This window comes from Ascidia mentula, chromosome 1, assembly GCF_947561715.1.
Source record: "Ascidia mentula chromosome 1, kaAscMent1.1, whole genome shotgun sequence".
Taxonomy (NCBI): Eukaryota; Metazoa; Chordata; class Ascidiacea; order Phlebobranchia; family Ascidiidae; genus Ascidia; species Ascidia mentula.
Genome location: NC_138566.1, coordinates 2,416,533 through 2,517,751, shown reverse-complemented (window position 1 = coordinate 2,517,751; position 101,219 = coordinate 2,416,533). Strand labels below are relative to the sequence as shown.

The following is a 101,219-nucleotide window of genomic DNA, read 5'->3' as shown; positions in this document are numbered from 1 at the left end:
AAGGATTTGGGAGGAATGCGCACAAAATGAAATTTTATTTTTACTTGTCCATTTAACCGAGGACAAAACATTCGGATTGACGTTGTGGTACTCGAGTTGTACATTCTAAGATCGTTGGTTATCGAAGATTTAGTCGCAATTTGTACGATAAATTTTGTGAAGTCATTTTGAGGTTTAATAGTTTTGTAGATATGATTTCAATTGAGGGTGTAGTTATTCATGCATGAACGGATTCTGTTACCTTGGGTACCGATGCAGCGGACTGTGACGACGTTAAACAAACTGCACGAGTTCTGTGCAAATAGGTTATAATTTAATTTGTTTTTGTCGACTTCAAAAAGTTTGAAGTTAGGTTGGATGATTTTAATAAATAAATATAACCTAATTTGTTTCCAGGACTAACAATTACAATGTAGGAAAAATTATTTGCTTGAAGAACAATTATTAAATGCCGTTGTGTAAAACTAAACAATGGCTTTTGCCTCATTTGGTAATGAACAAGAAGCACTTGATATTGTAAGTATATCACAGTTTTGTGCGTTGAATGCATTTTGACAAAATCATGTGGTAATTTAAAGTAATATTTATTTTCAGCTGAGGGAATTCAAAGCAGAAAACATCAAGTGTGACGTCAAACTGTGTAAAGTCGGTCAAGGTAGTTTTGGTGAAGTCTTGCTTGGAAAACATGAAAAAGTTGGATTTGTTGCTGTGAAGTGTTTAAAATTCACTGGTGGAGAACATGAACAATATCAGTTTGAAAAAATGTAAGATTGTTGTTTCTTGCAAATATTTTTAATGGCAACATGTCATTATTCAACTTTATTTGTAAAAATTTAAAGATGTTTCAAACACAAGTAAGTTCATCATTAGTGCAATTGTTAAATGACTGAGGTAATTGCACCAGCTGCGCCAACATGAAGACAGAAGCATAGTTAACTGGTAAACACCACATATTCTACATAGATCTAAAGTAAAAACCAAACTATTAACTTGAAAAAGGCCTTACATCCAACATTACAGACCATTACTTAATAGTGGTGATCACTCCATGCTGTTGTACCTGTACATTTACCACATGACTGTGCACTGCAGTTTGACAAAATATCACTGCCTTGCAAATTCTCATGCTGTCATCATTATTATGATTTTGTTTTCTTCCTCATCTTTTCATCCATCTTCCTATTGGTGAGCACAGATAGTGCCGTCAGTCTCAGTCATTTAATAGTTGCACCAATGATGAACGCAGTTGTGTTTGTTAAAACGTTTGCTTATTGTGACATTTAACACCATCTTATACGAAGGTGAAAGCTATATGCACATAATCATGTATAATTTCTTTTAGATTCAGACGTGAATATGAGAATTTACTGCGATCTCGTCACGACAACATATCAACTGTTCATGGATACACCAAGTGGCCAGGAGCAGTCGGGATTGTAATGCAATTCTATGGAGGTGGAAGTTTAAGAATTCTACTCCTGGATGAAGATATTGAACTGGGACTTGGTTTGATTCTTCGCATGGCAACTGAAATAGCATCAGGAGTTGCCTACATTCACAATTGTGGAATCAACAAGCGATTGCTTCACTTAGATTTGAAGCCAGAAAATATTTTTATCACGCTTGACTTGCATTGTGTAATTGGTGACTTTGGATGTGCCCGGTTGGTCCAACTGACGTCAGGATCAACAACTCAACTCCCCGGTCAATCAAAACCACAGGGGTTGACACTTTACTATGCAGCACCAGAAAGGCTTCTTCAAGATGCAAGACCTAGAAAAGAACAGGATGCTTACAGCTGTGGCATTATGTATTTTGAGATGTTAAGTCGTGAACAACCATACCAGTCAGAACAAGGATTCTGGAACAAAATTAGGCAGGGTCTACGACCTGACTGCGAAGCAATACAAAGCCTAAGAGAGCCAAGCAATGCAAATAACAGAGAAATAGTTGATGTGATGGAAAGTGAGTTGATCAGATGTTGGGATCAAGATCCAAATCAACGACCAGACATGGTCGAAGTTCGTGATAAATTTCAAAAACTTCTCTCTAAGCAAACTTCCACAGTAATTTTGCAGCAGGTGGCAAATGCTGCAAGGAACATGCATATTGTGGACCCAACAGCAACCCACAAACCAACTGTTCCACTCAACCAGTTTTCTACACAGACATGGAAGTTTCATGGTAAGTTTGCATGATTTAATTTTTGTTAGGGTTGTTTTGTGGACTGGTGCAATTGTTTGTTTCATAATTGTGCTATTTTTTTGTGAAAATAATTTTTTGTAGATGTTGGTGCAGTAATTGATCCACTATTTGTGGAAAACATTCAACCAAGAAACCGAACACAACAACCTTCACAAAGACAAGGCAAGTATTTTTGCTTGTTATGTCAGGGGTATCTGACCCATGAGTTTCCGTAATAGTTAACTTCATAACCTTCTTTATATGCTTGTTGGAATTAGCAACTGATTTTCATTGTGTTAAAAACAATGAACAAATTGGTCAATATATGGCAAAGTATTAAGTTTGACACACAAGCCCCTTAACTAAAAATGTTTCACATCCCTGTGTTTCTGTTGTTGTTCCAAAGTGTTGAATTAAATCTAATGCAACCATGCCAGCAAACGAAAACCTTGGATTGCGAGTTTTGTTAAATATCTGACATAAATACTCCCTCGAAAAACCTTGATGTAGATTAAACATAATTAATTTTTCCATACATTTTATTCATTGGTTCATTGTGTCATAAGAGACAAGTGAACAATCTGCAAGTCACGCTACTCCCCAAAACCCACCCAGTGAAAGAAACCTTCCAATGGATGATGACTTGCCCAACCCATCACCAGGAAGAAGTGGAAGAGGTAGTAACAGTGAATGTAACAACTTTTTTGTCAAATATAATTGCCATGTCAAAAAAATTATTGCAAAATAGTAGCTAAATAATTTCTGTGAGCTGCAGACAGATGGCTAATGTTTCGACCTATAAGGTCTCATCAGTGCAGCTTGGTGTGACTCTTCCAGATGACTTTGCAGACCAAATGGTTTTCTCCATAAAGATGCACCTATTTTGGTGCCCAACAGATGACGGTGATTCTATATTCACCACCAAGCGGCCATCTATCTGCAGCTCACTGAAATCATGTTATTGGCTCCACTTTGCTTGTATATTGTAGCCAAATAATTCAATTTGCATGTGTTGGATTTGAAGTTGATCTACCACTTGAGGGCAATATTCAGGAAATTGAAAGAGAACACCAATTACCACAAGCACAAGGCAAGTGTTAAATAAAACAAAATGCATTACAGTGTTAATATGAAAGTAAATATAAATAAAATTTCATGCAATAAAAATAGTGGTTGGTTTTCTGATGACAGAAATATAAGGTTAGCATGATGTTTGTTATACAGGAGAAAGTGTGTGGACTGCAGCAGATTCAAGTGATGTCACAAACCCAAAACTTCCAGTTGGTAAGAATCTTCAAAATGTTTTTTTGTTAATTAGTAATAATTGAGTGGTAAATATTAAACTTGTTGGGTTTATAAACAATCAAATGCTGTTGTTTGTGTGTTTTTGGCTAATTTTTATATGAGTTGTTTTCACTGTACTGTAATTGTTGAGTGTTTTTGTTTGCACATGTAGAAACTGCACCAAGAGGTTTTCGTAAAACTTACTCAAAACCCCTACAGACTTCATTGTTTTTGGCAACTCGTTCTTGAGAAACATTTCTTGTCCATTTGTAGTTCATATCCTTTACATGCTTTTATCATTGACTAGAAGGTTGGGCTTGTTTCACTGCATACAGTGAAACTAATGTGATAAATCTCCTAAAAATTTCGGACTCTGTTTAACAATTGTATCAAAATTATCTTTTGAAAGTCGATAAGAAATCTCGCCAGTCGGTATTTGCTCCAATCTGTCTAAGGTCATTGTTTTGGAAAGCTCAATTAAATCACCCACACAAGCAAACAAAACACTTGAAATTGGAAATGTTGCTAAATTGCTTCTTCCCAAAACAATCATAATGTAAATTATACTGTTTCTGTTTTTAAATGAAATAGCAATTGCTGAAGTTGCCCAGATGCAAATACACCAGATACAGCCCAGAGCATCGCATAATAGAGGTTTTGTAACCAAACATCACATGTTTTTCCAACTAATGCTAAAACTAAAGTCCTAACTGCTTCTTATAGTGTTATGAATTATAATATAACAAATTACTATTAACCACCATATAATAATATGTATACAATTAATAATGCTTTCATACAATACATATATTTGTCTCAAGGTGCAAACAGACGACCTGCAAGTCATGCTACACCCCAAAACCCACCCAGTGAACAAAACCTTCCAGTGGATCATGACTTGCCCAACCCATCACCAGGAAGAAATGAAATGGGTAATTTGTCCCTAAAAGATTTTTTTGACAAAATAATTTTGTGATTGAAAATGATTAAAAAACACCTTTAAAAAACAGTAGCAAATATGTTTAGGTGCTGGACTTGATGGTAATCAACCACTTGATGGCATCATACAGCCAAGTGAAAGAGAACAGCAATCATCACAAGCACAAGGCAAGTGTTTGGGTACAGATATGTGTTTACATCCTTTTATGCTACGGTCTTTTTCAGTCTTAGCATAACTACATACCTGCTCATAGAAAATGCAAAATCAAACTGAGAATATTTAAACAGATTTAATTTATTTATTACCTCACAATAAGATTGTAATTGGAAGGTCAATGCCATGATTGTCAATGCCTGTCAGATACTATTTCCTGGTTGGAGTTGACGGCATAGTAGTTTTAATTATGATTAACATAACATAATTATACATGGTAAAGGAGTCTCTTCACACAATATTCTGGACCACATCTACATCAACACTGCTTATTAAGCCCTCTCATCGGTTTTAATCATAATGTCTTATAAATGAAGACAAATCAGGATTAAACTTCTATTCTATTCACAAAATTTAAATACAGCAAATACAAAATTCACAAGTCATTCTACACATGAAGTCCCACCCATTGAAAGAAATCATGAAGTACATCATGACTTGCCCGTCCCATCAAAAAGGAGAAGAAAAAAGGGTAATTTGTCTTTTTCAATTGTCTGGCATTGTAAACAATGAGCATAGCAGCGTGATAGAATCAATACCAACATGTGAAGTAATTTGCTGCAAAATGTTAGTGTGATGTTTGTGTAAGAGAGCCATAAGACACTATTTTGTAACTACTTCCCAAGTCTTATGAAATGATTGTCTCAAGTAGATTTAATATATCAGGTAATGGATCTTGTATCTAGTCTATTTATGTTGCAAGAAAACAGATACTCATGTTTAGATAACAATTTCCCCAAAACACTACAGAAAGCACTTTATGTCACCTGATTAAAGTGATTTAGTCTTGAATTTGCTACAAGCTACTGTGTACAGAAATAAGCTCATTATCACATGTAATGAGCTGTCGTAGGTCAATACAGCAAGCATATAATGATTACAGGCCGAATGCTTGATATGAATTGATTTATACATCTGACTGCAAGCTATATCGAGCCAATTTCTTTACATGTTATCTTGCTTGCATAGACCAAAAAGTTTTAAACATCGTTTATCAACTGAAATTTCTGTAAATTATGTACTTATAAATTTCTTTTTCACACCAGAAACACTGAGACCTGTTACCAACCCTCTATCACCACCTAGTGGCAGAAACCTGAGAATAGATCATTCCACACCCCACTCATCACATCAACAACCAGGTAAAATACAACAGTTAATAACAAGGTATTTATTTGAAAAAAAAAGCAATAGAAACATACCCAGGTTGTCAAATTCAAAAATCTTCTTTTGTTTATTTCAAAACAAATACAAAGTTAGTGTGATGTTTGGTATACAGGTGAAAGTTTGAGAACTGCAGGAGGTTCAAGAGATGTCACAAATCCAAAACTACCAGTTGGTAAGAAGTTGGTGTTTTGTATTTCTGTATTGTATCGAGGTTATTGGATGAATTTAATAATTAACTGTGTTTTTTATCTATTATATTTCAACACTTGTTGATATACAGTGATTGGTTAATTTACTTATAACCACATTAACATAATGGAAAGTAACATTTTCTATATGTACTTTTGTATATGTAGCCTACTATTTTTATATGTAGAACAGTGTTTCCTCACATATGGATATGTATGTGATAATGTATTGACAGGTGAAAGAAGTAACTTTGAATCTCCAAGTGAAGCAAGATCTCACAGCTCAACAAGTGAAAGAAATCCTCCAAGAAACCATTCCCTGCCCCACTCATCACACCAAGAACCAAGCAGAAGAAACAGGGGTAACATATTCAAAAATATCTTGCTTTCTGTGCCGGTGAAAAGTTAAATGTGTCAAAATCTGTAACTTCCAGGCTAGCCTCTTAGCATATGATCTGCCTGTTCTTTTTTTGTTTTTGAAGGTTATTAGTATTTGTATTTAAAGCTTCTGTGGTCAGCAGTGCATTCAGTATTTCTATTAAAACAAGTTTGCCTGTCGGAAAATGTACGTTTTGCAGACACGAAAAACCTCTATTTTGCATTCCAACGATGGCCCCAACCAGTCTGCAATGGTGAAAAAGTTTGTCACGGGAAGGTTGCTTTGTAGCCCCCCTGGTTCTGTTCCTGCCATCATTTAGGACAAAAGATCCTCCTGAAGGCTCCTCAGATCCTAGTTGTGTTTTGTCCAATACAAAAATCCTTTTTTTAAACTTTTAAATTTGTACTAGTGGACCTTCTTGAGTCAGACAGGAATTATTTTTGGCAAAAAAGCAAATCACTCAGTTTGGGTATTAATGCTAATTACCTTCAAAATTGGACTTAATTGATTTATTACACTTAATAGGCCCTAACTATGGTGGTCTTTCTTTACTAACTTTGAAATTCATATTATTTAATATTGTTGTAGATTCATCAGGATTTCTTGTTATTGGTGGTCAGAATTTAAAACAAGATTGTGTGAAATGGAATGTTGCCACAAAACAACATCAACAATTACCGGTTGGTTCTATTCGAGATTTTTTTTGCCATGCAAATTGATTTTTAATATGAGTTACCTAGGGCATAGTTAACAAAGGGACAAGTCAAACTCTGCATTTTATGTAATGTATAAAACATTGAATACAAGAATGGCAAATCACAAACAGAAAAACAACAAACATAACAAAGAGAAGCATGAAGACATCATCGTACTCTGCATTATAACCATAACATTGAGCTGTGAAGTCCTTGTCTGTTTTCATGGTGTAGCTCAGGTGTTCAAACTTCCACTGTGACCCAGTTAGTGATCCTGTTCCAAACTCACACTAATGTCACACTCAGTATTGTTTGATGAAAACTGCAAAGTATATTATTATCGATGCTTTCAATAAATATATGACAGCTCAAACTTTCATCCTTTTATCACTTACTGAATATTAACAAAAGTTCTACCCTGTTATTATGTTATTGCACAGTTTTTTTTGTTGGCATTTTTGAAATAAAAAACAATTTCACCTAACCAGAATGAATTCTTGAATAGTATGCCATACAATAAGTATAGTATAACAGGTCATTAAATCTGTAAAAATGGTACCATGGCACCGTCGCTAAACAAAAAGATTGTTGCATCACAAACAGGAACAAGCTCAATTATGCAAACATATACAAGTTGCTTGCAGTCATAAAAAGCTCCCAGATGGAAAACCACTGTTAAATTATGTTTTAGTTCCAAAAAAAATACTGATGTGGATTAACACATGAGGTGTGAAATGCATACAAGGTTTCACAATTTGCTTTGCAGAAACTAAACGCAAGAACCTACTCAACTTCAGCCAAAGTTGGAAACACAGTTTATGTAATGGGTGGAGAAGGTCCAATAAAAAGTTGTGAGATGATGAATTTGGAGAGAAGTGATCGCTGGATGAAATTTGCTGATTTATGTGAAGGTCAACAGGATGCTGCATCTACTGTTGTTGGAGGTAAGTTGCTATGATTGTACAAAACAGTTTTAAATCAAAATTTAAATACCCTTGGAACACAACAGTAATATAACACATTATTATGATGCCTGAAACTTAAAAAAAACACAAAATAAAACACCAAGTTTTATTGCTACCCAATCTATTTATTGACAATTCCATGTTGTAGAGAAACTCTACCTTTCCGGGGGTCATGGTGGAGATCGCAAACCATTTTCATCCTACTTGATTTATAACATAGACGATGACACATGGAGAATTGGTTTCAACATGTTACAACCAAGATTTGGACATGGAATGTGTTCAATTGACAGTAAGAATATGTTTTAAATCTCTCAAAACTTATAGAGAAGGCTTTTGTTTCCATGACAATGCAAGGCAACAATGTAAAATTCGGTTTAACTTTAGACTCCCCACAATACTCACTCTTATTACTCACAAATATTCCATGGAGTCACAAAACTGTTTACTTAGTGATGACGTCATATGCACGAGTTTTAGTTTTGTTTCGTGTAAAACGACCAAAAAAAACTTTTTTATGAAATTAAATTTCTTGTTTAAAATAATTATTTGCGTGCACACTGAGTTCGTATCAACCATCATATTTTTATTTTTATTCACATCTTGATATAAAACTGTCTCTTGTTTCTACGTTTAACGTAGTGCTTACTTCAATGATTGTTACGTAACATTACCACATAATCGTAATATGACGTCACAATAAATATTAACATAAGCGATTTGGAAATTTCTTCAGGTATTTTGTTTTCTGTGGGCGGATATGATGGCGGGCAATTCTTACAATCATGTGAATTCCACGATGTTCGTGTTGGAACCTCCACAGGAATCGCTTCTCTCAATGAAGCAAGATGGAATTTAGCATGTGAAGAAATTGAAGGGAAGATCTATGCAATTGGTTAGTTATCAGAAGCTACATATTAACCAAAACTAATAGTTTTTGAAACTGTTTCTTATTTCCTGGATTCCATCCATTAATGTGAGGTAACTTCAGTCGATTCCATAATATTTTTAATGAAGGTTTGTCATTTTCTTGCTATTCTTGTAGTTGATTTATTCTCGACGAATAGTTTTTAAAAACTCAAATTACTGGCTTAGTTTTAAACAAAAACCATCCAAATATCTTCATTGTAAGATTTACAACAGTAATTAATATTACTTAAATCACACATGTTGTAATTAAAGTTACATGAACAAATATTTCACTTAAATATAAAACAGAAGCCAAGAAAACCCTTGACAAAGTTTTTTGAATCTGACAGGAGGTTTGGGTAGTGGTATTGACTCCCTGGGAACAGTTGAAGAATACGAACCTAGAGTCAACAAATGGAAATATGTTTCTCCTCTCCAAAATCCTCGTTGGCTTCACTCTGCTTGTGTTATTGATGGGAGGATTTATGTTCTGGGTGGATTGGGGTGAGATTTACGTTTGAATATTTTGTACTAGTGGTTGTGACGTCACTGTCGGGTTTGTTACTCATAATTGAAGGTGTTTAATGACTGGGATAGTATATGTAAGTGTGTGATTTGCGCACAACCGACTGACCTTGCTATTATTTTTAAGTAAATGTAGTTTTTCCATCGCAACACCAGTTATAAAAATTTGCGCAACATGTGTGTTGTTGTCAGATAAGTGAGTAAAATTTTGCTGATGTTTAACTAAATTCACAATAATTTTGGTTGTATTTTGGAGTTACGGCAATCCTCTGACATCAGTTGAAGTTTACGATCCAACCTCATATGTCTGGACACATGCTTTTGATCTTGACGAACCAGCTGTTGGTGCGACTGTTGTTGCTGTTTAAGTTGTGTTTGTTTGTTCTGCAGTCGACAAACCGACGTCAATGTTCGGTTTTAAACTCAGTGATTTTTAACATGCGAGTTGTAATGTAGGTCATGTGGTCGTGAGTGGTTTTCACAATATGTTGTTGCAACCTTTTTCACTTTTTTATATAAACATGCAACACGGAAATATATGTTAAGTGAGTGGGGTAATTTTTTGAAAAATTAATTGTTTTATCGTGGAACAAAATTAATGTAATTGTTCCGTTGTGACAACTTGCTACAAAATTAACCCGCGATCTAATTTTCGTTGGCCGCTGACAAACTCTTATCTCAGAAGCGAACAACTCTTTCAAAAACATCGGTGATATACTGCAAGATAAATGTAAAAGCACTCCTTGCAACAAGCGGGAATTTCTGCAATGGTTCGTAACGCGCAAACCATTTCGGTCAGAAGGAACAGATCAACTTTATGCGGTTTCTACTCTTTCCTAGACGCAAAATCGGGATATTTCCAAATCAATCACAGAAGACAGCAGCATAAAACAACTGGCACTTAAAGTTGCCCTAAAATTGTCGTTGTTTAAAAAGAATATAAAGTTTACTTTCACACAGCAGTAAAACAACAGGTCAACAGCACTGGCTGACACCAGGGTTCTATAGGGACAACGGTTTGTGTGACGTAACAACGATTCATTGTTTTGACATAATCGCACAACATAGAAAACATATTTTACGGCCCGGAAATATGGCGGTGTTACAGAAATGTTACGCAAAATATAGTTAAAAGTTAAAATTTATTGCGTGTCGAACATCGAGGGAAAATTATCTTGCGCGTCGAATAACAGAATTGTCGTAATCTGGTAACTAACGCATGGGAAAGACCTGGCGTATTTTTTATTAAAACTTTACATTCGATAAAACTCGACTATGAGTTATACCAGTATTTAAAGGTTACTTGTACTTAAACATAAAATTTGCATGCGGTGGCCTGCTATGCCCACATTTAAGGAAAATAGCACTTGTTTCGTAACAATGCCACGTGTTCGGCAACAATGCCCCACGTTTGGAAACAATGGTCAGTTTTGGATTCAAAAATTAATAATGATTGCGTTTTTTTTTTTGTTATTTTGTGTTTTTTTGCGTCGTGGTGTTAATTAGCAGTTTTACGATGATCCCGGGAGTCAGGCTGTTTTTTGTTAGAATATGACGATGATGCGGATTCCTTAGTTAACCAGAAACAGAACTATCAATTTGTTTATGTTGATTCCGCAGAATTATTAATTTTTTTAAAAAAGCTTTCTGTTTTGCTAAAAAAAGTAACCAATCAAACAACAAAATAATGCAGGAACCATAGACCTCGTGAAATATTACGCAAACCTGCGTGAATACAATTGGGTAATTCCCTATTTGCGAACTTTGTTAAACTTTAGTTAATTTATATTTTTATAACTCGATTATTTACTACAATATCGAAGTTATTTATATAAATTACAACATATATACCATCCTTTTTTATTTTATATCATTTTCGCTCAGTCCACTTCAGTATGCTTTGTTTAAATCAATAAATCAGATATTTGTCACGCTTACACACAAATGACAACAATTGCAGCGATTCACTCAGCTAAGTGCTGGGAGTCAAACCCGAACCCTTGAATTGGTTTGATCGGTTTATTTTTATTAACCGAATAAGAATCAGTAATTTATTATCTGTACAACATCTGAATCGGATAATTTGAACCGAAACTATTTACGCTCATCCGTTCTAGTCGATCTTATTTGCATTCAAGTTTTTTTGGCGCGAATTTCAAAACTTTTGTATACTTTTAACAATAAACTGGTCATCGTATTGGAAACGTGGGAATAACATTACATGAGGGAGTATTCTCTGAACACTGGGTAAATCTACGTTACGTGCACTTCAATGTAAATTATTAAATCCTGTTAACTTCAAACTGGGATATAATGGTGTTGATAAGGATCAGCACAAAGTATGTTATGATAGCTTTTGTGTTGTGAAATTGTTGTTTAGTTGTTATATTATCCAGCAGTTGTTGTGAAAACTTTTGTTGTCGTGAGTGTTGCTAACAACAACATGCAGTGTTAGATTTTGATCAGACCAAAATCTGCAAATAACACCAAACATTTTTCCACATTTGTTTACTGCATTTGGAATTGTTCTTTAATGTTAACAAAATATGTGAAAGTTGTGGAAGGCTAATGACAACTGCTTTTGTTATTCTAAGTGGTTGGATTTAAAACAGACCATTCACAGCTGAGTAATCAATTATAAAGTACATGTCTTGGAGCACAGATAACTTCATATTTTCATTAATATTTTAAGATACTGAAAATCAAAATTTAGCTTTTTGCCTACTTAATGTGGAATTTTTGTCAGATTCATGCAACAACCAAGGCAAACTGTAAAAAATCTTGAAAACAAACAAACAAACAAAAAAGCTGACTGTAAAGATCCGAAGGTAATTTGTTTTATTTTTAAGTTAATCTCTTAGACAAAATCCTCATCTGATTTTTTGAAACCACACCATAATGCCAACCAAGTACTGTTGTGCTTAAATCGGACTAACATTAAATAGACATTCTAAACTGTCAATTAATTTTTATTCTTTGATGAACTTGATGTGATTAATTGCTAGATTTTTGTCAAATAAACTTTTGCATTGTAAATATCAGTGAAGAAATCCTTCGAGAGATGGTTTCACAGCGAAGAGACTGATAGATGTATTCACACCAATCACCATCACATTGTTTACATGTTGTTGACAGAAACTTGAGAGTGTTTTGCAACTCTCTGCTGTATTAATGGCAACAAAGTTGTGCTAAAAATCAATAGAGATTACTCATCCTGATTAACAGTAACTCCTGTTTGCTTTCATATCAAAAACATGTTTTGTCATCCAAAATGTTAGTGTTTTTGATTGCTCTTAAAATTTTACTTTCCTTTTTACCAACTATTTTCCTTCAAAAATAGAATTTCTTGGTTTGTGATTTCAGAACTTCAAAAATACAGAATTGCATCTTTTTTACGTGGATATTATCATAGGCGTCGATTTTTTTTTGTGAAACGTTTTGTAAAATAGGGTGACCTTTCCAGGTTTTAGAAACACGCAAAAAACATTTCGTCAGTCGTATCGCCTTAAACATAGGCAAACGACGCAAATTCCGTTTCGTGTCAATTTGCTTTTACACCAAATCATGTTCACGCAGCACTAAGTTTTAAACACTTTTATTACGGACACCCCTTACTGAAAGCGGCACATTTTTGTTTCACTCGGTCTATTGCAGATTTTGTAATTATGAACTGACGTTCAAATCTATTACGCAACAATGCTGATTCTTACCATTATGCTACAACAATTGCTGCGTAACAATCACGAGACACTTGTGTTTGTCGTGATTGTGATGGTGATAATACAGGTCGTTTGAAACTAGATTAACGCATGCATGTGTTTTTTTCTGACAATAAATTTTAATTTAAACGAAATCCAGGGGTGACAATACATGCGTTGTCACCCCTGTTTGTTTGTGAGGGGTGACATGTCGCCCCTAAATTAACGCCTATGGATACTATGTATCTTTAACAATTACCTAGAATGTGGCAGATTTTTGGACATGTTTTATTAATGGAGTTCACATATTTGTTAACATTGCCTCCTATCACAACACGACAGGTAGATTTTACAGGTTTTTTTAATCACACTAAAAAGTATCTTTCGCGCATAGACAGGACCAGTTTAACAAAGGTAAAATTTCTAATATTATTGTTCAGCGTAAATTGTAAATCTCGGGAGCATTGCAAAACAATTCGACAGTTCAAGTTCGGAGCGCAAGAGAACATAAACATTGTTAATTTTCTCAGCTCGAATGTTATGCTTTCAAAATGTCGTTGTAGCGATATCCGCAGTGGGCGATCTTGCCCTTGAAGGATAAACTATTACTGAGTAATCGAGTTAAGATGTTGGAGATTGCGTACATAGAAGAGACTCGTTACTCAAAAGTCGAAACTCTCAATATTTGAATGTGCAGCGGACAGAAGTGTTGTTAGCGCCATTTACGTTTTCCTTGTATTATTTCGTTGTATATATCCCCTCTGAAACGCCAGTTAAGACATTTCGTAAACACTTACTGGTGTCGATGATCCAGTTTCAACCAATCGTACGTTCGTAGGCCTTTCTTAAGAGCGACTGCATTTTTATTCTAATTCATACTGTTCTATTCTGACACGCTATTAAATGCTACTGTTTACTGAAACGAAGTATTATTGGTCACAAGATTGCTGCCAATCTTCAGGTTCGTTTGAATACAATACTCAGAGTTAAAACTGTAGTCAAATGTTGATCTCAAGCAAGGTTTGAAGAACTCGCCGAGAACAGACAGCCGCCTTATCTACGGCCAATCAGTTCCTACCGGAGAGTTTTACGCTAGTGCATTGAGACAGCAACTGCCGAGCAGAAGTACTAACCCTCCAAGCTGTTACAGCTGCTGTCAGAGTAACTCCAATACAAGTAAAGCGACTAAAACGGTACCTTCAAATAATAACAATTCGACTCAAATAAGGCACAGCAAAAATATGTACGAAATTATTCTCTGTTTCTTACCAGTTTAAATATATGTAGATCTTTTGACAGTGTATTCCAACAAACCTATCTCACAGCATACAAAATGTCTCACCGATTAACGTAACTAAAAATCCGCACTTATTTATTCGTTCACTATACAGAGTGTTTTAAAGCCTCAATATTTATGTGGTGATCAGATTGTTAACATAACATGGTCGAGAATGTGACGGATTATAAAGGACGAAAGTGTAAAAGAAGAGAGAAAGAAGTATTCGAGTTAAGATTGGAGGTACGACTTCGGTGATTGTAAAACTAAGGAGAAGCAAAATATCGAGAAAACGAAACACAATACATGCAACTGGGATTAGAGACAATGTGGCGGCAGTCTGACGGTTTGAATAAATTGGCGGTGACTTTAAACAAAATGCGGTACTACAAGCAATTGTTAACGACCAATACGAGACGCTACAAGTCCATGAACAGCACAAAGTTTCCTAACGTTTTTGACCGCGGACCTCAGTCAATGTAATTATCATTGGAAGCATATAATACTTTTAGTAATCATTGGCAATACTTTTACTTTTCTATGGTTAAAGCGAAGACGCCTATTAGGTAAAGATTTATTTAACGACCGTAATTATTCATGCGTAAAGAGATATCGTTACCTTGGTTACACGAAACGCGTCCCCAGTCAGCGTAGGAAACCGTTTATTTATTGAGTCCTTTTTTTTGGAAATTTTTTTTATTTGAGTTGTTTTGAGTGGATTTATAATTATCCACGTACAACGCGCTTGTCCAACGTTTTTGGGAAAGGTTCAACCTTGTGAAAATTACTATTTTAAAGAGTAAACTTAGAGAGGTTTGCTTTGAATTACATATCATTGTTGCAACAACAAACCTTTATCATGAGTTGTGTAATTAAAGATATATATTTTGTGTCTAGGGTAACATTAAGATGTTTGGAATATCAAATCAGAAAAACGAGTAAAGACATGTAGTCAAGCCAAGTTAAATTATGGCTTTGGACTCATCTAACGAAGATCCTGAAGTGATTAATATTGTAAGTATGACACATTTGTTGTTTCAGTGAAGCGTTATGACAATCTCAAAATTATATTGTGATTACATTGATACAAAACCTTTTTTAGTTAAGAGAATTCAAAGCTGACAACATCTTTTGTGACGTCAAGCTGTGTGTAGTCGGTCAAGGTAGCTATGGCAAAGTTTTCCTTGGTAAACATAAAAAAGTTGGATTTCTTGCTGTCAAGTGTTTGAAAGTCACTGGTGGAGAACATGAACAACATCTGTTTGAAAAAATGTAAGAATATGGTACTGAACATTTGTTCGCCCTTCTAAACTTTATTGTGCAATTGATTAAATTCATGTAAATGCTGATACAAAGTATCATTACACGTAATTTCTTGCAGATTCAGACGCGAATATGAGAATTTACTGCGATCTCGTCATGACAACATATCAACTGTTCATGGATACACCAAGTGGCCAGGAGCAATCGGGATTGTAATGCAATTCTATGGAGGTGGCAGTTTAAGAATTCTAATCCTGGATGAAGATATTGAACTGGGTCCTGGTTTGATTCTTCGCATGGCAACTGAAATAGCATCAGGAGTTGCCTACATTCACAATTGTGGAATCAATAAGCGATTGGTTCACTTAGATTTAAAACCAGAAAACATTTTCATGACGCTTGACTTGCATTGCATAATTGGTGACTTTGGATGTGCTCGGTTGGTCCAACTGACGTCAGGATCAACAACTCAACTTCCTGGTCAACCAAAATCACAGGGGTTGACACTTTACTATGCAGCACCAGAAAGGCTTCTTCAATATGCAAGACCTAGAAAAGAACAGGACGCCTACAGCTGTGGTATCATCTATTTTGAGATGTTGAGTAGGGAACAACCGTACCAGTCAGAAGAAGAATGCCGTGACAAAATCAGGAATGGACTTCGACCTGACTGTGAAGCAATTCAAAGCCTAAGAGAGCAAAGCAATGCAAACAACAGAGAAATAGTTGATGTGATGGAAAGAGCGATGATCAGATGTTGGGATCAAGATCCAAATCAACGACCAGACATGGTCCACATTCGGGATGAATTCCAACAACTTCTTTCCAAACAAGATTCCTCAGTAGTTTTGCAGCAAGTATTAAATGCTGCAAGGAACATGCACATTGTGGATCCAACAGCAACCCACCATCCAACTGTTCCACTTAGCCAGTTTTCAACACACACATGGAAGTTTCATGGTAAGATTTGAATTAAAATAGTTAAACTTCATTATCTCCATTATATGCTTGTTGGAATTAGCAACTGATTTCCATTGTGTTAAAGATCACAACAAAATTGATCAGTATATGACAAAATATTTTAGTTTAAATGCCAAACTTTATGGCACAACACACAAACCCCTCAACCAAAATATTCCACACCCCATTGTTTGGCCCTTTCTGTCTTTGTTCCAAAGTGTTGAATTAAATCTAATGCAACCATACCAGCAAATTAAAACCTTGGATTGTGAGTTTTGTTAAATTTGTAACCGAAATACAGCCCCGAAAAACCTTAATGTAATTTAAACATAATTCATTTTTCCATACACTTTATTTATTGGCTAAAAAAAGCAGTAGCTTTTTATACAGGATCAGCTTGGCTTATAAATCAGGAATATATCTTCAGTTCCTTTAGTAAACACATTAAATGATATAAAAACTTCGACGAAGTTGTTGTTGTTTTTTATCACTAGCCCTTTCTCTAATGTTGCTGTTTTTCAGACGTTTTTATATCATTTAATGTGTTTACTGAAGGAACTGAAGATGCCCATGGGGCGAAATATATATTCCTGATTTATAAGCCAGGCTGATCCTGTATAAAAAGCTACTGCGTTTTTTTTTTAGTATTATAAAATAAGTTGCAGTGATCGCTAGGCCTGCATCTGCAGTTTTGGGTAGATCCCAATATTTCAATTTTTGAAGTCACTTTATTTATTGGTTTATTGTGTCATAAGATACAAGTGGACAATCTGCAAGTCATGTCACACCCCAAAACCCACCCAGTGACAGAATCCTACCAGTGGATGCTGACTTTCCCAATCCATCACCAGGAAGAAGAGGTAGTAACATTGATTGTAACAACTATTTTGTCAAATATAACCGTTATTACAAAAAAATCTTCTGTTGGATTTGAAGTTAATCTACCAAATGAGCCCAATATTCAGCAAATTGAAAGAGAACACCAATTACCACAAGCACAAGGCAAGTGTTAAATAAAACAAAATGCATGGTAATATTATGATGTAAGCCAATATAAATAAAATTCCACGCAAAAAAATGGCTAATAACAGAAATATAGGGTGAACGCGATTGTTATACAGGAGAAAGTATGTTGACTGCAGCAGATTCAAGTGATGTCACAAACCCAAAACTTCCAGTGGGTAAGAATTTTCAACATGTTTTGTTACTTGATAATGATTAAGTGGTAATTAAACTTGTTGGGTTTATAAACAATCAAATGCTGTTGTGCTCATCTAATTTTTATATGAGTCGTTTTCATTGTACTGTAATTGATGAGTGTTTTTGTTTTTAGACATAGAAACTGAAATTAATTCCCGACTTAAGGGCAACATTCAGCCAGGTGATCGAGCACAACTATCACCTCAAATACAAGGTAAGAATTTTGTGTCATAACATTGTGATGGTTAGGTTTGCAGGCTTGGCAGCCCAGGCCTTGCAGCCTAGCTGGATCAGCCATTTTTTCCTGACAAGTCGTAGCTCAGTTGGTAGAGAGTTGGGCCTGGTTAGCCCAGGGTCGTTAGTTTAAACCTCACCGGGAGCTTGATTTTTCAAATCTTGCTCCGACCGGCTGATCCAGCTATAGGCTGCAATGCCTGCACTGCCAAGCCTGCAAACCTAATGATCACGATACGGTAGCTGTGATCGCCAAGCAAGGACCTGCACAGTGGGGCGATCCTGCCAATCATGCCATTGCATGAAATATTACTGCGCTAACATTGTGATGGATTACTATTGTTTTTTAAGCCTCGGTACAACACTGAATTTAGATGTAATGTTAAAAACGTTTATTCACAAAATCTCAATAAAGCAAATAGAAAATCTACAAGTCATTCTACACCTCGAGTCCCATCCAGTGTAAGAAATCATCCAGCACATCATGACTTGCCCAATATTATGAAAATTGTTGTGCAAGTTTGTGGGAGTCAGAGACTGTACCCTTTTTTTAATGCTGGCTGCCAGGCTGATAGCATAAAAATTGAGATTACAGAATTAACTGCAGGAATTGAGAAGAATACTTTTTTCTGCCAACTAATGTTAAAACCAAAGTCCTAACTGCTTCTTATAGTGTTATGCATATATTTGTCTCAAGGTGCAAACAGGCAACCTGCAAGTCATGCTACACCCCGAAACCCACCCAGTGAACTAAACCTTCCAGTGGATCATGACTTGCCCAACCCATCACCAGGAAGAAATGAAATGGGTAATTTTGTCCTTTCAAGATTTTTTTTGACAAAATTTTGTGCCAGATTAAATATATTATAAAAGACTAGGTTATTTTTCAGGTGTTAGAGTTTAAGATTGAAAACGATTAAAAAACACCTTTAAAAAAACAGTAGCAAATATGCTTAGGTGTTGGCCTTGAAGGTAATCCACCACTCGAGGGCATCATTCAGCGAAGTGGCAGAGAACAGCAATCACCACAAGCACAAGGCAAGTGTTTGGGTACAGAATTGTGTTTACATCCTTTTATGCCACAGTATATTTCTGTCTTAGTACAACTACATACCTACTCATAGAAAATGCAAAATCAAACTGAGAATGTTTAAACAGATTTAATTTAGTTAATGCTTCACAATAAGATAGTAATTGGAAGGTCAAAACATTTCCAACTAATGCTAAAACTGAAATCCTAACTGCTTCTTATAGTGTTATGAATTAGAATATAACCAATTACTATTAACTACCATATAACAATATTTGTATGACTGAATTAATAATGCTTAATACAATGCATTTAACTGGATATATTTGTCTCCAGGTGCAAACAGAAGACCTGCAAGACATGCTACACCCCAAAACCCACCAAGCGAAAGAAAATCTCCAGTGGATGATGACTTGCCCAACCCATCACCAGGAAGAAGTGGAAGAGGTAATTTTGTCTGGGAAGTAATCCTACTGTTTCCATTGTACATGATTTTGTTGCTAAAAACGTTTTACGATCATATAACCTCACTATCAAAAAGTACTGAATTCTCTTGATTTGGCGTTTATTTACACCTGATAAAGCGAGAGGTACTCGCAAAAGCTAGTGTGCATTTTTTAATATAAAAGTCAGTCTTTTCAAAAGAGTGCCAAATCAAGAGAGTTCAGTTCGTAGACGTATAAAGACTGATACGGCACGTTGAATAATTATCAAAAAATAGGTGGTTTTTAGGTGAATCATTGGAAATACCACCATAAAACAGTAGTACACACATTTAGGTGTGAGGCCTGAAATTATTCCACCACTTGAGGGCAACATTCAGTCAAGTGAAAAAGAACAGCAATCACTGCAAGTACAAGGCAAGTGTTTGGGTACAGACTTGGGTTTCTGTATTTCTTTTTATTCTCAAAATCTAAACACAGCAAGTAGAAGATCAACAAGTCCTTCTTCCAGTTGGTAGGAACCTTTAAAATGTTTTGTTACTTATTAAACTACTTGCATTTGAGAATATAAAGACTAGCCCGTACTGTTGTTAACATTGTCATGTTTGAAAAAACATTTCAGCAAGAACTTATGCCATCATTATTTGCTTGCATTTGTAAACATGAAATTAATTAGATTAATCTAATAATTAATTGTGTTTGTTATCTATTATATTTTAACACATGATATACAGTGATGGTTCATTTACTTATAACCACATTGACAAAGTGGAAAGTAACACAAATTTAGTGCTTACTATGTATATTTTGAACTGAATTATCCTGGTTTTTAACAAGACTGACTTTTTACATGACATTTGCACCTGATCAAACTATTTTCGGCAAAAAGCCACAGGAATTTTTTTTGGCATAAAAGCATATTACTCAGTTTGGGTATTAATGCTGATTACCTTTAAAATTGGATTTAAAAAATTTACTATTCTTATTAGGCCCTAACTATGGCAGTCTTTTTTACTAACATTGAAATTCATATTATTTAAACTTGTTATAGATTCATCAGGATTTCTTGTTATTGGTGGTGAGAATTCAGAAAGAGATTGTGTAAAATGGAATGTTACCACAAAACAACATCAACATTTACCGGTTAGTTGTATTAGAGTTTTTAGCCATGCAAATTGATTTTTACCATCAGTTACCTAGAACATAGTTAACAAATGGACAAGTCAAACTCATTTTATGTGATGTATGAAACCATGGAATGCAAGTATGGCAAATCACAAATAGAAAAAATAACAAACGAAACAAATAGAAGCATTCAAAACATACATTACAGCTCAAACTTTTTGTAAACAAAAGTTCTACACTGTTTTCATGTTATTGCTCAGTTGTTTTATTGGTATTTTTAAATTAAAAACAATTTCATTTATGTGCAAAAAAAGCCATAATATTGCAAAGCTGCAGACAGGGTGTGTACACGCATAGGGTACCCTGCAGATCGACGTTGACCGAAAGGTACCACAAAGTGGAAACTAGTGTGCCTGCTAGTGTGAAAGCTAGCACAGTGCCACTCAACAGCTGCACTGATGAGACCTTACAGGTCGAAACAGTGCGTGTACACACCCTGTCTGCAGCTTTGCAATTTCATTTAATCTGCAAAATTCTTGAAAAGTATGCCATACAATATGTATAGTATAACAGGTCATTAAATCTGTAAAAATGGTGTCATGGCACCGTCAACTTCTGCACTCACTAACCAAAGATTGTTGCATCACAAACAGCAACAAGCTCAATTATGCAAACATATACAAGTTGCTTGCAGTCATAAACAGCTCCCAGGTTAAAAAACCACTGTCAAATTAAGTTTTAGTCCCAATAAAAACATTGATGTGGATTAACACATGAGGTGTGACATGCATACAAGAATCACAATTTTATTTGCAGAAATTGAACACAGCAAGAAAATGCTCAACTTCATTCAAAGTTGGAAACATAGTTTATGTAATGGGTGGAGAAGATTCAACAAAAAGTTGTGAGATGATGAATTTGGAGAGAAGTGAGTGCTGGATGAAATTTGCAGATTTGTGTGAAGGTCGAGAGGATGCTGCATCTGCTGTTGTCGGAGGTCAGTTGCTATGATTGTACAAAATATTTTTAAACCAAAATTTAAATCCCTTCGGAACACAGCAGTAAATATAACACATTATTAAGGTTGTACAATATTAATTGGTTACTACATACCCCTCGGAACCAGAAGAATTAGGTTTGATAGGTAGAGGTTGTAATCAAGACTTGTTAAAGTTTTTTCGGTCAGTCACCCCATCTTTTACAAACATGCCAGTAAATAACTGAAATAGTGATATTTATTCAACAGAATAAATTCTTATCATGTGGATGGTACTTTGTTATGCTACAGAAATATTTGTTAATGACAATCACAAAAGTTGTATAGGAACCAAGTTTTAATGTTACCCAGTCTATTTTATTGACAATTCCATGTTACAGAGAAACTTTACCTTTCCGGAGGTCATGGTGGAGATCTCAAACCATTTTCATCCTACTTCATTTATAACATAGACGAAGACAGATGGGTAATTGGTGCCAACATGTTGCAACCAAGACATGGACATGGAATGTGTTCAATTGACAGTAAGAATATTCTTGACAATGCAAGGCAACAATGTATAATTCGCTTTAAACTTTAGACTCCCCACAATACTCACTCACTTATTACTCACAAATATTCCATGGAGTCGCAAACCTGTTTACTTATTGATGACGTCATATGCACGAGTTTTCATTTCGTTTCGTGTAAAATGAGCAAAAAATCTTATTTTTTTTTAATTAAACCCACGTTTAAAATAATTATTTGCGTGCTTACTGAGTTCGTGAATATCAACCATGATATTATTTAGTTTTTATTTACATCTTGATATAAAACTGTCCCTTGTTTCTACGTTAAACGCAGTGCTTACCTCAATGATTGTTACGTAACATTACTACATAATCGTAATATGACGTCACAATATATATTAACACAAGCGATTTGGAAATTTCTTTAGATGTTTTGTATTCTGTGGGCGGAGATGATGACAGACAACCCTTACAATCATGTGAATTCCGCGATATTCGTGTTGGAACCTCCACAAGAATCGCTTCTCTCAATGAAACAAGAGGTCATTTAGCATGTGAAGAAATTAAAGGGAAGATCTATGCAATTGGTTAGTTATCAGAAGTTACATATTAACTAAAACTAGTAGTTTTTGAAACTGTTTCTGATTTCCTGGCTTCTATCTATTAATGTGAAGTAACTTTACTTAAATCACACATGATGTAATTAAAGTTACATGAACAAATATTTCACTTAAATACAAAACAGAAGCCAAGAAAAATCTGGACAAAGTTTTACTTTAAATCTGACAGGAGGTTGGAATGGCGATCTTGACTTCCTGCAAACAGTTGAAGAATACGAACCTAGAGTCAACAAATGGAAATATGTTTCTCCTCTCCTAAATCCTCGTTGGCGTCACTCTGCTTGTGTTATTGATGGGAGGATTTATGTTGTGGGTGGATGGTGAGGTTTACGTTTGAATGTTTTGTGCTAGTAATTGTGACGTCACTATGGGGTTTGTTACTCATAATTGAAGGTGTTTAATGACTACGATAATATATGTAAGTGTGGGATTTGCGCACAACCGACGGCCCTTGCTAATATTATTAAATAAATGTAGTTTTTCCATCGCAATATCAGTAATAAAAATATACAGAAAATGTGTGTTGTTGTCAGTTAAGTGAGTAAGAATTTGCTGCTGTTTAAAAATACTCACATTTATTTTGATTTTATTTAGGAGTTCCGGCGATCCTCTGACATCAGTTGAAGTTTACGATCCAACCTCAGATGTCTGGACACATGCTTTTGATCTTGACAAACCAGTTTATGATGCGACTGTTGTTGCTGTTTAAGATGTGTTTGTTTGTTCTGAAATCTAACATGCGGGTTGTAATGTGTGGCCGTGGGTATTTTTCACGATATGTTGTTGCAACTTTTTTCACATTTTTGTATAAACATGCAACACTTCCACTGAAATATGTGTAGAGTAAGTGGGATTATTTGTTGTTGAAAATTTGATTAATTATCTTGCCTTTGAACAAAATTAATGTAATTGTTCCGTTGTGACAATAACTTGCTACAAAATTAACCCGCGATCTAATTTTCGTTGGCCGCCAATTGTAATCTGGACAGCGACACAGAAGTTTGTGAATATATTTTTGTTCTGTATGTAAAGGCATTGTTTTTTACTACAAAGGACTATTTTAAAGCGGTTGATGATTTATTCAGCAAGTTGTGCGGTATAGGAAGAGCGAGCAACACGAAACACTCGTTTAATAAAGCGGATACCACGGCATAAGAAAAAAGCAATGCACGCTTCGATGCACAAACGAACAGTGCGGTCCCCACAATTCACCATTAAACCCTTTTTTTCGTTGTCCATCTTGACAAATCCGTAGTGTCGCCGCACAACACATGTATATACTAAAAAAGGTCCAAAGCGTATAACTATATTATGACCGAGAGTTAAAACCAAAGTCATTGTAATCACGCGTTCAACGCATGTCCAAGTTGTGATGTCCAATAAAACGACATGGGAAAAAAGAAGAACTCATTTCCGGTTTAGGTCAATTCCTGACTGGACAATTTAATAGGGAAAACCTGCCGAGCTGGTGGCAGGTGAAAAAATTGTAACCGGTAGAAGCAGCCACATAATAGTTGTGTTATAAACCATGTAATTTGGGCAATGAAGTCATATAGGTAGCTTAGGCAACCAAACTAACTACGTAAATCAAGTTAAAATAATTACAGGCATTTCTTTGGCAAATAATAGATAAGGTTAATTTAAACACAAGTACATCTTTCGCAAATGATAAATAAAGCTAAAATAAACATAACTACTTTCAGTTAATCGAAAAACAAAGTCTACCTAAACATAAATAACCTATTTAGGGCACTTAGTTAATTAAGCTATATAAATAACTGACGTAATCGAACAAATCGGCCACCTTCAAGTTGCGCAACAACTCCAAATAAAGCATCAATACGTGTGGCCAACCGCAGACTATATAAGCAGAGCAACTAGTGCCTGCCAAATCAGCGTGTTTTAACTGTTGCTGTGTAAGGGTCTAGGCTGTTGGTTCTTCTTTAGTACACTGTATAGAAGCCCCAATTGTACTGTACTGTACTGTACTTGGATTTATTCGTTGGATTTTTTCAACAAATGGATTTATGAACAACTTTGGACTGGTTTGAAGCTTGGTGGATATGTGTGTTTAGTCGGGAGTTAGACTATTTAGAAGACGCACAGACTTGTGTAAAGGAGTTCTTTAACTCCAACAGTAAACCTTGAGATAGAGAAATTTTTTTCCGTTATTGGAATAACTAACTGATGGTGCCAGACAAAATATTGTTGTCCAAGCAGATGAAGAGGAAAAATTCAATCTGTTATGTAACCAACAAAGATTCCGCACCAAATTATTAGGTGGGTAGTGGACACAAACACAACGAAAAGGGGGTGCAACGCTTGCGGTGCAACAGGACCAATGTCCATCTGGTAACAAATGAGGCCAATTCAGCCATTCATCGATGAATCTAAAGCAGTGTTTCTCAAACTTTTTTTCTGTACCGCCCCCCCAAAACACCTTAGTCATTTAACAACCCCCAACAGAACAGACAAAAAACATAACGAATTTATTTGTTGCTTGTCAATTAATGCGATGGGTGAGGTTGTGCAATGACACCAATTTCTCAATATCAGGTTTCATGTTGGACAAAAACAATCGTAAGTCTCCTCTATTAACGATATTGTTACGGAATTATTTCGGCAGCTTTGCAATTAAGCGGTTATGATGTTTTTGGGTGGCGATGTTATCCCCCAATTAGCCCTTCCACCTAATTCGGTACTTTGCACAAAACTGCCTCCCTAATTCTGATACTGCCCAGAACCCTGCAATAACGGCTCACCACGAAGCCAAAGTAACCCAGGCTGATTTAACTTATTGGACGTCGTGTTCAACTATAAAACGAATAAAAACAGTACAAAACGCCACTGGCCAAGATCTCGATTGCTCATACACAACACTGTACGCCGTGTTAACAACGCGATGCCCAGAAGAAGACAGGCTCGTTTTAGGGAAATCGTTCGTTAACTTACAATCGCCAACCAATCAGGATGCGCCTTCCGGACACGCGGCACATCCGGGGCATACAAAAATAAGCGGAGCGTAAAATAATAGGAAAGGGAGGGGAGACGAAGGTAATAAAATAGTGTGGTGAAAATAGGTGAAGTGGGAGACTTAAAAGCAATGTATGTGAGTAAAACAATGTAATAAATAAAGTGGTAACAACGAAAGAAAACAGTGAAATTACAAGGTGCCAGGAAGAAAGGTGAAAACAATGAAATACAAACAATAACTAACAAAAGTGTAAAGTGACGTGGAGGAAATAAAATTCGTTACAATATCAAGACGATTTCTCTTTCCATCTAAAAGATTGGTGAATGCGCTGAACGCACGTTCCACCAAGTAACAGCTGAGAAAATTACAGAAAGGTGCTCGCGTACCACCTAGAATGCGGTCGTGTACCACAGGTTGGGAAACACTGACTTAGGCTATAAAAGAAAAATTGCCCTGTCACCAAGCGCCCACTTTGGGAACTACTGCACTAAAGCATCGCCGATGCCTTGTACGAATATGTGGACGGAAGGAATGAGAACACAGACAACAACTGGTGCTACGAAATTTCGCAAGAAGTTCTTGTCAAGCATTCCCGCAAGTTGTTTGAAATTTCCATGAGGTTCATGATTTAGATTGTAATGTGGCCATTCCAATGCTTGTATATAGATGATTTTTTAATCTTAACGTAACGTGTTCAAACCCAAACCATACCGCATTTGCTATCAAAAAAGTCAGAACTGGCAAATAGGTGCAGTTTTATTATGTTGCAAAGAAAGTACCTTACGTGTCTACAAATATATAGCGGTGACATCAAAGAACGGCAGTAAGGAGGCGAATTGAAAAGAACAATTAGAAGAGAAAGAACAATACGATACATTTATTTTTTGCGCCGAAGACGTCCCGCCCAATTTTGCGGTGTAGCAAGCATTAATACCCCTCTTCCTGCAGCACCAATCGCGTCGTTTCGTTGGAGGTGCCCACTGGCGAGTTCCTGAGCATATCTCCCATCTTATTAATATTCGTCAACTTGTTCAGTGATGTCGTATCTCCTCCATCACTATTCTCTGGAGCATTTTTTCCCTTTCTTTTGCAAGATTTACGGCCGACTCCATTCTCGTCCGCAATACTCTCCGTGTCCTTGTGAAAGTTAAACTGGTGTAAGTTGATATTTTTACAAAAGAAAATACTATAATAATAATACTCATTTTTGTGTAAATTGACCACTCTCGTTAAAACTAGCGCAATATTTTGTTCTAAAATATTCAATAGCGGTGATTGACAAGATAAGCAAGTTGCACTAGCTATGCAAGCTAAACACAAACTAGCCCCGTGCGTTGATAATTCCGCTACCACATGCACTACGTCATCGTACATTGTTGTCAAACAATCGACCTATTGTCCTGAAGCGTTTACTCAAGTGTGACCGGCTTGGCAGGCCTCCGTGCCAAAATGTCCTTGTGAAGAAAATCAATTCTAAAAACAAACAAAACAAGCAAACATAAACAAAACATGCACACATAAACAAAACATGCAAAACGTAAATATAAACACAGAAATAAAAAAGAGCTGTTAACGCAAAAATCCATCAACAAAATATAAAAAAAAACTAATAAAAAAAAAAAAAACTACAGTTATTTGATAAAAAAAATAAACTTATTTATCAGTTTGTTTGGCTCTTCCTTGCTCGCCTTCGTTCTTTTGCGCCCCCTTTCGGACTTCTTCAACACCGACGTGACTTTTTTGAGAGGAGTTCCTTCCATATTTGTACTCACAGCCTCTAGAGCGGCAGTGACTTTTTCCAGTCTTTCCAGGAATCCAGTTATTGGAGACACCGCGATTTTTTCCTGAAAATGCTTAGGAGGCCAAATTATTCAAACTGTCAAAAGATTTGGTATACAGACATTAACAATTTGTTCAGCCTAAAGATTCGATGAATGGAAACACCACAACACCGCAGAAACATATGGAACCCCAGCAAAGTGTGTTTTTCAAGAAGTACAAATTTGTGGTGTCGCAGGGGAATTAAATTTTCTCAATCACTTAATGAAACCGCGAGGGAAACACTGCTTCGTGTCGCAAAATCATAAACAAACTTTCGACTACATTCGTGGGACACAAATAAAATATTTGAAATACCAAACTTAGAAGAAACGGGTTCCTGTTGGAGGGAAAAGGGTATTTTACATGGAGAGGCCGAAAGATTGCGCCGCTTGAATGAATCCGACGTGGACTACCATAGCAGCCTGGAAAAGCTCAAAGCTAAAACCATACGATCGCGTTTTCCAAAAAACATGGTTGACGACATCCTAAACCTGGCGAAAGACTGGAAGGAAAGGTTTGGCCCCAGTGTCACCCGCTGTACATCCGCACTGGACATATGGGCTACAAGTTTCGTAAACTTACTCCGACCAAGTCCTAAAGAAAAGATCCTCAATCCACATACCATGGTAGTTTACAAGCGCCCACACACTCTCGCTTGTATGCTCACCAAGTATAGAGGCATCGCTCATTGTGACGATCAAAACCAGCACAAAAGAGGACTGTCACAGCCTTGCGGCCATTGCGCCCTCTGTGGGAATTTCGGCATCCACACATCAATGGTTGTAAGTACCAACCAGTTATTAACACCCAGTGGGCCAATTCCACTACGTCAGACATTGACATGTCGTAACTATGGCATTTATATAGCTACCTGCCTTTTATGTGGTGACCAATACGTTGGCCAAACAAAAAACAAGTTTTCCACTCGATGGAACGGACATCGAGCTGTTTGGAAAACGGGAAAAGACAACGGAAATACCGACCGAGCTGCGTTGCTCCACCACTACCACGCACAACACACGCAGCACCGACATGTTGACATGGCAAAATGCTTCAAAGTCGTCTTCGTAGAACAGCCCCCAGTGCATTTATTGGATATTTGTGAAGACAAATGGTTTCACAAAATCAAGGCAAAAAATAACATCAACCCCATTATATTGCCTAATACAATGTAAGTGTCGGTTTTGTTTTTGTTTTTACTTCCGCTTACCGTTGAAGTGTCCACCAACTGTGTTGTCATTGTGACAAGCTTATCAATGACGTAGAGCCAGATCACCGCCGGCATTTTTTACCGCTATCGTTTGCAGCTTGTTGTGTTCTCCCCTTTTTTCTTTTATTTTGTGTTTTATCGAGCGTCCCCACAAACAAGCCAAAGCCGACAGTTCAGTCGCACCTTCCCTAATCGTGAAATCTGATTGTCAGTTTGTAAGGTATTTTTACATTTGCATTACTGTTGGTTAACTCCGTTGTTGTGTTGTTTTTTAGCGATACCGATGATGCCTGCACAGACAGGCGAAATATATATGTCGTAAAAACTTGAAACAGACAGACGACTTAGGATTATGTATCATTTTCTGCATCACCATCACATTGTTTACAAGTTGTTGAAGCCAACTGTAAATGTTAAATTTTTGCAATCCTGTGCACATAGTGATAAGAAAATCTATGATAACTTACATGCATGCTGCCTTTATGGCGACTTGGCAACAAATCTGTGCTAAACATCAGTGGAAATTACATATCCTGTTAAACAATAACAGTTAAAAATACTTTTTAAAAACATGCTTTGAAATTACAAATGTTAGTGTTTTCGATTGCTGTTAAAATTTTGCTTTCACATTTGCAAACTATTTTCCTCAAGAAATAAATTGCAAGTCAACCATAGTAGGCTAAAATGTTTAAGGACGGTTTTCACAACATTTTGAATCCCCGACATTAGTCAGCATAATTATTATTAATTCAAGCGAATACAACCTATCAGATAAAAATTCAATTGACGACCGACCGTAATTATTCATGGGTAAAGGCTGATTCCCACTGGCTAACGATACGACAACGATTGGGAAATACCCGCGCCTCGCCCGATTTCGCAAACCGTCTCTGATACGACGCTGCGATGGCGCATGCACACTGGTACGATCGTACGCTACGCAAGTGCTTCGGTGTGTTTTGTGTATAGTTCCAGTAAAGTTAAAAGTTCGCGTGCAAACCTTCTTCAAAGCATCTTGTTTATAGAGAAATAATTGATAGAGCTCCAAAACCACAATGTTGATGCATTCAAAATTTATTCACGCTTTCAAAACACATGATCAACAATATGAAAGAATTGTAAATGATTTGCTGCTATTATTTTCACAAAACTTAATTTGTTGTTTTTTGAATATGTGGGTCCTTACAGAACATGCATTTTGTGAAAAACAACCCAATTACAAGCCTAGTAAGTAGGTCACTTCATTACCAACTGCTTGAAATACAATCTGTTGTTTTTTTCTCTTCTGTAAACAATAAATTTGTCAATTTTGTTAAGAACTGAAGGTGTTACCAGGAATACATATAAATATCTGACAATATTAAATGCTTAAGCATCAAGTACAATTCAAATTATAGGTATTCTGCTAGCAATCACTGTTCCATAAGATAATTTATCTTTTTAAATTGTCAAAATATTTAAAAATATATATTTTTTTGAGTTTAATTATTACTGACAAACCACAAAAAGCTACTGACACTACAATATTAAACATTATGTAACTTGAGCAAACCTATACTCACATTCTGTGTGAAAAATTCCATTACAGGTATATGCAATGGACAGTCAAATTCCTGGTCCTAGTAATAGTAAATGACTGTAACAAAAGCACTTTTTGATAAACTGCTGCTGCTACATGCTAACATCTTGTACATATTCACTCTTACATATATTGAGTCCTAAAATTGCATTTATTTGTAAGCTATACAATTGTTATAAAGATAGTTGTTTTAATATAACAGATGTTCACAAATAATAATTAAAAACTTTCATTTGTAGTTTGATCACACATGAACCATCACAAATTTGTTGTAAATATCATGAAAAATGGAGAATTTTTTTTTTTTATATAAACTTGAATCATTATTCACCAGTAGTGAGCATTAAAACAATCCTAAATCACTTGTGAACAGCACAGCGAATCATATTTTCAACTCTGCAACAAGCCATTTCGTTACGACGTGCTTACGACGTACGACGGAGTAGAATTCAATTCTACTCGATCGTAGCGTCGTTAGATCGACTTCTTTCGTCGTAAGCGGCGCCGCCGAATGCTTCTCCGACGGCGCTCCGACGCAGTGGGCATATAACTGCTCCGACGGTCGTTACCGTCATCAGCCTTAACGATATTTCGTTACCTTGGTTACACGAAACGCGCCTAATCAGCGCTAAGAGTTTATATTGAGTCTTTTTATGCAAATAATTTTTATTTAAGTTGTTTAGTGTCGATTTAATATTATATACAGCAAGTTCAGCAATGATTATATTCGTTAAACAATTTTTGAGTAAACTAAAATGTCCACGGTTAGACAAACGTTCAAGTCTATATAACACCAACAATTGTAAAGTGATTTTAAATTTATCGGTAGGCGCGACGAGAGGTTTGCTTTGAATTACTTGTACCATTACTACACCAACAAAGTTTTATCTAGAGTTATGTAATTAAAGATATGTATTTTGTGTCCAGGGTAACATTAAGATTTTTGGAATATCAAATCAGAAAGACGAGTGAAGAAATGTAGTCAAGCCAAGTTGAATTATGGCTTTCGCCTCATCTAACGAAAACCCTGAAGTGATTAATATTGTAAGTATGACATATAGAATGCATTTTGCTAATCACAAACTTATGTTGTGATTACATTTAGCTGAGAGAGTTCAAAGCTGAAAACATCAAGTGTGACATCAACCTGTGCATTGTTGGTCAAGGTGCATTTGGTGGAGTTTTGCTTGGAAAACATAAAAAAGTTGGATTTCTTGCTGTCAAGTGTTTGAAAGTCACTGGTGGAGAACATGAACAACATTTGCTAGAAAAAACGTTAGATTATGATTTTTGACAAATGTTTGTAATATTTGTCTTTTTGTCAAATATTGCTTATGACAACTTTTTATAACATAGCCTTTTGTGTTTTTTTGCAGATTCAAGCGGGAATACGAGAATTTACTGCGATCTCGCCATGACAACATATCAACTGTTCATGGATACACCAAGTGGCCAGGAGCAATCGGGATTGTAATGCAATTCTATGGAGGTGGAAGTTTAAACATCCTAATCCTAGATGAAGATATTGAACTGGGACTTGGTTTGATTCTTCGCATGGCAACTGAAATAGCATCAGGAGTTGCCTACATTCACAACTGTGGAATCAATAAGCGATTGGTTCACTTAGATTTGAAGCCAGAAAATATTTTCATGACGCTTGACTTGCATTGTGTAATTGGTGATTTTGGATGTGCTCGGTTGGTCCAACTGACGTCAGGATCAACAACTCAACTCCTGGGTCGAAACACCCAACAGGGGTTGACACTATACTATGCAGCACCGGAAAGACTTCTTCAATATGCAAGACCTAAAAGAGAACAGGATGCCTACAGCTGTGGTATTATGTATTTTGAGATGCTGAGTCGGGAACAACCATACCAGTCAGAACAAGAGTTTTGGCACAAACTTGAGCGTGGCCTGCGGCCTGACTGTGAAGCAATACAAAGCCTAAGAGAGCAAAGCAATGCAAACAACAGACAAATAGTTGATGTGATGGAAAGAGCAATGATCAGATGTTGGGATCAAGATCCAAATCAACGACCAGACATGGTTGATATTCGGGATGAATTCCAACAACTTCTTTCCATACAAGATCCCACAGTAATTTTGCAGCAAGTAGCAAATGCTGCAAGGAACATGCATATTGTGGATCCAACAGCAACCCACAATCCAACTGTTCCACTCAGCCAGTTTTCAACACACACATGGAAATTTCATGGTAAATTTTGAATGATTTTTTTAGTCGTTTTTTTGAAATGGTGCAACTTTTTTGCTTTCGAAGTTTGTAATTTTCTGTGAAAATGAATTTTTGTAGATGTTGGTCCATTGCTTGGGGAAAACTTTCGACCAAGAGATCGAACACAACAAACTCTCCAAAGACAAGGTTGCTTGTTCTGTCAGGGGTATCTGACCCAAGAGTGATAGTCAACTTCATTACCTTCTTCATATGATTGTTTGAATTAGCAACTGATTTTCATTGTGTTAAAGAACATAAATAAATTGATCAGTATAATGCAAAGTAATAAGTTTGAATGACAAACTATATGGTTCAACACACAAGCCCCTTAACTAAAATGTTCCGCACCCCATTGGCCTTACTGATGTAAATTAAACATAATTCATTTTTCCATACATTCTATTTATTGGTTTATTGTGTCATAAGATACAGCTGAACAATCTGCAAGTCACGCTACTCCCCAACACTCACCCAGTGAAAGAAATCTTCCAGTGGATGATGACTTTCCCAATCCATCACCAGGAAGAAGTGGAAGAGGCAGTAAAATTTATTGCCCAAATTTTTTTTGTCAGATATAATCGTCATGGCAAAACAATGATTGCAAAACGGTAGTTAAATAATTTCTGCCAGCTGCAGATAGATGGATACCGTGTTGACCTATAAGGTTTTTTCATTGCAGCTTGGTGTGACTTTTCTAGGCCAGGGGTTCCCAAACTTGGGTCCACGGAACTTTGGGGGTCCGCAATGACTGCACATTCACTGCAGTATTTTATAACTTGAGTGGTTTCGTAAGCTTCCCAATATGTATAGTGGACAATTATTTTACACTGATTACTTCTAGACGACTTAGCTGACCAAACGGTTTTCTTTGTAAGGATGCACCTATTTTGATGCCCAACGTAATTGTATATTCACCACAAAGTTGAAGTCTTTGTCTGGCCATGTGATCGGCAAAGCCATCTTTCCGATTTACACCAAGCTGCACTGATGAGACCTTATAAGTCGAAAAAGTGGCCATCTATCTGCAGCTCACAGAAATCATATTATTGGTTTCACTTTGCTTGCATATTAGCCAGATAATTCCATTTGCAGGTGTTGGATTTGAAGCTAATCTGCCAAATGAGGGCAATAATCAGCAAATTGAAAGAGAACACCAAATACCACAAGCACAAGGCAAGTGTTAAAAAAAACAAAATATATGGTAATATTAATATGTATAAATAAAATATAAATAAAATTTCACGCAATAAAAAATGTGATAACAGAAACATAAGGTTAGCATGATGTTTGTTTTACAGGAGAAAGTATCTTGACTGCAGCAGATTCAAGTGATGTCACAAACCCCAAACTTCCAGTTGGTAAGAATATACAAAATGTTTTGTTAATAATGAAAGGGTAAATATTAAACATGGGTTTATGAACAATTTAATGTTGTTGTTTGTGTGCTCAGCTGATTTTTATATGAGTCGTTTTCACTGTACTGTAATTGTGTTTTTGTTTGTACACGTAGAAACTGAAATTAATCCACCACTTGAGGGCAACATTCAGACAGGTGAACAAGAACAACAAATACCACAAGAAGAAGGCAAGAATTTTCTATCATAACATTGTGATGGATTGCTAGTGTTTTTTATGCCTCGGTACAACATTAAAAAAAACTTTTTTTCACAAAATCTCAATAAAGCAAATAGAAAATCTACAAGTCATGCTACACCTCAAGTCCCATCTAGTGGATGAAATATTCCAGCACATCATGACTTGCCCAATATTATGAAATTGTTGTGCAAGTTTGTGGGTGTCAGAGGCTGTAATCCTGTTTTAATGCAAGCTGCCGACCGAAAGCATAAAAATTGCGCTTACAGAATTAACTGCAGGAATTGAGAAGAATACTTTTTTCTGCCAATGCTAAAACTCCTAACTGCTCCTTATGGTGTTATGAATTGGAATATAACAAATTACTATTGACTAAAATATAATATTAATTGTATGGCTGAATTAATAATGCTTAATACAATGCAATGTATTTAACTATATTTTTGCTTATCTTAAGATGCAAACAGAAGATCTGCAAGACATGTTACACCCCAAAATCCACCCAGTGAAAGAAACCATCCGGTTAGTCATGACTTGTTCGATCCATCACCAGGAAGAAGTGAAATGGGTAATTTTGTCTTTGAAGTAATCCTACTGTTTCCATTGTACAAGATTTTGTTGCTAAAAAAGTTTTACGATCATATAACCTCACTATCAAGAACTTATGCCATCATTGTTTGCTTGCATTTGTAAACATGAAATTAATTGGATGAATCTAATAATTAATTGTGTTTGTTATCTATTATATTTCAACACATGATATACAGTGATGGTTCATTTACTTATAACCACATTGACAAAATGGAAAGTAACACAGATTTAGTACTTTTTTTTTGGCATAAAAGCAAATTACTCAGTTTGGGTATTAATGCTGATTACCTTCAAAATTGGATTTAAAAAATTTACTATTCTTATTAGGCCCTAACTATGGCAGTCTTTTTTACTAACATTGAAATTCATATTATTTAAACTTGTTATAGATTCATCAGGATTTCTTGTTATTGGTGGTGAGAATTCAGATAGAGATTGTGTAAAATGGAATGTTACCACAAAACAACATCAACATTTACCGGTTAGTTGCATTAGAGTTTTTTGCCATGCAAATTGATTTTTACCAACAGTTACCTAGGGAATAGTTAACAAAGGGACAAGTCAAACTCTGCATTTTATGTGATGTATGAAACCATGGAATGCAAGAATGGCAAATCACAAATAGAAAAAATAACAAATAGAAGCATTCAAAACATACATTACAGCTCAAACTTTTTGTAAACAAAAGCTCTACACTGTTTTCATGTTATTGCTCAGTTGTTTTATTGGTATTTCTAAATTAAAAACAATTTAATTTAATCTGCAAAAAATCTTGAATAGTATGCCATACAATAAGTATAGTATAACAGGTCATTAAATTGTTGCATCATTGTTGCATCACAAACAGCAACAAGCTCAATTATGCAAACATATACAAGTTGCTTGCAGTCATAAAAAGCTCTTGGCTTAAAAACCACTGTTAAATAACGTCTTAGTCCCAATAAAAGTATTGATGTGAATTAACACATGAGGTGTGAAATGCATACAAGGTTTCACAATTTTATTTGCAGAAACTGAACACAGAAAGAAAATACTCAACTTCATCCAAAGTTGGAAAAACAGTTTATGTAATAGGTGGAGATAATACAAGAAAAAGTTGTGAGATGATGAATTTGGAGAGAAGTGATCGCTGGATGAAATTTGCTGATTTGTGTGAAGGTCGAGTGTTTGCTGCATCTGCTGTTGTCGGAGGTCAGTTGCTATGATTGTACAAAATATTTTTAAACCAAAATTTAAATGCCTACGGAACACAGCAGTAAATGTAACACATTATTATTGTGTTTACAATATTTTTACAGTTTGTGTCTTCTGCAATGTTTGGTGCCTCTGCCTCTAGCACGTGAGTTGACAAGCGGTGTCAACGTTCCCCTTTTTTCTGTCGTGCCCCTGCGTGTTTCAGTGTGATTCACTTGTTGCATTATACCTGATGAAGTCTCGCCGCATGGCAGACGAAACGTTGTAAGAATACAGTACTTTTATGCCAGAAGATCAGTACATTTTTAATTGCAATATGCCTGGCAGCAACAGAAATTTCATTATTATTGTGTCTGAAACTTATCAACACGAAGTTATTTTGGCTGTACAATATTAATTGGTTATTACATGCGCCGTACAACCAGAAGTATAACTGACAGAGTGATATTTATTCAACAGAATCTGTGCACTTTATCATGTGGGTGGTGCTTTGTTATGCTACAGAAATATTTGTTAACAACAATCACAAAAGTTGCATAGGATCCAAGTTTTATTGCTACCCAATCTATTTTATTGACAATTCCATGTTGTAGAGAAACTTTACCTTTCTGGTGGTCGTTGTGAAGATTTCGAACCATTATCATCCTACTTGATTTATTCCATAGAAGAAGACAAATGGCGGATCGATTTCAACATGTCACAACCAAGATATGCACATGGAATGTGCTCAATTGACAGTAAGAATGTGTTTTAAATCTCTCAAAACTTATGAAGAAGGCATTTTGTTTCCATGACAAATTCTTTTTCAAAATTCGGTTTAAACTTCAGACTCCCCACAATACTCACTCACTTATTACTGACAAACATTCCATGGAGTCGCAAAACTGTTTACTTAGTGATGACGTCATATACACGAGTTTTAATTTCGTTTTGTGTAAAATGAGCAAAAAAAAACTTTCAAAAAATTAAACCCTTGCTTTCAATAATTATTTGCGTGCTTGCTGAGTTCGTGAATATCAACCATGATATTATTTGGTTTTTACATCTTGATATAAAATTGTCCCTTGTTTCTACGTTAGACGCAATGCTTACCTCAATAATTGTTACGTAACATTGCCACATAATCGTAATATGACGTCACAATAAATATTAACACAATCGATTTGGAAATTTCTTCAGATGTTATGTTTTCTGTGGGCGGACATGATGGCAAACAAATCTTACAATCATGTGAATTCCACGATGTTCGTGTTGGAATGCCCACAAGAATCGCTTCTCTCAATAAAACAAGATGGTATTTAGCATGTGAAGAAATTGAAGGGAAGATCTATGCAATTGGTTAGTTATCAGAAGCTACATATTAACTAAAACTAGTAGTTTTTGAAACCTGGATTCCATCCATTAATGTAAGGTAACTTCAGTCGATTCCATAATATTTTGAATAAAGGTTTGTCATTTTCTTGCTATTCATGTAGGTTAGTTTGTTTATTCTTGACAAATAGTTTTTGAATTAACTCAAATTACTAGCTTCGTTTTAAACCAAAAACCATCAAATATCTTCACTGTAAGATTTACAACAGTAATTAATATTACTTAATTCACACATGATGTAATTAAAGTTACATGAACAAATATTTCACTTAAATACAAAACAGAAGCCAAGAAAATCCCTAGTTAAAGTTTTACTTTAAATCTGACAGGAGGTTATGGTGGTCGTGGCTTCCCCCTGCAAACAGTTGAAGAATATGAACCTAGAGTCGACAAATGGAAATATGTTTCTCCTCTCCTAAAACCTCGTTGCCGTCACTCTGCTTGTGTTATTGATGGGAGGATTTATGTTCTGGGTGGATTGAGGTGAGATTTACGTTTGAATGTTTTGTACTGGTAATTGTGACGTCACTACGGGGTTTGTTACTCATAATTGAAGGTGTTTAATGACTGGGAAATATATGTAAGTGTGGGATTTGCGCACAACCTCCGGCCCTTGCTAATATTATTAATTAAATGTAGTTTTTCCATCGCAATATCAGCAATAAAAATATGCAGAAAATGTGTGTTGTTGTCAGTTAAGTGAGTAAACTTTTGCTGATGTTTAGTTAAATTTGCATTAATTTTGGTTTTATTTAGTCGTAACGACGATCCCCTGACATCAGTTGAAGTTTACGATCCAACCTCAGATGTCTGGACACATGCTTTTGATCTTGACAAACCAGTTAATGGCGCGACTGTTGTTGCTGTTTGAGATGTGTTTGTTTGTTCTGAAATTTAACATGTGGGTTGTAATGTAGGTCATGTGGTCGTGGGTGGTTTTCACAATATGTTGTTGCAACTTTTTTCACTTTTTTGTACAAACATGCAACCACGGAAATATATGTTGAGTGAGTGGGTAATTTTTTGAAAAATTAATTGTTTTATCGTGGAACAAAATTAATGTAATTGTTCCGTTGTGACAACTTGCTACAAAATTAACCCGCTATCTAATTTTCGTTGGCCACCAATTGTAGTGCGGACAGCGATACAGAAGCAAGTTGTGCGGTATAGAAAGGGCGAGCAACACAAAGCACACGTTTAGTGAGACGGATACCACAGCATAAGTCACAGGCAATGCACGCTTCGATGCACAGGTGAACAGTGCGGTCGCCACAATTCACCATTAAATCTATTTTTTTGGTTGTCCATCTTGGTGATCTCGCTGTGGCCTTAAACCCAGAAGTAACGCCCGCATAAAGAAGTCCTTTGACACGAGCATGGGCATCCGTTGCCATGACTGGTTAGTGATGGCGGAACTACCGATGGTCGTTAATTAATGAATTATCTTTCTTGCAAGTGAATCGACGGCGACCCGATCGTCGGAAAGCAGAATGTCTTATTCATATTTACCGGGTCCAAGAAATAGGTGGTATTAAATAATTGTAATGACGGATATTGTGATAACTGCAACTACCTCTGTTGTGCAACATGGGAATGAGTCTTTAATGGGTGTTTCCAACAGTCTTCTATTTTGATTATGCGATCGCCTTTTTCAAGAAATTTTTTCTTGAAATGTGGATAAAAATTTGTGCGTAGTCCTTGTTTGTGGGGTTGATTTGTTGAATGAAAACAAACTCTTATCTCAGAAGCGAACAACTCTTTCAAAAACATCGGTGATATACTGCAAGATAAATGTAAAAGCACTCCTTGCAACAAGCGGGAATTTCTGCAATGGTTCGTAACGCGCAAACCATTCCGGTCCGAAGGAACAGATCAACTTTATGCGGTTTCTTCTCTTTCCTAGACGCAAAATCGGGATATTTCCAAATCAATCACAGAAGACAGCAGCATAAAACAACTGGCACTTAAAGTTGCCCTAAAATTGTCGTTGTTTGAAAAGAATATAAAGTTTACTTTCACACAGCAGTAAAACAACAGGTCAACAGCACTGGCTGACACCAGGGTTCTATAGGGACAACGGTTTGTGTGACGTAACAACGATTCATTGTTTTGACATAATCGCACAACATAGAAAACATATTTTACGGCCCGGAAATATGGCGGTGTTACAGAAATGTTACGCAAAATATAGTTAAAAGTTAAAATTTATTGCGTGTCGAACATCGAGGGAAAATTATCTTGCGCGTCGAATAACAGAATTTTCGTAATCTGGTAACTAACGCATGGGAACGGCCTGTTATTCAAACTTTACATTCGATAAAACTCGACTATGAGTTATACCAGTATTTAAAGGTTACTTGTACTTAAACATAAAATTTGCATGCGGAGGCCTGCTATGCCCACATTTAAGGAAAATAGCACTTGATTCGTAACAATGCCACGTGTTCGGCAACAATGTCCCAAGTTTGGAAACAATGGTCAGTTTTGGATTCAAAAATTAACAATGATTTCGTTTTTGTTTGTTATTTTGTGTTTTTTGCGTCGTGGTGTTAATTAGTAATTTTACGATGATCCCGGGAGTCTGGCTGTTTTTTGTGAGAATATGACGATGACGCGGATTCCTTAGTTAACCAGAAACAGAACTATCAATTTGTTTATATTAATTCCGCAGAATTATTAATTTTTTTGAAAAAGCTTTCTGTTTTGCTAAAAAAAGTAACCAATCAAACAACAAAATAATGCAGGAACCATGGACCTCGTGAAAAATTATTTCGCAATCCTGCGTGAATACAATTGGGTAATTCCCTATTTGCAAACTTTATTAAACTTTAGTTAATTTAGATTTTTATAACTCGATTATTTACTACAATATCGAAGTTGTTTATATAAATTACAACACGTATTCCATCCTTTTTTATTTTATATCATTTTCGCTCAGTCCACTTCAGTATGCTTTGTTTAAATCATTATATCATATATTTGTCACGCTTACACACAAATGACAACAATTGCAGCGATTCACTCAGCTAAGTGCTGGGAGTCAAACCCGAACCTTTGAATTGGTTTGATCGGTTTATTTTTATTAACCGAATATGAATCAGTAATTTATTATCTCTACAAAACCTGAATCGGACAATTTCAACCGAAACTATGTACGCTCATCCGTTCTAGTCGATCTCATTTGCATTTAAGTTTTTTTTGCGGGGGTTTCAAAACTTTTGTACACTTTTAACAATAAACTGGTCATCGTATTGGAAACGTGGGAATAACATTACATGAGGGAGTATTCTCTGAACACTGGGTAAGTCTACGTTACAAGCACTTCAATGTAAAATATTAAATCCTGTTAACTTCAAACTGGGATATAATGGTGTTGATAAGGAACAGCACAAAGTACGTTATGATAGCTTTTGTGTTGTGAAATTGTTGTTTAGTTGTTATATTATCCAGCAGTTGTTGTGAAAACTTTTGTTGTCGTGAGTGTTGCTAACAACAACATGCAGTGTTAGATTTTGATCAGACCAAAATCTGCAAATAACACCAAACATTTTTCCACATTTGTTTACTGCATTTGGAATTGTTCTTTAATGTTAACAAAATATGTGAAAGTTGTGGAAGGCTAATGACAACTGCTTTTGTTCTTCTAATTGGATGGATTTAAAACAGACCATTCACAGCTGAGTAATCAATTATAAAGTACATGTCTTGGATTTTAGCTCAGATAACTTCATATTTTCATTAATATTTTAAGATACTGAAAATCAAAATTTAGCTGTTTGCCTACTTAATGTGGAATTTTTGTCAGATTCATGCAACAACCAAGGCAAACTGTAAAAAATCTTGAAAACATACAAACAAAAAAGCTGACTGTAAAGATCCGAAGGTAATTTGTGTTTAAGTTAATCTCTTAGACAAAATCCTCATCTGATTTTTTGAAACCACACCATAATGCCAACCAAGTACTGTTGTGCTTAAATCGGACTAACATTAAATAGACATTCGAAACCAAGGTTGCTCATGAAAAGTTTCAACTCACCAAACATTTTTAATGTTTGTTGATTCACACAAAAACTTTTCATTTTGAACTTGTAATTCTGGTAAAACCTGTCAATTAATTTTTATTCTTTGATGAACTTGATGTGATTAATTGCTAGATTTTTGTTAAATAAACTTTTGCAGAAATCCTTCGAGAGATGGTTTCACAGCGAAGAGACTGATAGATGTATTCACACCAATCACCATCACATTGTTTACATGTTGTTGACAGAAACTTGAGAGTGTTTTGCAACTCTCTGCAAGTGGTGTCAAGAAAATTGTATTAATGGCAACAAATTTGTGCTAAAAATGAATAGAGATTACTCATCCTGATTAACAGTAACTCCTGTTTGCTTTCATATCAAAAACATGTTTTGTCATCCAAAATGTTAGTGTTTTCGATTGCTCTTAAAATTTTACTTTCCTTTTTACCAACTATTTTCCTTCAAAAATAGAATTTCTTGGTTTGTGATTTCAGAACTTAAAAAATACAGAATTGCATCTTTTTTACGTGGATACTATCATAGGCGTCGATTTTTTTTTGTGAAACGTTTTGTAAAATAGGGGGACCTTTCCAGGTTTTAGAAACACGCAATAAACATTTCGTCAGTCGTATCGCCCTAAACATAGGCAAACGATGCAAATTTCGTTTCGTGTCAATTTGCTTTTACACCAAATCATGTTCACGCAGCACTAAGTTTTAAACACTTTTATTACGGACACCCCTTACTGAAAGCGGCACATTTTTGTTTCACTCGGTCTATTGCAGATTTTGTAATTATGAACTGACAAACAAATCTATTACGCAACAATGCTGATTCTTACCATTATGCTACAACAATTTCTGTGCTGCGTAACAATCACGAGACACTTGTGTTTGTCGTGATTGTGACGGTGATAATACAGGTCGTTTGAAACTAGCTTAACGCATGCATGTGGTTTTTTCTGACAATAATTTTTAACTTAAACGAAATCCAGGGGTGACAATACATGCGTTGTCACCCCTGTTTGTTTGTGAGGGGTGACATGTCACCCCTAAATCAACGCCTATGGATACTATGTATCTTTAACAATTACCTAGAATGTGGCAGATTTTTGGACATGTTTTATTAATGGAGTTCACATATTTGTTAACATTGCCTCCTATCACAACACGACAGGTAGATTTTACAGGTTTTTTAATCACACTAAAAAGTATCTTTCGCGCATAGACAGGACCAGCAGTTTAACAAAGGTAAAATTTCTGATATTATTGTTCAGCGTAAATTGTAAATCTCGGGAGCATTGCAAAACAATTCGACAGTTCAAGTTCGAAGCGCAAGAGAACATAAACATTGTTAATTTTCTCAGCTCGAATGTTATGCTTTCAAAATGTCGTTATCCGCAGTGGGCGATCTTGCCCTTGAAGGACAAACTATTACTGAGTAACCGAGTTAAGATGTTGGAGATTGCGTACATAGAAGAGACTCGTTACTCAAAAGTCAAAATTCTCAATATTTGAATGTGCAGCGTACATAAGTGTTGTTAGCGCCATTTACGTTTTCCTTGTATTATTTCGTTGTATATATCCCTTCTGAAACGCCAGTTAAGACATTTTGTAAACACTTACTGGTGTCGATGATCCAGTTTCAACCAATCGAACGTTCGTAGGCCTTTCTTACGAGCGACTGCATTTTTATTCTAATTCATACCGTTCCATTCTGACACGCTATTAAATGCTACTGTTTACTGAAACGAAGTATTATTGGTCACAAGATTGCTGCCAATCTTCAGCTTCGTTTGAATACAATACTCAGAGCTAAAACTGTAGTTAAATGTTGATCACAAGAAAGGTTTGAAGAACTCGCCAAGAACAGACAGCCGCCTTATCTACGGCCAATCAGTTCCTACCGGAGAGTTTTATGCAAGTGCATTGAGACAGCAACTGCCGAGCAGAAGTACTAACCCTCCAAGCTGTTCCAGCTGCTCTCAGAGTAACTCCAATACAAGTAAAGCGACTAAAACGGTACCTTTAAATAATAACAATTCGACTCAAATCAGGCACAGCAAAAATATGCACGAAATTATTCTGTGTTTCTTACCAGTTTAAATATATGTAGATCTTTTGACTATCTATTCGCCGGCTAACCTCTCACACAGCATACGCAATACGTCTCACCGATTAACGTAACTAAAAATCCGCAATTATTTATTCGTGCACTATACAGAGTGTTTTAAAGCCTCAATATTTATGTGGTGATCAGATTGTTAACATAACATGGTCGAAAATGTGACGACATATAAAGGACGAAAGTGTAAAAGAAGAGAGAAAGAAGTATTCGAGTTAAGATTGGAGGTACGACTTCGGTGATTGTAAAACTAAGGAGAAGCAAAATATCGAGAAAACGAAACACAATACATGCAACTGGGATTAGAGAAAATGTGGCGGCAGTCTGACGGTTTAAATAAATTGGCGGCGACTTTAAACAAAATGCGGTGCTACAAGCAATTGTTAACGACCAATACGAGACGCTACAAGTCCATGAACAGCACAAAGTTTCCTAACGTTTTTGACCGCGGACCTTAATCAATGTAATTATCATTGGTTAAAGCATACAAAACTTTTAGTGATCATTGGCAATACTTTCAGTATTCTAAGGTTAAAGCGAAGACACCTATCAGGTAAAGATTTATTTAACGACTGTAATTATTCATGCGTAAAGAGATATCGTTACCTTGGTTACACGAAACGCGTCCCCAGTCAGCGTAGGAAGCCGTTTATTTATTGAGACCTAACATTACATTAGGATTTTTGGAATATCAAATCAGAAAAATGAGTAAAGAAATGTAGTCAAGCCAAGTTAAATTATGGCTTTGGACTCATCTAAGGAAGATCCTGAAATAATTAATATTGTAAGTGTTTGTTGTTTCAGTGAAGCGTTATGACAATCTCAAAATTATATTGTTATTACATTGATACAAAACCTTTTTCAGTTAAGAGAATTCAAAGCTGACAACATCTTTTGTGACGTCAAGCTGTGTGCAGTCGGTCAAGGTAGCTATGGCAAAGTTTTCCTTGGAAAACATAAAAAAGTTGGATTTCTTGCTGTCAAATGTTTGAAAGTCACTGGTGGAGAACATGAACAACATCTGTTTGAAAAAATGTAAGAATATGGTACTGAACATTTGTTCGCCCTTCTAAACTTTATTGTGCAATTGATTAAATTCATGTAAATGCTGATACAAAGTATCATTACACGTAATTTCTTGCAGATTCAGACGCGAATACGAGAATTTACTGCGATCTCGTCATGACAACTTATCAACTGTTCATGGATACACCAAGTGGCCAGGAGCAATTGGGATTGTAATGCAATTCTATGGAGGTGGAAGTTTAAGAATTCTACTCCTAGATAAAGATATTGAACTGGGCCCTTGTTTGATTCTACGCATGGCAACTGAAATAACATCAGGAGTTGCCTACATTCACAATTGTGGAATTGACAAGCGATTGGTTCACTTGGATTTAAAGCCAGAAAATATTTTCATGACACCAGACTTACATTGCATAATTGGTGACTTTGGATGTGCACGGTTGGTCCAACTGACGTCAGGATCAACACCTCAACTCCCTGGTCAATCAAAATCACAGGGGTTGACACTTTACTATGCAGCACCAGAAAGGCTTCTACAATATGCAAGACCTAGAAAAGAACAGGACGCCTACAGCTGTGGTATTATCTATTTTGAGATGTTGAGTAGGGAACAACCATACCAGTCAGAAGAAGAATGCCGTGACAAAATCAGGAATAGACTTCGACCTGACTGTGAAGCAATACAAAGCCTAAGAGAGCAAAGCAATGCAAACAACAGAGAAATAGTTGATGTGATGGAAAGTGCGATGATCAGATGTTGGGATCAAGATCCAAATCAACGTCCAGACATGGTTGATATTCGGGATGAATTCCAACAACTTCTTTCCAAACAAGATTCCTTTGTAGTTTTGCAGCAAGTATTAAATGCTGCAAGGAACATGCATATTGTGGATCCAACAGCAACCCACAATCCAACTGTTCCACTTAGCCAGTTTTCAACACACACATGGAAATTTCATGGTAAGATTTGAATTATTTGATTTTTTAGGTTTTTTTGTGAAAATGATTTTTTGTAGATGTTGGTCCATTACATGGGGAAAACATTCAACCAAGAAATCGAACACAACAATCTCCACAAAGGCAAGGCAAGTATTTTTGCTGGTTCTGTCAGGGGTATCTGACCCACGTGTTTCCGCAATAGTTAACTTCATTACCTCCATTATATGCTTGTTGGAATTAGCAACTGATTTCCACTGTGTTAAAGACCATGACAAAATTGATCAGTATATGACAAAGTATAAAGTTTGAATGCCAAACTTTATGGCACAACACACAAACCCCTTCACTAAAATATTCCGCACCCTATTGTTTGGCCCTTTCTGTCTTTGTTCCAAAGTGTTGAATTAAATCTAATGCAACCATGCTAGCAAACCTTGGATTGTGAGTTTTGTTAAATTTGTAACCGAAATACAGCCACGAAAAACCTTGATGTAAATTAAACATAATTCATTTTTCCATACACTTTATTTATTGGTTTATTGTGTCATAAGATACAAGTGGACAATCTGCAAGTCATGTTACTCCCCAAAACCCACCCAGTGACAGAAACCTTTCAGTGGATGCTGACTTGTCCAATCCATCACCAGGAAGAAATGAAATGGGTAATTTTGTGTTTAAAATAATCCTACTGTTTCCATTGTACAAGACTTTGTTGCTAAAAAAGCTTTACGATCATATAACCTCAATATCAAAAAGTACTGAATTCTCTTGATTTGGCGTTTATTTACAACTGATGAAGCAAAAGGTACTCGCGAAAGCTAGTGTGCATTTTTTAATTTAAAAGTCAGTCTTCTTTAAAGAGTGCCAAATCAAGAGAGTTCAGTTCGTAGACATTTAAAGACTGATACGGCATGTTCAATATTTATCAAATAGTAGATTGTTTTGAGGTGAATGATCGGAAACACCTTCATAAAGCAGTAGTGTATACATTTAGCTTGAAATTAATCCACCACTAGAGGGCAACATTCAGCCTAGTGAAAGAGAACAGCAATCACCGCAAGTACAAGGCAAGTGTTTGGATACCAACTTGTGTTTCTGTATTTCTTTTTATTCTCAAAATTTAAACACAGCAAATAGAAGATCTACAAGTTATGCTACAGCTCAAGTCCCATCCAGTGGAAGAAATCATCCAGTACATCATGACTTGCCCAACCTATCTACAACGAGAAGTAAAAACGTCAATTTGTTTTTATTAATTTGTAAACAAAATATGAAAATATTAACGTTGTAGCAAATACAAAATAATGCCACACAGTAAAAGTTGCAATTTAGTTTTCTGATAACAGAAGTACAAAGTTAATTTGATGTTTGCTAAAAGTTTAATAACTGCAACAGTTTAGTGATATCACAAATGCAAAACTACCACCTTTAAAATGTTTTGTTGCTCATTAAACTACTTGCACTTGAGAATAACAAGACTGATGGACCGTACTGTTGTTAACATTGTCAAGTTTGAAAAAAATGTTTCGGCCAGAATTTATGCCATCATCAGTTGCTTGCATTTGTAATCATGAAATTAATTCCTGGAACTTGTCAACACTGAAGTGTGAAATTCTACTTTTCCATGTTTTGTATTTCTGTATTGTATCGAGGTAATTGGATGAATTTAATAATTAATTGCATTTGTCATCTATATTATTTCAACACTTGTTGATATACAGTGATGGTTCATTTACTTATAACCACATTAACATGATGGTGGTCATTTTTTACTAACATCAAAAAATTCATATTATTTAAACTTGTTATAGATTCATCAGGATTTCTTGTTATTGGTGGTGAGAGTTCAGAAAGAGATTGTGTGAAATGGAATGTTACCACAAAACAACATCAACATTTACCGGTTAGTTGTATTCGAGATTTTTTTAGCCATGCAAATTGATTTTTACCATCAGTTACCTAGAACATAGTTAACAAATGGACAAGTCAAACTCGTTTTATGTGATGTATGAAACCATGGAATGCAAGTATATGGCAAATCACAAATAGAAAAAATAACAAACGGAACAAATACAAGCATTCAAAACATACATTACAGCTCAAACTTTTTGTAAACAAAAGTTCTACACTGTTTTCATGTTATTGCTCAGTTGTTTTATTGGTATTTTTAAATTAAAAACAATTTCATTTAATCTGCAAAAAATCTTGAATAGTATGCCATACAATAAGTATAGTATAACAGGTCATTAAATCTGTAAAAATGGTGTCATGGCACCGTCAAGTTCTGCACTCACTAACCAAAGATTGTGGCATCACAAACAGCAACAAGCTCAATTATGCAAACATATACAAGTTGCTTGCAGTCATAAACAGCTCCCAGGTTAAAAAACCACTGTCAAATTACGTTTTAGTCCCAATAAAAACATTGATGTGGATTAACACATGAGGTGTGACATGCATACAAGAATCACAATTTTATTTGCAGAAATTGAACACAGCAAGAAAATGCTCAACTTCATCCAAAGTTGAAAACACAGTTTATGTAATGGGTGGAATCGGTCCAACAGAAAGTTGTGAGATGATGAATTTGGAGAGAAGTGATCGCTGGATGAAATTTGCTGATTTGTGTGAAGGTCGAGTGGATGCTGCATCTGCTGTTGTCCGAGGTCAGTTGCTATGATTGTACAAAATATTTTTAAACCAAAATGCCTTCGGAACACAGCAGTAAATATAACACATTATTAAGGTTGTACAATATTAATTGGTTATTGCAAGCACTGCAGAACCAGAAGAATTAGATTTGATAGGCAGAGTTGGCAACAAGACTAGTTAAAGTTTTTTTGGTCAGCCACCCCATCTTTTACAAACATGCCAGTAAATAACTGACATAGTGATATTTATTCAACAGAATAAATTCTTATCATGTGGTTGGTACTTTGTTATGCTACAGAAATATTTGTTAATGACAATCACAAAAGTTGTATAGGAACCAAGTTTTAATGTTACCCAATCTTTTTTGTTGACAATTCCATGTTGCAGAAAAACTTTACCTTTCCGGGGGTGTTGGTGGAGATCGCAAAGCATTTTCATCCTACTTGATTTATAACATGGACGAAGACAGATGGCGGATCGGTGTCAACATGTTGCAACCAAGATGTACACATGGAATGTGTTCAATTGACAGTAAGAATATGTTTTAAATCTTTCAAAACTTATGAAGGCTTTCCCTTTTCTTGGCAATGCAAGGCAACAATGTAAAATTCGGTTTAAACTTTAGACTCCCTACAATACTCACTCACTTATTACTCACAAATATTCCATCGAGTCGCAAAGCTGTTTACTTGTTGATGACGTCTTATACACGAGTTTTTATTTCGTTTCGTGTAAAATAAGCAAAAATATAAATAATTATTTTCGTGCTTACTGAGTTCGTGAATATCAACCTTCATATTATTTAGTTTTTATTTACATCTTGATATAAAACTGTCCGTTGTTTGTACGTTAAACGCAGTGCTTACCTCAATGATTGTTACGTAACATTACCACATAATCGTAATATGACGTCACAATAAATATTAACACAAACGATTTCCAAATTTCTTTAGATGTTTTGTTTTCTGTGGGCGGATATGATGATGGCAGGCAACTTCTACAATCATGTGAATTCCACGATATTCGTGTCGGAATCTCCACAAGAATCGCTTCTCTCAATGAAGCAAGATGTGGTTTAGCATGTGAAGAAATTAAAGGGAAGATCTATGCAATTGGTTAGTGATCAGAAGCTACATATTAACTAAAACTAGTAGTTTTTGAAACTGTTTCTTATTTCCTGGATTCTATCTATGACTGTGAGGTAACTTTACTTAAATCACACATGATGTAATTAAAGTTACATGAACAAATATTTCACTTAAATACAAAACAGAAGCCAAGAAAAATCTGGACAAAGTTTTACTTTAAATCTGACAGGAGGTTTGGGTCGTGGTCGTGACTTCCTGCGAACAGTTGAAGAATACGAACCTAGAGTCAACAAATGGAAATATGTTTCTCCTCTCCTAAATCCTCGATGCCTTCACTCTGCTTGTGTTATTGATGGGAGGATTTATGTTGTGGGTGGATCGGGGTGAGGTTTACGTTTGAATGTTTTGTGCTAGTAATTGTGACGTCACTATAGGGTTTGTTACTCATAATTTAAGGTGTTTAATGACTGGGAAATATATGTAAGTGTGGGATTTGCGCACAACCTCCGGCCCTTGCTAATATTATTAAATAAATGTAGTTTTTCCATCGCAATATCAGTAATAAAAATATACAGAAAATGTGTGTTGTTGTCAGTTAAATGAGTAAGAATTTGCTGCTGTTTGAAAATACTCACATTAATTTTGGTTTTATTTAGGAGTTTCGGCAATCCCCTGAAATCAGTTGAAGTTTACGATCCAACCTCAGATGTCTGGATTCAATTATGCAAACATGTACAAGTTGCTTGCAGTCATAAACAGGTCCCAGCATAAAACCACAGTCAAATTACATTTTAGTCCCAATAAAAATATTGATGTGGATTAATACATGAGGTGTGAAATGCATACAAGGTTAAACAGTTTTTTTTGTAGAAACTGAACTCAGCAAGAACATGCTCAACTTCAACCAAAGTTGAAAACACAGTTTATGTACTGGGTGGAGAAGGTCCAACAAAAAGTTGTGAGATGATGAATTTGGAGAGAAGTGATCGTTGGATGAAATTTGCTGATTTATGTGAAGGTCGAGTGTTTGCTGCATCTGCTGTTGTCGAAGGTCAGTTGCTATGATCGTACAAAAGATTTTTTAAATCAAATTTTAAATACCTTCAGAACACAGCAGTAAATATAACATATTATTAATAAGGTTGTACAATATTAATTGGCTACTACATACCCCTCGGAACTAGAAGAATTAGGTTTGATTGGCAGAGGTTGTCATCCAGACTTTCTAAAGCTTTTTTTTGGTCAGCCACCCCATCTTTTGCAGACATGCCAGTTCATAACTGTCCGAGTTATATTTATTCAACAGAATAAAATCTGTGCACTTTATCATGTGGGTGATACTTTGTTATGCTACAGAAATATTTGTTAATGACAATAGCAAAAGTTGCATAAGAACCAAGTTTTAATGTTACCCAATCTTTTGATTAACAATTCCATGTTGCAGAGAAACTTTACCTTTCCGGGGGTGTTGGTGGAGATCGCAAACCATTTTCATCCTACTTGATTTATAACATAGACGAAGACAGATGGATAATTGGTGTCAACATGTTGCAACCAAGATGTGCACATGGAATGTGTTCAATTGACAGTAAGAATATGTTTTAAATCTTTCAAAACTTATGAAGGCTTTCGCTTTTCTTGACAATGCAAGGCAACAATGCAAAATACGGTTTAAACTTCAGACTCCCTACAATACTCACTCTCTTATTACCATGGACTCACAAATCTGTTTACTTAGTGATGACGTCATATGCACGAGTTTTTATTTCGTTTCGTGTAAAATGAGCAAAAAATCTTGTTTTTATTAAATTAAACCCTTGTTAAAAATAATTATTTTCGTGCTTACTGAGTTCGTGAATATTAACCTTAAATAAAACTGTATCTTGTTTGTACGTTAAATGCAGTGCTTACTTCAATGATTGTTACGTAACATTACCACATAATCGTAATATGACGTCACAATAAATAATCACACAAACGATTTGGAAATTTCTTCAGATGTTTTGTTTTCTGTGGGCGGAAGTGTTGATGGCGGGCAATTCTTACAATCATGTGAATTCCACGATGTTCGTGTGGGAACCTCCACAAGAATCGCTTCTCTCAATGAAGCAAGATGTTATTTAGCATGTGAAAAAATTGAAGGGAAGATCTATGCTGTTGCTAAATCACTGTACCTGTTGGACAGTCTTTAGTCCTTGACAGTATTTATAGAAAGCAGTCTTTAGCTCTTGGGAGTCATTACCCAATATTCCAGGAATTTAATATATGTCATATTCAAATATAACCTTATTCAAATAGAATCATAAAACAAGTATATAAATTAATGTTAACTATAAAGTAAAACAACTTGCTACAACCATGCACCTAACTCAATACAATCATACAATGCACTGAGCACCAACACTTTGACCATCACCAACCCACAATGTCATTCGGTCACAAGGTCACATGGTCACATGGTAAATCCATCCAAACCAGCAGGGTAGAATACAAGGTACAACAACAATTAAATTAACAATTAAATTAAGGTACAACAGCAACTAATATTAACAATCTCACTCTCTTTTGTTTTTTGAGGAAAAACAACCAGTGGAAAGTACTATTCCAAGATTTGCAGTTTGTGCACCTTTCTTTGTTAGACAATCTGCTAACTGTTCTTTTGTCGGTACCCATGATATTTTTGTGACGACGCAGTCATTTATCATTTCACGTAAAGAGCCAACATCGATACGCAAACGTTTGTCTGCTACATTTTTTGTTGTATATGCAGCCGTGTATAGCGACTTGTTGTCTGTCACCACTTGTACTGGAAGCTTTGTTTCCATTTGCTTTCCCTGCATTATCTCACACCAGAGTGAGTTGAAGTATATGGCAGCATCTATGCCATCAGTCATTGCCAATGTTTCTGCAGCAAGAGTACTTCTTACAACTCTTTTAATCCTCTTTGATTGCCAACTTAAAAGATTACATTTGTTGTCTTCCCCAACCAAAAATAAAAGATAGGCTCCTTGGCTGCCACCATCTGACAAATTGCCAAAAGCAGCATCGGTATAGACAACCAACTTCAAATTCTGATTGTGTCCCAGATTTTGATACTTTAGCATCATACAATCTGCTTGAGCCTTTCGGATTACTTTGTTGCAATCAAGAATGTCCTTTACTGTACTATGCTTACATCTGGATGCAAGCATACAAACATCAAAACTTAAGTCTGGTCGACTTTGAGTACACAACCACAATAACTGACCAATTTTCATTCTCAGAATATCTTTTTCCTCCACAGAAAGTTCATCATTGAGTTTCTCTTTTCTTGCAGGTAAGATCTTCATCTGCTTTAATTGTTCAACATATTCAGCTTGGCTTATGTTGATCATGCCTTTACCCTCGTTTACTTCCAGTCCTATGTACTTAAAATTGTTCTGATTCTCTTTGCCGATTTTAAACGTTTGACGAATACGTTCAATAACAGAACTCTCAAACTGCTTCGACCCAATCCACATAAAATCGTCAACATACACTGACACCATACCTTGCAAACTGTTGCCGTCATGCCAGTAAAATAAAGCAGGATCCAACAAACTAATTTTTGCACCAACTGAAATCATAAAATGCTTTACTCTGTCATACCATGAACGTGAAGCATCCACCAATCCATACACACACTTCTTTAACTTCCAAACTGTGCCTGGTGGACAGTTTGCCTCATTCGGCGGCACAACATGTAAATTTCGATTTAAAGCTTCACCCTGCAAAAAAGTAGTTTTTATATCGATACAATTCAGTTTCCAGGCCTTTTGTCTGGATATACACATCAACAACCGAAGACCATCTTTGGTGCAAGTGGGAGACTCCTTATCCAAGTAATCTTGATTAACCTCTTCAAATCCTCTGGCCACCAACCTTGCTTTAGGTTTAATGCCGTCATTAGTTTCTTTAAGAGACAAGACCCACTTCAAAGAAATGCAACCTCGACCACCTTTTGTCACCTCCTCATAAACACCATTCTCCTTCCAACTTTTTAACTCTGCCATTTTCGCTTCTTCAAATGAAACTGTATTAGAAACAGCTCTGTATACATGTTCTGTAACCACATTACAATCATTGTTTGTTACAGCCAGATCTTCTACTTCTTCAAAATTCTTCCATTCTTTCATACCCTTTTTACTCTCAGGAGTATTGTACTCAATGTTGAAACAGTTCTTGTATTTCCCTTTGGCCTTCCCAGCTCTGCTCAAAACCTTGGCTGAGAACTCTTCTCCATTTTGCTTAAACAGCACTGTTTTGTTCACCAGAGAGCCCTTAACCTTAACAGGCACATGAGAATCTACATTTGCTGTGTTATCTCTTTCAACTTCCTTGTCTACAATCTCCTCTTCATCAGTTGACGAACTGTAATTTTCAACTCATCTCCACTTTGTTTTCTTACAGAAATCTTCGCATCAGCAGGTTCTATACGACAAACATGTACTTTCACATATTGTCCTCCATGTCGTAGAAAAACAACAGGGCCATCTTGGCCTAAAACATGAGCCGGTCCTCTCCATGGAGAACCATCACGTTTATAGTACACTTTTTTACCAATGTCATACCTCTCACCAGTCTTTCTGGTTTGAGATCTCAATGCTCTCCGAATCTTCTCGGACGATTCAGCTTCCACAAAAGCTCTTCTTGCAGCATGCAAAGCTGCAATATGCATACCAACATTCTCACTGTTGGCCTTTTCTTCTAGTGCTGGTAATTTGTTAACCAACACTGTAGGTAAGTTTGCGTTGGCACCAAATACCAACTGATTTGGACTGAACCCATTGTTATTAATCATTGAGTTCTTGGCACTCAATGCCCAAGCCAGTGCAATGTCCCAATCACATTTCATGTCTGCTTTCACTTTGCACAAAATGTCACTCAATATCTTATTGTGTCTTTCACACAACCCATTAGACCACGGAGAATAAGCAGGAGTAGTCACAATATCAATGTTAAAATTAGCACACATATCATGAAACTCTGAGTTATTAAACTCAAGACCATTATCACTTAAAACTTTATGCGGTGCCCCAAATATACTAATCCAATACTTCATGAAGCATTTTGCAATGGTAGACGCATTTTTGTTACGAATTATTACTGCACTACTAAATCGGCTAAACATATCAACAATGTGAAAATACCACAAACTTGGTTCCAGCTCATGTAGATCCATAGCCACAACATCATTAAATTTCTCTGACCATGAAAATCCAACAACAGGTTTAGCAGGTGGCTTTTTGTGTAATTTACACACTTCACAGCTATCAATCACACTTTCTATTATGTGAGTGTATTCTTCCTGCCAAGTATTAGCATTTTTTAAAAGTTTCTCCAAATTGCCTTTGGATGCGTGACCAAACTGTTTGTGCAATTTCAAAATTGCTTTGGTGAGCTTTGACTTGGAAAGTTTATCTTCAAACAGTAAAATTCTTTCACATTGGTTATTCTTATTCATTCGTCGAGGCAAAATGTACAAACAATAATGTCCATTACTGGAAACCAATAGCTTTACCTTTTCTCCAAACATTGTAACAGTGTCATGTTGTAAATCTATTGTAGTGTTTGCTTTCTTAAGTGATGTTTTGCTCAATAACAAGGGAATGTCGTCTTGAACAATTGAGGTGTCAATGCTACAAGATTTTCCAGCTATATGTGCAGGTATATTTGCTCGCTGATGAGATATCACTTGTCTACCATCCCCAAATTTGAAAATAGACTTAGCTTGAACTACTTTTACCTTGCGTCTGAAGTTTTTGTTTAAGGCTTCAAGATAAGTGTTGAACCATTTTTGCCCACAAACTGTTCTTGTGCAGGCTGTATCTAATATTGCACATCCAAACGAGTCAGCAACCAGAATCTCATTGGTCTTCGTTTCTGAGAGCAGAATATAGTTTACTTTTTCTTCAAGTTTTTCACTTAACTGTACAAATTCTTTCTTCTGCTTATGTGGACAGTGAACAGCCCAATGCATTTTGGAGTCACATATAACACATCTGGAAATTTTTCCAAATTTGTCAAGAGGATTTAACTTCTTCTTAGGTTTAACTTTATCATTGGATGAAAAAAACCTTTTCTTTGTCACAAATGCCTCTTCTTTGGTCGAAATTGAATTGGAAGCAGTGGAACATTCATTGCTGGTAAATATTCGTTTTAGAGCAGATTTCATTTTATCAAAAGTCATGTCATGTGCGAAAGTTAGGGCCAATTGTCTTTGTGTTTCATTTAAACATGCACCTTCTAAAAGCTTAAATGCCAAGACAGCATCTGGCAACTTCATTTCATGTGCACACATTTTCTGATATTTATGTTCAAAATCAATGACATAATCACCAATGGATAAATCTTTTTGTGAAAAGTTTATGAAAGCAATGTAAGCAAGCAATGCATCATCAACATTTTCACCTTGAAAACATGCATCCAATTTTGCCAACAACTTCTCCATGCCTTCTATCGCATGCAAATCTTCCTTTGTTAGCTCAGAAACCGCCTTCTCAGCCTTGGGATGTCCTTCCAAAGCATCTAGTAGAACCACAATTGCTTGTTCTTTTTTGTCTACTGATGTGACTAGTTGCCACATTTCTATTTTGTTTCTCCATGAAACATATGGTAAGTCCTCCTTGAACTTAGGTGGGACCTTCTTTGACATATTTCTTCTATTCCTGATCCTCTGCTACCACTTGTTGCTAAATTACTGTACCTGTTGGACAGTCTTTAGTCCTTGACAGTATTTATAGAAAGCAGTCTTTAGCTCTTGGGAGTCATTACCCAATATTCCAGGAATTTAATATATGTCATATTCAAATATAACCTTATTCAAATAGAATCATAAAACAAGTATATAAATTAATGTTAACTATAAAGTAAAACAACTTGCTACAACCATGCACCTAACTCAATACAATCATACAATGCACTGAGCACCAACACTTTGACCATCACCAACCCACAATGTCATTCGGTCACAAGGTCACATGGTCACATGGTAAATCCATCCAAACCAGCAGGGTAGAATACAAGGTACAACAACAATTAAATTAACAATTAAATTAAGGTACAACAGCAACTAATATTAACATATGCAATTGGTTAGTTATCAGAATCTACATATTAACTAAAACTAGTAGTTTTTGAAACTGTTTCTTATTTCCTGGATCCTATCTATTAATGTGAGGTAACTTTACTTAAATCACACATGATTTAATTAAAGTTACATGAACAAATATTTCACTAAAATACAAAACAGAAGCCAAGAGATCCCTGGACAAAGTTTTACTTTAAATCTGACAGGAGGTGGTGGTCGTGGCTTCCTGCAAACAGTTGAAGAATACGAACCCAGAGTCAACAAATGGAAATACGTTTCTCCTCTCCTACAACCTCGTTACCTTCACTCTGCTTGTGTTATTGATGGAAGGATTTATGTTGTGGGTGGATGGAGGTGAGGTTTACGTTTGAATGTTTTGTACTAGTGATTGTGACGTAACTATAGGGTTTGTTACTCATAATTTAAGGTGTTTAATGACTGGGATAATATATGTAAGTGTGGGATTTGCGCACAACCGACTGACCTGGCTAATGATATTAAGTAAAAGTAAATTTTGTGTCCCAATATCAGTAATAAAAATATACAGGATATGTGTGTTGTTGTCAGTTACGCCGATCCCCTGAAATCAGTTGAAGTTTACGATCCAACCTCAGATGTCTGGACACATGCTTTTGATCTTGACAAACCAGTTGATGATGCGACTGTTGTTGCTGTTTGAGATGTGTTTGTTTGTTCTGAAATTTAACATGTGGGTTATAATGTAGGTCATGTGGTCGTGGGTTTTTTTCGCAATATGTTGTTGCAACTTTTTTCACTTTTTTGTATATTCATGCAACCACGGAAATGTGTGTTGAGTGAATAGGATTATTTTTTGAAAAATTAATTGTTTTGCCTTTGAACAAAATTAATGTAATTGTTCCTTTGTGACAACTTGCTACAAAATTAACCCGGGATCTAATTTTCGTTGGTCGCCAATTGTAATCTGGACAGCGACACAGAAGTTTGTAAATATATTTTTGTTCTGTATGTAAAGGCATTGTTTTTTATTACAAAGGACTATTTTAAAGCGGTTGATGTTTTATTCAGCAAGTTGTGCGGTATATGAATAACGAGCAACACAAAACACACGTTTAATAAAGCGGATACCACGGCATAAGAACAAAGCAATGCACGCTTCGATGCACAAACGAACAGTTCGGTCCCCACAATTCACCATTAAACCCAATTTTTGGTTGTCCATCTTAACAAATCCGTATATATGTAAAATCAAGATTTTTTTGCAGTAACACTGACCCGCTGGATTAAATAACTCCTGTGGTCCCCGTCAAAATATTGTTGTCCAAACAGGTGTAGGCGAAAAATACAATCTTTTTTTTGTGGAACAGGTGTTGGCAGATTTTCAGTAGCATTCCTCTGCAAGCTCTGCCATTCCGATGGTTATCTGTGTTTTTGTTTCACATTTTTCCGTTTTTGGAAAAACTTTAATTCACTTGTAACATGAATTCACTAATATTTGCAAGAATGGCGGCCAATGCGCCACAAGCTCTTCTGCAAGAGCAACATACCGAAGATGGGGGGATTCCAACAAGTGTTTATCGAATGGAGAAGGAGGTCCATGGTCAAACTAGGTCTACGAGATTGCTTCGGTTGGCAAAGGTCAGTATTCTCATCCGTTCAATCGCTTGCGGTTCAACGTAGGTCAGTTCTCGTCAATTCGGTTCAATGCAGTCAATTATTAGTTTTGCGATATCTTACACGACGAGAAAAACTAAATTATGATTATGTTCGTCTGTAGAGAAAATTGAGTAAGGACTAAAATTACTTTTTTTGTAATTTTCTTTTCCCCACTCGGACACCCATGTTTTCTTGGAAACAAAACAATTCAAAATAACTTCGTTTAAATAATGTGATTAATAAACAAAAACTGGATTAATTTAAAAACCAAAGACTGGCAGGCTGTCGATCGCACACCGTATCGATATAATTATATATTAAATTGCACAAAGCAATCTGTGGACAGCTTTATTCGTTTAAATGAAATATTTTTACATTTAATCTTCACAAATACGAGTTGTTTTGTTTACCTGAACTACGAATAGTACAAGAGAACAAAATCGTGACGTAACGACATTGGCAGTGAGATTACTTCCCTACGGATGCTGGAAGGACACTTCAACCCGGGCTATTCCCACACTTGAGAGGTTGGAGAAGGTTTTAGGTACCGACGCATACAACGCCAGAAAAGACGCAATCAAGAAGTGCGTTGATGCCGCCTTCGCCCGGAGGTACGGGACCATTGCTGTGCAAAATGGTGGTTGGTGCGCTAGAGGCAAGACGCGTTGTACAAGAAGTACGGATCCTCCAGCAGTTGTCGCAACGGAAAGGGGGGACCATGGGCCAATGACGTCTACGGTCTTCAATACGTATATGTCAAGTAAGAACTTGTGTTTCACGGTTCTTGTGAACTACTAATTTTGAGTACACGCATTGTGGCTAGTGTGAATTAAGGCAGTAAGCCAGCTAGGCTGTAATGTCTGGGCTGCGAAGCCTGTAAACCTAATGGTTGTGTGTAGTTTTTAAGTTTTAGCGTTTTAGCGAGGAATAAATAACGAAAATACTGAAAACGCTTGAATGAACTCTTGTTCAATCTTACTTTGCCAAACTTTCCAATTTAATAAAACTTTCATTTTCCACTTTTAGAAACTTCATTCCATAAAAGTGACGACAATGGAGAATCTGAAAGTCATCTTCAGAAAATACAAGATATTAATCTAATTCGCTCGTTTATTCTCGTATAGATCCATTGATTAACACTTTTCATTTGTTTATTTAGCCAACATCACATCATCAGGATTGTTGCGAGAATTATTTCATTGGTAGAATTCATGTGAAAGTTTGTCACGTCAAACACCATCAATACATGGTACACAAATATAGTTTGAGGGTTTTAACAGAGGGAAATTAGGTAACATTTCTATGGTAGATTTGATTTTGGAAAGTGCACTTGATAAAACAACAGAGCAATCACGTGACAAAGAAAGTTACAAACGAGGCTTAGAAAATTAATTTTACCACCAAAATATTTTCAGGTAAACAATCGTTTACAGGAGAAATATTTTCCTAGCAGCCGTTCGCGAAGCGTCCATTGACCTAGCGGCGAACTTTTTTCTTACATTTGACGATTCTTGATCGGAAATCTATTATCGGCAAGCGATTTAACGACCATTGTCCGTTAACCACTTTGTTTAAGTGTCGAGAAAACGACGCAATTGTCAGTTTAAGAGTGAGTTGTTCTTTTCTAGTAAAAGGTTGTCCGGTTGACGTTCGAAGGCGTCGCTAGGCAACCTAAAGCAATCCCCAGTACAGTATTGCTCGTGCGAAACTATGATGGAAAGATTTAATATATCGGGTTCGGGCATGACTTATAACTCGTTTGCTTCAGGTCGACATTGTGGACAGTATTTTCCTGCGACTGACTTCAATTAGATAAAATCCATTTCGATTCCCGTTGTCAGGGTAACGGAGTCTGTGGAATAACATGTGATGACGTCGCCGACCGAATCTCACGTTTAATTCTTGGTGCGGAAAGATGAATTTTGTGGAATTCTTTACTGCTCCAATTTTCTGTACATTTCTCCACAATGTCGTCACGTTGTCATGGAAACAGAAACGCAATTTTTTTGACCACACAGGGATTTTGAACCCAGGATCCAGAAGCAGTTGCAACATTTCAAACAACAACGAATTATTTTCTGGAGAAAACGAATCGCTTGGCAACGGTTACCACAAAATGCCTCAGTTTTTATGTAGATAAAGAATTTAGGCTCCTTGTTAAGAGTTTATTTCCACAACGATCAGGTTTTGCTTTTTCTTGATTTTTTACAAACGAAGATTTTAAGTTAAGCAACTGACCGCAAGTTCTGCCAAACATGCAAGTTTTTAATGTTCTCATGCCTTTAATAAAACAAACTTTAACAGAAAATCCATCGCTAATAAAATAAGCTGCTTGGTAGCCAATTCATCACAAAGTGTGGTTTGACATTGGCGATGGACGGAACTCTCTTCATTTGGTTAATGACAGGTCCACGTCCACATGATTCCAGCTACTCAAAGGAGGTGCAATTAATTTCCTAAGCCCTCGTTTATAACTTGGAGTTTTTAGTTGTCGTAACATTCTTTGTCACGTGATTGCTCTGCACTTTCCAAAATCAAATCTACCACAGAAATGTTACCTAACTTCCCTCTGTTAAAACCCTCAAACTATATTTGTGTACCATGTATTGATGGTGTTTGACGTGACAAACTTTCACATGAAACTACCAACGAAATAATTCACACAACAATCCTGATTATGTGATGTTGGCTAAATAAACAAATGGAAAGTGTTAATCAATGGATATACACGAGGATAAACGAGCGAATTAGATGAATATCTTGTATTTGATTCGAGTTGACTTTCAGATTCTCCTTTGTCGTCACTTTTATGGAATGAAGTTACTAAAAGTAAAAAAAAACTGTAAGTTTTATTGAATTGGAAAGGACGTGAGACTGAACAAGAATTCAGTATTTTCGTTGTTGATTACACTTATGCGTTGTAACTTAAATTCACACAACCATTAGTTACAGACTTCGCAGCCCAGGCATTGCAGCCTTGCTGGCTTACTGCGTTAATTCACACTACCAAAAGTTCTTACTTGACATATACGTAGTCGAGTTCGTAGACGTCATTGGACCACGGTCCCCCCCTTCCGTTGCGACAGCTTTTGGAGGATCCGTACTTCTTGTACGTCAGTGAAGCGTCTTTGGCTCCACCGCACCAACCACCATTCTGCACAGCAATAACCTTGTAGTTCCGGGCGAAGGCGGCATCAACGCACTTCTTGACTGCGTCTTTTCTGGTGTTGTATGCGTCGGTACCCAAAACCTTCTCCAACCTCTCCAGTGCGGGAACAGCCCGGGACGAAGTGTCCTTCCAGCATCCGAGGTGACGTAGTCTCACTGCCAATGTCTTTACGTCACGATTTTATTTTCTCGCAATATTCGTAGTTCAGGTAAACAAAACGACTCGTATTTGTAAAGATTAAATGTAAAAATCATTCATTTAAACGAAGTTATTTTGAGTTTTTTTATTTGCAAGAAAACATGGGTGTCCAAATGAGGAGAAGAAGGTGGGGGCATTTGCCCCATCGAAACCCACTGGACACCAATAACCAGCACATTATCAAGAAACACAAAATTCACAACGAAAGTGATTTCAGCCCCCCCAGGAGTTTTATCTGCGGACATAATCATAATTTAGTTTTTCTCGTCGTGTCGGATTTCGCAAAACTAATAATTGACTGCATTGAACCGAATTGACGAGAACTGACCTACGTTGAACCGAAAGCGATTGAACGGATGAGAATACTGACCTTTGCCAACCGAAGCAATCTCGTAGACCTGGTTTGACCATGGACCTCCTTCTCCATTCGATGAACACTTGTTGGAACCCCCCCATCTTCGGTATGTTGCTCTCGCAGAAGAGCTTGTGGCGCATTGACCGCCATTCTTGCAAATATTAGTGAATTCATGTTACAAGTACATTAATGTACATCCGAAAACGGAAAAAATGTGAAACAAAAATGTAGAAACATAGACAACAATCGGCATGGCAGACCTTGCAAATAAAAAATTTGCCCAATTCGTAACACAGGAATCTGCATTCCAACACGTTCAAATTGTGGGAAAACAATCTAAATACAGGCCGAAAACGCGTGGTCGCGCTAAAGGCGATTCTTGCCTCGAAAATTTCAAATTTCAAAATACAGATGTTTAGACCTTCGAGTTCCTCAAGGTTAACAATTTCGTCTAACAATGAAAGCCATGTTGAATTTTACCTGCACTGCGAATACTTCGTAGCCACGGTCGTAAGCTACTTTCGCACATTTTTCGATAGGACCGTCCCTGGATGAATAACTTCCACCCAAAATGCTGTGTCTCCCTTCTTGTATGGTGATTGCACGGGTACTCTTGTCCGCCCAACACCCCAAATTGTTGTACGTAACTTGAAAAAGGAACGGGTAGAGGTAATTGTTCACAGAGCAACGAATAAATGCAATGCAACAGTCAATATCCTGAACATATGTAGTGAATGCATTGGCTTCGTGCGAACCTTTGCTTGGAGTTTGCGAACACGGTTGTTCAACATGGAAACCTTACTTGATTTCTTATTTTTCTGCTAAAACCTTTCCTAATTTTTCTGCTAACACTGGTATAATATTTTACTCCGTGCTAAGAGTATAAAGTGAGGTATTTGTATTAAAGTATAACCTTGTATATAATTGATGGGACCTACAGTGGTTAGTGTAATGCTTCTGAATGTACAAAACAAAATTGTGGTGGTTTGATCGTCAACCTTCAATATAGCAATCTTACTTGGGTAAAACACGCTTGCCGATGCCATGTGGAATATGGCCAGGAACGTTAGAATCAAGCTGGACTTCATCGTCACTGATTGTTGTGGGTATGATTTTCCACCTAAATAATTCTACTGAAAACGAAACCGGACATTGAACATAAAAACAACATTCACTCGATTTAAGGCAATCTTAGGAACTCTGTCATATAATCCAGCCTAAATCATTTGCAACCAAAATCGCTAAAAAGCCTAAGGACACCATCATCCACCTGCGCTAACTTTTAACTGACCTTTTTTAAGTTTCTGTCGCATATATAAGCTGTATCGTTGCCCTGGCAACCTGATGCCAACGGAGAAAGGATCGAGCCACACTTTGAGTCGGTCATAAAATAAAACTTTCTGTTAAATCTTAAGCTGGTGGAAGCTACTAAACAATCGTGCCCTGGATAACGACATTTTAACAATCGGTTTTACCACTTTTAATCCATTCTTCAAATCTCGGCAAACTCCCAGTCGCAAAGAGTTTTAAATCAACTCGTATCGATTTGTGTAGCATTGACATTTTAACACCAACAAATTACACACACCACTGTGTGCTAACGGCCGCCGTTGAATATACTGCTTTTCCAACGATATACCCCTGGTAATTTCGACAAGTTGACGTGAGCAATATAAGAAAGGAATGAAAATCATTCCATACATGAAAAATGTGCACTATTTATTATTTACATTTGCCAAATTACGTATATACAGTGTAACGAAGAGTCGAAGTATTTAATGGCTGCCTTGTTCTTGCACGCCCATAGATAAACTTTCAAAATTAGGTTGCTCGTTTGGAATCATCAGACGAAGACCCGACTCCAAATTGCTGTCCAACATACGTGTTCGGTACTTGTTCTTCAAATACTTCATTTTTGAAAAGGCTGCTTCGCACACGTAAGGGCTTCTAAAAAGAACGAGAGTTTTGCTGACCAATTCTTGCAGTTTAGGATATTCAACTGCACTTTTCCAGGTATCCAGCAAATCTTCTTCGTCTTTAAATTTCTTGACTAGCTGCTCGTTATTTTTCAACTCAACCAGCTCCATTTGAAGACGTAACGGTGCAATTTCGGTTTCCACCAGATGTGGAAAAGCAACGATTCTGATTGTTTGCGAAATTTTCTCAAAATCTTTAAAACGGTTAGCGAATTCCTCCAACAGCCCGTCGAAAACGCCGGAAATATGTCGAATGGAATATTCCCAACATTTATTTCTTTGCTGTCAATCAGCGCTGTCACTTGTGGAAAATGAAAGAAATTGCGCTGCCAAAGATGACTTTTAAAGAGGAGACATTTGTCCCGAAAATCTTATACTTTTTTGTACAGGAGACAAACTGTTGTTGTTTTTCCTTTGGTTCAGATAGTTGACATGAGTTAGAAAATCCACCAGAAAAGCAAGAGATGTGAGGAAGTCAAAGTTGATCAGGGGGCAATACTTGTTTTTAAAGCCATAATATTCTGTGATTTCTTTTCGCAAGAGCAGAACACGGCAAGACGTCTCTCCCTGAGACAACCAACGGACGGAGGAGTGATGAAGCACGTCCTCTGCTGACGTATCACTTGAGCTTGACATTTCTTGAAATTGCCTGTGATGAAGAGCATTTGTCCGAATGAATAAAATAATACCATTTACGTCTTTCAGAACGTTACTTAAAGCAACGGATTTGGCACACAATGCTTCCTGGTGGATAATACAGTGAAGATTAATGAGCTCGTTATTTCCATGCTCCTTGCATACGTAATCTGACAATCTTGTCACAAATCCTTGTTGCTTACCCTTCATGGCAGGTGCGCCATCCGTGCAAATGCCACGAAGACTTTTTAAATCTAATCCGGAGCGAATGCAGGCATTTTTGACTGCATCAAATATGTCTTCACCACGGGTGCGGGTATAGCCAGTGTTTCCATAGAAAGAAGATCCTCACACAACTCAAAACTTGTAGATAGAGAAAGAACGAAGACTAGCAGTTGCGCAGAGTCGTTGATGTCCGTAGATTCGTCAACAGCGAGCGCAAGTAAACTTCTTTCTTTATTAACTTTTGCTTTCGGAGAGAGCTTCAACTGCTGAGCGATGTCAGATTGCCGGCGGTGCACAGTAGCGCATTTAACAACGTCCATGATACATCGTCAGATTGCCGGGATGAATGCATTTAACAACGTCCATGATACATCGTCAGATTGCCGGGATGAATGCATTTAACAACGTCCATGATACATCGTCAGATTGCCGGGATGAATGCATTTAACAACGTCCATGATACATCGCTTAACAAGTACCCCATCGGAATAAAGCTTTCCTGCAACACCAAGATGATATGCCACTCTGTAGGAAGCTTCGCAACGATGATTGGTGGAGTGAACGAAAGACGAGATGCAAGCGGTTTGCTGACATACACGCTTTTTTAAATTTTCGACACAGACCTTCCTAGACTTTCCATCCGACTTCGCATAGGCATGTGACAAATGCCGCTGAAAATGCTGCTTTGCATTATCCCCTTTTACAGTTTTACCGATTTGGCTGCAAATTAAACACTTCATGGTATGTGTTGCTGTCTCCATCATAAAATAATCCACGTCCCATTTGGGATTAAACGCCCTTTTCTCTTCTTTTAACAACCTTTTGCGTTTCAGCGACATGACTGATATGAGTCCACTGTTTAGCTTTTTGACAACTGTACATGCGTACGAGACAATTTACCTATATGCTATCAATGTTTTGTAACGTCACCATCCGTATTGTTTCGCTTTGTCTCGCATGTGTTTCGAAAGTTGCGGTGGCTGCACCAACCAGAGGGATGTTAGTTGACAAAAAAACATCGCCAGTTAACAAAAGTTTAAACGCACGTGACTCGGCCGCCTTACGAGGTAGCGACTTACTTTTTTCACACAAAGATAGATCACAGGCTGACTTTCCAACGAAAGAAAAATCAAAAAAAAATTTGCATTAATATTCGAATATGAATATGATATGTTTGCTATGCCATAACTATAAGTAAACATCGATTTCCGTTAAAATCCTTAAGGGTAGATATTCTTTAGCGTCCATACTATCTAAAAATATCAAACTTTTTTGCGAGAAAAAACGGAAAGCTTCTCAAATTTGAAGAATATTAACCATAACCTCCTATACTTTTCCACGTTTTGCGCCCGCCGCGAAAGGTAACAAAAAAATTCCCAGTTAACAAAACTTTGGCCGCGTGTAACTCTGCCATCTTATAAGCCAGCGACTTACTTTTTTCACACAAAGATAGATCACAGGCTGAACTTTCCAACAAAAGAAAAATTAAAAAAAAATGTGCATTAATATTCGTATATGAATATGATATGCCATAACTATAAGTAAACATCGATTTCCGTTGAAATCCTTGAGGGTAGATATTCTTTGGCGTCCATACTATCTAAAAATATCAATTTTTTTTGCGAGAAAAAACGGAAAGCTTCTCAAATTTGAAGAATATTAACCATAACCCCCTATACTTTTCCACGTTTTGCGCCCGCCGTGAAAGGTAACAAAAAAATTCCCAGTTAACAAAACTTTGGCCGCGTGTAACTCTGCCATCTTATAAGCCAGCGACTTACTTTTTTCACACAAAGATAGATCACAGGCTGAACTTTCCAGCAATAGAAAAATTTAAAAAAAAATTACATTAATATTCGAATATGAATATGATATGTTTACTATGCCATAACTATAAGTAAACATCGATTTCCGTTGACATCCTTGAGGGTAGATATTCTTTGGCGTCCATACTATCTAAAAATATCAAACTTTTTCGCGAGAAAAAATCACGTACACTTCATTTGACCCTCACACCCCTGCACCAGAGTCATAGAAATCACGAGTACTCCAACTGCCACATTTGGCCGCCATTTTGTGTCCAGAAGCCTGGAACGCGTGTAGCCTGTTCAGTAGATGCCATCGTGGTTTAACGGTTTCTAACTTTATTGCTGTCCACAAGATGGTCTAAAATTTCTTGCCGGTGTGTTTTTTCAATGTAGAACGTAAGTTTCACGCACAAGATGTTTAACTGATAAGTTTTGTGTGTAAAATACGTCATGTATTAAATGAATTATATCAGCATCAGCCATAACACACAACAAAAGTTACTGATTAGCATAAAAATGGGTTGGACAACTTGTGTTTTCTATGGATTTTGGGCTGCACCAGTTACTACTCGCTACAGCGAACGAATGTGTATAACGCGGAAATGGAAATTGGCCTAATTAAAAGCTTAACTGTTGAGACCGCTTTAAAATCAAGTTTCAGAAGCAACGACGGCCATTTTGATATAAATGTGCACGGCCGCAAAAAATAGCGTCCGCGGCTGCATGCTTTGTTTGTTAAAATTGTACTTTTAGATTTAGAACTATTTTCCATCAGAAATAGACTACTGTCGATCTGACAGAATCCAAAATTATTGTTTCGCAAAATGCGTTCCGCATCAATGAGCAGCATTGCACAAGAAGGTTTAACTTGTACAAAAGAGTTTATTGTTGGTATATATCATACCAGTAAGCATTATTTTGCAAAATATTTCACTTCTTAATCATTTCGTACCAATACCTCTGTAGAAGTCCCAAGTTTATATTCAAAATAACCTGAAATACGGATCTTTTTGCTCATTTTTGCATTGCCGGTAACGTCACTTTCAATCAAGTGCCAAACCACTTTCCGCTTCATAGGATTTTATTTAAATCTCAGTATCTGTCAAGGATAGAGTCCAGAATAGCGTGAAAGTAATAAAAATCGGTAGAGATCCCACGTATTCCATCAGAATGACCTGAAACACGGGTGTTTTTGCGCTTTTTTGCATTGCCGGTGACGTCACTTTCAATCAAGTGCCAAACCACTTTCCGCTTCATAGGATTTTATTTAAATCTCAGTATCTGTCAAGGATAGAGCGAAGAATAGCGTGAAAGTAATAAAAATCGGTAGAGATCCCACGTATTCCATCAGAATGACCTGAAACACGGGTGATTTTGCGCTTTTTTGCATTGCCGGTGACGTCACTTTCAATCAAGTGCCAAACCACTTTCCGCTTCATAGGATTTTATTTAAATCTCAGTATCTGTCAAGGATAGAGCGAAGAATAGCGTGAAAGTAATAAAAATCGGTAGAGATCTCACGTATTCCATCAGAATGACCTGAAACACCAGTGTTTTTGCGCTTTTTTGCATTGCCGGTGACGTCACTTTCAATCAAGTGCCAAACCACTTTCCGCTTCCTAGGATTTTATTTAAATCTCAGTATCCGTCAAGGATAGAGTGCAGAATAGCGTGAAAGTAATAAAAATCGGTAGAGATCCCACGTATTCCATCAGAATTACCTGAAACACGGGTGTTTTTGCGCTTTTTTGCATTGCCGGTGACGTCACTTTCAATCAAGTGCCAAACCACTTTCCGCTTCATAGGATTTTATTTAAATCTCAGTATCTGTCAAGGATAGAGCGGAGAATAGCGTGAAAGTAATAAAAATCGGTAGAGATCCCACGTATTCCATCAGAATGACCTGAAACACGGGTGATTTTGCGCTTTTTTGCATTGCCGGTGACGTCACTTTCAATCAAGTGCCAAACCACTTTCCGCTTCATAGGATTTTATTTAAATCTCAGTATCTGTCAAGGATAGAGTGAAGAATAGCGCGAAAGTAATAAAAATCGGTAGAGATCCCACGTTTTCCATCAGAATGACCTGAAACACCAGTGTTTTTGCGCTTTTTTGCATTGCCGGTGACGTCACTTTCAATCAAGTGCCAAACCACTTTCCGCTTCATAGGATTTTATTTAAATCTCAGTATCTGTCAAGGATAGAGCGAAGAATAGCGTGAAAGTAATAAAAATCGGTAGAGATCCCACGTATTCCATCAGAATGACCTGAAACACGTGTGATTTTGCGCTTTTTTGCATTGCCGGTGACGTCACTTTCAATCAAGTGCCAAACCACTTTCCGCTTCATAGGATTTTATTTAAATCTCAGTATCTGTCAAGGATAGAGCGGAGAATAGCGTGAAAGTAATAAAAATCGGTAGAGATCCCACGTATTCCATCAGAATTACCTGAAACACGGGTGATTTTGCGCTTTTTGCATTGCCGGTGACGTCACTTTCAATCAAGCGCCAAACCACTTTCCGCTTCATAGGATTTTTTTTAAATCTCATTATCTGTCAAGGATAGAGTGCATAATAGCGTGAAAGTAATAAAAATCGGTAGAGATCCCACATTCCATCAGAATGACCTGAAACACAGGAGTTTTTGCGCTTTTTTTGCGTTGCCGGTGACGTCACTTTCAACCAAGTGCCAAACCACTTTCCGCTTCATAGGATTTTTTTAAATCTCTATATTTGTCCAGAATTTATGTCGTCGCAAAATCTAATGGAGTGGCACACTCGTTTTTTCACACAATCTCATACATTTTCCCTTCTAATCACAATGTGTCACACTTATGAACTTGCAAAGAACGTTTTATTGTGCAATATGCGTCCAATTCTTTTTCCTTCTTTTTGTAGTGAATATAAATGACCGTAAAGGTAATGCTTGTTAAAATAAATATTTTGATTTAACATTTTCAAATGAAATGATATTTACTCTTAAAAAATGTTAAATTTGTGCATGATGTTGATGTATCACAGGTGAAAGTGATCTTTGCTTGTTACTCAAACATCGCAAGGGTTAGGCGTGTTTATGAAAAGACTAACAAACGCGTTTGGTATGTGTATCAACATACTTTATAAAGCGACGTAAACCGAAATTAAACATGCACAATATCGAATCAAGTCAACCAGCATGGGCAATTGGCATATTTAATCAAGAAGTGTTGCAAAGGATGTTAATGTCGGTATGGAAATAAGGTTAGAATCCGACGATTTCGCCACTACCATTCGTCAATACAAACTCCCAATCGGATAATATTAAGCACCTCAAAGGCTATCGCATAACGAGACAGGATCGTCACAATGAGAAAACCCTCATTTGGCAGCTATGGTATTTTTAGCATGCAATGTAAACATTTCTGTGTTGTTTGATTACAATGTTGGATATCGTAAATGCAAATTTTGCCAGGCAATTTGTGCACGAAACACTGCATAGGCCAAAATCTGACTTCTCTAATCGTTTCGATCATGTACAGCTCATCTGGTGGAGCGTTGGGCCTCATTAAAAATCGCAAAAAAGTGAAAAATCCCTGGTTTGAAGTCATTCTGATGGAAAACGTGGGATCTCTCCCGATTTTTATTACTTTCACCCTATTCTGTACTTTATCCTTGACAGATACTGAGATTTAAAAAAAATCCTATGAAGCGGAAAGTGGTTTGGCACTTGATTGAAAGTGACGTCACCGGCAATGCAAAAAAGCGCAAAATCACCCGTGTTTCAGGTAATTCTCATGGAATACGTGGGATCTCTACCGATTTTTATTATTTTCACGCTATTCTGCACTCTATCCTTGACAGATACTGAGATTTAAATAAAATCCTATGAAGCGGAAAGTGGTTTGGCACTTGATTGAAAGTGACGTCACCGGCAATGCAAAAAAGCGCAAAAACACACGTGTTTTTGGTCATTCTGATGGAATACGTGGGATCTCTACCAATTTTTATTACTTTCACGCTATTCTGCACTCCATCCTTGACAGATACTGAGATTTAATTAAAATCCTATGAAGCGGAAAGTGGTTTGGCACTTGATTGAATGTGACGTCACCGGCAATGCAAAAAAGCGCAAAAACACCCGTGTTTCAGGTCATTCTGATGGAATACGTGGGATCTCTACCGATTTTTATTACTTTCGCGCTATTCTGGACTCTATCCTTGACAGATACTGAGATTTAAATAAAATCCTATGAAGCGGAAAGTGGTTCGGGATTTGATTGAAAGTGACGTCACCGGCAATGCAAAAATGAGCAAAAAGATCCGTATTTCAGGTTATTTTGAATATAAACTTGGGACTTCTACAGAGGTATTGGTACGAAATGATTAAGAAGTGAAATATTTTGCAAAATAATGCTTACTGGTATGATATATACCAACAATAAACTCTTTTGTACAAGTTAAACCTTCTTGTGCAATGCTGCTCATTGATGCGGAACGCATTTTGCGAAACAATAATTTTGGATTCTGCCAGAATGACAATAGTAGAAATAACCTACTTCAAAATTTGTAAAATGTGAACATTAGAAATATGTACGACTGATTTTTCTTTTAAAAGAATTTCTTGGTTTGTGTTTTCCCAATGAAAAAAGACAGAATTTTGTCGTTTTTCACTTCTATGTTTTTGAATACTGCACGTATTTTGTGTTGACAATAGTTTGGAAGGTTTTGCCAGTGTACGGTTACAGTTCCAAGTAAATGATTAACCATCAAATAAAACTGTAGCAGTTTGAGACCGACTCGTGACAGTCTGCAAACAATCAAAGTTCTTGTAACTAGATTAGCCCAAACTTCCTTATTTAGTTTTGCTTCACTCAGGGATCAGCACTTAATTTGCACAGTTTTGGAAAATGATAAATGAAAGCAATTTTAGTTTGTGTTGCGGGTAAAAAATTAAATGATGGCGTTTGCCTCATCTGTTGCTGACCCACAAGGACTAGATGTTGTAAGTATAACATAGCTGTACGCATTGAATGTTGTATAATGAACTGTTGTATTTTTGGCTGAAAAAGTATTGTATTATTTACCTTTAAAAGTCGTTTTTTTAGCTGAGAGAGTTCAAAGCTGAAAATATCTTTTGTGACATCAAGCGGGGTGTAATCGGTCAAGGCAGCTATGGTCGAGTTTTCCTTGGAAAACATGAAAAAGTTGGGTTTCTTGCTGTAAAGTGCTTGAAAGTCACTGGTGGAGAACATGAACAACATCTGTTTGAAAAAACGTAAGATTAGGGTTATTGACGAATATTTGTAGCAGTTAGATCAGCATAATATATATACTTTTTGTAGATTCAGATGTGAATACCAAAATTTACTGCAATCTCGCCATGACAACATATCAACTGTTCATGGATACACCAAATGGCCAGGAGCAATCGGGATTGTAATGCAATTCTATGGAGGTGGAAATTTAAGAATTCTAATCCTGGATCAAGATATTGAACTGGGACTTGGTTTGATTCTTCGCATGGCAACTGAAATAGCATCAGGAGTTGCCTACATTCACAATTGTGGAATCAACAAGCGATTGGTTCACTTAGATTTAAAACCAGAAAATATTTTCATGACACCAGACTTGCATTGCGTAATTGGTGACTTTGGTTGTGCCCGGTTGGTCCAACTGACGTCAGGATCAACAACTCAACTCCCCGATCAATCAAAATCACAGGGGTTAACACTTTACTATGCAGCACCAGAAAGACTTCTTCAATATGCAAAACCTAAAAAAGAACAGGATGCTTACAGCTGTGGTATCATCTATTTTGAGATGCTAAGTCGTGAACAACCATACCAGTCAGAACAAGAGTTGTGGCACAAGCTTGAGAGGAGTCGACGACCGGACTGTGAAGCAATACAAAGCCTAAGAGAGCAAAGCAATGCAAACAACAGAGAAATAGTTGATTTGATGGAAAGAGCGATGATCAGATGTTGGGATCAAGATCCAAATCAACGACCAGACATGGTCCACATTCGGGATGAATTCCAACAACTTCTTTCCAAACAAGCTCCCACAGTAATTTTGCAGCAAGTATTAAATGCTGCAAGAAACATGCATTTTGTGGATCCAACAGCAACCCACAATCCAACTGTTCCACTCAGCCAGTTTTCAACACAGACATGGAAATTTCATGGTAGCATTTTGTTTGTCAGTTTCATGATTTCAAGTTTGTTTTTTCCACGATAGTGTTTATGTACAATGGAACAAGGTCGTTGCGTCAGAAATTGGAATAAAGCCTATACCACCTTTGCAGAAATTGCAAATTTTGCGGAATTGCTACTTCGCAAAACAAATTTTCTGTAAACTGCACTGTTTTCAGATAAATTAGCAATTGCTGAAGTTGCCCAGATGCAAATACACCAGACACAGCCCAGAGCATCACATAATAGAGGTTTTGTAACCCAACATAACATATTCTGCCAACTAATGCTAAAACTAAAATCCTAACTGCTTCTTATGGTGTTATGAATTAGAATATAATATAATACCATACCACATATTAATATTTGTATGTTTAAATTAATAATGCTTTAATACAATGCATTTAACTGGATATATTTGTCTCCAGGTGCAAACAGGCAACCTGCAAGTCATGCTACACCCCAAAACCCACCCAGTGAAGAAAACCTTCCAGTGGATCATGACTTGCCCAACCCATCATCTGGAAGAACTGCAATAGGTGTTGGACTTGAAAGTAATCTACCACTACAGGACAACATACAGCAAAGTGAAAGAGAACAGGAATCATCACAAGTACAAGGCAAGTGATTGGGTACAGACTTGTGTTTTTTGTCATTTTACTCCTCAGTCTATTTTAGCGCAACTACATATTTATTTAATGCCTCACAATAAGATTGTAATTGGGAGTTCAATACCATAGTTGTCAATGCCTGTCAGATACCATTTCCTGATTGGATTTGACTGCATAATAGTTTTAATTATGATTAACATGCCATAATTATACATGGCAAGGGAGTCTCTTTTCACAATATTCTAGACAACTTCTACAATTACACTACTTAGTAAGCTCTTATCGGTTTTAATCATGCAGTCTTATAACTGTAGACAAGCAAATTAATGTTTCTTTTGCCATAATCTGTGCCAAAATGGGTTAAGCAAAATCTGGGCCAAATAACAAATAAAGTTTTTTTTGCAAACTTGCTCAAAGCCTCTACAGATTTAATTGCATTTGCCAACATCTAGTTGAGATACCTTTTTATCCATTTGTAAGTCATATCCTTTACATGCTTTTATCTAAAAGGTTACAACATTAAATTAGAGGGTTTAAAAAAGTCATTCATCAATCAGGATTAAATGCTTCTATTCACAAAATCTCAACACAGTAAATACAAGATTTACAAGTCATGCTAGACGTCGAGTCCCATCCAGTGGAAGAAATCGTCCAGTACATCGCGAATTTTTCATTCCCTTAAAAAGGAGAAGTACAAAGGGTAATTTGTATTTTTCGAGGTTCCTGGATGAATATATTAATTAATATTGTTAATTATCTATTACATTTCAACACTGTTGATGTACAGTGATGGTTATTTACTTATAACCACATTAACATAATTGAACGAAACACAGATTTAGTGTTTACTACATGTATTTTGGTGAAAAAGAACTGTGTTTCCTCACATGTGGATATATATGTGATAATGTATTGACAGGTGAAGGAAGTAACTCTGAGACTCCAAGTGAAGCAAGATCTCAAAGCTCAACAAGTGAAACAAATCCTCAAGGAAACCATTTCCTGCCCCACTCATCACACCAAGAACCAAGCAGAAGAAACAGGGGTAACATATCTTGCTTTCTGCCTTGGAAAAAAGTTAAATGTATCAAACTCTGTAACTTCCAGGCTAGCTTCTCAACATATGAGCTGCCAGTTCTACTGTATAGTTTTTAAAGGTTATTAGTATTTAAATTTAAAGCTCCTGTGGGCAGCAGTGCACTCAGTAGCGTTTTTGAAGTAAGTTTTCCTGTTGGAAAATGTAAGTTTAGTTGATCTATTTTGCATTTCAACGTTGGCCCCAACCCTGTTGTTGTCACAGTAAAGTTGCTTTGCAGCCCCTGGTTCTGTTCCTGCTATTCTTTAGGACAAAAGATCCTCCTAAAGGTTCTCAGATCCTAGTTGTGTTTTATCCAAAACAAAAATAATTTTTTTAAAACTTTTAAATTAGTACGAGTGGAACTTCTCACAGGAATTATTTTTGCAAAAAAAGTAAATCACTCAGTTTGTGCAATAATGTTGTTTGCCCTTAAAGTTGGACTTTGAGGATTTATTACTCTTATGGGGCCTCAACTATGGTGGATTTTTTCACTAACATTGAAATTCATGTTATTTAAACTTTTTGTAGATTCATCAGGATTTCTTGTTATTGGTGGTGAGAATTCAGAAAGAGATTGTGTGAAATGGAATGTTGCCACAAAACGACATCAACATTTACCGGTTAGTTGTATTAGAGTTTTTGCCATGCAAATTAATTTTTAAAATCAGTTACCTAGGGCATAGTTAACAAAGGACAAGTCAAACTCTGCATTTTATGTGATGTATAAAACATGGACTGCAAGAATGGCAAATTACAAATAGAAAAAAACAACAAATAGAAGCATGAAGACATCATCGTACTCCGCACTATAACCATGAAATTGGGTTGTGCAGTCCTTGTCTGTTTTCGTGGTGTGGCTCTGGTGTTTAACCTTTCACTGTGACCCAGATGGTGATCCTGTTCCAAACTTATACTATGACACACTCAGTATTGTTTGATGAAAAGTGCAAAGTATATTATCATTGATGCTTTCGATAAATACATGACAGCTCAAACTGTCATCCTTTCATAACTTACTAAAAAATAAACAAACAGAAACTCAGCACTGTTTTCCAGTTATTGCTCAGTTGTTTTATTGGGATTTTTGAATGAAAACAATTTGACCTAATTAGCAACAATTCTTGAATACTATGCTACACAACAAGTATATCTGTAGAAATGGTGTCAATAAATCTGTAATAATCATGTCATGGCACCTTCAAATTCTGCACTCACTGATCAAAAAAAATTGTTGCATCACAAACAGCAACAAGCTCAATTATGCAAACATATACAAGTTGCTTGCAGTCATAAACAGGTCCCGGCTTAAAAACAACTGTCAAATTATGTTTTAGTCAAAATATTGATGTGGATTAACACATGAGGTGTGAAATGCATGCAAGGTTTCACAATTTTATTTGCAGAAACCGAACAGAGCAAGAAAATTCTCAACTTCAGCCAAAATTGGAAACACAGTTTATGTAATGGGTGGAGAAGGTCCAACAAAAAGTTGTGAGATGATGAATTTGGAGAGAAGTGATCGTTGGATGAAATTTGCTGATTTATGTGAAGGTCGAGTGTTTGCTGCATCTTCCGTTGTCGGAGGTCAGTTGCTATGATTGTACAAAAGATTTTTAAACCAAAATTTAAATGCCTTCAGAACACAGCAGTAAATGTAACACATTATTATTGTGTTTACAATATTTTTAGTTTACAATAATTTATTGTAATTGTTGTGTCTTCTGCAATGTTTGGTGCCTCTGCCTCTAGCACGTGAGTTGACAAGCGGTGTCAACGTTCCCCCTTTTTTCTTTTGTGCCCCTGCGTGTTTTAGTGTGATTCACTTGTTGCGTTATACCTGATGAAGTCTCGCCGCATGGCAGACGAAACGTCGTAAGAATACAATACTTTTATGCCAGAAGATCAGTACATTTTTAATTGCAATATGCCTGGCAGCAACAGGAATTTCATTATTATTGTGTCTGACACTTATCAACACGAAGTTATTTTGGTTGTACAATATTAATTGGTTATTACATGTGCCGTACAACCAGAAGTATAACTGACAGAGTGATATTTATTCAACAGAATCTGTGCACTTTATCATGTGGGTGGTGCTTTGTTGTGCTACAGAAATAGTTGTTGACAACAATCACAAAAGTTTCATAGGAACCAAATTTTAATGCTACCCAATGTATTTTATTGACAATTCCATGTTGTAGAGAAACTTCACCTTTCCGGTGGTCGTGGTGGAGATTTCAAACCAGTATCATCCTACTTGATTTATACCATAGACGAAGACAGATGGGTAATTGGTGTCAACATGTTGCAATCAAGATATGCACATGGAATGTGTTCAATTGACAGTAAGAATATGTTTTAAATCTCTCAAAGCTGATGGAGAGGGCATTTTGTTTCCAAGACAATCCAGGGCAACAATGTAAAAATCGGTTTAAACTTTAAACACCCCACAATACTCACTCACTTATTACTCACAAATATTCCATGAAGTCACAAAACTGTTTACTTAGTGATGACGTCATATACTCGAGTTTTAATTTCGTTTTGTGTAAAACAAGCAAAAAAAAAATTTCATAAAATTAAACCCTTGTTCAAAAATAATTATTTGCGTGCTTACTGAGTTCTTGAATGTTAACCATGATATCATTTAGTTTTTATTTACATCTTTACATAAAACTGTCCCTTGTTTCTACGTTAAACGCAATGCTTACCTCAATGATTGTTACGTAACATTACAACATAATCGTAATATGACGTCACAATAAATATTAACACAAGCGATTTTGGAAATTTCTTCAGATGTTTTGTTTTCTGTGGGCGGATGGGATGGCGGACAACTCTTACAATCATGTGAATTCCACGATGTTCGTGTTGGAACCTCCACAAGAATCGCTTCTCTCAATGAACCAAGATGGTATTTAGCATGTGAAGAAATTAAAGGGAAGATCTATGCAATTGGTTAGTTATCAGAAGTTACATATTAACTAAAATTAGTAGTTTTTGAAACTGTTTCTTATTTCCTGGATTCCATCCATTAATATGGGATAACTTCAGTTGATTCGATAATATTTTGAATGAAGGTTTGTTATTTTCTTGCTTTTCTTGTAGTTTATTTATTCTTGACAAATAGTTTTTGAACTAACTCAAATTACTGGCTTAGTTTTAAACCAAAAACCATCAAAATATGTTCATTGTAAGATTTACAACAGTAATTAATATTACTTAATTCACACATGTTGTAATTAAAGTCGCATTAACAAATGTTTCACTTTAATACAAACAGAAGCCAAGAAAATCTCTGGACAAAGTTTTACTTTAAATCTGACAGGAGGTTTGGGTGATCTTGACTCCCTGGGAACAGTTGAAGAATACGAACCTAGAGTCAACAAATGGAAATATGTTTCTCCTCTCCTAAAACCTCGTTACCGTCACTCTGCTTGTGTTATTGATGGGAGGATTTATGTTGTGGGTGGAAGGAGGTGAGGTTTACGTTTGAATGTTTTGTACTAGTGATTGTGACGTCACTACGGGGTTTGTTACTCATAATTTAAGGTGTTTAGTGACTGGGATAATATATGTAAGTGTGTGATTTGCGCGCAACCGACTGACCTTGCTAATATTATTAAATAAATGTAGTTTTTCAATCGCAATATCTGTAATAAAAATATACAGAACATGTGTGTTGTTGTCAGTTAAGTGTGTAATGATTTCCTGATTTTTAACTAAACACGCATTTATTTTTATATTATTTAGGGGTAAGTTCCATCCCCCGAATTCAGTTGAAGTTTACGATCCAACCTCAGATGTCTGGACACGTGCTTTTGATCTTGACAAACCAGTTTATGATGCGACTGTTGTTGCTGTTTGAGATGTGATTGTTTGTTCTGAAATTTAACATGCGAGTTGTTATGTGGTCGTTGGTTTTTTTCACAATATGTTGTTGCAATTTTTTTCACTTTTTTGTATAAACATGCAACCACGGAAATGTATGTGGAGTGAGCGGGATTATTTGCTGTAAAAAATGTGAATAATTGTTTTGCCTTTGAACAAAATTAATGTAATTGTTCCGTTGTGACAACTTGCTACAAAAATAACCCGCGATATAATTTCCGTTGGCCGCCAATTGTAATCTGAACAGCGACACAGAAGTTTGTGAATATATTTTTGTTATGTATGTAAAGGCATTGGTTTTTATTACAAAGGACTATTTTAGAGCGTTTGATGCTTTATTCAGCAAGTTTTCCGGTATAGGAAGAGCGAGCAACACAAAACACACGTTTAATAAAGCGGATACCACGGCATAAGAAAAAGGCAATGCACACTTCGATGCACAAATGAACAGTGCGGTCCCCACAATTCACCATTAAACCCATTTTTTCGTTGTCCATCTTGAAAAATCCGTATATATGTAAAATCAAGACCTTTCACTGTAACACTGACCCGCTGGATTAACTAACTGCTGTGGTCCCCGACAAAATATTGTTGTCCAAACATGTGTAGAGAAAAATTCAATCTGTAATATAACCGACCAAGATTCCGCACCAAATTATTAGGTGGGTAGTGGACACAAACCCAACGAAAAGGGGGTGCAGAGGTTGCGGCGCAACTGGTCCAATGTCCGTCTAGTAGCAAACGGGACCACTTCTGCCAATTTCTCGATGAATCTAAAGCAATGTAAACGGTTGTTGTGTAAAGCAAATCAAGTGAAAGACTCGTACTTTGTCCTTCACTATTCCGTGCATTACCTCAACGTTTTACTCATCCAACGTGGTAATGAACAAATGACAGTAAATTTGGTGGTGTTACGAGTCTCGAACATGACGTAAAACGACAACCCACGTTAGTAAGGTCATGACGTCATAGGGGAAAAGCGGCCGTCGGGTTTCAGTTACATCATTTATATAAGTTATGTTAATTGTTGTTGGTGACTTAATAAAAGTTCTTAGAAGTTTATTAAGCGCAAGTATGTGGAAAGTTGGGGAGATTTGGTTGAAAGTAGACTTCATCCTTCGTGTTGCAAATAATAATAAAATTTTGAAAACTTTTCGTTCATCTCGCTATGAGTTGGGAGTGGTTACGGAAGCAAACTTCACCCCACAGTCACAAATAATACAAAGTCAATGACTGTCAAAGGTTACATCAATATGATATTTCAACTGTGAACAACGTGTACGCTTCTACCAGACTGCTTTCACCATAGATTTAATGGGCTGCATGATTCTATAATTTGTAATTTCTAGTTCTGTAACCTAAAGTTAAACCCAGTCATCGCACGCAGTGACAAAATTAGAAAATATCGAAAGATGGCCGTCGAGTTTTAAAATTTAAACTTTTATTTCTCAAACACTGAGCAAAGCAAGAGTAACTTATGAGAGCGGGAGTCCGCAACATATTTTTGCTCCACCAGCAAAATTCGATTCAACGCCCCGCGGCTCAAAACGAGTATACGAACCATATGTTGGGTTTATTTGAGGCATTACCCTTGGTCGATGAAAAACATTGTGGAAACTTCCGGATACATCAAGTTTTAGACAAATACTGCGGTATATTTCTCTTGTATGCAAATACAATGCGATTCAAACGGTAGATCACCTGACATAGCTATAACACAACGTGGAAGAGGAAAAAGGAAATGTTACGCAATTACAACTTAAAATTGCCTTAATCCGTCGCATTATCAAGGATTTGGGAGGAATTCACACGAAAAACAAAAATACAACAAACCAAACATTTTTTAGAGGTTTGTTTTTCTCTTGTCCACTTGAATCAACCGATGACAAAACATTCGAATTGCCGTTGTGGTACTCGAGTTGTACATTCTAAGATCGTTGGTTTTTGAAGAATTTAGTCGCAGTGATAATTTGTAAGATAAATTTTGTGAAGTCATTTTTAGGTTTAATAGTTTTGTAGATATGATTTTAATCAAGGGCTTTGTAATCATTTATGCATGAACTGATTCTGTTACCTTGGGTACCGATGCAGCGGACTGTGACGACGTTAAACAAACTGCACGAGTTCTGTGCAAATAGGTTATAATTTAATTTGTTTTTGTCCACTTCAAATAGTTTAAAGTTAGGTTGCATGATTTTAATAAATGAATATAACCTAATTTGTGTCCAGGAGTAACATTTACAATGTAGGAAAAATTATTTGCTTGAAGAACAATTATTAAATGCCGTTGTGTAAAACTAAACAATGGCTTTTGCCTCATTTGGTAATGAACAAGAAGCACTTGATATTGTAAGTATATCACAATTTTGTGCGTTGAATACATTTCAACAAAATTATGTGGTGATTTAAAGTAATATTTATTTTCAGCTGAGGGAATTCAAAGCAGAAAACATCAAGTGTGACGTCAAACTGTGTAAAGTCGGTGAAGGCAGCTTTGGTAAAGTCTTGCTTGGAAAACATGAAAATTTTGGATTTGTTGCTGTGAAGTGTTTAAAATTCATTGGTGGAGAACATGAACAATATCAGTTTGAAAAAATGTAAGATTGTGGTTTCTTGCCAATATTTTTCATGGCAGCATGTCATTATTCAACGTTATTTGAAAAATTAAAGATGTTTCAAACACAAGTAAGTTCATCATTAGTGCAATTGTTAAATGACTGAGGTGATTGCACCAGCTGCTCCAACATGCAGACAGAAGCAAACTTAACTGGTAAACACCACATATTCTACACAGATCTAAAGTAAAAACCAAACTATTAATTCGAAAAAGGCCTCACATCCAACATTACAGACCATTACTTAATATCGGTGAATACTCCATGCTGTTTTACCTGTACATTTACAACATGACTGTGCACTGCAGTTTGACAAAATATCACTGCCTTGCAAATTCTCACTCTGTCATCATTATGATTTTATGTTCTTGCTCATCTTTTCATCCTGTTGGTGAGCACAGCCAGTGCAGACAGTCTCAGTCATATAATATTTGCACTGATGATGAATGCAGTTGTGTTTGTTAAAACGATTGCTTATTGTGACATTTAACAGCATCTTATTCAAAGTGGAAAGCTATATGCACATAATCATGTATAATTTCTTGCAGATTCAGACGTGAATATGAGAATTTACTGCGATCTCGTCATGACAACATATCAACCGTTCATGGATACACCAAGTGGCCAGGAGCAATTGGGATTGTAATGCAATTCTATGGAGGTGGAAGTTTAAGAATTCTACTCCTGGATGAAGATATTGAACTGGGTCCTGGTTTGATTCTTCGCATGGCAACTGAAATAGCATCAGGAGTTGCCTACATTCACAATTGTGGAATCAACAAGCGATTGGTTCATTTAGATTTGAAGCCAGAAAATATTTTCATGACGCTTGACTTGCATTGCATCATTGGTGACTTTGGATGTGCCCGGTTGGTCCAACTGACGTCAGGATCAACAACTCAACTCCCCGGTCAATCAAAATCACAGGGGTTGACACTTTACTATGCAGCACCAGAAAGGCTTTTTCAAGATGCAAGACCTAGAAAAGAACAGGATGCTTACAGCTGTGGTATTATGTATTTTGAGATGCTAAGTCGTGAACAACCATACCAGTCAGAACAAGGATTCTGGAACAAAATTAGGCAGAGTCAAAGACCTGACTGTGAAGCAATACAAAGCCTAAGAGAGCAAAGCAATGCAAACAACAGAGAAATAGTTGATGTGATGGAAAGTGCGATGATCAGATGTTGGGATCAAGATCCAAATCAACGTCCAGACATGGTCCACCTTCGTGATGAATTCCAACAACTTCTTTCCAAACAAGATCCCACAGTAATTTTGCAGCAAGTAGCAAATGCTGCAAGGAACATGCATATTGTGGATCCAACAGCAACCCACAATCCAACTGTTCCACTCAGCCAGTTTTCCACACAGACATGGAAGTTTCATGGTAAGATTTCGTTTGTCATTTTCATGATTTAATTTTTTTTCTGTTTCTTACTACTGCAATAGTGTTTATGTGCAATTAAACTTATATATTGATATACACATTTTATATCTCCTGTTTGTGTATTTGTTGAGGATTTTTGTTTATAGATATTGGGCCTGAAATTAAACGACCACTTGATGGCAACATTTATCCAGTTGAACAAGCACAACAATCCCCACAAGTACAAGGTAAGTAATTTATGTTATAAAATTGTTGCCTAAGTCTATGGGTGTCAGAGGCTGTAATATTCTTTAAATGCCAGCTGCCGGCCCAGAAGCATAAAAATTGCGCTACAGAATTCCTCACTGCTCCTTATGGTGTCATGAATTAGAATATAACAAATTACTATTAACCACTACAAAATAATGTATATATAATTAATAATGCTTTCATACAATGCATATATTTGTCTCAAGGTGCAAACAGGCAACCTGCAAGACATGTTACACCCCAAAACCCACCCAGTGAACAAAACCTTCCAGTTGATCATGACTTGCCCAACCCATCACCAGGAAGAAATGAAATGGGTAATTTTGTCTTTAAAAGATTTTTTTGACAAACGAATTTTGGGCCAGATCAAATATATTATAAAAGACTAGGTTATTTTTCAGGTGTTAGAGTTTAAGAGTGAAAATGAATAAAAACACCTTTAAAAAAACAGTAGCAAATATGCTTAGGTGCTGGACTTGAAGGTAATCAACCACTTGATGGCATCATACAGCCAAGTGAAAGAGAACAGCAATCACCACAAGCACAAGGCAAGTGTTTGGGTACAGATTTGTTCTTACGTCCTTTTATGCCACAGTATATTTCACAACTACATACCTGCTCATAGAAAATGCAAAATCAAACTGAGAATGTTTAAACAGATTTAATTTATTTATTACCTCACAATAAGATTGTAATTGGAAGTTCAATGCCATGATTGTCAATGCCTGTCTGATACCATTTTCTGGTTGGAGTTGACTGCATAGTAGTTTTAATTATGATTAACATAACATAATTATACATGGTAAAGGAGTCTCTTCACACCATATTCTGGACCACATCTACATCAACACTGCTTATTAAGCCCTCTCATCGGTTTTAATCTTGCAGTCTTATAAATGAAGACAAATCAGGATTAAACTTCTATTCTATTCACAAAATTTAAATACAGCAAATACAAAATTTACAAGCCATTCTACACATGAAGTCCCACCCATTCAAAGAAATCGTGAAGTACATCATGACTTGCCCGTCCCATCAAAAAGGAGAAGAAAAAAGGGTAATTTGTATTTTTCAATTGTCTGGCATTGTAAACATTGAGCATAGAAGCGTAATAGAATCAATACCAACATGTGAAGTAATTTGCTGCAAAATGTTAGTGTGATGTTTGTGTAAGAGAGCCATAAGACCCTATTTTGCAGCTACACAAAATCTGATGAAATGATCTAGTCTATTTATGTTGCAAGAAAACAGATATTCGTGTTCAGATAACAATTTCCTAAAAACACTACAGAAAGCACTTTATGTCACCTGATTGAAGTGATTGAGTCTTGAATTTGCTACAAGCTACTGTGTACAGAAATAAGCTCATTATCACATGTCATGAGCTGTCGTAAGTCAATACAGCAAGCATATAATGATTACAGGCCGAATGCTTGATATGAATTGATTTATACATCTGACTGCAAGCTATATCAAGCCTATTTATTTACATGTTAGCTTGCTTGCATAGACCACAAAATTATAAACATTTTTTATCAATTGAAATTTGTATAAATTATGTACCTGAGTTTCTTTTTCACACCAGAAAAGCTGAGACCTGTTACCAACCCTCTATCACCACCTAGTGGCAGAAACCTGAGAGTAGATCATTCCACACCCCACTCATCACATCAACAACCAGGTAAAATACAACAGATGATAACAAAGTATTTATTTGTGAAAAAAAATGAAATAGAAACATACCCAGATTGTCAAATTCAAAAATCTTCTTTTGTTTATTTCAAAACAACTATAAAGTTAGGGTGTTGTTTGGAATACAGGTGAAAGTTTAAGAACTGCAGGAGGTTCAAGGGATGTCACAAATCCAAAACTACCACTTGGTAAGAACTTTTAAAATGGTTTGTAACTTATCAAACTACTTGCATTTGTAAACATTCAACACAGAAGTGTGAAGTTCTACTTCTCCATGTTTTGTATTTCTGTGTTGTATCGAGGTTAATGGATGAATTTAATAATTAATTGTGTTTATTATCTATTATATTTCAACATATTAAAAATATCTTGCCTTCTGCGTCGGTGAAAGTTAAATGTTTCAAAAATATGTAACTTCCAGGACAGTTTCTCGACACATGAGCTGCCAGTTCTACTGTATAGTTTGTTAAGGTTATTAGTACTTATATTTAAAGCTCCTGTGGTCAGCAGTGCACTCAGTATTTCTATTAAACTAAGTTTTCCTGTTGGAAAATGTAGGTTTTGATGGCAGGAAAAACCTTATCTATTTTGCATTCCAACGTTGGCCCCAACCCTTCTGCAATGGTAAAAAAATGTGTCACCGGTAAGTTGCTTTGCAGCCCCTTGGTTCTGTTCCTGCTATCCTTTAGGGCAAAAGATCCTCCTACAGGCTCCTCAGATCCTAGTTGTGTTTTGTCCAATACAAAAATCATATTTTCTTTCAAAACTTTCAAATAGTACTAGTGCAACTTCTTGAGTCACACAGGAATTATTTTTTGGCAAAAAAGCAAATCACTCAGTTTGGGTATTAATGCTGATTACGTTCAAAATTGCTCTTTGAGGATTTATTACACTTATTAGGCCCTAACTATGGTGGTCTTTTTTTACTAACATTTAAATTCATATTATTGAATCTTGTTATAGAATCATCAGGATTTCTTGTCATTGGTGGTGCGAATTCCGAAAGAGATTTTGTTAAATGGAATGTTACCACAAAACAACATCAACACTTACTGGTTAGTTGCATTACAGTTTTTGCCATGCAAATTGATTGTTACCATCAGTAACCTAGAGCAGAATTAACAAAGGGACAGTCAAACTCTGTATTTTATGTAATATGTAAAACATCGAATGCAAGTATGGCAAATTACAGAAAAACAACAAACATAACAACATCACCGTACTCTGCACTATAACCATAACATTGAGCTGTGTAGCCCTTGTTTGTTTTCGTGGTGTAGCTCAGGTATTCAACCTTCCACTGTGACCAAGTTAGTGATCCTATTCCAAACTTGCAATATGTCACACTCTGTATTGTTTAATAAAAAGTGCAAAGGAAATTATCATCAATGCTTTCAATACATACATTACAGCTCAAACTTTCATCCTTTCATCACTTACTGATTATAAACAAAAGTTCTACACTGTTTTCATGTTATTGCTCAGTTGTATATTGGCATTTTTGAATTAAATCAATTTCACCTGATCAGCAACAACTCTTGAATAATATGCCATACAACAAGTAAATCTGCAAAACTGGGGTCAATAAATCTGTAAAAATGGTGTCACGGCATCTTTAAATTTTGCACTCATTGAACAAAAATATTGTTGCATCACAAACAGCAACAAGCTCAATTATGCAAACATATACAAGTTGCTTGCAGTAATAAACAGCTCCCAGCTTTAAAAACATTGTTAAACTGTGTTTTAGTCCCATTAAGAATATTAAAGTTTATTACAATTTGAGGTATGAAATGTTTATGGAGTTTAACAATTTGATTTGCAGAAACTGAACACAGCAAGAAAATATTCAACTTCAGCCAAAGTTGGAAACACGGTTTATGTAATGGGTGGAGAAGGTCCAACAAAAAGTTGTGAGATGATAAATTTGGAGAGAAGTGATCGCTGGATGAAATTTGCTGATTTGTGTGAAGGTCGAGAGGGTGCTGCATCTGCTGTTGTCAGAGGTAAGTTGCTATGATTGAAGAAAACATTTTTAAATCAAAATTTAAATACCCTTGGAACACAGCAGTAAATATAACACATTAATAAGGTTGTACAATATTAATTGGCTATTACATGCACTGCAGAACCTTAAAAATGAGATATGATAGGCAGAGGTTGCCATCAAGACTTTATAAGGTTTTTTTGGTCAGCCACTCCATCTTTTGCAGACATGTCAGTAAATAACTGATAGGGTGATATTTATTCAACAGAATAAAATCTTTGCACTTTATAATATGGGTGATAATTTGTTATGATACAGAAATATTTGTTCATGACAATCGCAAAATTTGCATAAGAACCAAGTTTTATTGCTACCCAATATATTTTGTTGACAATTCTATGTTGTAGAGAAACTTTACCTTTCCGGTGGTCGTGGTGGAGATCTCAACCCATTTTCATCCTGCTTGATTTATTCCAAAGACGAAGACAGATGGAGAATTGGTTTCAACATGGTACAACCAAGATATGCACATGGAATGTGTTCAATTGGCAGTAAGAATGTTTGAAAAACTCTTAAAACTTATAGAGAAGGTTTCCTTTTGTTTCCATAACAATCCAAGTCAACAATTTAAAAGTCGGTTTAAACTTTAGACTCCCTACAATATTCACTCTCTTGTTACTCACAAAAGTTTTTATTTCGTTTCATGCAAAAATAAGCAAAAAACAATTTTTGTTATGAATCAAACCCTTGTTCAAAAATAATTATTTGCGTGCTTACTGAGTTCGTGAATATCAACCTTCATATTATTTAGTTTTCATTTACATCTTGATATAAAACTGTCCGTTGTTTCTTCGTTAAACGTAGTGCCTACCTCAATGATTGTTACGTAACATTACCATATAATTGTAATATGACGTCACAATAAACATTAACACGGGCGATTTGAAAATTTCTTCAGATGTTTTGTTTTCTGTGGGCGGAAGGGATGGCAGGCAACCCTTACAATCATGTGAATTCCACGATATTCGTGTTGGAACCTCCACAAGAATCGCTTCTCTCAATGAAGCAAGAAGTTATTTTGCATCTGAAGAAATTAAAGGGAAGATCTATGCAATTGGTTAGTTATCAGTTATCAGAAGTTACATATTAACTAAAACTAGTAGTTTTTGTGAAACTGTTTCTTATTTCCTGGATTCCATCCATTAATGTGAGGTAACTTCAGTCGATTCCATAATATTTTGAATGAAGGTTGGTTATTTTCTTGCTATTCTTGTAGTTTGTTTATTCTTGACAAATAGTTTTTGAATAACTCAAATTACTGGCTTAGTTTTAAACCAAAAGCCATCAAAATATTACAACAGTAATTAATATTACGTAATTCACACATGATGTAATTAAAGTTACATGAACAAATATTTCACTCAAATACAAAACAGAAGCCAAGAAAACCCTGGACGAACTTTTAAATCTGACAGGAGGTTTGGATCGTGGCTTCCTGCAAACAGTTGAAGAATACGAACCTAGAGTCAACAAATGGAAATATGTTTCTCCTCTCCTGAATCATCGTTTCTATCACTCTGCTTGTGTTATTGATGGGAGGATTTATGTTATGGGTGGATGGAGGTGAGGTTTACGTTTGAATGTTTTGTACTAGTAATTGTGACGTCACTATGGGGTTTGTTACTCATAATTTAAGGTGTTTAATGACTGGGATAATATATGAAAGTGTAGGATTTGCGCACAATTGTCTGACCCGGCCATTATTATTAAATAAATGTAATTTTTCCTATGTAATGGTGGGAAACAAAATTGAAATTTTGTAAACGAATTTTGTGAACGAATTTTGTGAACAAAATTCTTGACGACGACTGGGCACATGATGGGGGTAGAGGGCCATACTTGAAATTAGAAGCGTTACGCAAAGGTGCTGTAACATATTATGGAATAAAAATGCTAGGTTATACAGGTGTCAAATGAGCTATTTAAATCAACACTATCGGATAAATTGGACAATGTTGGTCCAAACGTGAGATAATGGGGCCGGGGTTAAGGATTGTTCCTAAATCAGAAATCTTTTTCAACTAATTTATCAAACTAATCTGTTGGAACATCTCATACGAATTAATCCAAAACAAACTAGATTTTCATCCACTATCACACGAAACAAACGCTGTGCGAAATATGTGTGAGTAGGGCATATGTTGAAGCAAAACGTTTCTTAATTTAAAGTTGAAACGCCTCAGTAAGTATAACTTACGTCTATATATACTGTGATAACTGATTTTATCTATACAAAAATGCAAAAAGTTGCACAAAAACATCATGAACATAGCATGAATTAAAATTTGTTTTCGAAACAAAATTCGATTACAAATGCCTTTGATCCGTTAATCACTGTGTTGTATAGAGTGGGAAACAAAATTGGTTTTCGAAACAAAATTCGTTTATAAATGCATATAAACCGTTAATCACTGTGTTGTACATAGTGGGAAACAAAATTTGTTTTTGAAACAAAATTCGATTACAAATGCCGTTGATCCATTAATCACTGTGTTGTAATACCATTAGTCCGACACAAATATGTTGTTCATAGTGGAAACAGAATCTGTAATTTGTGTGTGAAGTTCAAAGTCACTTGATTTAAAAATGTCAAAAAATTTTTCAACCACCATCGCAGGCGGTCTCTCAAAATCAATTATTTCCGCCGAACCTTAGCCACCATAGCGTCAAACATGCGTTTTCGGTCGCGAATATAAAACTAAAGGACATAGGCCAATTTGATTTTCACTGCTCGATTTGTACTGGCATCTAGTATTTGTGTGCAAAATTTCAAGTCGCTTGATACAAAAATGTTCAAATTGCAGGCGGGCAACTGTCAATTTGAGTAAATTTCGACGAACCTGAGCCACCATGGTGTCAAACATGCGTTTACGGTCGCGAATAAAAAACTAAAAGACATAGGCCAATTTGGTTTTCACTGCTCGTTTTGTACTGGCATCTCGTATTTGTGTTCAAAATTTCAAGTCGCTTGATATAAAAATGGTCAAATTGCAGGCGGGCAACTGTCAATTTGAGTAAATTTCGCCGAACCTTAGCCACCATAGTGTCAAACATGCGTTTTCGGTCGCGAATAAAAAACTAAAAGACATAGGCCAATTTGGTTTTAATTGTTCGTTTTGCACTGGCATCTAGTATTTGTGTGCAAAATTTCAAGTCGCTTGATACAAAAATGTTCAAATTACAAGCGGGCAACTCTCAATTTGAGTTAAATTCGACGAACCTTAGCCACCATAGAGTCAAACATGCGTTTTCGGTCGCGAATAAAAAGCTAAAGGACATAGGCCAATTTGGTTTTCACTGCTCGATTTGCACTGGCATCTAGTATTTGTGTTCAAAATTTCAAGTCGCTTGACATAAAAATGTTCAAATTGCAGGCGGGCAAATGTCAATTTGAGTTAATTTCGCCGATCCTTGGCCCCCATAGTGTCAAACATGCGTTTTCGGTCGCGAATAAAAAACTAAAGGACATACGCTAATTTGGTTTTTCTTGTTCGTTTTGCACTGGCATCTAGTATTTGTGTGCAAAATTTCAAGTCGCTTGATACAAAAATGTTCAAATTGCAGGCGGGCAACTGTCAATTTGAGTAAATTTCGACGAACCTTAGCCACCATGGTGTCAAACATGCGTTTTCGGTCGCGAATAAAAAACTAAAGGATATAGGCCAATTTGGTTTTCACTGCTCGTTTTGTACTGGCATCTAGTATTTGTGTGCAAAATTTCAAGTCGCTTGATATAAAAATGTTCAAATTGCAGGCGGGCAACTGTCAATTTGAGTTAATTTCGACGAACCTTAGCCACCATAGTGTCAAACATGCGTTTTCGGTCGCGAATAAAAAACTAAAGGATATAGGCCAATTTGGTTTGCTCTGCTCGTTTTGTACTGGCATGTAGTATTTGTGTTCAAAATTTCAAGTCGCTTGATATAGAAATGTTCAAATTGCAGGCGGGCAACTCTCAATTTGAGTTAATTTCGCCGATCCTTAGCCACCATAGTGTCAAACATGCGTTTTCGGTCACGAATAAAAAACTAAAGGACATAGGCCAATTTGGTTTTCACTGCTCGTTTTGTACTGGCATGTAGTATTTATGTGCAAAATTTCAAGTCGCTTGATATAAAAATGTTCCAATTGCAAGCGGGCAACTGTCAATTTGAGTTAAATTCGACGAACCTTAGCCACCATAGAGTCAAACATGCGTTTTCGGTCGCGAACAAAAAGCTAAAGGACATAGGCCAATTTGGTTTTCACTGCTCGTTTTGCACTGGCATCTAGTATTTATGTGCAAAATTTCAAGTCGCTTGATATAAAAATGTTCAAATTGCAGGCGGGCAACTCTCAATTTGAGTTAATTTCGCCGATCCTTGGCAACCATAGTGCCAAACATGTCTTTTCGGTCGCGAATAAAAAACTAAAGGATATAGGCCAATTTGGTTTGCTCTGCTCATTTTGTACTGGCATCTAGTATTTGTGTGCAAAATTTCAAGTCGCTTGATATAAAAATGTTCAAATTGCAAGCGGGCAACTGTCAATTTGAGTTAATTTCGCCGAACCTTAGCCACCATAGTGTCAAACATGCGTTTTCGGTCACGAATATAAAACTAAAAGACATAGGCCAATTTGGTGTTTCTTGTTCGTTTTGCACTGGCATCTAGTATTCGTGTGCAAAATTTCAAGTCGCTTGATATAAAAATGTTCAAATTGCAAGCGGGCAACTGTCAATTTGAGTAAATTTCGCCGAACCTTAGCCACCATAGTGTCAAACATGCGTTTTCGGTCACGAATATAAAACTAAAAGACATAGGCCAAATTGGTTTTTCTTGTTCGTTTTGTACTGGCATCTAGCATTCGTGTGCAAAATTTCAAGTCGTTTGATATAAAAATGTTCAAATTACAAGCGGGCAACTCTCAATTTGTGTTAATTTCGACGAACCTTAGCCACCATAGTGTCAAACATGCGTTTTCGGTCGCGAATAAAAAACTAAAAGACATAGGCCAATTTGGTTTTTCTTGTTCATTTTGCACTGGCATCTAGTATTTGTGTGCAAAATTTCAAGTCGCTTGATATAAAAATGTTCAAATTACAAGCGGGCAACTGTCAATTTGAGTTAAATTCGACGAACCTTAGCCACCATAGTGTCAAACATGCGTTTTCGGTCGCGAATAAAAAGCTAAAGGACATAGGCCAATTTGGTTTTCACTGCTCGTTTTGCACTGGCATCTAGTATTTATGTGCAAAATTTCAAGTCGCTTGATATAAAAATGTTCAAATTGCAGGCGGGCAACTCTCAATTTGAGTTAATTTCGCCGATCCTTGGCAACCATAGTGCCAAACATGCGTTTTCGGTCGCGAATAAAAAACTAAAGGATATAGGCCAATTTGGTTTGCTCTGCTCGTTTTGTACTGGCATCTAGTATTTGTGTGCAAAATTTCAAGTCGCTTGATATAAAAATGTTCAAATTGCAAGCGGGCAACTGTCAATTTGAGTTAATTTCGACGAACCTTAGCCACCATAGTGTCAAACATGCGTTTTCGGTCGCGAATAAAAAACTAAAGGACATAGGCCAATTTGGTTTTCACTGCTCGTTTTGTACTGGCATCTAGTATTTATGTGCAAAATTTCAAGTCGCTTGATATAAAAATGTTCAAATTACAAGCGGGCAACTGTCAATTTGAGTTAAATTCGACGAACCTTAGCCACCATAGAGTCAAACATGCGTTTTCGGTCGCGAATAAAAAGCTAAAGGACATAGGCCAATTTGGTTTTCACTGCTTGTTTTTTACTGGCATCTAGTATTTGTGTGCAAAATTTCAAGTCGCTTGATATAAAAATGTTCAAATTACAAGCGGGCAACTGTCAATTTGAGTTAAATTCGACGAACCTTTGCCACCATAGAGTCAAACATGCGTTTTCGGTCGCGAATAAAAAGCTAAAGGACATAGGCCAATTTGGTTTTCACTGCTCGTTTTGCACTGGCATCTAGTATTTATGTGCAAAATTTCAAGTCGCTTGATATAAAAATGTTCAAATTGCAGGCGGGCAACTCTCAATTTGAGTTAATTTCGCCGATCCTTGGCAACCATAGTGCCAAACATGCGTTTTCGGTCGCGAATAAAAAACTAAAGGATATAGGCCAATTTGGTTTGCTCTGCTCGTTTTGTACTGGCATCTAGTATTTGTGTGCAAAATTTCAAGTCGCTTGATATAAAAATGTTCAAATTGCAGGCGGGCAACTCTCAATTAGAGTTAATTTCGCCGATCCTTGGCAACCATAGTGCCAAACATGCGTTTTCGGTCACGAATAAAAAACTAAAGGACATAGGCCAATTTGGTTTTCACTGCTCGTTTTGTACTGGCATCTAGTATTTGTGTGCAAAATTTCAAGTCGCTTGATATAAAAATGTTCAAATTACAAGCGGGCAACTGTCAATTTGAGTTAAATTCGACGAACCTTTGCCACCATAGAGTCAAACATGCGTTTTCGGTCGCGAATAAAAAGCTAAAGGACATAGGCCAATTTGGTTTTCACTGCTCGTTTTGCACTGGCATCTAGCATTTATGTGCAAAATTTCAAGTCGCTTGATATAAAAATGTTCAAATTGCAGGCGGGCAACTCTCAATTTGAGTTAATTTCGCCGATCCTTGGCAACCATAGTGCCAAACATGCGTTTTCGGTCGCGAATAAAAAACTAAAGGATATAGGCCAATTTGGTTTTCACTGCTCGTTTTGTACTGGCATCTAGTATTTGTGTGCAAAATTTCAAGTCGCTTGATATAAAAATGTTCAAATTGCAAGCGGGCAACTGTCAATTTGAGTAAATTTCGCCGAACCTTAGCCACCATAGTGTCAAACATGCGTTTTCGGTCACGAATATAAAACTAAAAGACATAGGCCAATTTGGTTTTTCTTGTTCGTTTTGTACTGGCATCTAGTATTCGTGTGCAAAATTTCAAGTCGCTTGATATAAAAATGTTCAAATTACAAGCGGGCAACTCTCAATTTGTGTTCATTTCGACGAACCTTAGCCACCATAGTGTCAAACATGCGTTTTCGGTCGCGAATAAAAAACTAAAAGACATAGGCCAATTTGGTTTTTCTTGTTCGTTTTGCACTGGCATCTAGTATTTGTGTGCAAAATTTCAAGTCGCTTGATATAAAAATGTTCAAATTACAAGCAGGCAACTGTCAATTTGAGTTAAATTCGACGAACCTTAGCCACCATAGAGTCAAACATGGGTTTTCGGTCGCGAATAAAAAGCTAAAGGACATAGGCCAATTTGGTTTTCACTGCTCGTTTTGCACTGGCATCTAGTATTTATGTGCAAAATTTCAAGTCGCTTGATATAAAAATGTTCCAATTGCAGGCGGGCAACTCTCAATTTGAGTTAATTTCGCCGATCCTTGGCAACCATAGTGCCAAACATGCGTTTTCGGTCGCGAATAAAAAACTAAAGGACATAGGCCAATTTGGTTTGCTCTGCTCGTTTTGTACTGGCATCTAGTATTTGTGTGCAAAATTTCAAGTCGCTTGATATAAAAATGTTCAAATTGCAAGCGGGCAACTGTCAATTTGAGTTAATTTCGACGAACCTTAGCCACCATAGTGTCAAACATGCGTTTTCGGTCGCGAATAAAAAACTAAAGGACATAGGCCAATTTGGTTTTCACTGCTCGTTTTGTACTGGCATCTAGTATTTATGTGCAAAATTTCAAGTCGCTTGATATAAAAATGTTCAAATTACAAGCGGGCAACTGTCAATTTGAGTTAAATTCGACGAACCTTAGCCACCATAGAGTCAAACATGCGTTTTCGGTCGCGAATAAAAAGCTAAAGGACATAGGCCAATTTGGTTTTCACTGCTTGTTTTTTACTGGCATCTAGTATTTGTGTGCAAAATTTCAAGTCGCTTGATATAAAAATGTTCAAATTACAAGCGGGCAACTGTCAATTTGAGTTAAATTCGACGAACCTTTGCCACCATAGAGTCAAACATGCGTTTTCGGTCGCGAATAAAAAGCTAAAGGACATAGGCCAATTTGGTTTTCACTGCTCGTTTTGTACTGGCATCTAGTATTTGTGTGCAAAATTTCAAGTCGCTTGATATAGAAATGTTCAAATTGCAGGCGGGCAACTGTCAATTTGTGTTAATTTCGCCGATCCTTGGCAACCATAGTGCCAAACATGCGTTTTCGGTCACGAATAAAAAACTAAAGGACATAGGCCAATTTGGTTTTCACTGCTCGTTTTGTACTGGCATCTAGTATTTGTGTGCAAAATTTCAAGTCGCTTGATATAAAAATGTTCAAATTACAAGCGGGCAACTGTCAATTTGAGTTAAATTCGACGAACCTTTGCCACCATAGAGTCAAACATGCGTTTTCGGTCGCGAATAAAAAGCTAAAGGACATAGGCCAATTTGGTTTTCACTGCTCGTTTTGCACTGGCATCTAGCATTTATGTGCAAAATTTCAAGTCGCTTGATATAAAAATGTTCAAATTGCAGGCGGGCAACTCTCAATTTGAGTTAATTTCGCCGATCCTTGGCAACCATAGTGCCAAACATGCGTTTTCGGTCGCGAATAAAAAACTAAAGGATATAGGCCAATTTGGTTTGCTCTGCTCGTTTTGTACTGGCATCTAGTATTTGTGTGCAAAATTTCAAGTCGCTTGATATAAAAATGTTCAAATTGCAAGCGGGCAACTGTCAATTTGAGTAAATTTCGCCGAACCTTAGCCACCATAGTGTCAAACATGCGTTTTCGGTCACGAATATAAAACTAAAAGACATAGGCCAATTTGGTTTTTCTTGTTCGTTTTGCACTGGCATCTAGTATTTGTGTGCAAAATTTCAAGTCGCTTGATATAAAAATGTTCAAATTGCAGGCGGGCAACTGTCAATTTGAGTTAATTTCGCCGAACCGTATAGCCACCATAGCGCCAAACATGCGTTTTCGGTCGATAATAAAAAACTAAATGACATAGGCTAATTTGGTTTTCACTGTTCGTTTTGTACTGGCATCTAGTATTTCTGTGCAAAATTTCAAGTCGCTTGATATAAAAATGTTCAAATTACAGGCGGGCAACTTTCAATTTGAGTAAATTTCGACGAACCTTAGCCACCATAGTGTCAAACATGCGTTTTCGGTAGCGAATAAAAAACTAAAAGACATAGGCCAATTTGGTTTTTCTTGTTCGTTTTGCACTGGCATCTAGTATTTGTGTGCAAAATTTCAAGTCGCTTGATATAAAAATGTTCAAATTACAAGCGGGCAACTGTCAATTTGTGTTAATTTCGCCGATCCTTAGCCACCATAGTGTCAAACATGCGTTTTCGGTCGCGAATAAAAAACTAAAGGACATAGGCCAATTTGGTTTTCACTGCTCGTTTTGTACTGGCATGTAGTATTTGTGTGCATAATTTCAAGTCGCTTGATATAAAAATGTTCAAATTGCAAGCGGGCAACTGTCAATTTGAGTTAATTTCGACGAACCTTAGCCACCATAGAGTCAAACATGCGTTTTCGGTCGCGAATAAAAAACTAAAGGACATAGGCCAATTTGGTTTTCACTGCTCGTTTTGCACTGGCATCTAGTATTTGTGTTCAAAATTTCAAGTCGCTTGATATAAAAATGTTCAAATTGCAGGCAGGCAACTGTCAATTTGTGTTAATTTCGACGAACCTTAGCCACCATAGAGTCAAATATGCGTTTTCGGTCGCGAATAAAAAACTAAAGGACAAAGGCAAATTTGGTTTTCACTGCTCGTTTTGTACTGGCATCTAGTATTTGTGTGCAAAATTTCGATCCAAAGGCATTTGTAAACGAATTTTGTTTCGAAAACGAATTTTGTTTCCCGCTATGGGCAACATAGATAGAAGCGATCCAAAGGCATTTGTAAACGAATTTTGTTTCGAAAACGAATTTTGTTTCCCGCTATGGGCAACATAGATAGCAACGATCCAAAGGCACTTGTAAACGAATTTTGTTTCGAAAACGAATTTTGTTTCCCGCTATGGGCAACATAGATAGTAACGATCCAAAGGCATTTGTAAACGAATTTTGTTTCGAAAACGAATTTTGTTTCCCGCTATGGGCAACATAGATAGTAACGATACAAAGGCATTTGTAAACGAATTTTGTTTCGAAAACAAATTTTGTTTCCCTCTATGGGCAACATAGATAGTAACGATCCAAAGGCATTTGTAAACGAATTTTGTTTCGAAAACAAATTTTGTTTCCTGCTATGGGCAACATAGATAGTAACGATCCAAAGGCATTTGTAAACGAATTTTGTTTCGAAAACAAATTTTGTTTCCGCTATGGGCAACAGAGAGAGTAACGATCCAAAGGCATTTGTAAACGCATTTTGTTTCGTAAACGAATTTTGTTTCCCGCTATGGGCAACATAGATAGTAACGATCCAAAGGCATTAGTAAACGAATTTTGTTTCGAAAACAAATTATGTTTCCCACTATGTACAACATGGTAAGTAACGAACCAAAGCATTTGAAAACGAAATTAATTTCGAAAACGAATTTTTGTTTCCCGGTATAGACATCATGGTGAGTAACGAACCAAAGGCATTTGTAAACGAATTTTGTTTCGAAAACAAATTATCGTTCCTGCTATGGGCAACATAGATAGTAACGATCCAAAGGCATTTGTAAACGAATTTTGTTTCGAAAACGAATTTTGTTTCCGCTATGGGCAACATAGATAGTAACGATCCAAAGGCATTTGTAAACGAATTTTGTTTCGAAAACGAATTTTGTTTCCGCTATGGGCAACATAGATAGTAACGATCCAAAGGCATTTGTAAACGAATTTTGTTTCGAAAACGAATTTTGTTTCCCGCTATGGGCAACATAGATAGTAACGATCCAAAGGCATTTGTAAACGAATTTTGTTTCGAAAACGAATTTTGTTTCCGCTATGGGCAACATAGATAGTAACGATCCAAAGGCATTTGTGAACGAATTTTGTTTCGAAAACGAATTTTGTTTCCCGCTATGGGCAACATAGATAGTAACGATCCAAAGGCATTTGTAAACGAATTTTGTTTCGAAAACGAATTTTGTTTCCGCTATGGGCAACATAGATAGTAACGATCCAAAGGCATTTGTAAACGAATTTTGTTTCGAAAACAAATTTTGTTTCCTGCTATGGCCAACAAAGATAGTAACGATCCAAAGGCATTTGTAAACGAATTTTGTTTCCCGTTATGGGCAACATAGATAGTAACGATCCAAAGGCATTTGTAAACGAATTTTGTTTCGAAAACGAATTTTGTTTCCCGCTATGGGCAACATAGATAGTAACGATCCAAAGGCATTTGTAAACGAATTTTGTTTCGAAAACAAATTTTGTTTCCCGCTATGGGCAACATAGATAGAAACGATCCAAAGGCATTTGTAAACGATTTTTGTTTCGAAAACGAATTTTGTTTCCCGCTATGGACAACATAGATAGAAACGATCCAAAAGCATTTGTAAACGAATTTTGTTTCGAAAACAAATGATGTTTCCTGCTATGGGCAACATAGATAGTAACGATCCAAAGGCATTTGTAAACGAATTTTGTTTCGAAAACGAACTTTGTTTCCCGCTATGAGCAACATAGATAGTAACGATCCAAAGGCATTTGTAAACGAATTTTGTTTCGAAAACAAATTTTGTTTCCTGCTATGGGCAACATAGATAGTAACGATCCAAAGGCATTTGTAAACGAATTTTGTTTCCCGCTATGGGCAACATAGATAGTAACGATACAAAGGCATTTGTAAACGAATTTTGTTTCGAAAACGAATTTTGTTTCCCGTTATGGGCAACATAGATAGTAACGATCCAAAGGCATTTGTAAACGAATTTTGTTTCGAAAACAAATTTTGTTTCCCGCTATGGGCAACATAGATAGTAACGATACAAAGGCATTTGTAAACGAATTTTGTTTCGAAAACGAATTTTGTTTCCCGATATGGGCAACATAGATAGTAACGATCCAAAGGCATTTGTAAACGAATTTTGTTTCGAAAACGAATTTTGTTTCCCGCTATGGGCAACATAGATAGTAACTATCCAAAGGCATTTGTAAACGAATTTTGTTTCGAAAACGAATTTTGTTTCCCGCTATGGGCAACATAGATAGTAACGATCCAAAGGCATTTGTAAACGAATTTTGTTTCGAAAACAAATTTTGTTTCCCGCTATGGGCATACATAGATAGTAACGATCCAAAGGCGTTTGTAAACGAATTTTGTTTCGAAAACGAATTTTTGTTTCCCGGTATAGACATCATGGTGAGTAACGAACCAAAGGCATTTGTAAACGAATTTTGTTCCGAAAACGAATTTTGTTTCCCGCTATGCGCAACATAGATAGTAACTATCCAAAGGCATTTGTTAACGAATTTTGTTTCGAAAACAAATTTTGTTTTCTGCAATGGGCAACATAGATAGTAACGATCCAAAGGCATTTGTAAACGAATTTTGTTTCGAAAACAAATTTTGTTTCCGCTATGGGCAACATAGATAGTAACGATCCAAAGGCATTTGTAAACGCATTTTGTTTCGGAAACGAATTTTGTTTTCCGCCATGGGCAACATAGATACTAACGATCCAAAGGCATTTGTAAACGAATTTTGTTTCGAAAACATAATTTGTTTCCCACTGTTTACAACATAGTGAGTAACGTACTAAAGGCATTTGTAAACGAATTTTGTTTCGAAAACAAATTTTGTTTTCACAGTTTCATTTTTGATAGTTCAAAATTTGGGCATTTCAAAACGGTCTTTGATTTGTTAACAAAATTTTTTACAAAAATATGTTTTTGAATACTGACGTCATTATATTATATATCAGCTCTTTGTTTCCATCAAGCGATATTCACTTCAAAAAAAAGTTTTTCCAAGAAATTTGTTTCGAATTTCGTTTTTGACCATAACCACCTTTTCTGAAATTCGTTTTGAACTCTGTTTCGAATTTTGCTTTTGGAAACAAAATTGATTATTTCAAAACAAAATTTGTTTCGGGAAAACGAAATTCGAAACGAAATTTTTTTTCTTATGGAAAAATGTATAGGCCACCATATCCATCGCAATATCACTGATAAAAATATGCAGAACATGAGTGTTGTTGTCAGTTAAGTGAGGAAAATTTGGCTGATGTTTAACTAAACTCACATTAATTTTGGGTGTATTTAGGGATTTGGGCAATCCCCTGACATCAGTTGAAGTTTACGATCCAACCTCAGATGTCTGGACACATGCTTTTGATCTTGACAAACGAGTTTATGATGCGACTGTTGTTGCTGTTTAATATGTGTTTGTTTGTTCTGCAGTCGACAAACCGACGTCCATGTTTGGTTTTAAACTCAGTGATTTTGACATGTGGGTTGTAATGTAGGTCATGTGGTCATGGGTGGTTTTCGTAATATATTGTTGCAACTCTATTTACTTTTTTGCATAAACATGCAACCACGGAAATATATGTTGAGTGAGTGGGATATTTTTTTGAAAAATTAATTGTCTTGCCTTTGAACAACGTTAATGTAATTGTTCCGTTGTGACAACTTGCTACAAAATTAACCCGCGATTTAATTTTCGTTGGCCGCCAATTGTATTTCGGACAGCGATACAGAAGTTTGTAAATATATTTCTGTTCTGTATGTAGAGGCATTGTTTTTTATTACAAAGGACTATTTTAAAGCGGTTGATGTTTTATTCAGCCAGCTGTGCGGTATAGGAAGAGCGAGCAACACAAAACACACGTTTAATAAAGCGGATACCACGCGGCATAAGAAAAAGGCAATGCACGCTTCGATGCACAAACGAACAATGAGGTCCCCTCAATTCACTATTAAACCCATTTTTTGGTTGTCCATCTTAACAAATCCGTATATATGTGAAATCAAGATTTTTCACAGTAACCCTGTTTACATGGCCAAGTCGACTTGAGCATCAAGTCGACTCGTGACCGGGTCACGTGATTTTCAAATTCGACGCGCGAAAACGACGAATTTACATGGGGCTTTTAAGTCAGCTTAAGTTAAGCTGTCTCGGGCTGACAGGCTGTAAATTCAGACTCTGTACTAAATAAATTATCAATATTTCTAATCTAAGCATGCAGAGAAAAGTTATTGGCAGTTAGTTTACGCAAATGCTTGCTGTAAATTGGTCCTTGATTATAATGTGAGTTTACTTTGCCAGATATAATAGATGATTTAACTAGAAAGCCTGCTGCAACCCATATTTTTTAATTTCTGATTAAACTAAAAGGCTGCATTTTCCTGGAATGTGTTCACAACAACACCATGGTAAGAGTATTCAAGTGAAAATTTCATGTTTAGTAGTATTAATTATCTCTGTCCTTCTTCACAGGATCCTTTCCAGAAGCTGTCTAATCCCGTGATCCCATGTACAATTGAGTGTCAGAAAAGACTGAATGGAATGTTTCATACCAGCCCAATGTTAATTAATTTGAAACAAATATACAGAAGATGTGATAGTTACATAACATAAACTTGTGTCATGGCATTCTTGTCATATTTTCTTTTTTTTTTGACGAACAGAAAAGGTTTACATAAGCCTGCTTTTGTGTTTTATGGTTGATTGTTGTTCACATAATCCTTGCATAAATAAGATGCAGTAGCCTAAATATGAATAAACAACCAGTTTGCATTGACTTGTTATATTATAGCACATCCAGCAGCAAATGAAAACAGTTTACACAAGTGCATTCTTCTTTCCAGCAAGTGTCAGCATTCCTGCAATGCATTTGTTTCCTTCAGGTCTCCAAAATGCAACTTTGGTCCTCAAAACGAATGTTGCTTTTTTGTATCTTGATGCTTGTACAATTCATTTAACACTTGCGCAGTATTTATCAAAATTAACTCCAGTAAGCACATCCTTCTCGCCCCTGCAGCATACAGCATACTCACGTAGTTGTACTAGAACTAGTTTATTACTTTTAAGGTTTATTGTAAACAGCAAACCCTCAACGCACAACCTCATAAACAAATCACCTAATCCTAACTTCTTCGCGGCACTTGTCGCAACTGGGTTTAAGCTGACTTAATCGCTTAAGCTGTCCCGTAAACCACTCTCCGCGTTAGATCGAAGGCCGAGACGGCTTAAGACGCTTGCCTTT

General features: G+C 36.3%; 6 protein-coding genes, 2 long non-coding RNA genes and 1 pseudogene across 19 annotated transcripts; 8 read left to right on the top strand and 1 right to left on the bottom strand.

Moving 5' to 3' along the window:
* Positions 1–394: 394 nt before the first annotated feature.
* On the top strand, positions 395–78,408 carry LOC145909247 (uncharacterized). 12 transcript variants are annotated; one of them, XM_082996595.1, is made up of 24 exons: positions 395–516; positions 595–764; positions 1,343–2,184; positions 2,287–2,367; positions 2,751–2,861; positions 3,209–3,274; positions 3,409–3,468; positions 4,290–4,400; positions 4,495–4,575; positions 4,986–5,093; positions 5,668–5,763; positions 5,901–5,960; positions 6,213–6,338; positions 20,605–20,696; positions 21,495–21,675; positions 22,056–22,199; positions 49,087–49,248; positions 49,454–49,604; positions 49,878–49,980; positions 50,092–50,272; positions 50,666–50,809; positions 76,991–77,149; positions 77,520–77,670; positions 77,945–78,408. In XM_082996595.1, exons 1-24 carry the CDS (start codon positions 472–474, stop codon positions 78,057–78,059), a joined length of 3,540 nt encoding a protein of 1,179 aa, XP_082852721.1. In that variant the 5' UTR covers positions 395–471; the 3' UTR covers positions 78,060–78,408. The 12 variants fall into 12 exon arrangements, with proteins under 12 accessions (XP_082852721.1, XP_082852728.1, XP_082852713.1 ...); XM_082996602.1 differs by having other exon boundaries at positions 49,451–49,604; positions 77,523–77,670; XM_082996587.1 differs by having other exon boundaries at positions 49,451–49,604.
* LOC145912343 (serine/threonine-protein kinase mos-like) lies at positions 31,314–33,808 on the top strand. The gene is made up of 6 exons (XM_082999778.1): positions 31,314–31,432; positions 31,494–31,663; positions 31,765–32,606; positions 32,703–32,771; positions 33,051–33,191; positions 33,717–33,808. Exons 1-6 carry the CDS (start codon positions 31,388–31,390, stop codon positions 33,806–33,808), a joined length of 1,359 nt encoding a protein of 452 aa, XP_082855904.1. The 5' UTR covers positions 31,314–31,387.
* LOC145909575 (uncharacterized) lies at positions 40,585–41,760 on the top strand. The gene is made up of 3 exons (XR_014403139.1): positions 40,585–40,674; positions 41,179–41,256; positions 41,553–41,760. It is a non-coding gene; the product is annotated as an uncharacterized LOC145909575 (long non-coding RNA).
* LOC145909470 (receptor-interacting serine/threonine-protein kinase 1-like) lies at positions 44,164–45,502 on the top strand. The gene is made up of 4 exons (XM_082996864.1): positions 44,164–44,300; positions 44,382–44,551; positions 44,661–45,333; positions 45,389–45,502. Exons 1-4 carry the CDS (start codon positions 44,256–44,258, stop codon positions 45,404–45,406), a joined length of 906 nt encoding a protein of 301 aa, XP_082852990.1. The 5' UTR covers positions 44,164–44,255; the 3' UTR covers positions 45,407–45,502.
* On the bottom strand, positions 63,462–64,843 carry LOC145912306 (general transcription factor II-I repeat domain-containing protein 2A-like; annotated as a pseudogene).
* Positions 71,196–76,553, top strand: LOC145912269 (uncharacterized). Its single transcript, XM_082999694.1, has 9 exons — positions 71,196–71,313; positions 71,417–71,586; positions 71,654–72,495; positions 72,682–72,753; positions 72,931–73,122; positions 74,033–74,158; positions 74,720–74,811; positions 75,595–75,775; positions 76,393–76,553. The coding sequence occupies exons 1-9, from the start codon at positions 71,266–71,268 to the stop codon at positions 76,551–76,553; spliced, it is 1,884 nt and encodes a 627-aa protein (XP_082855820.1). The 5' UTR covers positions 71,196–71,265.
* On the top strand, positions 73,718–99,548 carry LOC145909531 (kelch-like protein 36). Its single transcript, XM_082996922.1, has 8 exons — positions 73,718–73,813; positions 74,033–74,158; positions 74,720–74,811; positions 85,854–86,034; positions 86,423–86,566; positions 86,974–87,132; positions 87,491–87,638; positions 99,275–99,548. The coding sequence occupies exons 4-8, from the start codon at positions 85,914–85,916 to the stop codon at positions 99,387–99,389; spliced, it is 687 nt and encodes a 228-aa protein (XP_082853048.1). The 5' UTR covers positions 73,718–73,813; positions 74,033–74,158; positions 74,720–74,811; positions 85,854–85,913; the 3' UTR covers positions 99,390–99,548.
* Positions 80,314–82,981, top strand: LOC145912253 (receptor-interacting serine/threonine-protein kinase 1-like). The gene is made up of 7 exons (XM_082999670.1): positions 80,314–80,431; positions 80,510–80,679; positions 81,246–82,087; positions 82,234–82,314; positions 82,543–82,653; positions 82,804–82,884; positions 82,932–82,981. Exons 1-7 carry the CDS (start codon positions 80,387–80,389, stop codon positions 82,979–82,981), a joined length of 1,380 nt encoding a protein of 459 aa, XP_082855796.1. The 5' UTR covers positions 80,314–80,386.
* Positions 83,284–84,247, top strand: LOC145917679 (uncharacterized). Its single transcript, XR_014405706.1, has 3 exons — positions 83,284–83,393; positions 83,922–84,017; positions 84,157–84,247. It is a non-coding gene; the product is annotated as an uncharacterized LOC145917679 (long non-coding RNA).
* Positions 99,549–101,219: the final 1,671 nt, after the last annotated feature.

Bases quoted from the DNA above. Each gene is read 5' to 3' on its own strand.
- LOC145909531 (XM_082996922.1), top strand. From the start codon at position 85,914: ATGGGTGGAGAAGGTCCAACAAAAAGTTGTGAGATGATAAATTTGGAG. The intron at 86,567-86,973 runs GTAAGAATGTTT...AAATTTCTTCAG, and splicing joins TGGAATGTGTTCAATTGGCA to ATGTTTTGTTTTCTGTGGGC. The intron at 87,133-87,490 runs GTTAGTTATCAG...TAAATCTGACAG, and splicing joins AGGGAAGATCTATGCAATTG to GAGGTTTGGATCGTGGCTTC.
- LOC145909470 (XM_082996864.1), top strand. From the start codon at position 44,256: ATGGCTTTGGACTCATCTAAGGAAGATCCTGAAATAATTAATATT. The intron at 44,301-44,381 runs GTAAGTGTTTGT...AACCTTTTTCAG, and splicing joins ATCCTGAAATAATTAATATT to TTAAGAGAATTCAAAGCTGA. The intron at 44,552-44,660 runs GTAAGAATATGG...AATTTCTTGCAG, and splicing joins CAACATCTGTTTGAAAAAAT to ATTCAGACGCGAATACGAGA.
- LOC145909247 (XM_082996587.1), top strand. From the start codon at position 472: ATGGCTTTTGCCTCATTTGGTAATGAACAAGAAGCACTTGATATT. The intron at 2,368-2,750 runs GCAAGTATTTTT...TTGTGTCATAAG, and splicing joins ACAACCTTCACAAAGACAAG to AGACAAGTGAACAATCTGCA. The intron at 77,671-77,944 runs GTGAGGTTTACG...TATATTATTTAG, and splicing joins TATGTTGTGGGTGGAAGGAG to GGGTAAGTTCCATCCCCCGA.
- LOC145912343 (XM_082999778.1), top strand. From the start codon at position 31,388: ATGGCTTTCGCCTCATCTAACGAAAACCCTGAAGTGATTAATATT. The intron at 32,607-32,702 runs GTAAATTTTGAA...GAATTTTTGTAG, and splicing joins ACACACATGGAAATTTCATG to ATGTTGGTCCATTGCTTGGG. The intron at 32,772-33,050 runs GTTGCTTGTTCT...TTGTGTCATAAG, and splicing joins ACAAACTCTCCAAAGACAAG to ATACAGCTGAACAATCTGCA.
- LOC145912253 (XM_082999670.1), top strand. From the start codon at position 80,387: ATGGCTTTTGCCTCATTTGGTAATGAACAAGAAGCACTTGATATT. The intron at 82,088-82,233 runs GTAAGATTTCGT...TTTTGTTTATAG, and splicing joins ACAGACATGGAAGTTTCATG to ATATTGGGCCTGAAATTAAA. The intron at 82,315-82,542 runs GTAAGTAATTTA...ATTTGTCTCAAG, and splicing joins ACAATCCCCACAAGTACAAG to GTGCAAACAGGCAACCTGCA.
- LOC145912269 (XM_082999694.1), top strand. From the start codon at position 71,266: ATGATGGCGTTTGCCTCATCTGTTGCTGACCCACAAGGACTAGATGTT. The intron at 72,496-72,681 runs GTAGCATTTTGT...CACTGTTTTCAG, and splicing joins ACAGACATGGAAATTTCATG to ATAAATTAGCAATTGCTGAA. The intron at 75,776-76,392 runs GTCAGTTGCTAT...TCCATGTTGTAG, and splicing joins TGCATCTTCCGTTGTCGGAG to AGAAACTTCACCTTTCCGGT.